At 42.7% G+C, this 144,179-nt stretch overlaps 5 protein-coding genes across 7 annotated transcripts; 2 read left to right on the top strand and 3 right to left on the bottom strand.

Annotated features, from left to right (window-relative positions):
• Positions 1-2,817: 2,817 nt before the first annotated feature.
• On the top strand, positions 2,818-13,698 carry LOC106565158 (ninjurin-1). Its single transcript, XM_014131965.2, has 3 exons — positions 2,818-3,078; positions 10,228-10,471; positions 11,746-13,698. Exons 1-3 carry the CDS (start codon positions 3,034-3,036, stop codon positions 11,886-11,888), a joined length of 432 nt encoding a protein of 143 aa, XP_013987440.1. The 5' UTR covers positions 2,818-3,033; the 3' UTR covers positions 11,889-13,698.
• A 1,275-nt stretch (positions 13,699-14,973) lies between these two features.
• Positions 14,974-26,540, bottom strand: LOC106565157 (caspase recruitment domain-containing protein 19). The gene is made up of 6 exons (XM_014131964.2): positions 26,436-26,540; positions 17,027-17,166; positions 16,459-16,615; positions 16,216-16,281; positions 16,019-16,084; positions 14,974-15,605 (listed from the first exon to the last, which is right to left on the bottom strand). Exons 1-6 carry the CDS (start codon positions 26,491-26,493, stop codon positions 15,496-15,498), a joined length of 597 nt encoding a protein of 198 aa, XP_013987439.1. The 5' UTR covers positions 26,494-26,540; the 3' UTR covers positions 14,974-15,495.
• A 320-nt stretch (positions 26,541-26,860) lies between these two features.
• LOC106565154 (protein bicaudal D homolog 2) lies at positions 26,861-85,098 on the bottom strand. Its single transcript, XM_045691498.1, has 8 exons — positions 83,135-85,098; positions 39,446-39,658; positions 37,189-37,341; positions 36,163-36,621; positions 34,502-35,518; positions 34,130-34,281; positions 30,824-31,067; positions 26,861-29,549 (listed from the first exon to the last, which is right to left on the bottom strand). The coding sequence occupies exons 1-8, from the start codon at positions 83,372-83,374 to the stop codon at positions 29,547-29,549; spliced, it is 2,481 nt and encodes an 826-aa protein (XP_045547454.1). The 5' UTR covers positions 83,375-85,098; the 3' UTR covers positions 26,861-29,546.
• Positions 85,099-92,629: 7,531 nt separating this feature from the next.
• Positions 92,630-114,575, top strand: LOC106565156 (uncharacterized). 3 transcript variants are annotated; one of them, XR_006758019.1, is made up of 14 exons: positions 92,630-92,922; positions 93,125-93,580; positions 93,790-94,009; positions 94,974-95,186; positions 95,449-95,604; positions 95,710-95,793; positions 111,056-111,138; positions 111,287-111,323; positions 111,414-111,485; positions 111,593-111,661; positions 111,913-111,963; positions 112,261-112,323; positions 112,461-112,536; positions 113,181-114,575. XR_006758019.1 is itself a non-coding variant. In XM_014131961.2 (13 exons), exons 4-13 carry the CDS (start codon positions 95,059-95,061, stop codon positions 113,200-113,202), a joined length of 804 nt encoding a protein of 267 aa, XP_013987436.2. In that variant the 5' UTR covers positions 92,630-92,922; positions 93,125-93,580; positions 93,790-94,009; positions 94,974-95,058; the 3' UTR covers positions 113,203-114,575. The 3 variants fall into 3 exon arrangements, 2 of the variants coding, with proteins under 2 accessions (XP_013987436.2, XP_045547455.1); XM_014131961.2 differs by lacking the exon at positions 111,287-111,323; XM_045691499.1 differs by lacking the exons at positions 111,287-111,323; positions 111,593-111,661 and having other exon boundaries at positions 111,922-111,963.
• On the bottom strand, positions 113,753-140,452 carry LOC106565155 (transketolase). Its single transcript, XM_014131959.2, has 14 exons — positions 140,071-140,452; positions 137,873-137,990; positions 137,441-137,554; positions 137,080-137,177; positions 135,558-135,749; positions 135,161-135,279; positions 133,690-133,886; positions 133,275-133,439; positions 119,698-119,854; positions 117,807-117,937; positions 117,554-117,637; positions 117,132-117,225; positions 116,466-116,588; positions 113,753-115,212 (listed from the first exon to the last, which is right to left on the bottom strand). The coding sequence occupies exons 1-14, from the start codon at positions 140,175-140,177 to the stop codon at positions 115,025-115,027; spliced, it is 1,887 nt and encodes a 628-aa protein (XP_013987434.1). The 5' UTR covers positions 140,178-140,452; the 3' UTR covers positions 113,753-115,024.
• Between the last annotated feature and the right edge of the window lie 3,727 nt (positions 140,453-144,179).

The following is a 144,179-nucleotide window of genomic DNA, read 5'->3' on the forward strand; positions in this document are numbered from 1 at the left end:
GGCAGAACAGTTGGAACTGGAGCAGCAGCACGGCCAGGTGAACTGGGGACAGCAAGGAGTCATCAAGCCAGGTAGTCCTGAGGCATGGTCCTAGGGCTCAGGTCCTCCGAGAGAGAGTAAGAAAGAAAGAGAAAGAGAGAATTAGAGAGAGCATATTTAAATTCACACAGGACACCGGAAAAGACAAGAGAAATACTCCAGATGTGACAGACTGACCCTAGCCCCCCGACACAAACTACTGCAGCATAAATACTGGAGGCTGAGACAGGAGGGGTCAGGAGACACTGTGGCCCCATCCAATGAAACCCCAGGACAGGGCCAAACAGGTAGGATATAACCCCACCCACTTTGCCAAAGCACAGCCTCCACACCACTGGAGGGATATCTCCAACCACCAACATACCATCCCGGGACAAGGCCGAGTATAGCCCACAAAGATCTCCGCCACGGCACAGCCCAAGGGGGGGCGCCAACCCAGACAGGAAGACCACGAGAACCTAATATCACACAGTCAAACTCTCAGTCATTTAGTAAGTTCTGTAAGCTCTATGGAACCCAAAAGGGTTCTACCTGGAACCAAAAAGTGTTCTTCAAATGGTTGTCCTGTGGGGACAGCCAAAGAACCCTTTTAGGTTCTAGATACACTCTTAGAAAAAAAGGTGCTATTTGATGTCACTTGTTATATCCACTTCAATCAGTGTAGATAAAGGGGAGAATACAGATTAAATAAGGATTTTTAAACATTAAAACAATTGATTGTGTATATGTACCATTCAGAGGGTGAATGGGAAATACAAAAGATGTAATTCCTTTTGAACAGGGTATGGTAGTAGGTGCCAGGCGCACTGGTTTGAGTGTGTCAAGAACTGCAACGCTGCTGGGTTTTACACGCTCAACGGTTTCCCGTGTGTATCAACAATGGTCCACCACCCAAAGGACATCCAGCCAACTTGGTAAAACTGTGGGAAGCATTGGAGTCAACATGGGCCAGTATCTCTGTGGAATGCTTTCTACAACTTGTAGAGTTCATGCCCTGGCGGATTGAGGCTGTTCTGAGTGCAAAAGGGGGTACAACTCAATATTAGGTAGGTGTTCCTAATGGTTTGGACATTCAGTGTATATACTGAAATCAAATTGTATAGGTCACATACACATATTTAGCAGATGTTATTGCGGGTGTAGCGAAATGTTTGTGTTCCTACCTCCAACAGTGCAGTAGTATCTAACAAATCATAACAATACACACAAATCTAAAAGTAAAATAATGGAATTAAGAAATATATAAATATTAGAATAAGCAATGTCGGAGTGGCATTGACTAAAATACAGTAGAATACAGTATGTAAACATTATTAAAGGGACTAGTGTTCTAGGTTTAAAGTGACCAGTGATTCCATGTCTACGTACATAGAGCAGCAGCCTCTAAGGTGCAGGGTTGAGTAACCGGGTGGTAGCCGGCTAGTGATGGCTATTTAACAGTCTGATGGCCTTGAGATTGAAGCTGTTTTTCAGTCTCTCGGTCCCAGCTTTGATGCACCTGTACTGACCTCGCCTTCTGGATGGTAGCGGGGTGAACAGGCCATGGCTTGCATGGTTGATGTCCTTTTTGGCCTTCCTGTGACATCGGGTGCTGTAGGTGTCCTGGAGGGCAGGCAGTGTGCACCCGGTGATACGTTGGGCTGACCGCACCACCCTCTGGAGAGCCCTGCGGTTGCGGGCGGTGCAGTTGCCGTACCAGGCAGTGATACAACCCATGCTCTCAATTGTGCATCTGTAAAAGTCTGAGGGTTTTAGGTGCCAAGCCAAATTTCTTCAGCCTCCTGAGGTGTGGGTGGACTATTTCAGATTGTCAGGGATGTGTACGCCAAGGAACTTGAAACTTTTCACCTTCTCCACTGCGGTCCTGCCTATGTGGATAGGGGCGTGCTCCCTCTGCTGTCTCCTGAAGTCCACGATAAGCTTCTTCGTTTTGTTGAAGTTGAGGGAGAGGTCATTTTCCTGGCACCACTCTGCCAGGGCCCTCATCTCCTCCCTGTAGGCTATCTCGTCATTGTTGGTAATCAGGCCTACTATTGCTGTGTCATCTGCAAACTTGATGATTGAGTTGGAGGCTTGTTTGGCCATGCAGTCACGGGTGAACAGGGAGTAAGGAGGGGGCTGAGCATGCACCCTTGTGGGGCCCCTGTGTTGACGATCAGCGTAGTGGAGGTGTTGTTTTTGAAGATGTACGCAATGTGGCACCTTCATTCAGCACTGAAAATTTGATCATTATTCTGACTCATTCTAAAACAGTTATGGTGCATTTCTATACAGGATTTACCCCAGTGTTTTACCTAAAAGGCCTTTCTGTTTCCATTCGGGGCGGTACCCGTGTCTCACTTGAGGCCAAAGCCAGGCCACTTATACTTTTCAGCTGTCATTTACATAACAATGGCTCACAGTGAACTTTAACACCTTTTCATAAAGCAACTGTTTAGTATGAGATTATGCAGAGGTTGTTGTTGATTCTGCGCTTCACACGTTCTCACAGTCAGTGCTATGAAAACATAATTTCCCTTGTATCCTATACAATAGTGTAACACTGGTGTTACAGTCGAAAAATAAGCATTAGGCTATTCAATTGATGTAGACATGATGTTTTGTCAAAAGCTATACATATCAGGCTTAACCCAAAGTTAGAAACAGAGGCTTGTAAATGATCAGATCAACGAGAATTTACATAATTTCATAAAAACCCTTTATTGCATATTTTATGTTGTGAAACTCTGTGGAATCTCTTGTTTCTCATTCCAAATGAAAAGGGTATCTCCTTATAGATGAGAACATGACAATTCTGGATCTACTTTCAGTTCCTGAGCCCCGGTGTGGAGACGCCCCTCGTCGACGGGTGCTAGGCACTCTTCCACATCTCAGTCTTTATTTCACACAGCGACAGACCTGGCGGACACTGGCAGCGAAACAACGACACGAACTCCCACAATACTTTTGAAATTTAACCCGCTTTATTTCAAATTCAATAGTTAAGAGGCAAATATGGCGACTGAAAACATGGAAATGAACGGACATGCCGACGCAGAGGTAAGATTTTGTTGGGTGAGATCACCATTGCACATACCCTCAGTGACAGTCTGTTCGATTACAGCCAAAAACTGTTCTGTGGGTTTTTTAGTGAGTCTCTTATAGAACGTCTGATCATTTCGTTGCCTGAGTACTTCAGTCTTAGAGACAGTGTAATCTTGTACAGTAACAGCACCTACCTTGTCCACTAGGTGGATGACAGCGGTGTCATTCTGGAGATTTAAGGGCTTGTTTGTCAGAGTGGGTAAAGATGTTCCTGGCATAGGGGACAGAGGCTTCTAGCTTGGATATATGTCTTTACAAAGCAGCCATTGGTACGCATCCAGCACTGGATCAATAGGCCCAGGAGGAATGAACGTAGATAGATCCCTAAACACACAGTGCGTTGGGACAGAAGGGTTGCAATCTCTAAAGAACAGTTTCAGATGTAATGTACATATAAGTAGTCGAAACACATTGCAGTTGCGCGTCCTGATATTCAGGCTGATTTGTTCCTTTATGTATATTTTCTGTAAATAGTTCACAAAAGTTTATTGCACCTTACTGGCCACCTACTTGTTTACTTTCTCCAATAAAAAATAACATTATTTGCACAATAGACACTAAGAAATATCAAAATGTTTGAAAAATAGCATTCACACATGGGGGCTGCTTCAATTTATTAAAAAAAATGGCTTTTCAAATATATTCCATTCTCCTTTCTCTTGTGTATATTCGGGCTTGGCTATATTCCCACGAATATTCCTTTATTTAATTAAGCTTTTACATGTGTATTTGTCTGTCTTTATAATAATAATAATAATACTATTTACTTTGTAGAGCTCATTTCCCACGCTCAATGTGAAGCTTGTTGGTGCTTGCTTCTGAGCGCAAATCATTTGACTGCTGCAGTTTGAGATTATTTATTCCCTTTTATTTAAGTAAATAAGATGATACTGGCCGTTATTATCTAATATTTATTTCTGATATTTTATCTTAATTAAATTGATTTATATTATAGTCACACAGTTAAAAAGAAGACTGTTAAAGGTCCCGCACAGTCATCCTATTTCCCAAGTAAAAAATTATTTTGAATGACCAAAACATCACCCATAATATTTGTTCACTATTATAAAGCTAAAAATTTAAGATATTGTACCTTTTCTCTCATCTCTAACAATCAGGAAGCCTGAAAGAACAGGCTGAGTGGGCTGGGAGCTATTATTCATGACCCTGCTTTTTAAAATTTATTTTACCTTTATTTAACTAGGCAAGTGAGTTAAGAACAAATTCTTATTTTTAATGACGGTCTAGGAACAGTGGGTTAACTGCCTTGTTCAGGGGCAGAACGACAGATTTGTACCTTGTCAGCTCGGGGATTTGAACTTGCAACCTTTCGTTCCTAGTCCAAAGCTCTAACCACTAGGTTACGCTGCCACCCCTACACTGCCTTGACTGACAGCTCTTTGAAACACACAAGCGAACAAGCCGGGTACAAGAACCTTCAGGGGACCATGACAAAACATCCTGTGAACGCCCTAAAAATGCCCTCTGGTACGTCCCCAGGACAAACCGGGAACTACACAAAAAACCTCCAGGAGACCATGAAACAACGTCCCATGAATGTCCTAAAAACATTATTGTGAACGTCCCTGGGACAAACCGGGAACTAGACAAAACCTTTGTGGGACCATGAAACAAAGTCCTTACCACTTTAGGCAACCATTTTGTGATGCTGTTCGCATGGTTATATCTATAAAAACATTGCATAACATTTGAGATTTTAGTAGTAGTTTGCAACAAAATTTGCACAAGCACGCGCACACTCTTTCGCCCTCATTTAGACAGACAGAGGCACAGACAGAGGACACAGACAGAGGACACAGACACAGGACACAGACAGAGGACACAGACACAGGACACAGACACAGGACACAGACACAGGACACAGAGACACAGGACACAGACAGACAGACAGACAGACAGACAGACAGACAGACAGACAGACAGACAGACAGACAGACAGACAGACAGACAGAGGTTGTGGGTGTGTATTGGGGGTCAAATGTGTATTTTGAAAGTCTTGCTAAAGTCAGGTTTCAAGCTACGGTTCAGGAATGTGGCTTGGTGTGAAGTCAGCTATTACTGAAGCATGGCACTTGATATGCATGGGGGGGAAAAAGGCAGTGAATATTACAATATTGGATATAGTTATTACACTATTCATGGATATCTTTTACCCACAACATAATGTAGTAATCAACGCAAAAATGTTATTACATTATGCATTCAGCATATTTATTACATTATTGGCAATGTATTACATTTCAGCATTTATTACATGATCAGTGGCTGCAGGGTGCTTTAACACTTGGCAACAGAGCATAGCCTGCCCTAAACAAAGCTTGATCACTTTTTAGGCCTATTTCAAAGACCACTGTCACACAAACCTTGGGTCAATAGGTCAGGGTTTCTACTACAAGGCCTACAGCTAATCAAATAAACTCATTCATTCTAGTCCAAAGCGCACCTGTTGAGGATTAGGTGTGAGACCATCATTTAAAAAAAATAATATTTAACCTTTATTTAACCAGGCAAGTCAGTTAAGAACAAATTCTTATTTACAATGACGGCCTACCCCGGCCAAACCTGGACGACGCTGGGCCAATTGTGCGCCACCCGATGTCGCTCCCAATCACGGCCGGATGTGATACAGCCTGGATTTGAACCACGCCTCTTGCAGTGAGATGCAGTGCCTTAGACCGCTGCGCCACTCGGGAGCCACAACATGGGCCCTGCCCTGACTTAGGCTACCGACAGCAGGGGAATTCCTTTTTGCATGCAACTTGGACAACACACGATTTTATGTAGCATAGTGACCAACCTTCAAATATTATGTTGATGTGTTTGAAAACCCAAATGAGGAAAAGTATCACTTTCACTGTTCAACCAAGGAGTTGATCCAACAATGTTGGGTAGCTAGAAGATGGCAATAACGAGATTTATCAATTGTTTATAAAATCAACCAAACTGTGATGCATTATAACTCAGTTATAACCTAAACACGGTTAGAGGAAGTTATCTATGATAGTCTAACAGCTGAAGAGTGTTCACTGTTAAAAAAAAGTGTTGAATCCACATAAAATGAAGGCAACAGATTTACACACTATATTATTGAGTAGATGTAATGTCCTGTTTTGGATTTTTTTAAACTTGAATAAGTTGTTTGAATAAACACATATAAAGACAGTCAAGGGAATCAATAATGGCCATAAAAATGTGTTGGATTTACTGATAATATAATTAAAATGAGTTGATTTAACACAAATACTTAGTAAACCAAAAATATTAGTGTTTCAAACATTTAATGTTTAACATTGTTTAATGTATTTGATGATTTTCAAATTGAACCCACTTTGTTGAGCACAGTGATCAATCCAACAGCAGTACATGATTTCCCACTGGTGTGTCTTAAAGTTAAATCAGAGGTTATTCAGGGAACATGTGTTGGTGAACAGATACTAAGGGGGAAACCACCTAAGATTTCAGTCACTGCGTAAACTTCTGTTACACAACACCAAGAGGTTATAACCATGTCAAATGTGAGGAGGAAAGCAGTAGAATTCCCCAAGTCCCCACTGGTTTAAGAGTGGTGGCTGCTGCCGTCCGGTAAACGATGTCACCATAGTCAAGAACTGGCAGGAAAGTTGACCGCACTACCCGTTTCGTTCTGTTCATGGAAGCAAGATCTAATAAAATAAAATAAAAAAGCCAACTTTAAATCAGTTTTTTTTTGTCACTAGCTCATCATTACGTTTTTGAAATGTTAGATCTTTATCGATCCACAACACAGAGATATTTATAGGCGGGAACCCGCTCGATAAGAGAGGCATCCAATGAGTGAATATGTAGCCCACCTGAGAAATGTTCCCATGAATTAGAGAACATATATTCAGTATGTTTTAAATCAACCAGGGCTTTCCGTAATGCAACAAATTCAGATTGCAGCTCCAACATTGTACCGACTGTTGAACAGGCTATGGCATACGTAACCGTTTTGTCTGCATACGGATGAATATTACACAATTTAATACATAGACTAATATTATTTACATAAATAGTAAAGAGAACAGGTCCCAATACCAACCTCAGCGGTACCCCTTTTATAATATTGAGGAAACTAGACTTGGCACCATCAGAAAACACAGTGTCCTGTCTGTCAGATAGCTTTCAAAACCATTTGCTAGACATTGTCCAGGCCTATTTCAGACAGTCCAGAAATAGGGAAGCACAATATTGTTTATGACCTAGGGCAATTTCACACCTCATCTAAAACATAGTGGCTGAAACAGTGCTATGAGCAACATGAAGGAGGTGTACAGTCTGAGGCCGCTCTGCTCTGTGAGCAAAGTGACATCATGGCCGGGTATTCTGGAAATGATGACTAGGTTACTCCGAAAGGTCCTGACTGAACTCAATTGAAAACTGTGTGATCGTCACGCTTTGTTGTTTTTTTTAACCCGTCAGTGTTGATCTTAAACCTGTGGCTTAAACTCATTGGCGAGTCTAATTGTTCAGTGAAAAGCAACATGAAAAGAGCCCACGTGAAGCTCACAGTCAAACAACAACAGTTGTTCAGTGGATGTACTACCGGCGTATGAACAAGGGCAGAGGCAGAGAAGAAAAAGTCAATAGAAGAGCTGAAAGGAACTCCCATCTCTACATGAGTAACAACACTGACTAGTTAGCAGTGTCTGTTCAGACCTACAATGATCCATCTGTTACTCAACAATCCCGCAGAAGAAGGGTGTCTGCCGTCACAGGGAATTACGTGACATGTACTGTATCTCAGCGCGTTATAACACTCTGAACATCAGTGGTAGAGGCGAGTCCCTCCTCAGCCCGAGAGAGAGAGGGAGTGGGACAGATAACCAGACCAAACGGAGAACAAAGAAGGAAGACAAGGGGAGGTAATGGACTACGAGAAACGGAATTTGAGGAAGTTCACCCTTTTCAGTAGTCCTATTTCTAGAACGCCATGAACACGGCGGTATGTGAAACTAGCCCTCATGATCGGGAAGGGCATGCAGGAAAAATGGGCAACAAGATCAAGTGAGGAAAATGGCACACACAAAACAGGGCCGTAGAAAGGGAATAATAGAGAGAATGGAATGAACAAAAGAAAGAAAGACGAGTGCAGGAATTTGAGGGTTATAAGGCAGTGAGGGAAAGCAGGCTGCTTCTCAGAGATAACCAACTGTCCAGTCATCGCTAGCCTTGGTCACAAGGAGACTTTTTCCCTCTGTGGGCTTTGTGTGTTTTCAGAGGTGGCAAGAGGCATGTGGATGTGGGCTTCTCTGTTTTACACTGTCAAATTGGGCACAAAGCACTCCTTGTTGGCTGTTGGACTGCCAGACTGTACTTCACCCCCCCCCAAAAAAACTCTGTCCTTTAACCCACACAAAAACCTGGGTAATGTTTGGGTTAGGGGCCCACTTTTCCAATGACGTAACAATGTAATTACATCACCGTACAGTCATGCCTATGCCTTTCTGAATTAGTGGAGAAAGTAAAGCAATGTAAAGCTGAGTAACCTGGCTCACAGCTGGAGCGGACATTCTGAACTACTTGAAATACTTGCAAACTTTCTGAAAGCTGAGACAGGACAAGATATATAGACACTGTCATGTGTTTGACCACTGAGGCAGACAGCATGACATCAGTTCTGCTGTAATGGATTCCTGGGGTTTACTCTGTTTGTAAGCATGAGTCATGAGTGGCACTCATTAGACCGACCTTGCTTCTCTCCTCTCCTCACTGCTGTACTACACAATGTTATTACCATAGCATAGTAGCACATAGTTTAGGAGAAGTGTTCCTCAGTCCTCCTCATTTGATAACATTGCTATATTCTGACATTAGTCATTATCATGCTATTGATTATAGGACAATTACAGTTCCTAAATACAATTAACTTTTACAATGAATGGACTGTTACTGAACAGTATTCACTACTGCTCTACAATACACTCAAGTAGTACATGTTCAGTACACACACACAAAACATGCTTCCGCATCACTTAAGACACAATAACACACCTCTCTGCTTTCTACATTCATATTATCCAACTTCCTCTTGGTTGACAGTTACAGTAGCAACACCCTGGTTGGGAGGAAATGACAGAGGAATCATGGCACTAGACCTCTTGTCCTTTCTAGCAGTTATCTGTGCACAGTGAGCCGGAACAATGGCCATTTCCCACAAATGAACAGCAGTCCCTGTAGAAATCCCCAGAAATCCCCTCCCGCTAAAAATTATTTCACTTGGTCATTATGGGGTATTGTGTGTAGATGGGTGAGAAACATGTGCATGGTCACACTTCCTGTTAAAAGTCCCACACTATCATTTCCCACAAACCACAGCAGAGTAACTGCAGAAATCACTAGAATTTCCCCATCAAAACAAATGTCATTTGTCACATGCTTCGTAAACAACAGGTGTAGATTAACAGTGAAATGTTTACTCACTAGTCCTTTTCCAACAATGCAGAGTTAAGGATAAGAATTGTTTGGTAAAAAATAGAAAGTGACACAAGGATTAAATACACAGTGAATAAAGAATACCAATAAGAGTAAAAAGAACATGGCTATATACAGGGAGTACCAGGCAATAACATGGCTATATACAGGGAGTACTAGGTAATAACATGGCTATATACAGGGAGTACTAGGTAATAACATGGCTATATACAGGGAGTACTAGGTAATAACATGGCTATGTACAGGGAGTACCAGGCAATAACATGGCTATGTACAGGTAGTACCAGGTAATAACATGGCTATATACAGGGAGTACCAGGTAATAACATGGCTATATACAGGGAGTACCAGGCAATAACATGGCTATGTACAGTGAGTACCAGGTAATAGCATGGCTATATACAGGGAGTACCAGGTAATAACATGGCTATATACAGGGAGTACCAGGTAATAACATGGCTATGTACAGTGAGTACCAGGTAATAGCATGGCTATATGCATGTTAAATCAGTTAAATGCCATGTTTGCCAGTTAAATAATCTAGCTTTCTACTAAGTCCTAACAGTGATGTGCCCGTGTTAAATCTCTGTATATCTATGTTGTACTGACGTTAAGTCTCTCTATGTCCAGGAGCCGCGTCAAGGCAGCTGGAATCGGAGGCAAGCAGACCAGCCTATAAACATGAACCGGTATGCTAATAAGAAGAGCGCAGCAGAGAGCATGCTGGACGTGGCGTTACTCATGGCCAACGCCTCCCAGCTGAAGGCCGTCCTGGAGCAGGGTCCAGACTTCACCTTCTACACCCCCCTCATCACCTTCATCTCCATATCCCTCATCCTGCAGATCACCGTGGGCATCCTGCTCATCTTCATTGGTGGGCCTCAGTTCTGTTCTATTCAACTTTATTTATCCCCTCAGAGGCAATTAAGAAAGTTGTAGACACTCCCGTCTGGCTCTAACCAGCAAAGTCCTCTTCCTCATACTGACCGCAACCCAATAAGATCTCCTTTCTCCTGAAGAGTGAAGTCATTTAATACTTTCCACAAATCTAAAAGCATTGGATTGGCGGAGGCATGGGCTAAAAGGAGTTTCCACCATATTTCTTGTTCCAGTCATTTCATTTCAAATCAGTTAAGGGAAATGCACACTTTGGGAGGAAGGATAGATAATTGGGACGTAGCCACAGATTGATGAGGCATGGGGCCAAGAGTCTTTCCTGACCATGTGACCTGACAAACACCTGACCCTATTGATGAGACATAAACACTTAGTTTATGGTGCCATTGTTTCTCCTCAGCTCCAAGAACAGATAAACTCCCTACATGTTTCTGACCCTACTTTATATTTGAATGGCTCTCTCAGCAAAATGTTATTATCTGTGTACCTGGTTATAATGTCTGTATCTTCCCCTGCCAGGGGCTCCCATTGTGTGGGTGGGAGAGTTAAAGAATGGGACCATAGGAGACAGTGTTTGTATATCCATTGTATTTCTCCTGTCAGTTGGTTCAAATGAGGAATACTCAGTTTAATGTCCTCGGGCAGAATTTGCTAATGTTACAGGAGGTGTGGCTCTGAGTCAGCATGTGAAAAATGCTTAACTGGGCTTCAACTCTCACAACACCCACAACAACATATTGGCATTCCTTTCTGGTGAGGCATATAACTAATGTCCTAAATAGTCATTCACCTGAGTGTAGGAAATGTAAAATGCTGTATCTTCATATCACATGGTTCAATAATGATTAGTTAAATATGACGGCACTGGGTATTTGATGGTTCAAAAGCCAGGCCTTGGTCTGATTATTTAAAAGTGCATCAAGCCTAGTGGTTAGAGCACAGTAACCGAAAGGTTGTTGGATCGAATCCCGCTCTGACAAGGTAAAAAAAAATTGTTCTGCCCCTGAGCAAGGCAGTTAACCCACTGCTCCCCGAAGACGTGGATGTGGATTAAGGCAGCCCCCTGCACCTCTCAGTGATTACGTCAAGGGGAAGAGGAAGAATGCACTTTTAGGGAATTCAAACAGGGCCCCCAGTCTTAGAAACAACTTTTGACATAGCTCCCTCTGTTGGTTGCTTTCTATGAACTGAGGACATGCTTGGAGCCACTAAGCTAATCCTCAACCTTTGTGTTCTTCTCTTGCTCTGCAGTGAAGTGGAACCTGAACGATGAGAGCACCCACTACAAGCTGAACATTATGGAGAACATCGCCACAGCACTCATCTTCATCATCGTTGTAGTCAACGTCTTTATTACGGCCTTTGGTGTCCAGAAGCCCAATCAAAACTATTAACCGCCCTCACTCCTTACTCCCCGGTCATCAATTATTAGTTATACAGGCATTATACTGGTGTTATATGCACAATACACACATATGCCAACGTGTACCCTTGGTTGAAACCATCAAACAAGTGTTTGGTAATCAGTGTCAAATTGTCAGGTTACATAAGTTTAATAAATATATGTATTGTACATAGAGTTAGAATACACATAGGTGAATCTTAAAGTAAATGTTTTATACCGGAATGCCATAGCTGCACTAAGCACATCACTGCCACTTTACAAGCAAGAGAGGTTCACGGATCCAGTATTCCATCAGATTCTCCGTGACACCAAAGAAAATGGATCGATCCATTATACAGGATTCCCACTGGCCTTTCATACACACGGCCAGTCACAATCTCAGTCAGGTTGACCCGTCTTCATGACGATCCTGTCACACTTCATATTTTGCTATCACTTGTGTGAACAATACATTGTTCAAATGACCAATAGTGTTAATGTATTGCCTTTACAAATATGGACATATCAGGGTTATTTTATATATACACACACAGCTCAGTGGCGATTTTTAGCATGTAAATCTTGGTGGGGCAAACTCCATTTTTAGTTTTTTGATGCAACCACACAACACAAAAAAAATACATTAATTGCATTATAACGGTGACAAACAGTGCCCACAAACTGTTGGGACAGCTTGATGTAGGCCCTAACAGCAGAGCTTTCTTTTCAGCACCATGGAGTGAATCCTTACCATCGCTACACCTGGCTATTAGCGGAGCCTCGTCCGGCGGCGAAAACAGTTCCTTCAGCCTCACTTGCTTTCTTTTTAAAACCATAGCTGACTTGCTTAAACAAGCACCTTCAAAATGGACACCGACAGAAATTCAGACAGACGTTAATTCATATAAATTCAGCAAGATGTTGAGGCCTTACCTTTACTCTTCTTTAAGTCACCACACAGAGAGAGAGAGAGTGAGAGAAGCGGTTAGCCTACCATTGGAAGTATTTTATTAGGCCTGTGGTCTAAAAGGGAAAGGCGATACAATCACGAGGATCCACTTTTATAGACAATATACCAACGCATAGACAGCGCAATGCGCAAACAAAACAACCCTCGCAATATCAAATGGAATCACATGGGTCTTTTACTGAACTTTTTGTTGAAAACAAATATTTGAATGGGACGAGAGAGACGGTCACTGGCAAACAAACAGCCGAATGCACTCATTTGAAGGGGTGTCCACATACAGTAAAGTATATCATATCTTAGAGCTGCCGTCGTGGTAACTTTGTTCTAGAAATACTCAAGCTGTACAGACCCAGCTGCTGTGTTTTTTAGCCCATTGACTTGTTGTAATGTTTGAGTCACTCAGCTATCACATGAACACACACAAGATATGGCAAAATGTGTAGAATGCAGGAAATTAGCTTTTAAACGCCCCCCAAAAATATCACCCTCCATGGCCGCCATTTTAAAGGTCATTTCCTGTATTCCACACATTTCCCATATCTTCTGTGTGTTCATGTGATAGCTGAGTGTATAGAACTGCAGGAAATATGCTTTAAACCTGTAAAATGTTCTCTCCGCCAACAAGAGGGGTGTGAAGAGTTTGTGAACCACTGATCTAGCGTTGCAAAATGTTGGTAATTATGTGGATTTATACCCAAAATTCTCATGTTAAGTTACTGGAATTTTACAACCGGACATTGACTTTGCGTGCTGCCTTATATGTAATCTCAGGTCTATGCAACATACAGTATGTACCATTACAATTTAAACGTAAAAATGTTTTTAATAAAAAATCTAAGTGTGTATTTCATGCCTTGTTTAGACCATAAGCTTTGCCAATATACTTTTTTTATGATTGAAGGACTTCTCTTTTTTTAAATGAAGGACCAAATCATATTTTAGCCCCACTTTTAATGCACTTTGTTGTTTGATGCACTGTATGCAGTAGAAAACTGTACTATCCTGAAATGAAGTTTGTAAATGAAAAGTAACCATTTGTCCAGATATTGTTTTGTATTGTCCACGCATAGAAAGGCTTGAAAAGAATAAATAGTGAAAAGTCATACAATTATATAAATCATAATGATGGCACTTGTTAGACAGAGACTCTGGGGAGAATCCTAACTTCCACTAAAACCACTTAGTCGTGCATTGATGTCCATTTGACTTAAATGGGAGTTAGGATTTTCTCCTCACATTGAATATATATCAGGAAGGTTACATGTGTATCTAATATTATAAATGTTCCCTACTATAAAACAGTATAACCGTTATAATCTACTTCCCCAATGAACAATATTTCCTGTCCCAAACAAAGCACAGATTAAGGCAAATTAGCGAACAAAGGCTTCACACTGTGTTAGAGAAAACTTTGAAAACGCTTAATAACAGAAAAAAGTGAGAGAAAAACAGACTGAGGTGAAACAACACGGCTGAGACCTGAAATGTAGTACTTTGCATTGGCTTTCCAGTGGGCATAATAACAAAAATAACACTTTCAAAAACAGTAACTAAGTACTATTGTCACTCAAAAGTAGTGTAATCAACCGCTATAATGTGATAGTTCTAGTGAACATATTGCAATCTCTCTGATATGGTTAGGTCACGCATTCATTGAACCAGTGCCGGGCTATCTAGCTACGAGCATAGTGGGCCTGGATTGATCTAATTGAAAGGCATTATGTGGTAGACATTTAATCTAAGACAAAACACCGGACGAACAACATGCTCTACCAACTGAGCTACAACGTGTGGCTCAGTTGGTAGAGCATGGCACTTGCAACTCCAGGGTTGTGGGTTTGATTCCCACGGGGGACCAGTATGAATGGTATACACTCACTACTGTAAGTCACTCTGGATAAGAGTGTCTGCATTAAAAGACAAATTATATAACATTCATGTTTTCCATTTATAGATCCTCCCTGATAACAGAGATGATATTACAAATCAAAATGCAATAAAACGTAGTGCTTGGTTGGTTTCCTTCAGTAAACAAATAAACATCCGACTTTTATAAATACCCTCCTTTGCCGTTTGATGTTTCCTAACGTCAATCTCCTGAGTATACCGCAAGTAGTACAACACATTCAGTAGGAAAGGTTTATTTAAAGTAAGTCTGGTTCATTGGTTTCTGTACACGGTGTCCAAACCCCACCAAAAGAACAACAACGGAAGGAGGCTGGCTCTTGACAAGATGCTGTTCAGTAACAGAGCTTTAGTGTGATTAATAGTCCCTTTCACTAGAGAAGACGCATGTCTAATATCTAACCATTATGAAGACAATGAAAGTTCATAAGAAAACCAGTTGCTGTATGACAAATTGTCAACAACAACAAAAAAACTGATTCCTAAAGCCAAAAGACTGCTATATACAGTATGTACAAAATTGTAACCCCCTGGCTTTTCACACCACTGAGACAAACTGAACTGAGCCAAACCAAGCTGTAATCAACTGGCCCAGTTACTCATCGACCATAGTTGTTGTAACCAGCACAGTTTGGTTCAGGTTGGCATTGTAATGTGAAAAGGGTATTTGTGTAGTGTGTTATAGATGTCCGGGAAACACCTTTGGAGTGCTTGTTTTGCTGTGGTAGTGGAGACACACAGACTACTTCCTGATGGGGTCTTCAGCGTGCCATATGAGAACCTCTCTGGCTCGTCGGCCCAGTCCAAGAGCAGCCATGCCAAGAGCCCTGCTTCCCCCTGTTACTTTGGCCTCTGTAGGACAACACATGGACGGTTTACACTTTGTTTTATTCCCTAACTACTAAGCATGATAACACTGACAACTTCAACCTAATGGAAACAGAATAGGTGTACATGATTTGGTCTGTGCGTTACAGAATAGCTTGCCCAGTCAAGTAAGAGGGGCAGACACCATGGAGGTTTTATGTGTCGTTTATTCATCCCGTTCACCGCTTCTTGTTTGTTATACTTCTAAGTGGGTTGCGATTTTAAATACCCTTTAAATCAAGTTTGATGTGGAGTTTGATTTGTGGCACAACATGAAGATGCAATGTTAAGCTTAGCTTGGTTTCAAAATAATCCGTTTAGGAGCCATACGACATAATGACTTCTGTTTTTTTCTGTGGGGAAAGAAAGAAAACATGGAAGGGACGTATTGTACTCACCGCCATAGTAATACAGTAGAGCCATCCCCACCGCAACACCGAAACAACCGAGGAAGAACAGAGGACCTAGAGACAGAGGAGAGAGAAGAGGAGACTGTTTGTGAGAAAGAAAGGTATGTACCGTAAAAGGCATGTGTGTCTACAGTACGTGTGTTTGTATGTGTGACAGAGTTTCAGCTTTCTGTGTGTATGCTTACCTCGGTCGTTCAGCACATATCTCGGCTGGGTGGGTGAAGCTGTAATCGTGAACGGGTCTACAGAATCTGGGAAAGGGATTACAAAATGTCAGTGATTTTGGTGAATACATGTATGCAGGTTTTTAGATGCAAATATGCCATCGGTAGTGTACAAAAAAAAAATACTTGAACATTTTCACGTGAATAATAATGAGAGCAAATCTCAGCTCTCCAGAGACTGAGTGTCGGGGCGGAGGGACTAACCTCTGAGGCGGAGGCGTGTTGGTAGGCTGAAGTACACCTCTTCCACATGCAGGTGAAGCGCCCGGTAGAACTCCCGGCAGGCCTCTTCACCTTTCCCCTGCAGGTGAGCCAGGAGCTCGGCCAGTCGGACGCAGGTGGGCACATCAAGGTCCCTAAACTGGATCATCATGTCATATTCAGAATTCCAGATGTGTGTGTAGAATACCTCTCTCTCTCTCTCTGAATCTAAGTGATTACCTTCGGAAACCAGAAACGAACGTCCTGTACACGCTAGCCTGTTACTCAATTAGATTTTTTTTGTTACAGTCGGCCACGAGGGGCTACTAATTGACTAACTGCACGTTCTGGAACTAAATTCATGTTCAAGTGGTCTGGAAATGGAACGGATGCTTAGATCGAGTTAAAATACTGTAGATGTAACAAAGTGCTGCTTGAAACCACAGCTGCCTGAACAAGCAGTCATTCGCTACATTTCAGTAGGACACATCTCTTAGAGCAAAGAGCTCTGCGTGTGAAAGTTACAAATGACCTTGGTTCAAACTAATTTGTCCAGGAGGAAGTTACTCACTTTGGTGGCCTCCTTGTCTGTGAGGATCTGTGGGTAGATCCTGTTGAGCTGCAGGATGAGCTTATCCACTAGTTCAGTGTCCAGTCGACGGTCTGTCCTGAGGAACCGACTGTCCTCCAATAGCTGGTCATGGAAACTGTCTGACAGGCACGTGGGAATGAATCACAACATGATTCAAACGGTAATTGATTAACACCGAACACAGTTCTTCATATTAGGTCCAGGATAAGGAAGGATTCACTTTCTGATAATGAGGATATATCAACAAACAAACGAGGGAAGCGAAATCTCAAAACAGGGTTTTACATTTACAGCAGAATTTGAAAGTTTTTAAAGAATAGGTAAGCTATGCCAGGAGGTCAACCTCAACATTGCTCGTCAGGGACATCGTTTGTCCTAAAATAGCCAAGTGCATGTACTAACTCTCTAGGGTGAGATACATACGCATGATGCTTCACTGGCACCACCTACCGATTGCTAGAAATGAATTCAACAAATTGTCTGAAGAGGCAAATATAGGCTACCGAAGTGCTCAGGAGCCAGTGTAGCTACAGTTACGCGAGATGTGATAACTATGTTGCAGGTGGTTTCTACAAAAACCACAGAAAACTCAGAAAGATATTCATTAAATCCATGTTTTGTACATCCTGAGGAGGTTCCTTGCCATCTTAACTGCTGCACATCTAGCATTTCCCAGCGTCTTTGCAGGAACTGGTCGGTTCTATGCGACGCAGCCGTGGCCACTTGTAGAAGTACATGACAGCGCGTCACACTTTGCGACGAAAACAAAGATCTACACACATGCAAGAGACATCTCACTCGATACAAAACATGGATTTTATAAACATTATTCTGAATTCTCTCTCATTTTTGTAGAACCACCGGCAACTTGACAGACATGTATATGGCAGCGTTTGCATAAACTAAGCTGTAGGGTAAATCCATTTGAATTCAATCACTTTTCGACAGCACCCTTTCGATTTGAATACTTGCCGACAGGTGTATAAAATCGAGCACACAGCCATGCCATCTCCATAGACAAACATTGGCAGTAGAATGACCCGTTCCGAAGAGCTCAGTGACTTTCAATGTGGCACCGTCATAGGATGCCACCTTTCCAACAAGTCAGTTTGTCAAACTTCTGACCTGCTAGAGCTGCCCCAGTAAACTATAAGTGCTGTTATTGTGATGTGGAAAAGTCTAGGAGCAATAACGGTTCAGCCGCGAAGTGGTAGGCAACACAAGCTCACAGAATGGGACCGCTGAGTACTGAAGCATGTAGCGCGTAAAAATCATCTGTCCTCGGTTGCAACACTCACTACCGAGTTCCAAACTGCCCCTGGAAGCAATGTCAGCACAGTAACTGTTGGTCGTGAGCTTCATGAAATGGGTTTCCATGGCCGAACAGCCGCACACAAGCCTAAGATCACCATGCGCAATGCCAAGCATTGGCTGAAGTGGTATAAAGCTCGCCGCCATTGCACTCTGGAGCAGTGGAAGCAGTTCGATGGACGAATCGGGGTTTGGTGGATGCAAGAAGAACGCTACCTGCATGAATGCATAGTGCCAACTATAAAGTTTGGTGGAGGAGGAATAATGGTCTGGGGCTGTTTTTCATGGTTCGTTCTAGGCCCCTTAGTTCCAGTGAAGGGAAATCTTAATGCTACAGCATACAATGACATTCTAGACAATTCTGTGCTTCCAACTTTGAGGCAACAGTTTCAGGAAGGCCCTTTCCTGTTTCAGCATGACAATGCCCCCTGTGCAGGACTGGCATTGGTGACCAGAAGAGGACTGGCCACCCCTCATAGCCTGGTTCCTCTCTAGGTTTCTTCCTAGGTTTTGGCCTTTCTAGGGAGTTTTTCCTAGCCACCGTGCTTCTACACCTGCATTGCTTGCTGTTTGAGGTTTTAGGCTGGGTTTCTGTACAGCACTTTGAGATATCAGCTGATGTAAGAAGGGCTATATAAATACATTTGATTTGATTTGTGCACAAAGCGAGGTCCCTACAGAAATGGTTTGTTGAGATCGGTGTGGAACAACTTGACTGGCTTGCACAGAGCCCTGACCTCAACCCCGTCGGACACCTTTGGGATGACCACTCCGACCACTACCTTGTATCCTTTTCCCTCTTGCTCTCATCCAACACTTCTCACTCTGCCCCTACTCGAATGGTATTGCGCCGTCCCAACCTTCGCTCTCTCTCTCCCGCTACTCTCTCCTCTTCCATCCTATCATCTCTTCCCTCTACTCAAACCTTCTCCAACCTATCTCCTGATTCTGCCTCCTCTCCTCCCTTTCTGCATCCTTTGATTTTCTCTGTCCCCTATCCTCCAGGCCGGCTCGGTCCTCCCCTCCTGCTCCGTGGCTCGACGACTCACTACGAGCTCACAGAACAGGGCTCCGGGCAGCCGAGCGGAAATGGAGGAAAACTCGCCTCCCTGCGGACCTGGCATCCTTTCACTCCCTCATCTCTACATTCTCCTCTTCTGTCTCTGCTGCTAAAGCCACTTTCTACCACTCTAAATTCCAAGCATCTGCCTCTAACCCTAGGAAGCTCTTTGCTACCTTCTCCTCCCTCCTGAATCCTCCTCCCCCTCCCCCCCTCCCTCTCTGCGGATGACTTCGTCAACCATTTTGAAAAGAAGGTTGACGATATCCGATCCTCGTTTGCTAAGTCAAACGACACCGCTGGTCCTGCTCACAATGCCCTACCCTGTGCTTTGACCTCTTTCTCCCCTCTCTCTCCAGATGAAATCTCGCGTCTTGTGACGGCCGGCCGCCCAACAACCTGCCCACTTGACCCTATCCCCTCCTCTCTTCTCCAGACCATTTCAGGAGACCTTCTCCCCTACCTCACCTCGCTCATCAACTCATCCTTGACCGCTGGCTACGTCCCTTCCGTCTTCAAGAGAGCGAGAGTTGCACCCCTTCTGAAAAAACCTACACTGGATCCCTCCGATGTCAACAACTACAGACCAGTATCCCTTCTTTCTTTTCTCTCCAAAACTCTTGAACGTGCCGTCCTTGGCCAGCTCTCCTGCTATCTCTCTCAGAATGACCTTCTTGATCCTAATCAGTCAGGTTTCAAGACTGGGCATTCAACTGAGACTGCTCTTCTCTGTGTCACGGAGGCTCTCCGCACTGCTAAAGCTAACTCTCTCTCCTCTGCTCTCATCCTTCTAGACCTATCTGCTGCCTTTGATACTGTGAACCATCAGATCCTCCTCTCCACCCTCTCCGAGTTGGGCATCTCCGGCGCGGCCCACGCTTGGATTGCGTCCTACCTGACAGGTCGCTCCTACCAGGTGGCATGGCGAGAATCTGTCTCCGCACCATGCGCTCTCACCACTGGTGTCCCCCAGGGCTCTGTTCTAGGCCCTCTCATATTCTCGCTATACACCAAGTCACTTGGCTCTGTCATATCCTCACATGGTCTCTCCTATCATTGCTATGCAGACGACACACAATTAATCTTCTCCTTTCCCCCTTCTGATAACCAGGCGGCGAATCGCATCTCTGCATGTCTGTCAGACATATCAGTGTGGATGACGGATCACCACCTCAAGCTGAACCTCGGCAAGACGGAGCTGCTCTTCCTCCCGGGGAAGGATTGCCCGTTCCATGATCTCGCCATCACGGTTGACAACTCCCTTGTGTCCTCCTCCCAGAGTGCTAAGAACCTTGGCGTGATCCTGGTCAACACCCTGTCGTTCTCCACTAACATCAAGGCGGTGACCCGATCCTGTAGGTTCATGCTCTACAACATTCGCAGAGTACAACCCTGCCTCACACAGGAAGCGGCGCAGGTCCTAATCCAGGCACTTGTCATCTCCCGTCTGGATTACTGCAACTCGCTGTTGGCTGGGCTCCCTGCCTGTGCCATTAAACCCCTACAACTCATCCAGAACGCCGCAGCCCGTCTGGTATTCAACCTTCCCAAGTTCTCTCACGTCACCCCGCTCCTCCGCTCTCTCCACTGGCTTCCAGTTGAAGCTCGCATCCGCTACAAGACCATGGTGATTGCCTACGGAGCTGTGAAGGGAACGGCACCTCCATACCTTCAGGCTCTGATCAGGCCCTACACCCAAACAAGGGCACTGCGTTCATCCACCTCTGGCCTGCTGGCCCCCCTACCTCTGAGGAAGAACAGTTCCCGCTCAGCCCAGTCAAAACTGTTCACTGCTCTGGCACCCCAATGGTGGAACAAGCTCCCTCACGACGCCAGGACAGCGGAGTCAATCACCACCTTCCGGAGACACCTGAAACCCCACCTCTTTAAGGAATACCTAGGATAGGATAAAGTAATCCTTCTAACCCCCCCCCCCTTAAAAGATTTAGATGCACTATTGTAAAGTGGTTGTTCCACTGGATATCATAAGGTGAATGCACCAATTTGTAAGTCGCTCTGGATAAGAGCATCTGCTAAATGACTTAAATGTAATGTAATGTAAATGTAATGTAATGTAATGGATGAATTGGAATGCCAACTGCGAGCCAGGCCCAACATCTGTGCCCGACCTCACTAATGCTCGTGGCTGAATAGAAGCAAGTCCCGACACCAATGTTCCAACATTTAGTGGAAAGCCTTCCTGGAAGAGCGGAGGCTGTTATAACATCAAAGGGGGGACCAACTCCATATTAATGCCAATGATTTTGGAATGAGATGTTCGACAAGCATGTGTCCACATACTTTTGGCCATGTAGTGTATTTGCCCATTGTAGAAATACTCGAAGTGACTGTTGGACCTGAATGCCAAATCATTCAAGAGATAGTATTCAAAGTTTACACATTTTGGATACCCCACCATACCATGAGACACTGGAAAATATGAACGGTTGAGATTGATATTATTTAAAAGCTTGAAAACAGGGTTGTCAAACTATTTCATCATTTCTGGAGATGTTTTTATGTATATAATAATGACGTTTGTTTTTTGTCCTTTGTCAATTATCAAAAAAATGCATGAAGTCCTATTTTTTTCTTCATATATGCATATGTTGTAGCTTAGTCCCTAGTTTAGTTATCTAAAGTTATTGTGTTGTGCTCGCCATCGGTTGAGACAGAACATGCTCTTGAATATAGCGTGGGTGTCATGTTTTGGCTGATAAATGTACTAAAATAAAAATGTCTACCAAAAAGATAGTTGGAGGTCCACACATCAGAGAATATTGACTTAAATGGGAATATCTGTTGTTTTAAATTATACTGTCAATCCTCCAAAGGAAACCTTTTGAAATCATACAAATAGATATAATAGAATGGACATGATGCGATGGTGGGTGGGCCAGCAGTCATCTTTGTGGTATTATGAATTAGATACCATTTCAATTCAACTTAAAATGTCAGTGGTGTGTGTACCAGCTAAATTGCAGTGGTCTGAAGGGATAGGGTCTGAATCCATTTCTATGATTGAAATGACACCCACGCTGTATTCAAGAGCACGTTGTGTCTCAACCGATGGCGAGCACAACACAGAAACCTCAGATGATGTGAAATAGGGTCTAAGCTACAACATATGCGCATATTAAAATCGGAGTTTACGCGTTTTTGGATAATTGACGTTCAAGATTTAAGACAATTTTTATTAAAAAAACATTTTTTCTCAAAAAACAATAAAATAGTTTGACAGCATTGTTTGTAACCTTTGAAATTATATCTAACTCAAACGTTTATATTTTCCAGTGATGAAGACATGGATATCTCATGTATTTTGGGATAGGCATATGCAAAATGTGACAACTTTGAGCACATTTATCTTTTGGCATTGATGTCCAAAAAGTCACTTTCTGACCACTTCTTCCAAGGGCAAACACATGTATGAAAAGTTTTGTTTAAAACAAAAAGAACGCTGTCAAAAAGTGATTGAATTACAATAGATTTAGATACAGATCCCAATTTACTTGGCTTTGGGGATGGTTGTGGTTTTTTTTGGGGGGGGGGGGGCTCTTTTACATTCACTCTTTTGCAGGTGTTACTGTATAATTTATTCCACCCTAGCCACATTTCCTCGCCCGCTTGCATGCACCTCTCCTATATCAAGGTGTTTTGGTACTTCCCTTGTGCACTACGATTTTCCGTGTGCTAACTTTTACTATACCATAGTGACAGTGGTAGGTGGATCGTTTGTCCAGATCTAGCAAGTATACCACACATAAAAACATCCAAGGCTGCATACATTTTAAATATGAATCGACAAGAACAAATAGGAGAAGCTGATAGGCAGCGGAGCGGCAAGGTGCATAATGGCTCATCTAAAAAGAACAGTGAAGACATGAGACACAGCTCAAAAATCTCCACTATTGATCTTGTTTCGGGACAATGGAATTATGCTACCTATACTAGCCTACAACAGCACAATGCAAGGAATAATTGCGTCAGTGTTTTCAAGTGAGTACAACATTCTAGCCTACAGTGAAAATGTCACTTGAATAATGGTGCAAAAGCACCTATGATTTGAATGTTTCCTTCGATTTGGATCAGTTGCGGTCTACTCTCAACAGTTTATAAGGTCTAGAAAGGCCCAGTAAAAAGCTTAACACACGCTCTGCAGCTTCTCCAATCTAAACGCCAAAATAGTTCTAATTTAGCTTTTTTTTTTTTTTTATTTATGTATTACGTTTTATATGTGGCATAAACACAACCAGTCAAAATGTTGTAATATTACCAGACTACTTCAAAAGTCTCGTGTAGGCGTGCCCACGTCCGTCCAAATAGAATTCCAGCAGCCTCAAAATGGCTTGACATTAAACAGGTTTCCAACCTTTTTATGAGAGTAAATTGTCTAATAAAAAAATGGCACCACATCACGGGAAAGCATGCAGTTTATTAGGAAACGAAATAAATGATGATGCACTTCACAGGGTAGTGAAAGTCCACAGTGATGAGGTTGATTCTCCTTTCAATAAATATCAAAAGGGTCTTATTCTGGTGACATGATGATCAATGCTTGGCTGCCATTTGACAAAAACAAATAATCTCGCACTTTTGTCCATAATAATCTCATCAGCGCACGTGCCAATACCAGTGGCCACATTCTCTATAACCACGCAACATTGTGACAAAACCACCAGTACACCTGGAGTTGAAAATGCGATGGAATCTCATTTAACTTGTATTTTTTACTCGGTACATGGGAATTTAACCCCCCCAAAAAATGTATTTTTTATGTGCACTACATATTTACGTAGACTTTTATCTGCAACAAGTCAATTTGATGGAAACACAAATACTGGTTGTGCGGTTATCCAATACATAGCCTAAGATATAGGCTACCCACACTACGCACAACAGAAAAACATAAGGTGACCCCCGAAAGCCAGGTGGACATAAATTAGACGTGCATTCAGTAGTTATATTACTGTATATGCTGCAGCAAATGTAGGGACCACATGGGAAATAAGTCCCGACTCTGTTGTGAAATCCCGGTCTCATTTATAATTATTTGTGTATATATGTTTTTTTTTTTACTGACAAATAAAAATCAATCAATCCAAACGGTGCAAAGGCAATTCGATTAATGGAATGAGACATCTGTTAGAATACACCAAGAAGTTTAATGACATTCAGAGATTGTCAAGCCAAGCCTTCGATACTGGGTATGCCTACAAGGTAGGGAGGGATGCGTTTTCTGTTTGTCGAGATTGACATAGTCGATATATTGTGGTGTTGAAAACGCAAACCATGTTAGTATGTTTTGCTTATCGGTTGTGTGGTGCATTGTCACAGAAACCCTTTGATGGAAAAAATCGTTGCATATATTTTATATAATTATAAGGCATCAAAATGTTGAAAATCTGATTTCCTCCTAGCTGATCATTGCAAGCGGCTCTGATCGTGAAGTAATGACAGGCAGGGAGAGCAAGCTCCTCTGTGGTTGCGGTAGTAAAAAAAAATCCTTTTGGATTCCAATACAAATATCGTATTAGAATCCAATAGAAAACCGTATTCTATTTTGGAAGCTATCTTATAGAATACAGTGCATTCGGAAAGAATTCAGACCCCTCGACTTTTCCCACATTTTGTTACGTTACAGCCTTATTCAAAAAGGTGTACTTTTTTTTCTTTCTTCAATCTAAACACAATACCATAGCTACACTTGGCAGGTTTCCATTGACCCAGGTTTATTCGACAAAAGCAATGTTGCAAGAAAAATGTGTCATGGAAACGGCAGATATAGGAGACATTTTCTAAAGATCGACGACATTTTTAATCGTTTGACAGGGCCAGATGTTTCTTTTGTCGAACTTCCTTTATTGCGAAAAATTATGATGGAAAGGTGTTTTTCGAATAAATTATTATTGCCGAATCGTTTAAGGTAGTCTGCTACTTGCAACATAGTATTTTTCAACCATAAAATGTATGTTTCTTTGCAGGACAAGGATTGTCCTGACTTCCAAGAATACCGGAATTGCTTCCCCTTGCTTTTCTGCTTGGCTGGCAGGTTTCACCGTGTCCAATTATTTCAGATCTACAGTAGTGCAAGTTTCACCATGGCATGAACCGCGGTGATACGTTGGCACATGATAATTATTAGTATATGGAAAATATTTGTAAATGATTGCATTCTATTAGTGGTGGTTTTCGCTGGCTCCGAGACATGAAAAAAAGATAAATGGAGGGCATATAGGCTGTCGCCAATTTATTAATTTGCAATTTCCCTAAATGGGTAAAGTAAACACTTCAACCACTACATTTTTATTCGACACTGGGTTTTATGGAAATATTATAAACGGTAGGTGTGACGTCATGACGTCCAGATGTTTTATCGACACGAGATGGTTAAATGGCAACGCACTCTAGCTGGCAATTGTCGCATCTATTTTCTATACGAACTTTCTAAATGTCGACAGCAAAACAAATCACTGGACAAGTTAACGGAAACAGACTACCGAAAAAGATACAAATGTGTCAGTAGCTATACAATTGTCTCTTCAGACAATTTGTTGAATTCAGCTCAGTCTGCCTGCGTAATTGCTAGTAAAGTATCTGGCCAAAACTTCTCTCGCTTTCAGTGTCATTGGCTTACAGTATATGGGATGTGTTACAATGTGGCAAAGGGTAGTAGAATACAACAACTGGTGATGTCGTGTTACATTAGGTCAAAGGCGGACACGAGGTGTAGCCTACATCGGAAACTATGTTGCTAGAAATAGACGTAGCTGTCGGGAACACTACACTTTGCAAAAGGTTAGGCAATCAAGCGCTGTTAGCCCGACAGAAAACAGAAGTTGAAAGTGCCATGTGCCACCATAGCCACCCAAAACTATCGAAAAGACAGACGGGGTTCTTAAATTGTTCAAGCGCAGCGACAATATGTGGGTATGTGTAAATGACAAAACCCACATACCCATGGCAAAACAAACAAGAAACACAGTAGTACTATAGTTTAAGAAGTCGCCTACAAACCTCCCATTGTGTGGAGTCCCTTCTTTCCTTTGAGTGGCCCCTCCCTCCTCGAGACCATTAACACGACAGCACTGCAGGGAGTGGCTAGAACTTTCCCGGAAATGCCTGATACACTGTGTCTTATTTTAGACCGACAGCAGTACATTGGATAGTAACTATGAAGTAGCCTACAATATCAAGATGTCATTTATTTTATTGAACGTTGAATTAACATCCATATTATCTATTAAAAAAGTTTTACTAAAGGAATTTGTTATAATTTGATCTCGTTTGATTTACAGTAGGCCTCAATTTCCCAATTTGACTAATTTTAGGCCTATGCTATTATGGCCAAATTTTTGTTGTTGACGAATGCATGTTGGAAAACTTCCTAAATTGATACACAGACTATTTTAGAGGGAGACATAGAATGACCGAAGCAGAAATAGGATCAATATATATGTTTTAATAATAAGCCCAACAACACCACATTAAGTCTGAAGTTAAGTTTATACTATTAAGCATGCACCTTGCCAGTGCAACATCATCATCATCATCATCACCACCACCACCACCACATAGGTAGGTAGGCTACTGGCTTCTATTGAGCCTTCCACTGCTTAGACGTTGCCAGATCTTACAACGCCTGGATAGGTATTTTACCTATCAGCTAACCACATCATTATGTTATAGCAATCTGTCAGTCGATGACATGGCAAGCAACCATTGGTTGATGCATGCAACGAACCTAGCAGTGGGACGCGACCACCATCTCCACCCAAAGTCCCTTGAAGATAACATGGAAAATGACATCAATATGGTATCAATATGCCACCAATCATAATCCACATTATTGACAATAACAACATACATGACATTGTTTAAAATAAATACAAACAAGTTATTTAGTACAAAGATAAACTCAAATTGGATCAAGATTGTGAGTAAGTAGTAAAACATAATAGCATCAGCAAACAGACAGCATTTTTATACCGTATTTCCATATTGATACTGCGTTTAAATTGCACTTGTAAAAAAAAAAATAAAGAAAGTCATAAATGTAACTTTTATTGCATCAACAAAGCTGTGAATTAAATGGCACTGCAGAAGTGTTGATGACTTTACTTCTTCTGTTTGCTGAAGTCACAACAACTCTATTAGAGGACATAAAAAAGGCTAATAAAATTGCATTAAAACAGACAATTAAAGAAATGATCCTCCATACTTGTCAATTCTATATTGACATTGCCTGACCTTTGCCATACACAATAGAGTATAAATAAGTATGTGCATTAGTAATCTCTCAATCAGCCACTGTTGTAAATGCCTCGAACCACTAACTCGGCAGCCAAAGTTAACAGTTATAGTATGAAAACTTTTAAAATACGTTTTTTCTTTAGAATAATAATCATAATAACAGCCCCTAAATGTGCAATTCTGCAAGTTTGCAGGATCACAGAATCACTACACAAAATTCGCCACAGTTCCTGTTATTTTCCTCAATCTGTAATGACTGGGGTCAAAACCTCTCACCCCAATTCCTTCTCAAAGACATAGAAAACATAAAAAAATGAAATCTAGCTTCTATTTTGTGGACAGTAAGGCACTACTAGTCAAAACTAAGACCAGAAGGTAGAAGAATAAGGCACCAAAAAGCCTTCTTGAACATCCTGCTCTCTGGTTAACTTTTTTGAAGCACATTATAAAAATTTGCCCGGCGGTCATTGTAAAGAACCATTTGTTCTTAATTGACTCGCCTGGATAAATAAAGGTTAAATAAAAACATCTAAATACATGTGACAAGATTTAAAACAAAGAGAGAAAGGACTATTTCCAATCAAGATTTCCATCCATGTTCTTGCAGAGAACTTACATTAGCCTGGGAGTCCCACTGAATATTGACCCCAGGGAAAACTGTAGCAAGTCACTTTAGTTCCTATGACTTTCCTGCCTCTGATCTTTCTCTAGAAATAAATATAAATCAACACAGGTTTGCTCTCCATGGAAATTCTATTATGAATGCTTCAATTATCAACAATTATTAAATGCAACAAAAAGCTTATGAACACCTCACACGTTCACTGAGTTACAACAAGCAAAAAAATATAAATAAATACATTAAAAGGGCGCAGTCATCCGGGTAGCCGATTAAACTCAACTCCATGATTTACGATGGATTTGAGCGGCGACTATCACATAAAATGATTTCAGCACCCAAAACATTGCCCGTAATTACACGCGACAGTGGGTTTTTATGTGACGTCGGCGCTCCAGTTCGTCAACACTAGTCGCCACTCAACTCCATCGTAAATCGTGGAGTTGAGTTGGAGTCGGCTATAGTCGGGGGAAAGACACAAGAGTTATAATAGTATAGTGGTGGACAATGTGGAGTGAATGACTGGATCACAAATGAGGGTCATACTGTCGGTCATATACATAGAAATAGACCTCTATTGGTCATCATACCGAGGAGACTCTCTTGTTTCCTGTAGCCGCACAGAGGGACTAAACCCCTGGGGGTTTCACGTGTGTCTGTAGGGGCCTGGAGCATGTGTGTGTGTGTGTGTGTGTGTGTGTGTGTGTGTGTGTGTGTGTGTCAGAGGACGTGAGCAGAGTGGAGCTGAAGTGGATCGTGCTTCACCGAATTTCTAAAACGTTGGAGCGTCGGCCTTCTATCCCGCTTCCAATTTCGCTCCGGTACTGCTCAGCCACGATCTCTGGGCATGCTCTAGCCAGCATTTTTCATTTCCTTCATTATGTTCTTTTAATTATGCCTATTATGTTGTATTTATTTAGCCTACCCCTACCACTAATGCAAAGAGATGTTGATACGAGTACATAGTCACAAAAGTAGATGGGGTGTTTGTTAAATGATCCCTTTTAAACAGAAAATGAATGGAGCGAATTTGGAGTGGCAGAAGACCGCTCCGTGAGCAATGTGTGGGATCTCTGACCGCTCAACTCCGCTCACATACTCTGGTGTGTGTTTGCACTCAGAAATCAAAGTCCTCGCATTACAGCAGTGTGTGTCTCTGACATGGGTCCCAGGCCACGGGGGGTGGGGGGGGGACTGAAGTAATCATCGGCAAGGTGACTGTCAACCTTTTGAAGGGGACACTGGGCTTGATTAAATTACTGTAGAATGGAGAGAAAATTAAATAACATTAAAATCTGAGCGTTTGATTATCATTTGGTCAGTCTTCATTTGATACAATCTAATTTGATAAAATCATTACCTGCGTTAGTGGCATTGGAAAGGTGGGGGAGTCAGTGGGGTTAGGATGGTAAGGGATAGTCGTGCACAGTGGACCATGATGCAACTGGCTGCAGGAAGCAGAAGACTCACAAGTATGGTACTCAACATGCAGGTAAGGGATGATCATGAGTTATGAGGTAAACGTAAGTTACACCAGCATAGAGGTTTCTGGTGACAGGCAGGAGAAGATGAAGAGGATGAGGCAGACATGGATGACTGGATGAGGGTTATAAGAGAGTTGGAGTGTATGGAACAGATTCACTCAGTCTTCACCTTACTCTAAACATTTCAAAACCACCAGGCTAATTCACACAAAACTAGACCCATATATCATTTTTAAAAGCTTATTCCTTAACTAGGGTTTGTAACTAACCCCTATTTAGAAGTGCTTTACTATTTTCCTTTGTAATGACCATTGCCCTACAATCTCTATTACATCAAGTGCCAGGGAACTTAATCTGTAAACCGAATGTGCCACACCACAGTTATCACTTTGTGACATCACAGCAAAAGTGATATGACAAGTGCTTAGCCACAGTGCTCTTTTATTTAGCAGCTACGGTACATTTCATTGCACTGTTTTAATGGTCCCCGAATGGTATGGACTAGACGGAAGCAGCAGAGGTCTTTCTGCAGCCTGCACTGCTGCCGCCTGTCTGAATGAAAGTTAAGCTTACTCAGTTACACTTTACTTGAAGCCTTCGTCATAAGAGCTACACTGTCATAAACATGAAATAACATAGACATAACAGATTATGTTATGTACACACGCCTGCTCTGAACTCTGACTGTTTGAGGAGAGCTGATAGCAGTAAATTCTACAACCGTGCCAACATTCTGCCACTCCGTGAGCATTACTAGCAGAAAAGGTATGCCTGAGCCAAGCTAGCATCATGCCATGCTGGATATGAACACATAGCCATCACACAGTAGTGTGGTAAAGCACCATTAGCCACCACTGTCCTAGTCACAGCAACAGCCTAGACAGAACCATGCCGGTGAAGCTCAGCAGTGCAAAGCGTGATGAGAGGTTAGAGGTTATGATGGAGGTTAGAGTTCAAAGGTCAAAGTAAATCTCGCTGCAGAGGACCACGGGGCCTCCCAGGATGCCGCTGGGCTTGGGGAGGACCCTGCAGGAGCGTCTCTGACTTACATAATGATTGGCCGATGCCACTTTGCCCCGCGCCAATGAGGAGGATTTTCCCCGCCCGCCTGCAGCCACTCCCCCGCCGCGGCGCGCCTGTTCGTGGTCAAACTCCAGGTCCTCCAGTCGTTGGGTCAGGGCCAGCTTCTGCTGGATGGCCATGCGGAGCAGGGAGTTCAGGGTCTTCTTCTCATCCTCCGCTGCAGCCAGCTGCCTCTGCATGTCATCCAGCTGGGTCACATACTCGTCACACCTGAGAGGGTGAGAGAGGGGGGAGGGAGACAGAGAAAAAGAGCGATAAAGAGAAAAAGAGCGATAAAGAGGGATTAAAGAAAGAGGGCGAGAGCAAAAGGGAGACAGGAATAGTGAGAGAAGGGAAAATATTAGTCAAATGAAAACCAAATAAGGAACTTGTAATTTTCTCCACCAGATGGCGCACATCTTTTCCTGCTGCCAGTCGGTGCATGTTTCCTCCGTTCAGACTCACAGAGCCGCATTTTCCAGATACTGTCAGGAGCAGCCTGCCAGCAGCCTCTGAATCTCTTCAGTATTACATCAGACTGCTCCCACAATGCCCCGTCTCTCCCACACACACATGCAGCAGACACGGAAGAGGGAGTGAGACACCCCACTCGCATTTTTATTTTTAATGTTTTTTTTCTAGTTTGATGAAAGTCAATGAAGTAAGTAGACCAGACCCACCTGCTATTGCATTGGTGTCTATGGGAGACACCCCCAGTTAAGTAGACAGGAACTGACCATTTTTGTCATTGGTAAACAGCCTAAGTGAACCATCTTCATTTATCCAACATCTTTGCATGCAGCCTCTGGCAGAAACACAGCTCCTCAACAACCTAGAAGCTCATTCAGGGCCGGCGTTATGGGCGGGTCTTAGGGAGCCTGACCCGCCCTAATGTACCTCCTTGCCCGTCCAAATCAAATAAAGTATTGATCATTTATTTGACCGAGACGCGCGCCCCGACAGAAAGACGCATCAATCTCAGGTAAAGCATCCGAGCGAGCGAAACAGCTCCCCTCAGTCTCAGAATATGTAGACCATCTATCTGATGCTTTTCCGGAAATGTATTAAATGTATTAAAAATAAAAAACTGAAATATCACATTTACATAAGTATTCAGACCCTTTACTCAGTACTTTCTTGAAGCACCTTTGGCAGCTATTACAGCCTCAAGTCTTATTGGGTATGACGCTACAAGCTTGGTACACCTGTATTTGGGGAGTTCCTTCCATTCCTCTCTGCATATCCTCTCAAGCTCTGTCAGGTTGGATGGGGAGCGTTGCTGCACAGCTATTTTCAGGTCTCTCCAGAGATGTTCAATCGGGTTCAAGTCCGGGCTCTGGCTGGGCCACTCAAGGACATCGAGACTTGTCCCAAGGCCACTCCTGTGTTGTCTTGACTGTGTGCTTAGGGTCGTTGTCCTGTTGGAAGGTGAACCTTTGCCCCATTCTGAGGTCCTGAGTGCTCTGGAGAAAGTTTTCGTCAAGGATCTCACTGTACTTTGCTCCGTTCATCTTTCCCTCAAACCTGACTCGTCTCCCAGTCCCTGCCACTGAAAAACATCCCCACAGCATGATGCTGCCACCACCATGCTTCACTGTAGGGATGGTGCCAGGTTTCCTCCAGATGTGACGCTTACATTCAGGCCAAAGAGTTCAATCTTGGTTTTATCAGACCAGAGAATCTTGTTTCTCACGTCTGAGAGTCTTTAGGTGCCTTTTGGCAAACTCCAAGCAGGCTGTCATGTGCCTTTTATTGAGGAGTTGCTTCCGTTTGGCCACCCTACCATAAACGCTGCAGAGATGGTTATCCTTCTGGAAGGTTCTCCCATCTCCACATAGGAAGTCTGGAGCTCTGTCAGAGTGACTATCGGGTACTTGGTCACCTCCCTGACCAAGGCCCTTCCCCTCCGATTGCTCAGTTTGGCCGGGCGGACAGCTGTAGGAAGAGTCTTGGTCGTTCCAAAATGTATTCCATTTAAGAATGATGAAGGCCACTGTGTTCTTGAGGACCTTCAATGCCACAGAAATGTTTTGGTACTCTTTCCAGATCTGTGCCTCGACACAATCCTGTCGTCTCGGAGCTCTACGGACAATTCCTTCAACCTCATGGCTTGGTTTTTGCTCTGACATGCACTGTCAACTGTTGGACCTTATATAGACAAATCATGTCTAAAATCAATTGAATTTACCACAGGTGGACTCCAATTTTAGAAACATCTCAAGGATGATCAATGGAAACAGGATGCACCTGAGATCAATTTTGAGTCTCATAGCAAAGGGTCTGAATACTTATGTAAATAAGGGATTTCTGTCTTAATTTTTTTTATAAATGTGCAAACATTTAAAAAAAAAACTTTAGATTTTGTCATTTTGGTATGGTGTGTAAATTGATGAGGAAAAAAGGCTGAATAAGGCTGTAACGTAACAAAATGTGGAAAAAAGGGAAGGGGTCTGAATAGTGTCTGAATGCACTGTATCTATATATTATGTGTGGTAATACATTGGAACAGATTTCTAAAATTAAAAATCACATGGAGCTGATTTTCTGGTCTTTTTACAGTCATTTATGTAAAAAAAAAAATGGTGTCAATTTTTTTGGGGGGGGGTCTCAGAAAAATTGTGGGGGGGGACAAATAAAATGGGGAACCCTGCATGCAATATGGCATATGAAACGAGAAAACCTAGCGATTTCAGGAAATGAGTCATCTCACTGTGATGTTCTCAGGTGGATTTAGAGCTCTCAGCATGAAAAAATACTAAATAATTTTGTAGAATTGAAACAAGACCACTTCCTCTTGGTCACAGAGGGACGAAATGACTTTGTGCATAAAGCTGAAGTTGTAACGAGTCAGCAGGCATTTGAATGACGTCTCTTAGTCTCTCAGAGGAAGCTGGGCAGAAAATGCTTTGTTGTCAGTTATGAAATCGTGGCAATTTTGTACTGTCAGTAAGTATACTTAGTAATATTATAATAAATATAATCATATTTATTTTACAGTTATGAGAAAAGATGAAATATTATTGTAAGTTGTTTATAATTTGATTGTTACTACATGGAAAGTATTTCAATAATTTCAAGCCCCATTTCCCCCACATTTGTTGAATAGAGGAAAAAAAAAAGAATCACATGATTTTTCATATTTTCATTTTTGTATCACATTTGTACTCGTGATAAATAACTTTTGGGTATGTGTATTTAGGCGGGAAACTAGATTTTTACGTTATATTTAAAGGCAGACTTCTGATAACTTAAGTGTACCAATAAGCTCTTAACGTGTATCTACTAAGCCTTACCTTGTAGCAAACATGGCCCGTAATGAGGTGAAGGTGGCAGCGTCCTCTTTCAGGCCCTTGAGCTCATTGCGGAGCTTCAACATGGTCTCGGTCACCATGGTCTTCTCATTGTCGTATTTACTCTTCAGGTTGGCCAGTGCCACCTCAGCCGTCTGCAGAGTAGAGTAGAATAATTTATTGTCAATTTTATTAGAATGAAGGGCAGAGGTTACAGTCACAGGATTAGTAAGACCTTATGCTAATATTAATTCTGAACTTCTACACAAAAAGTAAATTCTCTCAACTACTGTTAATTTCATACCGTATCACCTCCACTTTTAAACAGTACCAACTGTTCATGTTTTGGCAGAAAAATCACACTATCACACACACCTGTTTGTTGGCCTTGAGCACGGTCCTCAGGGTGGCGATCTGCTCTCTCTTGGTGCTGAGCAGAGACTTGAGTTTGAGGATTTCCCCCATGCAGGCCTCCTTGTCCTTATCGGTCACAGTACCCAGCTCCATGGAGGCCATCCTCTGACGGCTCAGCTCTGTGGTGCGGTCCACCGCCTGCTGCAGGTGACGGATCTGGTCCCTGATGATGGCAACTAGGTTATAGATGTTCATGGGCTCTGAACGGGACTCTGGGATTGGGGCTGGGGTGGCTGGGTCACTGGCTTCAGATTTATTGGGTTCAGTTTCAGGAACCAGCCCATTGGAGAGCAGAACATGGGACAGATGTTGTGTCTTCCCCTCTCGGCTGCCCCTGCCCCCTATACTGGCCTTGCCTTCCTTATAGTAGTCGAGCATGACCCTGCTGGGCGTCTCGTTGTTGCACATGCACACGTGGTTATAGAGGTTGGCCAGCTCCTCGCTGAACGTCACCAGTTCGTCCTGCGCCACGTTCAGGCTTCCCTGCGACTCGCCAACCGCTTCACTCACTCGCCGCAGCTCCTTCTCCAGTCTCGCCACCTCCTCGTGCTCCTCCCGGCTGCTGTTCTCCAGGGAGGCCAGCTTTTCGCTCAGCCCTGCCACGTCGCTCTCCAGGCGGACTCGCTCTTCTTCGTACTGGCTCCGGCACGACTGGTACTCGGCTTTAAGAGTCTTCAGCTCCTGTCTGAGCTCCCCGGCTTCTGATACGGCGATGGTGTACTTACACTGCAGGATCTCAGGCCCGTTGATGTCCAACTCGTAGTAGTCCCCGTCGCCGTCATCGCGGCTGTCTCGTTCTTTCTCGCTGTCCAGGGCCGAGTGGCGCTCCTTGCTGGCCTGGAGTTTCCTCATGGCACTGAGGTTCTCGGTGAGGCGTCCCACCGTCTCCTGCTGCTCTGACAGCGTCCCGTGGGCCACCTCCAGCTGCTTCTGGGACTCCTGCAGAGAGGAGAGGAGCGCCGCCTTCTCTCGCTCCACCTGGAGAACAGACACGGGACACAGTCACATAACAGCACTGAGAAATGTCTGCAACACTATGATACAGTCCTATTTCAGCTTGGTGTTTATTACTTTTGATTGAGAAATTAAGTAACAATTATATATTTACACTTGTCTTTTTTTTTCTTCTTCTAATTTCTATGTAAATACCAGGTAAATATCTGGCTCTAAAATGAAGTGTAATCCAAAACGCCATATGTAGTGTGAGATACTCACTCAATAATTTCACACAGTATGTCTTTACCAGCAAGTCAGCAGTGCATGTATAAGATAAGTAGCCAAGTCAGTCCATGTAGCCCATGAAGTCCCACATAGGGCTCAATTGATTAGTCTTTGACTAGGCCACTAAGGCCAGTATAGGTAATCAATGTCCCTAAATGGATGAACACTGTGTTCCACAATGCTTAATGAACTTTCCAGCCATAAGTCAGAGAACTGTTCACAGCTGCATGTAAGCCTATCTATTTTCCTGGCAACACTTACAAACACAGCTCAATAATGCTAATTATTACTTTATTGCTTTACCAGGGACGCTGACACCTTGAAAGTTGACTGTTAATAAAGCAAACAAGCTAAGCATTTTTACAGTCCTGCCTGCTAAAGCTACTATGTGGTCATCTTACCTGCATGAGCTGCTGCTTGAGTTTCTGGATTTCTGAGATGTTGAGTTCACTCAGCAGGTCATCCACTAGGCTGGGGGCGGGCCGAAGTTTGGCTTTGTTATCTTCGTTGCCGTCGGTGGCCATCTTGGCCAGGCCGTTCTCGTAGCCGCGGAACGAGTCATCGTTGTTCGGCTCGTTGGTGGCAGCAGTGGGATCCTCGCTGAACTTGAGTCCGTCCAGGGAGATGTTGAGGGAACTGTGGTGGTATGGTAACAGGTTGTCCCCAATGGTCATGTAGTGGGACAGTTCTTTACGCAGGGCGGCCTTCTGCTCGCGCTCAGTCTTAATGGTCTCCAGAGCCTCGGTCAGCTGGCGCTCGGCGATCTCCCTCAGGCGCATGGCCTCCTCCTGCTGGCTGTGGAGGCACTGGGAGTCTTCCTCCAGGCGACAGATCTCATGCTTCAGACCCTCAAACTCCACCTGGAGATCACAGAGAAGCCACAGCACATCAGAGGAATCACTAACTAAATAGGGAGAATCCCCCTTACACTCATCACAAAAGCATATTTTTGTCTCATCCCCTCCAGTTGGTCCTTGTATCAATAGCCTCATTCATTGGCAATGGCTTTCGACTATCGAGCCTTGTCACTTTTTCACCCAAACATCTGAAGTGTATTGGCCAGTCTCTATAACTCTACAACCTTTACCGCTACCCATTACCCACAATAAGCCCTCATCCTCCCCTAATCTCCATACACAACAGCGCCCACTTCCTCCCCTGCCCCCAGCGGACTATCCTAGGGCAGGGGAGGCGGCAGACAGTCTAGTGGTTAAGAGCGTTGGGCCAGTAACAAAAAGTTCGCTTGATCGAATCCTCGAGCCGACTAGGTGAAAAATCTGTAGATGTTCCCTTGAGCAAGGCACTTAACCCTAATCACTCATGTATGTCGCTCTGGATAGGACGTCTGCTAAATGACTAAAATGTTAAATGAATCCCCACCCTCCCTCATACTTCCCCTCCCCTTGGTCCCTTCCTCTTCCTCTCACCTGGCTCTGTCGTAGCAGGGACACCTGTTTCTGCAGGGAGATGTTCTCATCCTCCAGCTCACTGTAGTCCTGCAGCAGACGTGTCTCCCGCACTTTATACTCTCTGATGTCATCACGCAGTTGGGTGCGCTGCAACTCTACCTGCTCAGTGCTCTACAGGCACGGGGAAAGAAATGGGTGAGAGAAGAAGCGAAAGAGGAAAAAGTAATGTCAGAGATTTCCACTAGGAAATGTGGATTTGATAAAAATGCATTCCGTGGCTGTACTGTAATGTCAACGCAGTGGGTGTTTCTCAATACGCATACTCCGAAGTATCAAAGTGTGTGAAACGGAGCACGGAGGGCACTTCTTGGATGCGTACTCCGTTTGTACATATTTTGAAGCATGCATCAATGTGAGCTTCAACGGAAAGTATGCACAGAAATATGATGCAACCATGAAAAAAATGACAGAAAATGTATTGAAATCAATGCCGGACAGTATTTTAGCTGAAGGGAGATAAAATGAGCTCTGACTTTGGAGTAAAATGTTGACCAATAACATCTCATATGTTCTGTGACAAAAATATTTTGTATATTAGTTAATAAATACATACTGTGTTAGTGTGAGTAGATCGCAAGCCCATGGTAAGCCAATCGGGCTAACTGGCTAGCTATCCACCAAGAACTGGTAGCTAGTCATCTACCTTGCATAACATTAGTTTTAGGTAGTTTTTGCCTGTTAAACTAGCTGGCTAGCTAGATTATTAAGTGTGCTTGAATTCCAAATAAATCACCAACAGTGTCACCAGCAAAGCTCCCCCACACCTCCCCCTCCATGCTTCACGGTGGGAACCACACATGCGGAGATAATCCATTCACCTACTCTGCGTCTTACAAAGACACGGTGGTTGGAACCAAAAATCTGAAATTTGGACTCATCAGACAGATTCCCACCGGTCTAATATTCATTACTCGTGTTTCTTGGTCTCATTATTGGTGTCCTTTAGTAGTGGTTTCTTTGCAGCAATTCGACCATGAAGTCCTGATTCACACATTCTCCTCTGAACAGTTGATGTTGAGATGTGTCTGTTACTTGAACTCTGTGAAGCATTTATTTAGGCTGCAATTTCTGAGGCTGGTAACTCTAATGAACTTATTATCCTCTGCAGCAGAGGTAACTCTGGGTCTTTCTTTCCTGTGGCAGTCCTCATGAGAGCCAGTTTCATCATAGCGCTTGATGATTTTTGCGACTGCACTTGGAGAAACTTTCAAAGTTCTTGAAATTTTCCACATTGACTGACCTTCATTTCTTAAAGTAATGATGGACTGTCGTTTCTCTTTGCTTATTTGAGCTGTTCTTGCCATAATATGGACTTGGTCTTTTATCAAATAGGGCTATCTTCTATATACCACCCCTACCCTGTCACAACACAACTGATTGGCTCAAACGCATTAAGAAGGAAAGAAATTCCACAAATTAACTTAAGGCACACCTGTTAATTGAAATGCATTCCAGGTGACTACATCATGAAGCTGGTTGAGAGAATACCAAGAGTGTGCAAAGCTGTCATCAAGGCAAAGGGTAGCTACTTTGAACAATCTCAAATATAAAATATATTTTGATTTGTTTAACACTTTTTTGGATACTACATGATTCCATATGTGTTATTTCATAGTTTTGATGTCTTCACTATTATTCTACAATGTAGAAAATAGTAAAATAAAGAAAAACCCTGGAATGGTTAGGTGTGTCCAAACTTTTGACTGGTACTGTATATCTAGCTGATAATTCTGAAGTAAAACGTTTGCTTTGTGTACATCTTGTTTTGTCTCTATTGCCATTGTCCTGGCTGGAAGAAGGTTCAGTGAATGGGGAGGTGCAGCGTGAGATAAAAAAAAGCGGTGCTTCTCAAATGTTTTATGCGTTCTCCACACTCTCATCCACACAAGAATATACTCCAGAGAACGTCATTTGAGAATGTACTCGGAGCATGAGAGTGTGCAGCATGGTAGTATGCATATTGAGGAACACCCAACTTATGTGGCTGTATGCTGGTGGAATAGTGTTAAGATGAGATCTTGGAAGCTTGTTAACTGTAATTAGGGAGGACCAAGATTCAGTTACCAGACTAGGCCATTGAGTGAGAGTGCCTACTAAAAAGACATGGTCCTCTTCGTCAGATTGGTGAGATACAAGAGTATTTCCACATTGTGGTTTGACCTCTCCACATTGACCATGGTTGTGTTTTTGGCAGGTCCTCCACCTTCCAGCTCACCTCTCTCGTCTCCAGGGCGACGGCAGCCAGGCGCTCGTTCTCTGATTGGGTGCTAGCGAGGGCGGTTCTGGCCAACCGCAGCTCATTCTGCAGCTCCAGGACCATCTGCTGATATTGGGCCTCCTTACTGGCTGACTCCAGCATCAGTGACTCCTCCCTGCTCTCCCCATCTGCAGCCACCTTCCTATGGGTGGAGTAGGCCTGACCGAACGCCTGGGGACAGGAGGAGAGAAAAATACATTGATTAATACTAGGACTGAAGTGGAACACCTTCCTAAGGGTGGAGTATGCCTGCCGAACGCCTGAGGACAGGAGGGGAGAAACATACATACGCATAGATTAGTACCAGGACAGAATAGTCATATGAGTACAGAACTGGGAGGAGAAGAGTGGACATTGACCAGAACAAGTGCAGTACTCCAGTGAGCATGACTAGTTGTGAGCATCATGACTAGTTGAGAGTCATCAGCGTTAGTGTTGGGATTCATTACTTGAAAAAGTAAATCTATTACTTGTTACATTTAACAAAAGTAATCACCTTGCAATATTACTTTGCATGGAAAGTAATAGATATTACTTGTCATATTACTTTTTTATGCTGTCCAATCAGCACAGAGCTTCACTAAAGGCTATCAGATGAGTGAAGGTGTAGATGTTCCTTTAATACTTCGCCATTTTTTTGGTCAATTTTGTTTGACTTACATGCATCCTTGATGATAAGTAATCCCTTTGATTATATGCAGTCTATTTCAATGCATTATTATATTTAGAATTTATCTGACAGTTTGAATTCGCGCCGCGGTCAGTTAACTTCTCTAGGGCCAGTGGGACGATTTCGTCCCACCTACGTAACAGCCAGTGAAGTCCCGTGGCGCGTTATTCAAATACCTTAGAAATGCTATTACTTCAATTTCTCAAACATATGACTATTTTACAGCCATTTAAAGACAAGACTCTCGTTAATCTAACCACACTGTCCGATTTCAAAAAGGCTTTACAACGAAAGCAAAACATTAGATTATGTCAGCAGAGTACCCAGCCAGAAATAATCAGACACCGATTTTTCAAGCTAGCATATGTCACAAAAACCCAGAAGACAGCTAAATGCAGCACTAACCTTTGATGATCTTCATCAGATGACAACCCTAGGACATTATGTTATACAATACATGCATGTTTTGTTCAATCAAGTTCATATTTATATCAAAAACCAGCCTTTTACATTAGCATGTGACGTTCAGAACTAGCATACCCCCCGCAAACTTCCGGTGAATTTACAAAACATTTTACTAAATTACTCACGATAAACGTTCACAAAAAGCATAACAATTATTTTAAGAATTATAGATACAGAACTCCTCTATGCACTCGATATGTCCGATTTTAAAATAGCTTTTCGGTGAAAGCACATTTTGCAATATTCTAAGTAGATGGCCCGGCATCACAGGGCTAGCTATTTAGACACCCAGCAAGTTTAGCCTTCACCAAACTCCGATTTACTATTAGAAATGTTTGATTACCTTTGGTGTTCTTCGTCAGAATGCACTCCCAGGACTTCTACTTCAATAACAAATGTTGGTTTGGTCCCAAATAATCCATAGTTATATCCAAACAGCGGCGTTTTGTTCGTGCGTTCAAGACACTATCCGAAAGGGTAAAGAAGGGTGACGAGCACGGCGCATTTCGTGACCAAAAAAATTCTAAATATTCCATTACCGTACTTCGAAGCATGTCAACCGCTGTTTAAAATCAATTTTTATGCCATTTTTCTTGTAAAAAAGCGATAATATTCCGACCGGGAATCTGCGTTTAGGTAAAAAGACGAAAGAAAATAAAGCACGGGGTCGACTCGTGCACGCGCCTAAGCCCATTGTCCTCTGATCGGCCACTTGCCAAAAGCGATAATGTGTTTCAGCCTGGGGCTGCCTCGATATCATTCAGCTTTTTCCCGGGCTCTGAGAGCCTATGGGAGCCGTAGGAAGTGTCACGTTACAGCAAAGATCCTCAGTCTTCAATAAACAGAGACAAGAAGAACAAGATCTTGTCAGAGAGGGCACTTCCTGTAAGGAATCTTCTCAGGTTTTTGCCTGCCATATGAGTTCTGTTATACTCAGACACCATTCAAACAGTTTTAGAAACTTTAGGGTGTTTTCTATCCAAAGCCAATAATTATATGCATATTGTAGTTACTGGGCAGGAGTAGTAACCAGATTAAATCGGGTACGTTTTTTTATCCGGCCGTGTCAATACTGCCCCCTACCCCCAACAGGTTAAAACCTCTACGGGATTGGTGTCACTATACCGGGACGGTTGTCGCTAACGTGCGCTAATGTGACTAGAATGACGTTGTAAGTAACAGCAAACTTTCCAGGACATATGCATGTCTTATATTGGCATGAAAGTTTACATTCTTATTAATCTAAATGCAATGTCCAATTCCCAGTAGCTATTACAGTGAAAAAAAGACCATGCTATTGTTTGAGGAGAGTGCACAACAACAAAAAACTTGTCACGGCAACTGGTTTGATACATTCACCTCTGGAGGTAAATAATGTACTTACATTCAGCAATCTTGCTCTGATTTGTCATCCTGAGGGTTCCAGAGATAACTATGCTACATTCTTTCTTTGATAAAATCAATTTTTATATTCAAATGTAGGAACTGGGTTCTACAGTTTGAACCCCTGCTGTTTCTAGCCCCACACCCACCCCGCCATCTAGATGTGTGAAGGTTAGCGTCTTTACTGTAGGGAAGCTAATTTTCCATCATGTATGACCTTCCTGGGAGTGTGTAAACTTAATTTTTTACCATATAATTTTTGTATGTTCTCTATAGTTATGTACTTGAATGTATAAATTGACCAATTCGGCACATTTGGGAAGACTTGATTTAAAATGTTGTGCAGTAATGAAATGCTTCACTGGATCAGTCTGAAGCTTTGCACACACACTGCTGCCATCTGGTGGCAAAGTCGAAATTGCACCTAAACTCCTATGTTATTTTATGGCTTTTCTCTTCCATTTCAAAGATGGAACACCATTTTTTTTAAACACATGCTTTTTTGTTTGTATCTTTTACCAGATCTCATGTGTTATTTTCTCCTACATTAATTTCAGATTTCCACAAACTTCAAAGTGTTTCCTTTCAAATGGTATCAATGATATGCATACCCTTGCTTCAGGTCCTGAGCTACAGGCAGTTAGATTTGGGTATGTCATTTTTGGCGAAAATTTTATAAAAAAAGGGTCTGATCCTTATATTAATGCACTGGTTATTTGAATTTTGATGTCGGCATTTGAAGTCGGCCTTGTTGTGACTTGATAGCCGGTATTTAATGGCTTTAAAAGGACCCCTCCAGAGGAAGTTTCTGCCACTATTACGACCTAATTCCTGTCTTAATGCGAAAATGCTTGTATAGTTCCACCCTCCGAACAGAGGTATGGCTCCTTATAAATATTGATTAAATCAGGCGTGCATGTCTCCACTGCCCATACTCCACAATATTTGTAAACAAACTAAAAATCCAGGGTCAGAGTAACTTTGCTAATCGCTATGAAGCACAGCACAGCTAACGGTAGCTACGACATGGTGAAGGACCATCCATTCTCCTCTTCTGCAACAGAATTGAATGATCAAGGATGAATACAGTGCAGCGCCAACACTGAAGTTTTACTGGTGATGCTAGAGGCTAGCTAACCTACTCCGTGGACTAATACAAGGCTCTACAGTGCCACCATTTTACTTGAGAAATGCACCTAAATATTTTGTTGTGCAACCTGGAATTTTTATTTAAGAGCACAAACGTACCTAGGAAAAATTATAGTTCTAGCTTTAATATCTTAAATATTTGTCATTATGTCACTATCTATCTAGCTACCATTCAGGTAGGTAGTTATTAGCTAGTGTACTCAAAATGTAGCTAGCTTGTTAGCTAGCTACAGTGTCTTCAGATAGTATTCATATCCCTTGACATATTCCACATTTTGTTGTGTTACAGCCTGAATTCAAAATGGATGCCATTTTGTTCCCTCATCTACACACAATACCCCATAATGACAAAGTGAAAACATATGACATTTTTGAAAATGTATTAAATTAAATAAAGAAATATATCTCATTTACCTAAGTATTCACACCCCTGAGTTAATACATGTTAGGGTCACCTTTGGCAGTTATTACAGCTGTGAGTTGTTCTGGGTAAGTCTCTAAGGGCTTTGAACACCTGGATTTAAAAGTTCTTCAAGCTCCTGAGTGGCGCAACGGTCTAAGGCACTGCATCTCAGTGTAAGAGGTGTCACTACAGTCCCTGGTTCGAATACAGGCTGAATCACATCCGGCCGTGATTGGGATTCCCATAGGGCGGCGCACAATTGGCCCAGCGTCGTACGGGATAGGCCGTCATTGGAAATAAGAATTTGTTCTTATAAGACTTGCCTAATTAAATAAAGTTTAAATAGAAAAATGTTGGTTGTTGGTCATTGCCAGACAGCCATTTTCAAGTCTTGCCATAGATTTTCAAGTTGATTTAAGCCAAAACTGTAACTAGGCCACTCGGAAGCATTCAATGTCATCTTGGTAAGCAACTTGTCCTGCTGAAAGGTGAATTTGTCTCCCAGTGCTTGTTGGAAGACAGATTGAGGCAGGTTTTCTACTAGGATTTTGCCTGTACTTAGCTCTATTTCGTTTCTTTTTATCCTATCCCTAGTCCATGCCGATGACAAGGATACCCATAACACGATGCAGCCACCACCATGCTTGAAAATATTAAAGTGATCTGTTATGTTGGATTTCCGTCAAACATAACGCTTTGTATTCAGGACTTAGAGTACATTTCTTTGGCAGTTTTTTTGTTGCAGTTTCACTTTAGTGCCTTAGTGCAAACTGGATGCATGTTTTGGAATATGTTTTGGAATATTTCCTTCTTTTCACTCTGTAATTTAGGTTAGTATTGTGGAGTAACTACAATGTTGTTGATCCATCCTCAGTTTTCTCCTATCACAGCCATTCAACTCCGTAACGGTTTTAACTGTTCACTATTGGACTCATGGTGAAATCCTAGTAAGGACGCCTGCATTTTTGTAGTGAATGGGTGTATTGACACAACATCCAAAGTGTAAGTAAAAACTTCACCATGCTCCATTTTTACCCATCTACCAATGGTCTTTGTGATTAAATCTGTGTTTGAAATTCACTGCTCGACTGAGGGACCTTACAGATAAGATGTGATTGTTACTGACAAGAAGCACATGGCTGAGCTCTTTAATCACCACTTCATTAGGTCAGGATTCCTATTTGACTCAGCCATGCCTCCTTTCCCATCCAACACTTCCTCATCTCCCACCCCTTCTAATGAGACTATCCCGATGCTTATCCCTCTTTTTCCTCTACCCAGCAACAAAGTTTCTCCCTGCAGGCAGTCACCGAGTCCGAGGTGCTAAAGGAGCTCGTGAGACTTGACCCCAAAAAAACATCTGGGTCAGGTGGTTTAGACCCTTACTTCTTTAAGGTTGCTGCCCCTATCATCACCAAGCCTATCTCCAAATGTTTTAACCTGTCTCTCTTTTCTGGGGAGGTTCCCAATGCTTGGAAGGTAGCCACGTTTCATCCTTTATTTAAAAAAAAAATGGGGAGATCAAGCTGATCCTAACTGTTATAGGCCTATTTCTATTTTGCCCTGTTTATCAAAAGTGTTGGAAACACTTGTCAATGATCAACTGACTGGCTTTCTTGATGTCTATAGTATTCTCTCTGGTATGCAATCTGGTTTCCGATCAGGTTATGGATGTGTCACTGCAACTTTAAAGGTCCTCAATGATGACACCATTGCCCTCGATTCTAAGCAATGTTGTGCTGCTATTTTTATTGACGTGGCCAAAGCTTTTGATTCGGTAGACCATTCCATTCTTGTGGGCCGGCTAAGGAGTATTGATTGGTGTCTGTGAGGGGTCTTTGGCCTGGTTTGCTAACTACCTCTCTCAAAGAGGGCAGTGTATAAAGTCAGAAAATCTGCTGTCTCAGCCACTGCATGTCACCAAGCCAAGGGAGTACCCCAAGGCTCAATCCTAGGCCCCATGCTCTTCTCAATTCAACAACATAGCTCAGGCAGTAGGAAGCTCTCTCATCCATTTATATGCAGATGATAGTCTTATACTCAGCTGGCCCCTCCCCGGATTTTGTGTTAAATGCTCTACAACAAAGCTTTCCTAGTGTCCAACAAGCATTCTCTACCCTTAACTTTTGTTCTGAACACCTCCAAAACAAAGGTCATGTGGTTTGTTAAGAAGAATGCCCCTCTCCCCACAGGTGTGATTACTACCTCTGAGGGTTTAGAGCCTGAGGTAGTCACCTCATACAAGTATTTGGGAGTATGGCTAGAGTTAAATCTAGACTTGGTTTCCTCTATCATAATCACTCCTCTTCCACCCCAGCGGCAAACTAACCCTGATTCAGATGACCATCCTACCCATACTAGATTAGGGAGACCACATTTATAGATCGGCAGGTAAGGGTGCTCTCGAGCGGCTACATGTTCCTTACCATTCGGCCATCAGATTTGCCACCAATGCTCCTTATAGGACACATCACTGCATTCTATACTACTCTGTAAACTGGTCATCTTTGTATACCTGCCACAAGACCCACTGGCTGATGCTTATTTATAAAACCCTCTTAGGCCTCACTCCCCCTTATCTGAGATATTGACTGCAGCCCTCATCCTCCACATACAACACCCGTTCTGCCAGTCACATTCTGTTAAAGGTCCCCAAAGCACATACATCCCTGGGTCGCTCCTCTTTTCAGTTCGCTACAGCTAGCGACTGGAACGAGCTGGCACAAACACTCAAACTGGACAGTTCTCAATCTCTTCTTTCAAAGACTCAACCATGGACACTCTTACTGACAGTTGTGGCTGCTTTGTGTGATGTATTGTCTTCTCTACCTTGACCTTTGTGCTGTTGACTGTGCCCAATAATGTTTGTACCATGTTTTGTGCTGCTACCATGTTGTGTTGCTACCATGTTGTAGTCATGTTGTGTTGCTACCATGCTGTGTTGTCATGTGTTGCTGCCTTAGGTCTCGCTTTATGTAGTGTTGTATTGTCTCTTGTCGTGATGTGTGTTTTGTAATATATATATATATATATTTTAAATTACATCCCAGCCCCCGTCCCCGCAGGAAGCCTTTTGGTAGGCCGTCATTGTAAATAATAATTTGTTCTTAACTGACTTGCCTAGTTAAATAAAGGTTAAATAAAAAAATACTAATAAAAATAACTGTATCTGTGGGGTACATAGATGAGGTAGTCATTCAAAAACAGAGTGAGTCCATGCAACTTATTATGTGACGTGTTTAGCACATCTTTACTCCTGAACGCATTTAGGCTTGCCATAACAAAAGGGGTGGAATACTTGTTCACTCAAGACATTTCAGCTTTTCATTAATTTGTAAAAAATGTCTAAAAACATAATTCCATTTTGACATTATGGGGTACTGTTTATAGGCCAGCGAGACAAATCTAAATTTAATCCAAGGCACTGTAGCTACCTGGCTAGCTAACTAAACGACCTTGCTGAAGTGTCCAACACGGTATCAGTGGTGGACACTAGCTAGAATATGGACCAATACTTTAATAGCAATATAGTTAGCTACTAATACAATCGCCCAACTTCTTGAATATTGTTTTGATGAGGCAAATAGAATAAGGATGTCACTTGGTCAAATCGGGGCGGCAGGTAGCATAGTGGTTAGAGCGTTGGGCCAGTAACCAAAAGGTTGCTGGATCGAATTCCCAAGCTGACAAGGTAAAAATCTGTCATCCTGCCCCTGAACAAGGCAGTTAACTCACTGTTCCCCGGTAGGCCGCCAATGTAAATACGAATTTGTTCTTAACTGACTTGCCTAGTTAATTAAAAGGTTAAATAAATAAAAATCATACTCTGTACCAAATGCATTGCCTATCAAAAAACATTTCAATGTATACATATCATGTAATTCTACTTACTGCATGTTCCTAATTATTTACTTAGTATTATCAAACTTCATCCGGATATTACACGGTTGGTGTGTAGGAGTACAATATTACTAGTTAGCTTGTATTCTACAAACAATAACACCAGTGTTCCTGTAAAATAATGTGTATAATGTAATATAGATCGGTTATAGCCAAGAGAGGAGGAATTGGTGGCTTGTTAGAGCACATTTTCACTTTTCAGTGGTGCTCATCAGGACCCCCATAACAATTGACATGTCAATGTGGCCCCCCTCAAACATATTGTAACATTGGGAACCCTCAGCAGTCAATTTATGATAGTACCCTGAGTGCAGGAGTAGGCTATAATGAACATGTGGTCTTTCTGTACAGTGTAATCATTTATTTCCCATTCCATTGTTTGCTCAGCTTGTAATTGTAGTTGGTTATGTAAACATTATCAGAACAGGCATTGAATGATAAACAGAACAAAACATGGACCCATTATATGATATATATTTTTAACAATTTCAACGACATCTTCACTTTCTGTCAATATTGCTGCTTGCTCAGCCTCTGTCCTTGGTCTGTGTCACACCGACCGAGAGTCCTCAGTCCTGTAAGACACATGAAACACATGTCTTTCATGGATCATAAACTGTTTTCAGTTCAGCCCAGAGAACTGAGAATCAGGCAGGGATTCTCTCTGTACACAGTCAAGACAGTGCTGCCAGGTTCCTACCCACTGTGTAGATCAACACCCTGGTCAAGCCTCCCATGACTGTCCAGCCTTGTTGTAGTCCCGACTCTACTTCACCTAGGTGGTGCTGGATTTTAGCAGGGTTCGACAATCATGGACGGTGACCTGATTTGCAATAAGCTACTTAAATGAATGTGTACACTGCATTTTTCTGGACAAAATTCAGTATGGGTGAATTGTTGTTGTCTGTTGACTCCTGAAACACAGACACAAAGGTGGAGTTAGTGAATAGTCACATTGTCTGCCTGTCATGGATCAACGTAGCCTAAATTCTATGAACTTGACAATAACATATTCAAACATTCTCTGTGGAGGGGAAGGTGTCTCTCTGGCCATTGTTTCACTTATGTGGCCATGCAGAGCAGAGGGGGGCTGGGATGGGTAGCCTAAGAGAAAATGGCATGTAGGCAACTACAATATTAGTTCTCACATTTGCTGTCTGTTGGATAGGATTGAATGTTACTCTGCTAAACACAGAAGTGCAAAATTGAGAGATGAACTAATTTCACTAGCTGCATACAGCCAATCTGTCAACTTTGAAATCAAACTAGCTAATTAAAACATACAATGCCTTTGGAAAGTATTCAGACCCCTTGACTTTTTCCACATTTTGTTACGTTACAGCCTTATTCTAATATGTTTTTTTTTTTAAATCCTCAGCAACCTACACACAATACCCTAAAGACCAAGCGAAAACAGGGTTTTAGAAATGTTTGCACATTTACATTAAAAAAGAAAAATACTAAAAAAAATATATTTACACAAGTATCCAGACTCTTTGCTATGAGACTCAAAATTTACATTTACATTTAAGTCATTTAGCAGACGCTCTTATCCAGAGCGACTTACAAATTGGCCAAAATTGAGTTCAGCTGGTACCATTGATCATCCCTGACATGTTTCTACAACTTGGAGTATACCTCTGGTAAAATCAATTGATTGGACATGATTTGGAAAGGCACACACCTGTCTATATAAGGTCCTACAGAGCAAAAACCATGCCATGAGGTCGAAGGAATTGTCCGTAGAGCTACGAGATAAAATTATGTCGAGGCACAGATCTGGGGAAGGGTACCAAACATTTCTGCAGCATTGAAGGTCATCAAGAACACAGTGGCCTCCATCATTCTTAAATGGAAGACGATTGGTGACCATGAACCCGATGGTCACTGACAGAGCTCTAGAGTTCATCTGTGGATATGGGAGAACCTTCCAAAAGGACAACCATCTCTTCAGGACTATTCAATCAATTTTAGAATAAGGCTTGAACAGTAACAAAATGTGGAAAAAGTCAAGGTGTCTGAATACTTTCCGAAGGCACTGTATTATGTTTTGTCCTTAACACTTTACCTGAACTGTAGTTTCAATGTTTTGATATGACTTTGCAAGCACATTCTTTGACAGCTAGGTACGTTACTGTAGAGACACCTTGCAGTTTTGGAGACCGCTTCGAGTTCGTTAACAAAAGTAAGGTGATGTGGTAGCATTTGTACTGGTAAAGCAATGATTTACTCACTGAGCTATATATTAACTTACTTCATTTGAATTTAGTTCACTGCACAGTTAGCTATGCTAGCTATAGGTAGCCAACCAAACTTGTATAATAAGTGAGCAACTGCTACTTGCCAGCTAGCTGCAGTCTTGCTGTAGCGACATCCCACACGTCTCCAGACACTACAAGGTGTCCCAGCTGTTTTGACATTTCACCTATCCACTTCATCAGAATAATATAGCTATTTTCTTACTCACCCTTTCATCGGCGTCAGCCCATCCAACCGTCGAAGCGCATTGCAGACCGCAGTAAGCCACAGTAGCAAAAGGTTGTAAGCACGAAGTAAGGACCCCACGTGTTAGCTCTAACATGTTTGTAGGCAGGTGGTTCCAAATTAACTAAAGCCAGCCCTACAACTGAGATGTAAATCAGAATTAACTTACACGTCATTGACACAGATTTCCACGAAGTTCCCACTTCAAGACCAAATATATCATAATTTGACTTAAACAATGACTTACTGACTTAATATTTCGTCTTCCAGCTGAAAAAAAATGTAGATTTTAACTGGCATTTAATATGTATATTTTGTTTCTTAAAGTTGCCTGAATGTTTATGGACAATATTCATTTGATGCGTTAGATATATCAAGATCCATTTTGATGTGATATACACTTTTCTTGACGTTTTGAATTGCATTTATTGGACATTTTGGTTTATATGGAAATTGGAAATATTATTTATCATAATGAGTATAAATGTCTCCTCTTTTACACATTTTTGTGGAATAATTCCATATAGACTAAGGATATACCAGCATTTCTCCATTCAGCATTTCAGAACATGAATGGAGAATGGTGCTCGTTTAAAGGACAAGTGCAGTCAAAAATGAGATTTGCCTGTGTTTTATATTTCCACACTAAGAGGTTGGAATAATAATAAATACTGGGAAATTGTGAAAATTATGATAATGCCCTTTTTGTGTAACTGCTGTTTGAAAAGACCGCCTGAAATGCCTTCCTGTTTGGGTGGGATGGCATTTTGGCCTGCCTGGTGACATCTTACTGCGGTAAATGGGTTAATAAATCAATAAGAAAGAGAGTTCCAAACCTCTCTGCCAATAACAGCTAGTTTTTACGTTTTCCCCTCCCCACTCAGACTACTCCCAGACAAGTCCTAGCTAAATTCTTGCTTGAGTAATTGGTCCTCGCCAAAAAATATATTTTTGTTTCTTTTTGACCATTTTAATTGAAAACAATCACAGTAAGGTACTTAATTGTTACCCAAATTTTTTGTTGTTGATAGAGATACAAATTGCTGCATTGGACCTTTAATAAAGTTAGATCAAAGCTAAATCTATGTCTGCGAGATCACAATGATCATTTTATACTAGAGATTGACCGATTCATCGGAATCGCCGATTAATTAGGGCCGATTTCAAGTTTTCATAACAATCGGTAATCTGCATTTTTGGACACCGATTATGCCCGATTACATTGCACTCCACGAGGAGACTGCTGGCAGGCTGACTACCTGTTATGCGAGTGCAGCAAGGAGCCAAGGTAAGGTGCTAGCTAGCATTAAACTTATCTTATAAAAAAAACTATCAATCTTAACATAATCACTAGTTAACTACACATGGTTGATGATATTACTAGTTTATCTAGCTTGTCCTGCGTTGCATATAATCAATGCGGTGTCTGTTAATTTATCATTGAATCACAGCCTACTTCGCCAAAAGGGTGATTTAACAAGCGCATTTGCGAAAAAAGCACTGTCATTCCACCAATGTGTACCTAACCATAAACATCAACGCCTTTCTTAAAATCTATACACAAGTATATATTTTTAAACCAGCATATTTAGTTAATATTGCCTGCTAACATGAATTTCTTGTAACTAGGGAAATTGTGTCACTTCTCTTGCGTTCTGTGCAACAGAGTGAGGATATATGCAGTAGTTTGGGCCGCCTGGCTCGTTGCGAACTGTGTGAAGACCATTTCTTCCTAACAAAGACAGCCAACTTCGCCAAACGGGGGATTATTTAACTAAAGCGCATTTGCGAAAAAAGCACAATCGTTGCACGAATGTACCTAACCATAAACATCAATGCCTTTCTTAAAATCAATACACAGAAGTATATCTTTTTTAAACCTGCATATTTAGTTAAAAGAAATTCATGTTAGCAGTGAATATTAACTAGGCAAATTGTGTCACGTTCATTGCACGCAGAGTCAGGGTATATGCAACAGTTTGGACCGCCTGGCTCGTTGCGAACTAATTTGCCAGAATTTTACATAATTATGACGTAACATTGAAGGTTGTGCAATGTAACAGCAATATTTAGACTTAAGGATGCCACCCGTTAGATAAAATACGGAACGGTTCCGTATTTCACTGAAAGAATAATTGTTTTGTTTGACCATATTAATGACCTAAGGCTTGTATTTCTGTGTTATTATATTATAATTAAGTCTATGATTTGATAGCGCAGTCTGACTGAGCGGTGGTAGGCAGCAGCAGGCTCATAAGCATTAATTCAAGTTTGCCAGCAGCTCTTAGCAATGCTTCAAGCATTGCGCTTTTTATGACTTCAAGCCTATCAACTCCCGAGATTAGGCTGGCAATACAAAAGCACCTATTAGAACATCCAATAGTCAAAGGTATATGAAATACAAATGGTATAGAGAGAAATAGTCCTACAACCTAAAACTTCTTACCTGGCAATATTGAAGACTCATGTTAAAAGGAACCACCAGCTTTCATATGTTCTCATGTTCTGAGCAAGGAACTTAAAACGTTAGCTTTTTTTTACATGGCACATATTGAACTTTTACTTTCTTCTCCAACACTTTGTTTTTGCATTATTTAAACCAAATTGAACATGTTTCATTATTTATTTGAGACTAAATTGATTTTACTGATGTATTATATTAAGTTAAAATAAAAAAAGTGTTCCTTGTTCATTCAGTATTGTTGTAATTGTCATTATTACAAATATATTTTAAAAAATTGGCCGATTATCGGTATTGGCTTTTTTTGGTCCTCCAATAATCGGTATCGGCGTTGAAAAATCATAATAGGTCGACCTCTATTTTATACACTATAGAACTGAATATAATAGCATACTATAAAGTTACTGTAAGACAAAATCTGAATGGTCGGATTTTTCGCTCATGCGGCCAAAACTCAACAGTGCGCGCCACAATGCAAAATAGATTGAAACAAGACAGGTACAGTAGACTAGAATTTGTTTAACACCATCTGCTCTAAAATTCTCTTGACAGTGATGAATGTGAAGGAAGGGTGAGCAAAACAATTTTGCGCTAAGTAAAAAAAAACACAGAGGAAAAGAATGGGCCGGTTAACTTCTGAAAGTAACACGCGTTACTTTAAAAAGTAACTAATAGTATTACAATATTTGAACACAGTAAATCGTTATATTACTCTGTTACTCAAAAGTAATTGATTACTTTTTTAACGTGTTGGGTAACACTGAAAGGGAGTTACCTAGTCAGCTGCACAACAATGCGTTCAAACGAAATGTGTCTTCACGCATCTAACACAACCAGAAGAGCATAAGGATACATGTAGGGTTAAGACAGACATGATAACAGGCATGATAACCCAGATGTCCAAGGCCAGTGAGGGTAAAAAACAACAGTTTAAATGGCCTGAAAATATCAATGTGAGATTCTAACAGACAGTTGACCCCTGGGCTTATAGAACATTCAGTCCGCATCACAGGGCCTGCGACCCAAACGGCATCCTATTCCCTATATAGTGCACTTCTTTTGACCAGTGCCCATAGGGCTCTGATCAAAAGTAGTGAACTTTATAGGGAAAAAGGTGCCATCTGGAACACAGCCAGGGACACTGTGCCAACTGATGATGTAACAGGACGCTGGAGCAGAACGGTCCAAAAAAAAAAAACAGCTACAACAGAGCCAGGGTTCTTCTCCCGCCTCACTTGTGTCCATCTAACCTCTCTTTCTCCGCACTGTGTATACAAATACACCGGCATGTCAGTCAGTGTGGCTGAAGCAATGCCAAGGGGTTGCTAGTTTGAGCACTGAGGCATTACGGAGGCCACTGACCATTGACATGTTCTCACAAGACAAATGTTCCATTACTAATAGAGGCCTGGGTGGGCAGGCAGGCACTGCTTGGTCTGGCTGAGTCAGTAGCAAGAGCACACCAAAATATGTCCCTGTAAGGGGGGGGGGGTAGAGAGAGAGAGGGATGAAGAGAACTACACAATGCCACGTCACATTTCCTATTACATTCCCAACACAGTGTTTCCCCTAAATCGTTGCTGGGATTGTAAACCGTTTTCAGTGTAAACTTCAACTGTATCTGGTGTTGAGTTGTTTAAGTCGGAAGTTTACATACACCTTAGCAAAATACATTTAAACTCAGTTTTTCACAATTCCTGACATTAAAATTCCCTGTCTTAGGTCAGTTAGGATCACCACTTTATTTTAAGAATGTGAAATGTCAGAATAATAGTAGAGAGAATTATTTATTTATTTCAGCTTTTATTTCTTTCATCACATTCCAAGTGGGTCAGAAGTTTACATACACTCAATTCGTATTTGGTAGCATTCCCTTTAAATAGTTTAACTTGGGTCAAACGCTTCTGGTAGCCTTCCTCAAGCTTCCAACAATACGTTGGGTGAATTTTGGCCCATTCCTCCTGACAGATCTGGTGTAACTGAGTCAGGTTTTGTAGGCCTCCTTGCTCGCACACACATTTTCAGTTTGGAAACAACTTTTCAATAGGATTGAGCCTAGGGCTTGGCCACTCCAATACCTTGACTTTGTTGCCCTTAAGCCATTTTGCCACAACTTTGGAAGTATGCTTGGGGTCACTGTCCATTTGGAAGACCCATTTGCAACCAAGCTTTAACTTCCTGACTGATGTCTTGAGATGTTGCTTCAATATATCCACATCATTTTCCTTCCTAATGATTTTCTGTGAAGTGCACCAGTCCCACCTGCAGCAAAGCACCCCCACAGCATGATGCTGCCACCCCCGTGCTTCACGGTTGGGATGGTGTTTTTCGGCTTGCAAGCATCCCCCTTTTTCCTCCAAACATTACGGTGGTCATTATGGACAAACAGTTCTATTTTTGTTTCATCAGACCAGAGGACATTTCTCCAAAAAGTACGATCTTTGTCCCCATGTGCAGTTGCAAACCGTAGTCTGGCTTTTTTAAATGGTGGTTTTTGAGCAGTGGCTTCTTCCTTGCTGAGCGGCCTTTTAGGTTATGTCAATATAGGACTCATTTTACTGTGGATATAGATACTTTTGTACCTGATTCCTCCAGCATCTTCACAAGGTTCTTTGCTGTTGTTCTGGGATTGATTTGCACTTGATCTCTAGGAGACAGAACGCGTCTCCTTCCTGAGCGGTATGACAGCTGTGTGGTCCCATGGTGTTTATACTTGCGTACTATTGTTTGTACAGATGAACGTGGTACCTTCAGGCATTTGGAAATTGCTCCCAAGGATGAACCAGACTTGTGGAGGTCTACAATTTTTTTCTGAGGTCTTGGCTGATTTCTTTTGATTTTCCCCATGATGTCAAGCAAAGAGGCACTGAGTTTGAAGGTAGGTCTTGAAATACATCCACAGGTACACCTCCAATTGAGTCAAATGATGTCAATTAGCCAATCAGAAGTGTCTAAAGCCATGACACCATTTTCTGGAATTGTCCAAGCTGTTTAAAGGCACAGTCAACTTAGTGTATGTAAACTTCTGACCCACTGGAATTACAGTGAATTATAAGTGAAATAATCTGTCTATAAACAATTGTTGGAAAAATTACTTGTTTCATGCACAAAGTAGATGTCCTAACTGACTTGCCAAAACTATAGTTTGTTAACAAGAAATGTGTGGAGTGGTTGAAAAACTAGTTTTAATGACTCCAACCTAAGTGTATGTAAACTTCCGACTTCAACTGTATAAAGTATGTAGAAAACATAATGGAGCTATATATATATTTTTAAAGATAATTGAGAACTAACAATCACCAAAATAAAAATTACACAGTCTGGGAGGATCTAAAATTTAAACAATGGCATGGCGCCCCCGTTCATTTTGTGGTAATATAGCATATAAACACAGCATAAGCCATGCACATATTTGTAGAATTGCAGGAAATTAGCTTTAAAAATGATAAATATCGTCTTTGTAGCCAAGAGGGCCTCTAAAATGTTTCAGAGACCACTCAATTGGTCACGCACACTAACAGTTCAGCGATCTGGACCGAGTCACACAGATAAAGGAAGAGCTCAGTCAAATCAGAGACAGCTGTAAGAATAACTAGCCTACAGAATAATTCACTTATAGCTTCATACAGACAAAGAAGGACAGAACTAAACAAAGCTATTGAGTTACAGTGGGAATCACCATAAGGATCTTGTGCAGACACAGAATGAAAAGCTGAACTCATTCACTCAACAGCTAGCTGCTACAACAAAACTGACCCTGGGTCATTCAATAGACATGCAGTTCCAGTCAAAGGTTTGGACACACCTACTCATTCAAGGGTTTTTATTTATTTTTACTATTTTCTACAGAATAATAGTAAAGACATCAAAACTATGAAATAAGACATATGGAATCATGTAGTAACCAAAAAAAGTGATAAACAAATCAAAATATATTTTAAATTTGAGATTCTTCAAAGTAGCCACCCTTTGCATTGATGCCAGCTTTGCACATTCTTGGCATTCTCTCAACCAGATTCATGGGGTAGTCACCTGGAATGCATTTAATTTAACAGGTGTGCCTTGTTAAAAGTTCATTTGTGGAATTTCTTCCCTTCTTAATGCGTTTGAGCCAAACAGTTGTGTTGTGACAAGGCAGGGGTGGTATAGAGAAGATAGCCCTATTTGGTAAAAGACCAAGTCCATATTATGGCAAGAACAGCTCAAATAAGGAAAGATAAATGACAGACCATCATTACTTTAAGACAGGGCTGCCCAACCCTATTCCTGGAGATCTATTGTCCTGTAGGTTCAGTCCAACCCTAATTTATCTGATTCAGCTAGTTAACCTCTTGTCGTTCGCCTAGGATAGGGGGCGCTACAGCGATTTTTGAAAATAATTCGTGCCCATTTTAAACGGCCTCCTACTCAAACTCAGAAGCTAGGATATGCATATAATTAATACTTGTGGATAGAAAACACCCTAAAGTTTCTAAAACTGTTTGAATAGTGTCTGGGAATATAACAGAACTCATATGGCAGTCAAAACCCCGAGACCGATCGTAACAGGAAGTGGAATTCTGAATTGCGGACTCAACTTCATCAGTTTGCCTGTAAATCACACAGTGAGCAATGGTTCATTGAGGACTTCCTATTGCTTCCACTAGATGTGCCCAGTCTTTACAAAGTGATTTGAGACTTCTACTGTGAAAACTGAATGAATGAGACGCAGTGGAACGTGGTCACACGGAGAGGGCCATCACCATTATGATGCCGGCGCCCCTGGCTACCCTCCCCTTTCGAAACGTTTTGAAAAAATGCAATCGTCCCCCTTGAATCTTATTGGAGCTCTGGTTGAAAAAGGCCCTAAAGATTTATGTTATACAACGTTTGACATGTTTGAACGAACCTAAATAAAAATAAAAAATATTTTTTCGAAAGTGGAGTCCCGTGCACGACGGAACTTTTGGTGCAGCCTTCAGAACGCGCTAACAAGAACAAGCTATTGGAACATAAAGGAATAACTTTTTCGAACGAAAATACATTTGTTGTGGACCTGGGACTCCTAGAAGTGCTTTCTGATGAAGATAATCAAAGGTAAGGGATTATTGACAATAGTATACAAGACTAGATTTGATATGCGATTGTTCCAAGATGGCGCTGACCTGTAACTGTAGCCTATTTTCTGAGTATCGCATCCCCTTTTATCGCAAAGTGTGATTACCCAGTAAAGTTATTTTTAAATCTGGCATTACAGGTGCTTTCAAGAGATATTCATCTATAAATCTTAGAATGACAATATTACATTTTAAAAATGTTTTCGAATAGTAATTTAGTAAATTGTAGCACTGTTTCACCGGATGCATTTTATATATAAATATGAACTTTATCGAACAAAAGAATGCATGTATTGTGTAACATGATGTCCTAGGGGTGTCATCTGATGAAGATTGTCAAAGGTTAGTGCTGCATTTAGCTGTTTTTTGGTTATTTGTGATGCATGTGGTTGGTCGGAAAATGGCTATGTGGCTACTTTTACGATATACTCCTCTAACATAATCTAACGTTTTGCTTTTGCTGTAAAGCCTTTTTGAAATCGGACAACGTGGTTCGATTCACGAGAGGTGTATCTATAAAACTATATAACATAGTCCTATATTTGAAAAAATATATATATTAAATTTCGTTATGCTAATGGGAAATAGGATTTTTCGCTGGATGTCCGTCCCGCATACGGGATGGAGCCCGACCTGGGGTTAACCTGTTAGGGCTAGGGGGCAGTATTGACACAGCCGGATAAAAAAACGTACCCGATTTAATCTGGTTACTACTCCTGCCCAGTGACTAGAATATGCATATAATTATTGGCTTTGGATAGAAAACACCCTAAAGTTTCTAAAACTGTTTGAATGGTGTCTGTGAGTATAACAGAACTCATATGGCAGGCCAAAACCTGAGAAGATTCCATGCAGGAAGTGGCCTGTCTGACAAGATGTGTTTCATCTAGGCTGTTTTTATTGAAGATTTAGGATCTTTGCTCTAACGTGACACTTCTTACAGCTCCCATAGGCTCTCAGAGCCCGGGAAAAAGCTGAACGATATCGAGGCAGGCTCTGGCTGAAACACTTTATCGCGTTTTGCAAGTGGCCGCTCAGAGTACTGTGGGCTTAGGCGCGTGCCCGAGTCGACCGAATGCTTTATTTTTTTTCGTCTGTTTACCTAAATGCAGATTCCCGGTCGGAATATTATCGCTTTTTTTACGAGAAAAATGGCATAAAACTGGATTTTAAACAGCGGTTGACATGCTTCGAAGTACGGTAATAGAATATTTACAATTTTTTTGTCACGAATTGCGCCATGCTCGTAACCCTTATTTACCCTTTCGGATAGTGTCTTGAACGCACGAACAAAACGCCGCTGTTTGGATATAACGATGGATTATTTTGGACCAAACCAACATTTGTTATTGAAGTAGAAGTCCTGGGAGTGCATTCTGACGAAGACAGCAAAGGTAATAACATTTTTCTTATAGTAAATCTGACTTTGATGAGTGCTAAACTTGCTGGGTGTCTAAATAGCTAGCCCTGTGATGCCGGGCTATCTACTGAGAATATTGCAAAATGTGCTTTCACCGAAAAGCTATTTTAAAAATCGGACATAGCGAGTGCATAGAGGAGTTCTGTATCTATAATTCTTTAAATAATTGTTATGCTTTTTGTGAACGTTTATCGTGAGTAATTTAGTAAATTCACCGGCAGTATTCGGTGGGAATGCTAGTCGCATGCTAATGTAAAAAGCTGGTTTTTGATATAAATATGAACTTGATTGAACAAAACATGCATGTATTGTATAACATAATGTCCTAGGGTTGTCATCTGATGAAGATCATCAAAGGTTAGTGCTACATTTAGCTGTGGTTTGGGTTTATGTGACATTATATGCTAGCTTGAAAAATGGGTGTCTGATTATTTCTGGCTGGGTACTCTTGTTGTAAAGCCTTTTTGAAATCGGACAGTGTGGTTAGATTAATGAGTCTTATCTTTAAAATGGTGTAAAATAGTCATATGTTTGAAAAATGGAAGGTTTTGCATTTCTAAGGTTTTTGAATAACGCGCCACGGGATTGCACTGGCTGTTACGTAGGTGGGACGATTTGGTGCCACCTAGCCTAGAGAGGTTAACCAGCATGGCTATCACAGCATTCTGCAGCGATATGCCATCCCATCTGGTTTGCGCTTAGTGGGACTATCATTTGTTTTTCAACAGGACAATGACCCAACACACCTCCAGGCTGTGTGAGGGCTATTTGACCAAGAAGGAGAGTGATGGAGTGCTGCATCAGATGACCTGGCCTCCACAATCACTGAACCTCAATCCAATTGAGATGGTTTGGGATGAGTTGGACCGCAGAGTGAAGGAAAAGCAGCCAATAAGTGCTCAGCATATGTGGGAACTCCTTCAAGACTGTTGGAAAAGCATTCCAGATGAAGCTGGTTGATAGAATGCCAAGAGTGTGCAAAGCTGTTATCAAGGCAAAGGGTGGCTACTTTGGTTACTACATGATTCCATATGTGTTATTTCATAGTTTTGATGTCTTCACTACTTTTCTACAATGTAGAAAATATAAAAAAATAAAGAAAAATCCTGGAATGAGTAAGTCTGTCCAAAGTTTACAACTGTGAACCAATTGTGTTATTAGGTATTTGAGAATGTCGCTATAACACTCATTGTATAACCCCGTGTATACTATATGCGTATGTAATTGGGCCACAGTGGTTTAAGACTCACCAGCCAGTAGACACACATGCCAATACCACCTGTTGGTCAGGAAGGATAAGCTGACCTTTGCTCTCTCGTCTCTGCCCTGCCCTAGCCTGACCCTAGACGTCAACCAATCCCTGCTTTCTAAAACAAACCAAGACAGTGGCCGTGCTGCTTTTCATCTAGTAGAATTCGCTGCACACTATTGAGGAAGAAAATAATCGTCTTTCTGAACCCACGTGTGTCTGACAGCTGCTAATCAGCTGAAGGGACGCCTGTACCAAAATGAACGAATGGGGGTATTCAACGCAACTGTGCATTGGATGACGCATTCTCAGTAGGATTGGCCTAGTATGATGATATTTGTTGCTTACTAAACAGTTTATTACAAATAGTGTCTAGTATGATTAGTACACAGTATGCAGTTTAAGTAGGTAGTAGGCAAGCCAGATTTCAGACACGGACACCGGTTTGGCCCAGGATCAGACAGGCTTAGCTGTGTATCAGACAGAGAACAGCTAAGACCTCTACCTATCACCTCTACAAAGGGATGAGGATATGAGTACGTCGTGAGTAGCCATGTGCAGGTATACGTGATTCATTCATAGAGAGCCAGTCAACATGTCAGCCAACAATGCTAAATGTACTACTGTAACGACCCAGAAAAACATACAGTTATGACTACAACTACTGTTCCCTGATGAAGGAAAAGGAGGAACAACACAGCTATAGGTAGTTTGTGTGCACTAACCCAAAGAACAGAGTCACTTCTGACAAGGCCAATGAACACCGTGCCTCAACGAAAGCCCCGCCTTCCACAGGTAATTAAACTGAGGCACGGATGAATTCCTTCAATTCAGTACCACTCTTCACATAGCCCAGAACTGGGCAGCGTGGGGCTGAACTTGTGCTGTACCTTCGTTTCCCTCCTTCAGGGAACAGTAGTTATCATAATTGCATGTTCCCTTTCAGTCGGTCAACTCACTACAACACAACTATTGGGACATGAAATCACGCCCGAAGCAGGGCCCACTGCAGACAACCCAGAGGGCCAACCTGACAGGAAAACCTGCGGTACCTGGGTATTGCACAATTTGCACGCTGCCTAATGACCCACTCCTGTCCCAGCTGTAAGCACACCCAACTCGCTGCAGCACAAATATCTCCTACAGGCAACCCTTTAACCTTTTCATACATGAGTTTCAAATACCTCTAACGGTCGCCCCAGCGTGAGTTGTTTTATGCACGTGATGTCAAAATGCACTCACTGTTACAAAATGTGATTATTTCGCAACCGGACAGTTAACACGCTGCCTGCTAATTATCTATAGGCTGGGTTTCAACTTGTCAATTTCTAATTATTTTCGAACAAGTTGTATTTTCTAAGAACAGTTTGAATTGAGGTGTGTTCCGCCTCCTCATTAATTCACATAGAAGTTGCCCATTTCAGCGTTGCGGACAATTTATGTATGAGGCTTTACTGAGCCGGACAAACTTCTCTCTTCGAGGATAGCCCATGTACTTCACCAATGTTTGCGAAGATCAAGTACGCAGACATTTGAGCAGTCTTGCACGAATTGGAACATTTTCTGGCTGGCGCTCGCATTGCCTTCGTTGTTGTTTTCATTACCAATAATAACTTTGGACATGTGCGTTCCTAACAAAGTAAGTTCCTTATTTTCTGTATATCGTGTTGTTGTTTCTACTGTAGGTGCATTCAGTATGCGTGTATGTATCTATGTACACTACCGTTTAAAAGTTTGGGGTCACTTAGATATGTCCTTGTTTTTGAAAGAAAAGCAATTTTTTGTCCATTAAAATAACATCAAATTGATCAGAAATACAGTGTAGACATTGCTAATGTTGTAAATGAATATTGTAGCTGGAAACGGCTGATTTTTTATGGAATATCTACATAGGCGTACAGAGGCCCATTATCAGCAACCATCACTCCTGTGTTCCAATGGCACGTTGTGTTAGCTAATCCAAGTTTATCATTTTAAAAGGCTAATTGATCATTAGAAAACCTTTTTGCAATTGTTAGCACAGCTAAAAACTGTTGTGCTGATTAAAAGAACAAATACAACTGGCCTTCTTTAGACTAGTTGAGTATCTGGAGCATTAGTATTTGTGGGTTTGATTACAGGCTCAAAATGGCCAGAAACAAAGACTTTCTTCTGAAACTCGTCAGTCTATTCTTGTTCTGGGAAATGAAGGCTATTCCATTTGAGAAATTGCCAAGAAACTGAAGATCTTGTACAACGCTGTGAACTACTCCCATCACAGAACAGCGCAAACTGGCGCTAACCAGAATAGAAATCGAGGGAGGCCCTGGTGCATAACTGAGCAAGAGGACAAGTACATTAGAGTGTCTAGTTTGAGAAACAGACGCTTCACAAGTCCTCAACTGGCAGATTCATTAAATAGTCCCACAAAACACCAGTCTCAACGTCTGTCCAGTGTCTGTGTTCTTTTGCCCATGTTAATATTTTATTTTTATTGGCCAGTCTGAGATATGGCTTTTTCTTTGCAACTCTGCCTCCCAATCCTCTTTCTATTCTGGTTAGAGCCAGTTTGCGCTGTTCTGTTAAGGGAGTAGTACTTCAACTGGTGAAAGTGTGAGGCGAGAGGGAAGCCCTAAAGGGAGCACCGGAAACTCATACGCTGCAGCCTCAAAATGGAAACTCAGGAACTTCCTGTGAGGGGGATATATGGCCACATGAAAGTACGCGTCCTTCAGGTCGATGGTTCACCTCCAATCACCCAGGCACACTGACTGTAACAACCTGCTGTTGGTAAGCATTCTGAATTTGTAGACCCTGAAGTGCTTGTATAAAGAGGGATGCAAAGTCACACCCCTTCTGGGAACCAGGAAATGTTTTGTATGTCAGCAATCAAGTTCAAGATATTCAAGTTTAAAAATAGAGAAATAGTTTTTGGATGGCGTTTTCCTTTAAACCTGCAATATGTAACTTTTTGGGTGACCAGACCAAATTCACATAGAAATGTGTGTTATAGATCTGTCAATGTGTGTTATAGATCTGTTATTGAAAGCAAGTCTAAGAAGCAGTAGATCTGTGCCATTTCTATGCTTCCCGTTCTTAAGTTTAGTTTTTGCATCTTTTACTTTCGGTTTTGTACACCAGGTTAAAACAGCTGAAAATACAATATTTTTGGTTGTTGAAAAGCCATTTCACAGCGGTTTAGATGGTACATTGATTCTCTAAACTATACTTGCTTGTTTTGTCAAACTCAAATTAGGACAACTATTACAACTTTCGCAAACAGGAAATGGTTGGATTAAGCCTGACAGATTTTGCATTCCCATGTTTATTTTAAAGAATGCGTGAAATTGTTCTGCTCAGGTCGAAGTGAAGAGTGAAAGAATTTAATGAATGAATCTGTGCCTTGGGATTATCAACTGTGGAAGGCGGGGCTTCCATTGAGGCATGGTGTTCATTGGCTTTGTCAGGCATGATTCTAATGTTCTTCAGTATCTGGGGCTATGCATCTCACCACTGTGATACTTTATACTTGGTCGGACACACTCTCTGACATGTCATGTGTTGGACTCCAGATCAGATGATATGACAATTGATTAAAAGAATCAGGCCTAGAAATACAAACATTAAAGGCCTGTCATTTATTAGAGGCCTGTCCCAAAGTTTCTGGTAGGGTTGCAAAAGTAACTTTCCCAAAACTCCCAGGTTTTCCAGAAATCCCAGTTGGGAATCCTGCAACCAGGATTTATGCACAACTGGGGATTTTGGGGAAGTTCCTGGAATATTGCAAACCTAGGCCTGTTGTTGCACTGTCCAATAGTTTATTTATTTTTATTTTTTATTTAACTAGGCAAGTCAGTTAAGAACAAATTCTTATTTACAAAGACGGCCTACCCCCAACGACGCTGGGCCAATTGCGCCGCCCTATGGGACTCCCAATCACGGCAGGTTGTGATACAGCCTTGAATAGAACCAGGTTCTGTAGCGACGCCTCTAGCACTGAGAAGCAGTGCCTTAGACTGCTGCACCACTCGGGAGCCCTATAGTTCCTGAAGTGTCTTTAAAAAAAGGTCATAAAAAAGGAGGCCCAAGGCACTCTGCATTTTAACTAATTATATGAAGAGTGCCTTGATCCTCCTTTCTTTTTGATGACCAATTTACCCGTTTTACCAAAGAGCACCTTCTGTCTACCAAAACCTACTATTGTGTACCTTAGCAGCGCTTCCCTTCCTCCTTTTCTTTCCTACAAGTTCCTGAAGTGTTTGGAGCAGTAGAGTCGAAGGGAGGTGGGAGACACGTCTGTCTGAGACATGAGGAGCTTAGTCTTAACTACCTCCACCTGTGTCTAAACACATGTCCACGTACCTAACGTACATTCAGTGTGTGAGTGTATGTGCATCCATGTTTCACAGGAACAGACAATCCTACACGGAAACACTTAAGCAGTTCACGTAAAGGTCAGCCTATAAACATGTGTTAACTAAGCTATGGTTTTGCTGACCTGGGAATTCAAGGAAGGAGAGGGTGCTAGTGTGGGAATGTGTGTAATGGCGTCAGCATGCTTCAGTTTGGCTGGCGCCTAGCCTCGCATACTCCCTTAGAAGACAAGAAAAAAGCGACAATAGTACTTTTGTCCATTTTGAGACGCCGTAGCCGATATAAACTTCCTCAAATTAGTCAGAATTTATCTACTGTATGATAACTCTAGAAAGTTTTTTATTGCCGAGGAGATCTTAGTGGCGCAATTTTGCATCTGACTAGGATGTTTGATGCAGTATTTATTTCTCAAGTGAAAAACTGTGCATGAGGACGAGTCGTTGAAGAATCCCTACGGTTGACCAATCGCCGACGAGGGGGTGTAGACTTCGGCTACCAACTTCAGCTTGCCTCGAGAATAACGTGTGCCCAAAAAGCCCCAAAAAACTAAATGAACCAAAACGTCACAAAATGTCGTCATAATATGTCAACATGAACTGCTCTGAACTGTTTCGGTTGTAAAGAAGTGCCTTTACATGCATTCAACTGAACTGTGTCCTCCTATGTTTTTGTTTTCACACCAAAATCGCAGTACATAGTGAACGTAGTGCAATGTATCTGAATAAAGAAGTCTGTTTTTCATTCTGATGTAGGCTAGTTCAATCAGCAGAGGCCTGAGCTTAATGGTGGCCCCATACCCTCTGACGCTGGTCCTGGTGTGTGAGCTACTGAGAAGAAAAATAGATCCTTTTTCAACTACAAGTCCCACAAGTCTTAGTTCCCCCCCTGCTCTTGGCATATTCCCAGGGCCAGGCCATAGAGAAAGGATAGATCCTCTTAGAACCCAGTGGGAGATTTAGATTTAGACCTTTATTTAGGGCTGTTTAGAAAAGATTAGAGCATACAGTTGAATGGCTTACCCAAACAATTAAGCAAGGCATGACAACATTTTTTACACACTTGTCCTTTGGACAAGTAGGACAGATTTTTTTGTCCCCCAAAAAAGTTCTCTCTAACACAATTTGTACATCATTGTATGACGCAAGGATCCACTTTACAAAATAAAATGCATTACTATATTTTTTAGCATAGAGAATCAGACATAAATGTTGGCCACACACTGCCTATTGGCAACTTTGCATATTCAAACCTGTCTCCAAATTTAACACTGGCCTTTAAGGCTCTCCTGGAAAATGGTTGGCCACCCTTGGTAGCCTAAAACACATTTCACTTAACAGGGTAACATTACAATTACAACTAAATGTCTTTAAAAATTGATTCCTTCCAGGGCTCGAAGTTAAGGGCGTCCCTTCATCCCTGGGACGATAAAGAAATGTATACAGACTCTGGGAAGACATCCAAAATTCATACAAACATTCATACTGCACCTAATAAAATGTAAAAAATTAAAAACAAAAGCAATGACGCTTATGCAACAGATCAGATCATTTAGCTTAAAATTGTTGACAAAGTTTTATTTCCTCATATTATAAGCTCAACAATGCACATGTCTGTAGGCTACAGGCAAATGTTCCAAAAAACAATTAGCGGCAAAATTCTTCTCAAACGTGCACTGCATGTGAGCGGTTTCATGTGGCAGAGATAAAAATATCCATTAGAAAATAAGATAGAGGGAAGATATAAAGATGCATCAACTAGTATGGGTTACTAATATGACTAGGATTGTGCCTTTGGCTGCTGGACAATAAAATAAAGTTGATTTGAAAACGAATAGAACATGAGAAAAAAGCTGGTTTCAATGGCATACTGAAACTAGACGTGTCATAAAATGACATAAAACATCCTGTTGATGGTTAAATTGTTTCATAATGCTAATCTCCTCCGCTCAGATTCAAGGTGGGTGATTTGGGGTGCGCAACAGGCACTGTCCTTCACTCTCCGGTCTTATGACCATTTGAGCTGAACGAACCGTGCCTCGACTATGTCGACAGAATCAAGCCTTTAAACGTTAAAAAGTGAATTACCCTTCATTATATTTGTCAAACATCACTGGCTTTTAGCCCTACATTTATCCAATTAAAAGTCTCATTAATGTTTGTTTACATTTTCTTGCGCCTCCCTCATGTCAGCATCGGTTTGGACATGATGCATATTGGCTACAGCCTATCACCTACACTTTTGACATGTAGGCTTTTTTATTTATGTATAGGCCTATGAAAAATAGATCTGAATATTTTTCCAATGTTAGCAAATCTGATAGGTGTAATTGTTTGATATTCGGATTTGTTTGAGATTTTTTTACTTGTCCATTTGGACAACTTAAATCTAAATTCTTCTTGTTCGACAAGAGGACAAGTGGTAATGTCAAGCCCTGTCAAGTGTCTGTGAGTAAGAACATAGGCTGTGTGTGTCAGCGAGCGAGCGAGAGAGAATATTTAGGTACACATACAATACAAGGGACAGACATGCTTGATGCTTGGCCTGGGAACTCATGCTCTTTTATTTCCCTCTGTCTCTCACACAAAGTTCAATATTGAGGCTGTCTACAATGTATTCGGATATTAGCTACATTGGAGTGGATTTAGCATCATCATGCTTGAGATAAATGACAACAGAAATGTGACTCACACCTGGATTTGGTCTTTGAAATGATGTTTTTTTACATTGGATAAAAGTAGAGACTCAGAGCTACAAAATTATATATCATACACTACATTTGAGGAACAATGGGCAAGTAATTCTGCTTTGAAAGTTGATCAACTTGTAAACCCACTTTTGAGAAAATGGCCTTTGAATATTTTGGTATCTAGTGAACAGCTCCTCTTTGTCTACACCCATTCAGCATCGTTCACACCTTCTTAAGATTTAGCCCCACCCATCTCGGAACGCTCTCGGAACGCACACCTGGCGCTCTGGCCAATGATTTGCTTAACTCTGGATAACATGAAAACAGCCTAACCAGCTCTGCTGGCAACAATTTCATGACGCTTTTTTGCAGACATTTACTGACTCTGGACATATTCCACGGGCGTTGTACACACGTCATGTAACGTTAGCTAACGAGTCAGCCAGCTAACGTTAGCTAGTTAAACAACAATGAACAATGCCACAGTGCTCGGAGCTAACCAACCAGGTTAAATGTCAGCTAGCTAACAGGATGGGTGCATCACTTGAGTGGGTTGAGTCACTGAAGTGATCTTCCTGTCTGGGTTGGCGCCCCCCCTTGGGTTCGTGACGTGGAGGAGGTCTTCGTGGGCTATACTTGGCCTTGTCTCTGGGTAGTAGGATGGTGGTTGAAGATTTCCTTGTAGTGGAGTGGGGGCTGTGCCTTGGCAAAGTGGGTGGGGTTATATCCTGCCTGTTTGGCCCTGTCCGGGGGTATCGTCGGACAGGGCCACAGTGTCTCCCGACCCCTCCTGTCTCAGCCTCCAGTATTTATGCTGCAATAGTGTACGTGTCGGGGTCAGCTAGGGTCAGTCTGTTATATCTGGAGTATTTCTCATGTCTTATCCGGTGTCCTGTGTGCATTTAAGTATGCTCTCAGTCTTTCCCTCCCTCAATCTTTCCCTCCCTCAATCTTTCCCTCTTTCCCTCTCAACTTTCCCTCCCTCAATCTTTCCCTCCCTCTTCTCTTGGAGGACCTGAGCCCTGGGACCATGCCTCAGGACTACCTGGCCTGATGACTCCTTGCTGTCCGTAGTCCACCTGGTCATGCTGCTGCTCCAGTTTCAACTGTTCTGCCTGCAGCTAAGGAACCCTGACCTGCTCACTAGATGTGCTACCTTGTCCTGGACCTGCTGTTTTGGACTCCCTCTACCACAGCTACTGTCTCTAACTCTGAATGATCAGCTATGAAAAGCCAACTGACATTTACTACTGAGGTGCTGACCTGTTGCACCCTCTACAACCACTGTGATTATTATTAGAGGTCAAGGGACGATTTCAAGTTTTCATAACAATCGGTATTTTTGGATGCCGATTACATTGCATTCCACGAGGAAACTGCATGACAGGCTGTTACGCAAGTGCAGCAAAGAGCCAAGGTAAGTTGCTAGCTAGCATTACATTTCTTATAAAAAAAACAATCAATCTTCACATGATTACTAGTTAACTACACATGGTTGATGATATTACTAGGTTAACTAGCTTGTCTTACATTGCATATAATCAATGCAGTGCCTGTACATTTTTTATCAAATCACAGCCTACTTTGCCAAACGGGGGATGATTTAACAAAAGCGCATTTGCAAAGAAAGCACAATCGTTGCACGAATGTACCTAACCATAAACATCGATGCCTTTCTTAAAATCAATACACAGAAGTATATATTTTTAAACCTGCATATTTAGTTTAAAAAAATTCATGTTAGCAAGCAATATTAATTAGGGAAATTGTGACACTTCTGCGTTCATTGCACGCAGTCAGGGTATATGCAACAGTTTGGGCCGCCTGGCTCGTTGCGAACTAATTTGCCCGAATTTTACATAATTATGACATAACATTGAAGGTTGTGCAATGTAACAGTAATATTTAGAGTTAGGGTTGCCGCCCGTTCGATAAAATACGGAACGGTTCCGTATTACACTGAAAGAATATACATTTTGTTTTCGAAATGATAGTTTCCATTTTTGACCATATTAATGGCTCGAATTTCTGTGTTTATTATATTATAATTAAGTCTACGATTTGATAGAGCAGTCTGAGCGGTGGTAGGCGGCAGCAGGCTCGTAAGCTTTCATTCAAACTTTACTGCGTTTTCGAGCAGCTCTTAGCAATGCTTGCTTCACAGCGCTGTTTATGACTTCAAGCCCATCAACTCCTGAGATTAGGCTGGCAATACTAAAGTGCCTATTAGAACATCCAATAGTCAAAGGTATATGAAATACAAATGGTATAGAGAAATTGTCGACGCGTCATAATTCCTATAATAACTACAACCTAAAACTTCTTAACTGGGAATATTGAAGAACTGAGAATATTGAACCACCAGCTTTCATATGTTCTCATGTTCTGAGCAAGGAACTTAAACGTTAGCTTTTTTACATGGCACATATTGCACTTTTACTTTCTTCTCCAACACCATGTTTTTGCATTATTTAAACCAAATTGAGCATGTTTCATTATTTATTGGAGACTAAATAGATTTTATTTACCGTAAATTCCGGACTATAAGCCGCAACTTTTTTCCCACGCTTTGAACCTCGCGGCTTAAACAATGACGCGGCAAATATATGGATTTTTCCCGCTTTCAATTTTTTTTCTCCAAAAAACACATTCTGTGACGTGCTCAGTTTTTTGGCGGCATAAAGCTTTCATTAGACCAATGAAATTGCCGAACGGGTTAAGGTCAAACAACTTTTTTGTTTATTGTTTAGATTAAATCGAGCGCTCTCAAACTTCCCATCATTCTGATTACGGTAGTCATTTTGTCACCCTCATCATGGCAAAGACACGGAGAAATGCATATGATGCAGCTTTCAAGTTCAAGGCGATTGATCTGGCTGTTGGAAAAGGAAATAGAGCTGCTGCACGGGAGCTTGGTCTTAATGAGTCGATGATAAGACGTTGGAAACAGCAGCGTGAGGAATTGACTCAGTGCAAAAAGACAACTAAAGCTTACTGCTAATTTTTTATTTTTTGTTACAAGCCGTGTTTCGTTAAAGCCTATTTATTTTAGTTACAAGCCGTGTTTAGTTAAAGCCTGTGTAAAGTTCATTTGTTTCAATGAACCGGTAGGCACCTGCGGCTTATAGACGTGCGGCTTATTTATGTTAAAAAATAAAAATAAAAAAATCAGTGGGTGCGGCTTATATTCAGGTGCGCTTAATAGTCTGGAAATTACGGTATGTATTATATTAAGTTAAAATAAGTGTTCATTCAGTATTGTTGTAATTGTCATTATTACAAATATAATATATATATATATATATGGGATTTTTTGGTCCTCCAATAATCGGTATCGGCATTAAAATCATATCGGCCGACCTCTAATTATTATTATCTGACCCTGCTGGTCATCTATGAACGTTTAACTGAATATCTTGGCCATGTTCCGTTACAAACATTCAATCTCCACCCGGCACAGCCAGAAGAGGACTGGCCACCCCTCAGAGCCTGGTTCCTCTCTAGGTTTCTTCCTAGGGAGTTTTTCCTAGCCACCGTGCTTCTACATCTGCATTGCTTGCTGTTTGGGGTTTTAGGCTGGGTTTCTGTACAGCACTTTGTGACGTCGGCTCATGTAAAAAGGGCTTTCTAAATACATTTGATTGATTGATTAGGCTCTAACTAGAAAAGCAAATGGCCGTGGGAAACTAATAATAACATCAGCTAGGGAGCCAGCCAGCTAACGTTAGATAGCTAGCTAACAGTACACTTTAGCTTGAAATGAAACTACTTTGTCAAAATTAGAAACGTGTAATATCTGAAAATGTGGCTAGCTGTCGCTTGACTATCTTGCCTGTATACATCACCACGCGTCTCCCTGTCAGGAACGCCATACCACGGTTGCCCTTAGTTTGAAGATGTAATACGGAGACTGGTGTTTTCTCCAACTCTTCAGCTATCATACTCTAATTCCACTGATTTCAAAACTTGATCCTCCAGAAAGTGGAGAACCACACTTATGCAGCTCCACTACACAATACATTTTTTTAAAAGCCACGTTCAACAGGATTACCAACACAGACTGACGAGCTCAAATAGACAGAAGCCTTCTATATGGCAGACCAATCCGAACTCATCTCTCCCCATGTCCAGCCCACTCATTATCTCAGCCATGGCTTGTGGGAAGGTTACTCCCTTTTTCTGTAGCTTAACCAATAAGGCTCGTAATTTAACAATTTCATTCGTATTATCAGATGGCATACAAGTTTGTTAGTAAGGCACATGAAAGTTCACATGTTCTAGAAGGCATTTCTGCCAAAAAAACGCATTTTGATAAAAAAATTAATTATTACGTTCAAACGGCTCTCCTGAGAAGTTGTGACTTGCGACATACGCCTAATTTCCTGAATCAGGTCACAAATGAGCTATTCTTGATAAACATAAACAATGCTAGTGAAGTTGTGCTGTGTGGCTATAAATTCTGTCATTCTGCTAGAGCACCATAGTCAGAATTCTGTGAGAATGTTGTTGCTTAGCTCTAAGACATAGCCTAACAGTTGATTTCAGTATACTGCAAGCCATTTTGTTGGGAGAGGGACACACATGCTTCAGGGTGACTAAAATCCCCTTAAATGTCATAAAGACATGGGCTGGACCTAGCTTGGCCTCTGGACTCCAGCCCTGTTCAACAGTGGGTACTAGCCCCTATGACACAGGGATAAACTGCAACAGGATTCACAAGATAGAGGCCCTAGTCTTTCAGAGAGAAGCCTAAAGCATTAGGTCAAACCTGATCAAAACCAGCCAAACAACTCGACTGCTGTTCTCCAATTGGAGAAGCCTGAGGCAGGGAAACCTTTCTCTGGCAGAGGCAAAGCCAGCATGGGGCTGACTGGCTTTAAAAATAGTACTGGCCTCCACCACAACAATTTCCACTGTCAAACAAAGAGCAAGTTGGGACTGGTGTAGGTTATTGCTGATAGATGTCATGCAGAGATAATAACTTTAACAAGGATATTCAAATATCACCCACATTTTCCCAAATAATACTAACACACACACACACACGTGTTTGTAAACATCTGAAAACATCTACACTCTTGCCTGAAGTTAGTGTTCTGTCTTTTTGAATGTTTTCCTCGTCTTTTATCACAGTAGGCCAACTTTGATGTTATTAAAGTAGGCTAACAAACTTCTAGCACCGAGACCCCTAGAGAGTTCTTCCTGATGTCGTATAACCTCTAGGTGTCGACACAGTCAGCCCAGCTGGTAATACACTCATGCCACCCATGGACCGGCTGGTAAATAAAACATCCTCTATTCAGGCTGCAACGGTGTCAGTTTCCTCCTCAACTCGATTTAATTCGCTTTTTTTTGTTGCTTTCGGGAGGGTTGTGTGTTTTTTTTATTGGGCACACTGGAGGGTAGTGTGTTTTTTCCCTGTTTTACATTCGCTCTTTTGCAGGTTTTACTAGATAATTTCTTACATCCTAGCCACATTTCCTGATGTTTGCATGCACCACCCCTATATAAAGGTGTTTTGGTACTTCCCTTACGCACTAAACTTTTCTGTGTGCTAACTTTTACTATACCACAGGTTTGTATAGTCTACCAGTCTAACAGCCTATCCTGCCCTAAATGCACTATTCATAGTGACAATCGTGGGAGGTGTATCATTTGTCAAGATCTGCATCATTTGTCAAGATCTGCAATAGGCTAACTACAAATCATACCACACATTAAAGCATTCAACGCAGCATACATTTTTTATATGAATCCACAAGAACAAATAGGAATAGCTGATAGGTAGCGGAGCCCAGGTGCATCATTGCGCATGAAAGGACAGTGAAGACATGAGACACAGCTCAAAACGCTCCCCAATTGAAAAGCCAACTGACATTTACTACTGAGGTGCTGACCTGTTGCACCCTCTAAACCACAGTTTGTGGTTTTAGAGTGGTAGGCACTCTGTCCAGTGTGTGTTCTTTTGCCCAGCTTAACCTTTTCTTTTTATTGGTCAGTCTGAGATTTGGCTTTATCTTTGCAACTCTGCCTAGAAGGCCAGCATCCCGAAGTCGCCTCTTCCCTGTTGACGTTGAGACTGGTGTTTTGCGGGTACTATTTAACAAAGCTGCCAGGTGAGGACTATTGAGGCGTCTGAATTCCTAATCAATTTGATGTTATTTTAAATGGAGCAAAAATGAGCTTCTCTTTAAAAAAAAAAAACAAGGTACTTTTAAGTGACCCCAAATTTTGAACGGTAGTATATACATATAAGGGCCTACATGTATCAACTTTCACAGTGAATGCTTTTGTTTAAGTTTTGTGCCAATTAATTGATCGCCAAATCTGTCAATAAAAAAATTATATTGTGCCTATTTAATGCAACCCTTGCTGTTAATTTATCGCAAAGCAGCATTCCAACTGGGCTAAACTTTTGGAAATGACAAGTTTGGTATGGTTTAGAAACTTGGGAGCTCAAGTTATCAGTGTAGCCTTTAATCGCCTGGACATGTTGAAATATCACTTCTAGAATATAAACCTCCAGGCTTCCGTCATAATGTTTCATTTACAGAAAATAAGAATTACAGGGGGCAGTTTGGAAAAAACTAATCCCGTCCGAATAGTCCTCTGGAATAGTGGACATTCTGTCGTAATAATTACATAACCAACATTCTCTAGTAATACTAGTCCCGTGCAAATACGGCTATAGTCTATTTATTGTGGTGTTGAAAACGCAAACCATGATATTAGTGTGCCCAAAGTCGGGATGCTTTGTTTATTGGTTGTGTTTGCACAGAAACCTGTTGGTGGAAAATTTGTTGCTAACAAGTACATGTAATATCTCAGAGAATTATAATTAAATGCTAACAAGTGCATTGAACATTTTATACAGTTTCTGACTTAACTATACAAGTAACTCAAAAATACTACTCACAGTTTGCTCCACGCACATAACAAATATTAGACAGCAAGGCTGTTGATCCAGGAAGGGATGCTATGCTGTTACCAAGCGAAGCTTGATTTTGGAAGAAGCTAACCACCATCAAACAAGCAAAGAGTCAATACAGGACTAAGATTGAATCCTACTCCACCGGCTCTGATGCTCGTTGGATGTGGCAGGGCTTGCAAACTATCACGGATTACAAAGGGAAACCCAGCCATGAGGTGCCCAGTGACGCGAGCCTACCAGACGAGCTAAATACCTTCTATACTCGCTTCGAGGCAAGTAACACTGAACCATGCATGAGAGCACCGGCTGTTCAAACGACTGCGTGATCACGCTCTCCGTAGCTAATGTAAGATCTTTAAACAGGTCAACATTCACAAGGCCTCAGGACGGATTACCAGGATGTGTACTCAGAGCATGCGCTGAACAGCTGGCAAGGGTCTTCACTGACATGTTCAACCTCTCCCTGACCCAGTCTAACACCTACATGTTTCAAGCAGACCAACATAGTCCCTGTGCCAAAGAACGCCAAGGTAACCCACCTAAATGCCTACCACACCGTAGCACTCATATCTGTAGCCATGAAATGCATTGAAAGGCTGGTCTGCAAATGAATTCTGGACTTCCTGACGGGCCGCCCCCAGGTGCTAAAGGTAGGCAACAACACATCCGCCACGCTGACCCTCAACAGTGTGTGCTTAGTCCCCTCCTGTACTCCTTGATCACCCACTACTGTGTGGCCAAGCACGACTACAACACCATCATTAAGTTTGCTGACGACAACGGTGGTAGGCCTGACCACCGACGATGATGAGACAACCTATAGGGAGGAGGTCAGAGACCTGGCAGTGTGGTGCCCGGACAACAACCTCTCCCTAAATGTGAGCATGACAAAGGAGCTGATCGTGGACTACATGAAAGGGAGGGCTGAGCATGCCCCCATTCACATCGACGGGGCTGTAGTGGAGCGGGTCGAGAGCTTCAAGTGCATTGGTGTCCACAATACTAAGGACCTATCATGGTCCAAACAAACCAAGGCAGCAGTGAAGAGGGCACGACAACGCCTATTCCCCCTCAAAAGGTTGAAAAGGCATGGGACCTCAGATCCTCAAAAAGTTCCACCGCTACACCATCAAGAGCATTTTGACTGGGTGCATCACCGCTTGGCATGGCAACTGCTCGGCATCCGACAGAGGGTAGTGGGTACGGCCCAGTACATCTCTGGGGCCGAGCTTCCTTCCATCCAGGACCTCTAAACCAGGCAGTGTCAGAGGAAGGCCCTACAAATTGTCAAAGACTGCAGCTACCCAAGTCATAGACTGTTCTCTCTGCTACCGCACGGCAAGCGGTACCGGAGCTCTAAGTCTGAGACCAAAAGACTTCTTAACGGCTTCTACCCCCAAGCCATAAGACTGAACAGTTAATCAAATGGCTACCTGGACTATTTGCATTGACCCCTTTATTTTATAATTATTTTGACTCTTGCACAGGCTCAAATACACTCACTGGACTCTAACCCCACACACACACGTATATTGACACACACACACACACACACACACACACACACACACAACTCTCTGTTTACCATCTATGCATAGTTACTTCACCACTATGTACATATTACCTCGACTAAACCATACCCCATGTATATACAGTGAGGGAAAAAAGAATTTGATCCCCTGCTGATGTTGTACGTTTGCCCACTGACAAAGAAATTATCAGTCTACAATTTCAATGGAAGGTTTATTTGAACAGTGAGAGACAGAATAACAAAAAAATCTAAAATCAAAACCATGTCAAAAATGTTATAAATTGATTTGCATTTTAATGAGGGAAATAAGTATTTGACCCCCTCTCAATCAGAAAGATTTCTGGCTCCCAGGTGTCTTTTATACAGGTAACGAGCTGAGATTAGGAGCACACTCTTAAAGGGAGTGATCCTAACCGCAGCTTGTTACCTGTAAAAAAGACACATGTCCACAGAAGCAATCAATCAATCAGATTCCAAACTCTCCACCATGGCCAAGACCAAAGTGCTCTCCAAGGATGTCAGGGACAAGATTGTAGACCTACACAAGGCTGGAATGGGCTACAAGACCATCGCCAAGCAGCTTGGTGAGAAGGTGACAACATTTGGTGCGATTATTCGCAAATGGAAGAAACACAAAAGAACTGTCAATATCCCTTGGCCTGGGGCTCCATGCAAGATCTCACCTCGTGGGGTTGCAATGATCATGAGAATGGTGCGGAATCAGCCCAGAACTACACGGGAGGATCTTGTCAATGATCTCAAGGCAGCTGGGACCATAGTCACCAAGAAAACAATTGGTAACACACTACGCCGTGAAGGACTGAAATCCTGCAGCGCCCACAAGGTCCCCCTGCTCAAGAAAGCACATATACATGCCCGTCTACATGCCCGTCTGAAGTTTGCCAATGAACATCTGAATGATTCAGAGGACAACTGGGTGAAAGTGTTGTGGTCAGATGAGACCGAAATGGAGCTCTTTGGCATCAACTCAACTCGCCGTGTTTGGAGGAGGAGGAATACTGCCTATGACCCCAAGAACACCATCCCCACCGTCAAACATGGAGGTGGAAACATTATGGTTTGGGGGTGTTTTTCTGCTAAGGGGACAGGACAACTTCACCGCATCAAAGGGACGATGGTCGGGCCATGTACCGTCAAATCTTGGGTGAAAACCTCCTTCCCTCAGCCAGGGCATTGAAAATGGGTCGTGGATGGGTATTCCAGCATAACAATGACCCAAAACACATGGCCAAGGCAACAAAGGAGTGGCTCAAGAAGAAGCACATTAAGGTCCTGGAGTGGCCTAGCCAGTCTCCAGACCTTAATCCCATAGAAAATCTGTGGAGGGAGCTGAAGGTTCAAGTTGCCAAACATCAGCCTCGAAACCTTAATGACTTGGAGAAGATCTGCAAAGAGGAGTGGGACAAAATCCCTCCTGAGATGAGTGCAAACCTGGTGGCCAACTACAAGAAACGTCTGATCTCTGTTATTGCCAACAAGGGTTTTGCCACCAAGTACTAAGTCATGTTTTGCAGAGGGGTCAAATACTTATTTCCCTCATTAAAATGCAAATCATTTTATAACATTTTTCACATGCGTTTTTCTGGATTTTTTTGTTGTTATTCTGTCTCTCACTGTTCAAATAAACCTACCATTAAAATTATAGACTGATCATTTCTTTGTTAGTGGGCAAATGTACAAAATCAGCAGGGGATCAAATACTTTTTTTCATGACACCTCAGGTTAGACCAGCCCACCCCCTCCCCAGTAAGAATGTGTGTTTTCTGTTGCATTCTTGATGATAATCATAATGGGATTCGGGTAGGGGAGAGAAGAAAACATGGGATAATTATATATGGGGCCCATTCTACATGGAGAGCTCTCAGCTCTGTTTTGTAAGTGGTATGCTCTTATCTGTTCAGTTGTGGGATTTTGGACACACCCTCTGCTGTGCAATAGACAGTTTAGTTTGATTTAAATCGGGTCTCTCTCTCTCTCCCTCTCTCTTTTCTCCCAATTGTAGTGGATATCAAGTGATCTGAAGCAGTGCTCACAATTAGTTCTACACTTCTGTTTTCTATTAGTTTACAATTCTAAACTTGGCGAAAAGGGAACAATATCAAATAAGGAACATGGCATTCTCTTGCCCCCTCGGCTCGCAGGCCTGCTCCTTCCCATGGCAAGCAACACAGTGCTGGGGATTGCCCAGTGAGTGGTGCTATCCACCTGCTGGATCGAGGTGAGCGCTTTTCTCCACATAGCTGTCCATTTATGCTCAGTTTTAATACGCACAATCTTAGTTACAACACCCCTCTCCTTATCGCTCTCACACGTTGTAATTACGCAGTACAAAGAAATGTGCACTCTTAACAATAGTCTGTTCTTAGGCGCGTGAGTTAAGTATGAGTTTCACGTTTGGGGAAGCTTACAATGTATCCTACCATTTCTACCGATCTGCATGACATTTCATATGCACATTTTCGTGAAACAGTTTCATTTTAATAATAACGTTTTCATTACACAAAATCATTGTCACGTGGTTAATAACACAAAAATGATACCAATCTGAAAGTTAAAATTCCACTAATAGGAGTGCACCAGCCTCTGCCATTTAGACACATTGATTCACCGTGAGCCATTGGCGGCTAAATAAAATAGAGATAGTCTAGGCAAATGTAGCAGTAGGCATACAACTTCCATTGTCAACTAAGTAAAAAATACATAAAGAAGACATATGTCCTCATGAAAATGCAGGTTCTTTCATCTCTCTATAGATACTCCGCCGGGCTGCCTCCCTTTCTTTCGGTCTTACTGGGTCCAGCAACAGTGACTATATATGAAGGTCCGGCCCTATGCTGTTGCTTGCGAACTTGCAACATTGCATCAACTAGCCTATTCTGGGCCCTCAGAGTTTCCTGCTCCAGTGAACTCCGGACAGAAACAGCTGTTTTTGCGCAAAGGGACATGTGTTCAGGTAGGGTATTTTATGACGTTTCCACTGGATGAATGGGATCCTCGGAGCATGACATTTTGCTCTTTCACACCGAGGCCTGGTGATTATCGAGGGGGAGAGTGTTTGAAAGATTTTTCAAATAGTGTGAGGAAATGTTATCATTCACAATGGATTTTTTTTTTAAATGACTGACTATGTTGACTTACTGTGTGAGGTGAAGATAATTTTGACACGCTCAGCTTATTAGTTGTGGTGAGTTAAGACAATCAGAAATCAATTTAGCCTCCATCAACATTAACCTGTTATGGATAGGGGGCAGTATTTTCACGGCCGGATAAAAAAACGTTATTTCTTGGCCTTCTTTAGCCTCTTTATTGAAAACAGAGGATCTCTGCTGTAACATGACACTTTCTAACCTGTTAGGGCTAGGGGGCAGTATTGACACGGCTGGATAAAAAAAACATACCCGATTTAATCTGGTTACTACTCCTGCCCAGTAACTAGAATATGCATATAATTATTGGCTTTGGATAGAAAACACCCTAAAGTTTCTAAAACTGTTTGAATGGTGTCTGTGAGTATAACAGAACTCATATGGCAGGCAAAAACCTGAGAAGATTTCATGCAGGAAGTGGCCTGTCTGACAAGGTGTCGTTCTTCTTGTCTCTGTTTATTGAAGAGTAAGGATCTTAGCTGTCCCGTGACACTTCCTACGGCTGCCATAGGTTCTCAGAAGGCGGCAAAATGCTGAATCGTGGCTTTGCAGGCTCTGGCTGAAACAAAGTAGCGCGTTTGGGTAGTGGCTGGTTACAGTACTGTGAGACTCAGGCTCGTGCCCGCGTCGACCGAAAGCTTTGTTTTCTTTCCTCTGTTTAGCTAAATGGACATTCCTGGTCGGAATATTATCGCTTTTTTACGAGAAAAATTGCATAAAAATGGATTTTAAACAGCGGTTGACATGCTTCGAAGTACGGTAATGGAATATTTAGATTTTTTTGTCACGAATTGCGCCATGCGCGCGACCCTGATTTACCATTTCGGATAGTGTCTGGGACGCACGAACAAAACGCCGCTATTCGGATATAACGATGGATTATTTTGGACCAAACCAACATTTGTTATTGAAGTAGCAGTCCTGGGAGTGCATTCTGACGAAGACAACAAAAGGTAATCAAACTTTTGTAATAGTAAATCTGATATTGGTGAGTGCTAAACTTGCCGGGTGTCTAAATAGCTAGCCCGTGATGGCTGGGCTATGTACTTAGAATATTGCAAAATGTGCTTTCACCAAAAAGCTATTTTAAAATCGGACATATCGAGTGCATAGAGGAGTTCTGTATCTATAATTCTTAAAATAATTGTTATGCTTTTTGTGAACGTTTATCGTGAGTAATTTAGTAAATTGTTAATGAATTCGCCGGAAGTTTGCGGGGGGTATGCTAGTTCTGAACGTCACATGCTAATGTAAAAAGCTGGTTTTTGATATAAATATGAACTTGATTGAACAAAACATGCATGTATTGTATAACAATGTCCTAGGGTTGTCATCTGATGAAGATCAAAGGTTAGTGCTGCATTTAGCTGTCTTCTGGGTTTTTGTGACATTATATGCTAGCTTGAAAAATGGGTGTCTGATTATTTCTGGCTTGGTACTCTGCTGACATAATCTAATGTTTTGCTTTCGTTGTAAAGCCTTTTTGAAATCGGAGAGTGTGGTTAGATTAACGAGAGTCTTGTCTTTAAATAGCTGTAAAATAGTCATATGTTTGAGAAATTGAAGTAATAGCATTTCAAAGGTTTTGAAAATCGCGCCACAGGATTCAACTGGCTGTTACGTAGGTGGGACGAATTCGTCCCGCCTGCCCCAGAGAGGCTAAGGCTCCCATAGGCTCTCAGAAGGCGCCAGAACGTTGAATGATGACTTTGCAGTCCATGGCTGAAAAACAGTACCACATTTGGATAGTGGTCGATCTGAGAACAATGAGACGGGTGCGCGCGTGCACGTGAAGAGTCCATTTTACATTTTCAGTCTTTGAACGAAAACAACAACTCCCGGTCAGAATATTATCGCTATTTTACGAGAAAAATCGCATAAAAATTTATTTTAAACAGCGTTTGACATGCTTCGAAGTACGGTAATGGAATATTTAGAATTTTTTTGTCACGATACGCGCGGGCGCGTCACCCTTATTTACCCTTCGGATAGTGTCTTGAACGCACGAACAAAACGCCGCTATTTGGATATAACTATGGATTATTTGGAACCAAACCAACATTTGTTGTTGAAGTAGAAGTCCTGGGAGTGCATTCTGACGAAGAACAGCAAAGGTAATCCAATTTTTCTTATAGTAAATCTGAGTTTGGTGAGTACCAAACTTGGTGGGTGTCAAAATAGCTAGCCTGTGATGGCCGGGCTATCTACTCAGAATATTGCAAAATGTGCTTTCACCGAAAAGCTATTTTAAAATCGGACACCGCGATTGCATAAAGCAGTTCTGTATCTATAATTCTTAAAATAATTGTTATGTTTTTTGTGAACGTTTATCATGAGTAATTTAGTAAATTCACCGGAAGTGTTCGGTGGGAATGCTAGTTCTGAACGTCACATGCTAATGTAAAAAGCTGGTTTTTGATATAAATATGAACTTGATTGAACAAAACATGCATGTATTGTATAACATAATGTCCTAGGAGTGTCATCTGATGAAGATCATCAAAGGTTAGTGCTGCATTTAGCTGTGGTTTTGGTTTTTGTGACATTATATGCTAGCTTGAAAAATGGGTGTCTGATTATTTCTGGCTGGGTACTCTGCTGACATAATCTAATGTTTTGCTTTCGTTGTAAAGCCTTTTTGAAATCGGACAGTATGGTTAGATAAAGGAGAGTCTTGTCTTTAAACAGCTGTAAAATAGTCATATGTTTGAAAAATTGATGTTTTCGGGTTTTCGAGGAGTTTGTATTTCGCGCCACGCCCCATCATTGGATATTGGAGTGGTGTTCCGCTAGCGGAACGTCTAGGTGTAATAAGTTAAGAGGACAGAGATGCCAGACACGTGGAAAACTAAAGGCATAGAAACCATTAATGACTTGGTAATAGGAAATACACTACCGTTTAAAAGTTTGGGGTCACTTAGAAATGTCCTTGTTTTTGAAAGAAAAGCAATTTATTTGTCCATTAAAATAACATCAAATTGATCAGAAATGCACTGTAGACATTGTTAATGTTGCAAAATGACTATTGTAGCTGGAAACGGCAGATTTTTTTTTAATGTTATATCTACATAGGCATACAGAGGTCCATTATAAGCAACCATCACTCCTGTGTGGCTAATCCAAGTTTATCATTTTAAAAGGCTATTTAAATCATTAGAAACCCTTTTGCAATTATGTTAGCACAGCTGAAAAGTGTTGTTGTGATTAAAGAAGCAATAAATGTGGCCTTCTTTGGACTAGTTGAGTATCTGGAGCATCAGCATTTGGGGGTTCGATTACAGGCTCAAAATGGCCAGAAACAAAGAACATTCTTCTGAAACTCGTCAGTCTATTCTTGTTCTGGGAAATGAAGGCTATTCCATTTGAGAAATTGCCAAGAAACTGAAGATCTCGTACAACGCTATGTAGTACTCCCTTCACAGAACAGCGCAAACTGGCCATAACCAGAATAGAAAGAGGATTGGGAGGCCCCGGTGCACAACTGAGCAAGAGGACAAGTACATTAGGAGTCTCTAGTTTGAGAAACAGATGCCTCACAAGTCCTCAACTGGCAGCTTCATTAAATAGTACCCGCAAAACACCAGTCTCAATGTCATCAGTGAAGAGGCGACTCCAGGATGCTGGCCTCTCTGTCACACACACCCCTCCCTTCTTCTCAACATTTCAAATTATACTGAAGACATTATCTTCACACATATTTTAGATGCATTGCTTTTCACTGACAGCCACATCTCAAAAAAAGCAAATTGCGGGCTTCCCAACTAGGCGCATAGGCCTACACGTTTGTGATTTCAATCACTGCTTTAAAAGGAGCTAATGATGCTCTGTGGCTAAATCATGCTCTCTGCTGAAGTATTTTCCATAGACAGGCTTAATTCTATAATTTTGGCAAATGTATTTCAATTCAATTTAGGCTGCAGTGACTACTCTTATTGAATATTGTCCTATGCTTAGGCTACTCATTACATTTGGAATTGTATTTTATTCTTAGCCTGCAAATACTTATGTTTTTTTTCTACCTCACACACAGCACCCCCAACTCAAAACATCTTCCTCCAGCTATGCACCCCCCGGTAAATGTCGAACTGTCCCTTATAACATCACAGCTGAATTGAATTTAAAACGTTCGACAAAGTAATGCAACATAGCATAGCTAGCCTGAATCGAATGAGAAACGTACACTAATGACTGTACTCTTTGTAAGAAACAATGTAGCCATTAACGGTTACAAAGTTAAATGGGCGCTCTTTGACAGTAAAATTGACAAATGTGTAGTGGAATGTTGTGACCTGACTCTACCTCCTTCAGCTGGTCGAGTTCCTTCCGAACGGTCTCGAACTCAGTCTCCAACTCATCATACCGCTGTTTGAGCAGTTGCTTCTCTTCGAGCACCGCAAGCCCGTATTCCGCCGCCTGGATCTTCTCATGAGTCGTCTCGCTCAACTCCCGGGATAGGCGTTCTAATTCCGCCCGAAACCACTGCGGCCCGGCCTCTGCAACCAGAGTCGCCTCTGGATATTCCTGTTCCTCCACAGACATCTTGGCCAGCACTTGAAGGACAACAGAAAAGCATATAAAAAATAAATCAGTGCCTTCTGTATTTGAACGGCATGGCTGTGTTTTTGTCTCTCTCGTCGGGTCCTCAACTTTTTGATGTGAACAAAAAGTTCAGCGGTCTATAAGCGGATACCGTTATCAGATAGTATTTTCAGCTCGCTCCATAGCCGCGGTCCCTAGCTAGCCTACTTCATGCCACTAGAGAGGAAACTAAGTTGAGATCATCGATTATGAGGAATACAGTTTCAGGTCTACAGTTGTGCGCCGTGGGAGATGTAGTTTTAGGGCCATTATGTTTGGAAGAAGGACTACGCCCATGGAGAGAAATAGTAATGGCGTCTTTTTGTAGGCACTAACTCAAGTATGGGTAGCTGCAACCCAATATGGCGACCGGAGTTTGAGCGAGTGGGTGTTTCGAAAGGAGTGGGTGTATGGAAAGCGACTCAGCTCATTGGACAGATTTGCTGCCACTCAAAACTGTTTTGCGTGGCTGATTGGGCTGCACTATGAGTTGATAGTAACAGTGATAGTAAGGGGGTAGATACAGGGCCGGTCCTTGCCATTCTGCCGCTGTAGGCAAGACCAAAAAATTCCGTTCCCCTGCAAAACTAGAATAGTTCCAGACGTTGATGTTAGGTTCAATTTAGGTTCTGATTGAAAGATGAAAAGGTATTTTCTGTATGTTTAAAATACATATTTCCAGGACATTGAAAAGGCATCTTTTCCAGATGCTGAAAGATATGTATTTTCCGGACATTGAAATCAGGTTCATTTTCGCTTCTGAATGAAAGTTGAAAATAAGTCATTTATAGACGTCTATGTTTGGGCCAAATCAAGGCTGGTCAAGACAGGACAAAATCTGAACCAAATCTGAACCAAACAGATCCGGAGACAAAATCTGAACCAATCGGGACGTTGAAATCAGACCGCACACCAAATCTGAACCAAACACTCAGTACCTAAAATATCGGTGGACGTTGAAATCAAGTTAAGATTTGGTCCAGACCGGACAAAAAACCATGTCAGTGGATGTGAAAATCATTGGGGCGTAGCCTATTGGTTAGAGCGTTGGAATTGTAACCGAAAGGTTGTAAGATCGAATCCCGAGCTGACAAGGTAAAAATCTGTAATTCTGCCCCCGAACAAGGAAGTTGTTCCACTGTTCCTAGGCCGTCATTGAAAATAAGAATGTGTTCTTAACTGACTTGCCTAGTTAAATAAAGGTAAAATAAAAATGGTTGGTCCGGAACTGCACCAAAAAAAAATACGTCCAAAAGGCGTCGGTCCGTGCTTACTGAGGTGTTGCCTGAAGTTTAATGTTATGAATCCCCGTCAAAGTCGTAAGCCTACCTACCGTTCGTTAAAAAAAATACAAATAAATAACGTCTGGACGGGAGGAAAAAAAACGTATAAAAGACGTCGGCTTGTGCTTCCTGGTCAGCCTGCAATGGAATTTTATGAAAGCCCACCCATGTTGTATAGGCCCACCGTTTGTAAAACAGGCAATTGCATTGACTTTATTAGTCCCGATACCTGTGACTAATCAATGTGGCTATTTCAGCTCTGAATATCAGCTATCCAACTTTGCCAGGAGTTATCGCGATCCTATGTGCAATGTGTTTACCAGCATACCACCCTGCACCCCACTGCTGGTAGGAAGCACTCTTTCCTCTTATCTAAAAAATATCCCAATGCCCCAGGGCAGTGATTGGGGACTTGTGTAGGGTGCTGTCTTTCGGATGGGATGTTAAACGGGTGTCCTGACTCTCTGTGGTCACTAAAGATCCCATTGCACTTATTGTAAGAGTAGGGGTGTTAACCCTCGTGTCCTTGCTAAATTCCCAATCTGGCCCTCGAACCATCATGGTCACCTAATCAACATTTGTTTAATTGATTGAGCGCCATTTAGGTTAGGCAATTTGATCGGAGAAACCGGCATGATGTAAAAAGTGTCCTCATTATTGTCATACACTATCTCCAGCCTGTAGGCTACAGAAAAAGCCACAGTTTTTCTACCATATCCTATATCTGCAACATGATTTATGTTAGATATTTTTTTGACGGAACATTGGCGGAGCACTGCAGAGATGCATCACTCCAACAGCACGGTGGAGAGGCGCGCTGCGAATTGACAAGCAAAATATTTTGCGCCCCTGCCTTTGACAAAGTGGGCACTGCTTATCAAAGGGCAGATTTAGCGCTCACCTAAAAAGCCCATATGCCACTGGTTGAGAGAAATTGTCATCGTTTTTGGGCAGAATTATGTGAGTTTGGTCAGTTTAGCTCAGAGAATGCCGCCATAGGCACCTAATCTTGCCTAATAAGTGTGCCGGCCGTGGGCAGATAGATGCATCCCAAAGGCAACCCGGAGTGTGTGCAAAGATTTGTATAACTAAACCAAGATAGACCACAGCCTGACATTTGAAACGGGAACAAATGGGTCATAGAGGGCAGAACAAGCAAGGAGGCGGGCAGAGCCAAGCACAAGCTAGCGAGATCCTATTGGCGTGTTCGAGCTTACATTTGCATATATAAATTTAGGGAACACCTACTCTGAGGTGCGCGTGTGCAATAAGTAAATTATCTTTCGCACTCCTTCTAAACAACGCACATTTTTTAAACTTTGGCAAAGGGTAAAGTCTACAAAACTTAGTCCACTCTGTTCGTAACAGATTATAGTTTTGGGAAGCGAAAATGTATCAAGGTGACATCTAGATGGTTATCATTATTAGTTATTTATTGTGTATGCTGCTATCCTACTTGAAATAAAATAATGCAAGAGAAAAAATTGGTCACGTATCTAACGCAGGCGACTCGACCATGATACCCAGTAGCGGTCGGCAGACCAGAGCGAAGGTCCACGGCTTAAAGGCTATGCATGTTCATTCCACGGTCTGCAACAGCCGTGCAGAATTTAGGGTGATACGGCCTCAGCAGAAATCAGGGCATTCTTGTGCTTCGCTGAGCAGCAAGGAGCTGTTGTCAAAGAAGGGGGTTGCGTTTATACAGGACGTCCCGCCCTCACCTACCGTCACCCAATCATATCAATAAAGGAGCTAACTTACATTTGGCTTCCGCGTGCCTCCGGAGGGCCCGCAATTGCGTTTCACCATCCATACGGCGCCTCGAACCACATTTTCGGATCAAGCATATATTGGCTCATAATTTGCTCTAAAAATGCCATGGTTCGTTGGACAAAGCCTTCAAGAAAGTGAATGGCGTTTTTCTAAGGTTTTTGAATAAATGCTGAAAACAAGGTCTACAGTAAACACAGGTTTAGGAGATTTTATACGTTTTGTTCTATGAGACAATCTTCATCAGCCAATGTCACGTTTGGGGATTTAAAAAATATATATTTATGTAATAATAAAAAACATAAAGGCTTCATAATTCATAAAAGTCATGTTAACTGACTGCTATTATCTCATATAACAAAACGTATAAAATATCCTAAACCTGTGTTAACCTCAGGACTTATTTTCTGCATTCATTTCTAAGCCCTATTCTTTCCCAATTGATTTTTCCCATTGGTATGGTCGAACAACCCAGACGTAACTTATTTCCGGGTTTTAGGACTACAAGCTGGCGACCTCTATTGTTTGACAAATGGTAATTCGGGAGTTGATGCGCTGGCAGCGCTTGATCTCTGTCTATGGAAAAAACTGTGGGAAACCCTACAGTCAATGAGCGCGTTAGCCCACCAAGGCCTAGATATTTAGCTAGATAGTTAAACATTTAATTAACTAGCTAGCTAACTAAATATACATGATTTTTTTAGATATCTGCAAGTATGTTTGCATGCGGTGCTCATGAATTAGGGTTGGTTGTTGAAGGACCACTTGTCACATTGTCCAAGGTGTGAAGGTGTGCTGTTTTCAAAATAACTGGAAACTCGGAAATGGGAAATCTCTAACTTCAATGAGTTCAAGACAACTGGGAACTCAGGAAAAAAACGAGCTCTGACTGGGAAAATACATTTTGAACTGTCATCAAACTCGGAAACTCTGGCCTCTTTCTAGAGCTCCAACCTGAAGATCAGTGACGTCAGGATTTGACCTTGTTTTTTCCCCCAGAGTTCCCAGTTGTCTTGAAAGCACCAAAAATCCAGTGAATGCCAGACTTTGATGACAAAGTTTGATTAAAAAAAAATCCCACAAGGGCTGCCGAGCCACCTTCCTGTACAAGTGAGCGCAGCACAACAACGGTGAGTCCAAATATGTCTTGTATGCTGCTGCATAAATTGTAATATGCCAGGGAGATATGTATACTGTAGCTAAGAAAGTACACTGCAAAAATTGAAATCTAAGTAAGATTAAATATCTTAAATCAAGGCAATATATGCTTGTTTTTTGTCTAACGAGATATTTCTTCTTACTAGCCAGTTTTTGTTGGAGCATTTCACTTGTTTCAAGCTTTTTTGTCCTTAATTATCTTAATAAGATAATATAACTTGTTACTGAGATTGTATTACTGGTTCTGAGTAACTTAATGCTCCAAACTAGAATTACCAGAATTATAAAGCTGTTTGATGAACACTGATAAGTACAAAACTGCTTTGTAAAAGTCAGAATTTCTTATTTCAAGCATCTTATCATTTTCATCTCTTCACATATTAAGAACAGATAATGGCAAATGGAATTCACAGTTTTATTGTCAATCTTACACACAGCACAGCAATCATGTAGACAAAATACAGTACATAAGATACTTTTCATATCTGGGGAACACACTATGAGTCATTTGAACTGTTGTACAATTCTATTACCTCCCCAAGATGGTATTTGACTTGTACATACGTTTGACTCTTGTTGCTAATTGTGTAATAAGAGGTAAAATCAACCAGCTTTTCAGCATCCACTAACTCAGTGGTCTGTGCAAGGTGAGGGATCTCAACTTGATAAGCCATGACATTTCTATCAAAGCGTAGTTTGAAATGGTTGATATTCCAAACAATAAAGCCTAGAATCAACAAGAAATATGTTTTTTACCAGTCCAAATTCTGGCATATTACCATTCAGTACTTTGGCAAAGATCATGGACTTCTGAGTTATGTATTTATTAGAATTTATTACAAGCCCTTTGACTGATACAGCATGGTTTACTTCATTGAAACGTAGGAAGTCCCTCAATTTTCCACATAAATATTGTAGATATTTAACCTCTGATACAGGTCCCATCTCCCTTTCATTTGAAAAAATGGGGTGCATTGAACTGTCAACATTTTGGCAGCTTTCATATATTTGTGTTCTGATTAATCAAAGACTTGCAAATATTTTTAAAATTGAGCTTGAAAGCCCATTGTTTAAAGAAACCATGTTTAGACTCAAACCGCATACACATATGTCTAACCATTGGACACAATTACTTTATCTGTAATGGAAAATGTATCATATAATGCTGTTTAGGTGTAACATTGCAGTCTGGAAAAAGCTCCTTCCAATGCTTCAAATGATTTTCAAATGAGTAACTTCAACCTAGACACAGTCGCAATGGAAAGAACAGGTGCAAATACTATCTGTACAACCTCTATTAGCTCAATTATCAGTCATATATGCATTGACTTCCAAACTTTCCAAACAAATGGCAATATCCTTAGCAGGACAAGCATTTGCCCTGATGACTGTTTTAATTTACCATCACTTGACGTTAATGTAGTAACAGAATTTGGGGATGGCCGATCTATCATCTAGAGGGGAATAAGGGAAACCAAGAATAGCAGAATTCACTGAGTCCAGATCAATCTGTCCTGACACATGCCCTCCAGAATTGCATGCATAATGTCTTATGGAGTTTGTTGTATGATATCAAAGGCTGGGAATTCAACTAACTTGCTCCTTCTATTGATCCCATGTGTTGTTCTCAGGCTGTTGCGAAGCAAGTCAGTCTGTGCCTTTTCTATTTCATCGCACTGTCTGACATGCTTCTCCAATGTCCTTTTTGTATATGCATCCTCATTGAAGAGTGACTGCATGTCCTCAAAAGAACACTCCCAGTGTCTGCACTTACTGTAGGCAAAGCCCACACCCTCTTTGAACCCTGCTAGTTCATGGTGTGCCAGGGTGTCTCCACAGAGAGAGACCATGGCACCATATATCGTTTTCTCTCCGTTAATAGTTTGCATTTTAAACCCACTGTTCAATGCATCCATGTCTTCCTTGATTCTATTCAATATTACATCTACACCAGATTGACGGAGGTCTGCTGATCTAGCCATGGCAAGTAGCCTGATAGCAGCCAGTTTAGACCTGTATTTTGGATTTATATTTCCTAGGGTGTAGTACACCATTAACAACTTGTTTTTTTGATTCAAAGGATCCTAGTGGATTACAGATCTCTATTTCATCCATGTACAAAACAATCTGCAATGCCTTTGGTTTCTTCTAAAATCACATCCCTTATTTTCTGAGAAACCAAAGGCATTGCAGATTGTTCTGTACAGATGTCCATGGCACCATCAACAATGTCACGAAAAAAAACTCTGCACATCTGGGGTCCCTTTTCAACCATAGACAAAATCCTTGGGTGTGATAAGAACTGTTCTAGACTTTTGACTAATGTTACATTATGAAAAAATTGGTCTTTGATGAAAATGTCTTTTGATCTTCCACATTTCATCCTGCATATGGTTTCAGCAATTCGAATTTCCTCTGCGTCCAAACAGCTAAACTGCTTCTTAATAACACTGTCCTTTCTAAATGTTGTTGCAACGCCAGCAAAAGGGTAAATGAAATTGTCAAATATATCCATTGAATCTTTTTCAAGTTGACCTGATGTGCTTCCTGAATGCTTCTTTAGCACTGCCTCCATCTGCTTCCTCAGGTTGTCCAATAGGGATGATTGATACTGCTGTACCCCAGCAACAATGTCATTCACGCCTTTCTGAAAATGAGAGAGAGAGATAGAAAGAGAGCGAGAGGTGGGGATGTCATCAATCATGGAGGTTGGAACACACCATCATGTATACCTACGATATTCAGATTTGCTTATGACATATTCATTAACATAAGGACATAAGGGATCAACAATAGTAAGGTGGACAACCTAGCACTTAGAATGAACTCAGCCATCACTGAGCCACTACAAAAATGCTCTGCATAATGCAACTAACCAAATTCTGTGCTATTCAGAAAAAGTATCTTGCCTGTGAGAGACGATGCTTGGCTCTCATTATAGCTAAAATGTTTGTGACGTTGTCAGATCCTAAAAAAAAGTTGATATTGAATGTAGTATTCTGAGGCTGGACATTACTAGTTCATGACAAGTATAATGTTTGTGACAGGAGAAGTGGTTGCGAAGACTGACTATGAATGCTATTAGTAAATTTAAGTACTTAAAAAAATATGGTAAATTTCAGTAGATTGCCACCAACCGAGTAACTTACTTGTTGCACTGTGACAGCTCCATGTTGGTCAATGCCCCTTTGCCCTTCATCTGAGTCAGATGTATGGAGTTGCTGATCAGTGATGCTGGAGTTAGCTAGAAGCTGATCAGGTTGAATGTTGTCCTGTGTCCCACACATCAAAGAAACAGATTATTATTTAAAATTGTATTTAGTTTCACCTATAGAGCCATTTAAGTGTTTTGTTCCTATTCATCATTGATTATTTTCACATTAACCCAGCTTCAGCCAGAAGAGTCATTATAGCTAAAATGATCGAATAGCCTATGGACAGTATGACTTTGGTCCGTGTATCGTCCATTAAATTATGTTTTTAAAGCCAGAAAACAAAAACAATGCTAGCTAGCTACTTACTTAGTCCGGTGGTATTTGGCTTTCCTCCGATGGCTGTTCATCTGGTCGGGTGACTTCAAGTAGGTGTTGAAGGTGGTTTCTCTTTACATGATGATAGAAGGAATTGTACACTCTATATATTCCTCAGTGCATCCGTCAATACCACAGAGCAACCAGAAATCAGGGCTGCGACTGTGAAATCTATCAATGAAAAAGTAATACAAACGCAGCAGATAACGCACCGCCAAAGCGTCTTGAACGTTACTTTAAGCAAACGCAAGTAAAACATTCCCCTTCGATGAAAAGGTCGGAAAAAAACAAAAATCATGTTCACAAGTATTTATAATACGACCAAGTAATTTGATTGGAGTAGAGTATAACAGCACTGGGACTTTTAACTATACATGTATCACTCCGCTTTACAGGTGTTCTAATAACCGTTAATTACATCAACGATCGTTATCTATCTTAAATTGTAAAAAACTTCGCACCGCAAAGATGAACATATTTCCACAAATAACATTTGAGTTAAATTATGAATGGCCGCCAGGAGAGGACGGTAACGTGTAGACTACACAAAGTAGCAAGCTGGTGTGTAGGAAAATGTTTATGTGGTGCTTGGCAACAGTCCAGTCCCAGTCCAGTTGTGGAACTATGTGTCCCAGTCCAGTTGTAGAACTATGTGTGTTGGCGGAGCCAAATAAATGATTAAATAAATAAACAAATCATAATCTGTTGTCGTGTATTATTGTTAACTAATAAATGGCGCTTGTAGAACTGTTGTATAAAAGCGATATCACACTCGAGGTCGTGCTGTTATACTGAATATTATTGCCTGCGGCCTCGTACCTACGACCGAATCACAGCCGTGCTGATATTCAGCACTCCCTCTCATGTGATCTGAAGTACGTTCATCACATTATCTAGCTAAATAAGGGAGGCCTACAAATAAAAAGTCAAAGACGGTCCAAATCTTTGAGTCATCCAACTTACTACATGAATGTAGACGGAATGGATGTTCTTGTTAATTTGTTTATTTATACCAGTCTACCTTTCTCCTTAGTAAGCTAACGTTCATCTGAATTGGAAAGTTGGCAAACCAAGTTAGCATGCTAATTTTAAACTAGGTAACGTTGACTGTTAGCAGTTAATAACTGCACGAACGGCCATTCGTTGAAAAAAATTGAACTTTCGTTAGATTGAGAGTGCTTTATTTCCAGAAATAGTGTTAATGAGGTGTAAATGTGCCCTAATGACTGACACTGTCGATTATTTAGCTTCGCCGTCTTTGGCGCCCTTTCTATTGACAATAGAAAATAAATAGAAAGGGCGCCAAAGACGGCGACGCTAAATTATCGACGGTGTCAGTCATTGTCTACAATCTTAGCTAGGCAAGCAAAGATTAACTAACTAAGATTTTCAATATGGGATACAATTTAGCGTTAACGTTAGTTTCATTAGCTTGGTATATCTGTTGGTTTAAAGTCATTGACATCAACGTTTTTGTTAGCTAACATTAGCTAGCTTGGTAAATCATTCCTGCATTAACTGGAAAAGGAAGACAGTATGCTAATGTCTCATAACCTATATCAACCTGACACTTTGCGTCTATAAACTGTGTTTTAGTTGCTAATTACTTAACTATTTACCATGTGGTTAAATGTGTTTTTCAGCTGCTAATATAAGCACAGACATGCTGCCCAGCCTCTCTAAGGAGGATTTACGTGATCCCTTTCCCGGACCAGAGCACTTCTTCGGAAGGAGAACCATTTGTAGATTTACTCATGGTGAAAATGAGGTAATGATTTTGACATTTTGGAGAGATTTAATCTAACCATGCACACAGTGTTTCCTGTTATCAAAGTAGCATTTCCTGGCCATTGTTACAATACATGTATCTAAAGATGTAGTTGTTTTGTTGTCTGCTGTTAGGTTGATGTTACAGTGTGGTTTTCTTTTTTCTTTATAATTATCATTGAATACATGTATGTCTTATACAGAGTGAAGAATCAGACCTGTGTAGACCAGGCACCTCCTCTGGGACCTGTGATTTCAGCTCCACTCCCACCCCCTTCCACTCTTCACCCCTTCCTCCACCCTCCTGTCCCCTCCATCCCCCAACCCCTCTCCAAACCCAAGAGACCAACATGGTGCCACCAGAACCGTACAGCTTGTCTGCCCACAGTATATCTTATACACAGACACAGAGTTGGAGCAATCAAGAAGCACCTTTTTTGAAAAACAGCTTGCTGGACAAGAAGGAGACTATATCCTTTCCAAAGATCTTCGCTGTCTGATTTAATCAGGAATACAAGCATGATTTCCATTAAGAGAGCACCAGGGGGTGACTTCCAGTATCCATGCAGCCGTGAACTCACTGTAATGGCGAAGCGTCTCATAGAGTACTGTACTACCCAATGCTGCGGGACAGATCTGCAACCAGTGGAGCTGAGTGGGTAAGTCACTACTCAGGTATTCAACACATGTTTCCAAACACAGCACTGTTGGATACCTGGCAGCCAAAGTGCAAACATCTGACACTCAAAATAGGAGGGATGTGCTTCATCCAGATCAATCAGGGCAACATGTGTCTGCTTGTGTAGTTTAATTTCTGGATTCGATTTTGTTTAATGTGTTTTATAACAAACAATTTGTTGTTTGTTAGGAATCTGTGAAGAAGCAGCTTTTGAAAAGGATTCAGAATGTGACAACCCCCAAAAAGAAGCAGGGAGCGACCCCTTCAAGAAAGAGGCCTCAAAGCCTTAGATTTCAGAGCAGCCAGGAGATGTCCACTGATGAGACTGACAAACCCATCTCCTCAACCCTGATCTTGGAGAGATCCCCACAATCTAGATGCAGCACCCCAGAGGTTGAGCAGTTGGGTGGTAAGTACCGTAAATTCCGGACTATAAGCCGCAACTTTTTTCCCAGGCTTTGAACCTCGCAGCTTAAACAATGACGCGGCTAATATATGGATTTTTCCCGCTTTCAATATATATATAAAAAAAAAAAAACATTCTGTGACGTGCTCAGTTTTTTGGCGGCATGAAGCTTTCATTAGACTGAAATGAATGAAATTGCCGAACGGGTTAAGGTCAAACAACTTTTTTGTTTACTGTTTAGATTAAATCGAGCGCTCTCAAACTTCCCATCATTCTAATTACGGTAGTCATTTTGTCACCCTCATCATGGCAAAGACACAGAGAAATGCATATGATGCAGCTTTCAAGTTGAAGGCGATTGATCTGGCTGTTGGAAAAGGAAATAGAGCTGCTGCACGGGAGCTTGGTCTTAATGAGTCGATGATAAGACGTTGGAAACAGCAGCGTGAGGAATTGACTCAGTGCAAAAAGACAACTAAAGCTTACTGCTAATTTTTTATTTTTGTTACAAGCCGTGTTTCGTTAAAGCCTATTTATTTTTGTTACAAGCCGTGTTTCGTTAAAGCCTATTTATTTTTGTTACAAGCCGTGTTTCGTTAAAGCCTGTGTAAAGTTCATTTGTTTCAATGTACTGGTAGGCACCTGCGGCTTATAGACATGTGCGGCTTATTTATGTTCAAAATAAAATAAAAAATTAAATTCAGTGGGTGCGGCTTATATTCAGGTGCGCTTAATAGTCCGGAAATTACGGTACACAAATTGAAATAGTGGATAGTGTTTCCGTATAAATGCAACTTCTACTACTACTCTAAACGAGGGACTAGAAACAAAGTGACTGTTTAGTCTTCAGTGTTTCATGTGGAATGAGAGGTTTGGGGAGGGTAGTACCAGCGGAACCACTGGTCTTAATTTCAGTCTACATTTTTAAATGTTAATTGGTCGGGTTTGTTATGTTTTCTGGCATCAGAAAGTACTGAGAGCCTACAGAACCAGGCGAGACATTATAAAACTACAAGAGATGTACAAAACCAAGGCCAGACCCAACCAGAAGAATGTTTCCCAGCTCCTGGACCTTGAATTCCAAGCAAGACGGGCCTTCATCGACTCTGATGCTACTAAGGAGCAGGACAGGCCTACCAAGATACTTCAAGTGTATCCCTGCTTCAGAGAACTGGATCATGTAAGCAAATGTATTCATTTTAAGTAGGTCTATGCTTCCTTAGACTGGTTAACGCCAGACCGAATCTCAAATGAGATACGGTGTGGTAACTGAGCAGCGTGAGAAGCCATAGCAGGGACGGGGGGTAAACTACTTTGGGCAAATGTAAAACAGTGTGCTCGTGAGAATTCGGTCTGGTAGTAACCAGGCTAATGCTTCCTACGCCTCCAGCTAGATAGACAGACAGAGTCTTACTCTGTCTGTCTGTCTGTGTGTGTGTCAGGTTATGGATGAACTCCGGCGGATCCTCAATCGAGGGAATTCCTGCTTCATACCTGATATACCCGGATACTTCATACCCGCTGAGGGACCTTTTACAACAAGGCACAGTTTTATGGAATGTTCAAAAAGGTCATGAAGCCACCGCTGCTGGACAAAGGTAATTACTGGCTCTGTTGACAATGGAGAATCCCATGAACGTATTAATGTTTGTTTAAATAACAGGCTGCAGTAAATCAAATGTGGCTATTTTCGTTTTTAACAGTGAAGCACTCAATCGCCATGATGAAGGCTTTACCAGATATGTTCCCATCACTTGTGGCTCCACCGAAGAAGTTAGGACATGCAGGTAAGAAATGTGTGAATGTATTAGAATTTTCATTACTTCGCCATAACATACAAAAAAGTGAGAATTGTCTTTGTGTTCATATTTGTTTTTCTCTTTGTGTTTGTGTCAGTCTGTAGAAGTGTCACACCCTGACCTGAGAGAGACGGTTTATTTCTCTATTTTGTTAGGTCAGGGTGTGGGGTGGGCATTCTATGTTTTGTATTTCTTTGTTTTGGGCCGAGTGTGGTTCCTAATCAGAGGCAGCTGTTTATCGTTGTATCTGATTAGGAATCATACTTAGGCAGCCTTTTCCCACCTGTGTTTTGTGGGTAGTTGTTTTGTGTTTTACCTGACAGAACTGTGCGCTTTTGTTTCCATTGTTTATTATTTTGTTTGTGTTCTGATTTAAATAAATAATCATGAACACGTGCCACGCTGCATATTGGTCCCCTCATTGCGACGGTCGTTACAGAACTACCCACCACAACTGGATCAAGCAGCATGCCCGGGAGGAGATGGATTCCTGGTCTCTGGAAGAGTGGGAGGAGAGAATTGACTGGACTTGGGGTCAAGTATTGGACAGATAAAGAAGCCTGCCGGGGAGGCAAGGAAGGAAGCACGAGAGGCAGCCCCAAAACATTTTTTTGGGGGCACACGGGGAGATTGGCTGAGTCAGGGTTGAGACCTGAGCCAACTCCCCGTGCTTATGGTGGTGAGCATGTGCCTGCTCCTCGCACTCTCCCTCCAGTGAGTCTATTCAGCCTGGTACGCCCTGTGCCTGCTCCACGTACCAGGCTGTCAGTACGTCTCCTCAGTCCGATGAGACCCGTTCCAGCTCCACGGGAGAAGCCTCCAGTGATGATCCATGGCCCGGAGCCTCCAGTGACGATCCATGGCCCGGAGCCTCCAGTGACGATCCATGGCCCGGAGCCTCCAGTGACGATCCATGGCCCGGAGCCTCCAGTGACGATCCATGGCCCGGAGCCTCCAGCGACGATCCATGGCCCGGAGCCTCCAGTGACGATCCATGGCCCGGAGCCTCCAGCGACGATCCATGGCCCGGAGCCTCCAGTGACGATCCATGGCCCGGAGCCTCCAGCGACGATCCATGGCCCGGAGCCTCCAGCGACGATCCATGGCCCGGAGCCTCCAGCGACGATCCATGGCCCGGAGCCTCCAGCGACGATCCATGGCCCGGAGCCTCCAGCGACGATCCATGGCCCGGAGCCTCCAGCGACGATCCATGGCCCGGAGCCTCCAGCGACGATCCATGGCCCGGAGCCTCCAGCGACGATCCATGGCCCGGAGCCTCCAGCGACGATCCATGGCCCGGAGCCTCCAGCGACGATCCACGGTCCGGAGCCTCCAGCGACGATCCACGGTCCGGAGCCTCCAGCGACGCTCCCCGGTCCGGAGCCTCCAGCGACGGCCTGCAGCCCGGAGTCTTCAGGGGCGGCCTGCAGCCCGGAGTCTTCAGCGGCGGCCGGCAGTGCAGATCCTCCGGCGATGATCCGCGGTCTGGTTCCTCCAGCGACACAGAAGCGGGGGAACCAGAGCCGCCGCCAAGAATAGATGCCCACCCGGACCCTCCCCTATAGGTTCAGGTTTGCGGCCGGGAGTCCGCACCTTTGGGGGGTGTACTGTCACGCCCTGACCTGAGAGAGACGGTTTATTTCTCTATTTTGTTAGGTCAGGGTGTGGGGTGGGCATTCGATGTTTTGTATTTCTTTGTTTTGGGCCGAGTGTGGTTCCTAATCAGAGGCAGCTGTCTATCGTTGTCTCTGATTAGGAATCATACTTAGGCAGCCTTTTCCCACCTGTGTTTTGTGGGTTGATTTGTGTTTTACCTGACAGAACTGTGCGCTTTCGTTTCCATTGTTTATTATTTTGTTTAAGTGTTCTGATTTAAATAAATAATCATGAACACGTGCCACGCTGCATCTTGGTCCCCTCATTGCGACGGTCGTTACAAGAAGACCCCAACACCTTTCTTTAGGCGAGACCACTCTTCAGCCCTGTCGTGATTGTCTGCGAAACCAACTGCGTACTGGCCATTGGAACCATGCCTGTGGTGACTTTTCCAAAAGAGGACATCTATGCCAGCGTGACATATCTCATGGCGTGTTATTATGCATTTCACCTCACATATCCCAAGTGCATTGAGACACTCCTCTCTGTGCTGCAGAAAGAAGTCCTCTCGGACGCCATCCACGACCGGGACATGACTTCTTCATATAAAAAGGCTATGGCCGAGTGGAAAAAGTTCTTTACTGACTAGAGTTGCACAATACAATTTTTTTCATTTCCGGTCCCGATAACAAAACTGTGTGTATTGGCCCATCCGAGAACCGATCCAATAACCTTTAATAAATAGGCAGGGCGTTTGTTTATTATAAGAAGGTTTAAAGCACTGTTACGTTAGTTATGTTGCCATAGGTCTTACATTTTCACCTTGACCACTAACGGCCTTTGTTGTTGTTTTTGCATCCTTTGTTCTGCCCATATCAGCCTCTGGATATACTGAGTCCTCAATAAAGAAATGAGATTCATTCTTTCTTTAAGCAAGCCAATCACATTTCTAGTAGTAATAAAAGTACTTTTATCTTAGTCAGGATGACTTATTTTAAGCACAATATGCAATGTTTTTGCAAATTCCTGGGAATATTGCCTTTATTTCAAGACGATTGCAATGGCATTGGATGCTAAATTTTAGCACATTTTTCTACATATTGAGAAAATAATTCTTAAATCTTTTGTTTGTATCCAGACAAATGTACTTGTTTTTAGTGTAGCTGTACTGGTTTTAAGATATATTTACTAAACATATAGCCTTATTTTTAGAAGATGGCACTAGCATTTGCTAAATTGAAGCACATTTTCTTACATATTGAGAAAATTATTCTTTGTATCCAGACAAATTACTTGCTTTTAGTCTGACCGCACTAGGTCTAAGATATCTGTGCGTTCTTTGAGACAAGATATTTTTACTTGTTTAAAAAATCTTGGCAATTAAAATTTTCCTGTTCTGTTGGCAGATCATTTTGCTTATTTTAAGTAATATTTCCCTAATTTTATTGCTTTTCTTGTTTTTGAGAGCTGGCTTTTTGCAGAGTAATACTAAGTGTATGTTGTGTAGTAAGCTGTTAGTAGCCCATGTGCCTCACCATAATAATTTGGTCCCTTTCCCACTCAGCACATGTAACCTATAGCCTGTTTTAGAGAAATGTCATTATCGAATATTGTAATAGCTTTCTGTGTCTACTTATATGCCCCTTTATTTATCCTACGGTTAGCTCGCTCATTAATGTCTTAATCGAAAATACGGATTGCCTCTTATCCGTTCATCATTCCCTTATGCCATAGATTGTACATCTCAATAGTTTTTTAAATAGATTTTTATTTAACCTTTATTATTTAACCTTTATTTAATTGTGTACATCTCAATTGTTATAGGCCTATTGCTTATAGAAATGACCCTGTCTTTCAAAGATAATTAGTAAAAATCCAAATAACTTTACAGATCTTCATTGTAAAGAGTTTAAACACTGTTTCCCATTTTTGCTCAATGAACCATAAACAATTAATAAACATGCACCTGTGGAACGTTCGTTAAGACACTAACAGCTTACAGACGATAGGCAATTAAGGTCACAGTTGTGAAAAGTTAGTACACTAAAGAGGCCTTTCTACTGACTCTGAAAAACACCAAAAGAAAGATGCCCAGGGTCCCTGCTCATCTGCGTGAATGTGCCTTAGGCATGCTGCAAGGAGGCATGAGGACTGCAGATGTGCCCAGGGCAATAAATTGCAATGTCCGTACTGTGAGACTCCTAAGACAGCGCTACAGGAAGACAGGATGGACAGCTGATCATCCTCGCAGTGGCAGACCACGTGTAACAACACCTGCACAGGATTGGTACATCCGAACATCACACCTGCGGGACAGGTACAGGATGGCAACAACAACTGCCCAAGTTACACCAGGAACACACAATCCCTCCATCAGTGCTCAGACTGTCCGCCATAGGCTGAGAGAGGCTGGACTGAGGGCTTGTAGGCCTGTAGTAAGGCAGGTCCTCATCAGACATCACCGGCAACAACGTCGCCTATGGGCACAAACCCACTGTCGTTGGACTAGACAGGCCTGGCAAAAAGTGCTCTTCACTGACGAGATGCGGTTTTGTCTCACCAGGGCTGATGGTCGGATTCGCGTTTATCGTCGAAGGAATGAGCGTTACACTTAGGCCTGTACTCTGGAGAGGGATCGATTTGGAAGTGGAGGGTCCGTCATGGTCTGGGGCGGTGTGTTGTCACAGCATCATCGGACTGAGCTTGTTGTCATTGCAGGCAATCTCAACGCTGTGCGTTACAGGGAAGACCTCCTCCCTCATGTGGTACCCTTCCTGCAAGCTCATCCTGACATGACCCTCCAGTATGACAATGCCACCAGCCATACTGCTCGTTCTGTGCGTGATTTCTTGCAAGACAGAAATGTCAGTATTCTGCCATGGCCAGCGAAAAACCCTAGATCTCAATCCCATTGAGCACGCCTGGGACCTGTTGGATCGGAGGGTGAGGGCTAGGGCCATTCCCCCCAGAAATGTTCGGGATCTTGCAGGTGCCTTGGTGGAAGAGTGGGGTAACGTCTCACAGCAAGAACTGTTAAATCTGGTGCAGTCCATGAGGAGGAGATGCACTGCGGTACTTAATGCAGCTGGTGGCCACACCAGATATTGACAGTTTCTTTTGATTTTCCCCCCCCCTTGTTTAGGGACACATTATTCAATTTCTGTTAGTCACATGTCTGTGGAAATTGTTCAGTTTATGTCTCAGTTGTTGAATCTTATGTTCATACAAATATTTACACATGTTAAGTTTGCTGAAAATAAACGCTGTTGACAGTGAGGACATTTCTTTTTTTGCTGAGTTTAGGTATATCTAATTAGTATCTTACTCATAATTTTAGGCAATGTTGAAATGATTTCATTGCTTTGCTTACTGTGTGTGGGCAAAGCAATTAATTAGCTCATGTGCTTTTCTTGACAAGGAGGAGATACTATATAATGTTGTTGGGTCTGTAACCATGTTTGCCAGTGACGGTCTCTTCCCATTCAAATATTTTTCAGCTCCGCTGTTGACATAGCTTTATGTAGGCCCTAACAGTTTGTGGGCACAGTTTGTCAATTGATGTGTTGTTATGTAGTGGCTTTGCTGGCATGCGTTTAAAAAAAAAGTTATGTTGTTGGCCCCACCAAGATTTACATGCTAAAATCGCCACTGACCATGGCACAGTTACAGAATGTTCTCACTGAGGTGCATCTTATTGGCTCAATGTTTTTCCCATACAAACCACAGCAACTGTTTTGTTCGACGAATGCATCTGTTGTGCATGACTAATCAAATGACCTGTGAAGTCAGACATGTCAGTCACTTTCAGATGATCCCTCAACGCAGTTTTAGGATATCTTATGTTTTGTTCAATAAATAATCATCTTCATCAGCTAACGTCACTTTTTGTCAGTGGTTTAAAATAATTAAGTAAAAATACTTTAAAGTACTAATTAAGTAGTTTTTGGGGGTATCTGTACTTTACTATTTATATTTTTGATTACTTTTACTTTACTACATTCCTTAAGAAAATATTAAACTTTTTACTCCATACATTTTTCTTGACACCCAAAAGTACTCGTTACATTTTGAATGCTTAGCAAGATAGGAAAATGGCCAATTCACACACTTATCAACAGAACATCCCTGTTCATCCCTACTGCCTCTCATCTGGCGAACTCGCTAAACACACATGCTTCATTGGTAAGTTGTCTGAATGTTGGAGTGTGCCTCTGGCTATCAGCAAATAAATAAAATTTAAAAAAAGAAAATGGTGCATCTGGTTTGCTTATAAGCAGTTTGAAATGAATTTTACTTTGAGTTTTGATACTTAAGTATATTTTAGTAATTACATTCACTTTTGAAACTTAAGTATATTTTAAACCAAATACTTTTAGACTTTTCCTCAAGTAGAATTTTACTGGGTGACTTTTACTTGAGTCATTTTCTATTAAGGTATCTTTACTTTTACTCAAGTATGATAATTGTGTATTTTTTACACCACTGCCTTTTGTGAATTTTGAAGCATTTATGTAATCAAAACAATTACATAAAGCACTTACACGCTTCATAATTCATAAAGGTCATGTTAACTGACATATTATCTTATAGAACAAAATGTATATGATCTCAGGAATGGCTGAACGAACCAGAGGTAACTAATTTGCGGTTTCTAAGACTACAAGGCGAGTTCTATCCTATGGAAAACATTGATTCTTTAACAAGACTGCCATCTAGGGATTTGAAAACAATACTGCAATAAAGTTTAAGTGTCATAATTACAAGTGCAAAGTGAACCCAGCCTGGTGTAAGCAAAATGATCTGTGTCAAGAAACATGATGTTTATGTGGATACATTGCATTTGCATCACAGACATTAAGCCTGAGTTAATTCATGTCTGTCGGTTTCTCTCTCTCTCTTATATAATCCCCCATCCTTCTCTCTTCTCTTGCTTTCCCTCCGTCCTTATTTAAAAAAAAAAAAATGTTGACCTTTATTTAAGGGGCCAAGACAAATGCCCTGCTGGGCGTTGGTACCCAGGCGCTAATGTGTCTCTCTCCTCATTGAATAAATGCTGTCAATGGATGAATGGGTGATGGAAACTGATAATTGTGCACGTTGTGGGAATAGTTACATGTCCCCCTCCGTAAGGGGGTGCAAGATGACCGAGTTGATAAATACTGTGTTGAAGCCAGATAAAGTCATTCATGTTTCCCACTACCTCTGGTGTCCGTGTCCCCTCACTTCATAACTTAACATGGTATCAGAAGTGGTCAACCACCACCATGCTTGCAACTCAGAGACCCGAAAGAAGTTGTCAGGTTTTATTATGTAATGTTTCAAATGAAAAAGTAGATGTGAGAACAAGTTTTACCGCCATTTTCGTTAACGTTCTCAGCTAACTAGCAAGCAAGCTAACTAGCTAGCTACATTAAGAACAGTGGTAGCTAACAAGTGGCAGAAGCTAGTTAAAGACCACATGTCGGAGCCCTAGCAAGATAATATACAGAACGCAGAACCAGCATTATCTGCAGAAATTGTCAAAAGAAGGACCACTATGCAACAGTCGGCAGATCATAAACAGCCATGTCAGAACTCCTAGAGGAAGAGGAGTCTGAAAATGTGTTAAATTATTTCTTGGCTCTATCAGGAAGGATACAGACCAGCCATGGGTAACTACAGTACACTCAGTCTGTTTAATCAACAGGTCAAACTCGAAATTAACACAAGCGCTGATGTCACAGTCATTCCAGAGACTGTATACCAACAGCTGACCAAAGACCCACTGCAGCACACACCTAAAGTCCTTCAGGGCATGCTAGCAGATACCCATAGACTTCCCGTCATTTCGCTAACTCTAGTTAGCATTTGAAAAATCACCGGTCTATCGGGAGCTACACGTGCTGCCTTGCGTTGAACACACTCTAGGCAAGATGAAAGATGTCAACATCTTTTCCAAACTCGACACATTCTGTAAAACATACCACTTTCATCACCCACCTCGGCCGATACGGCTTTTGAAGGCTCCCATTTGGAATCTCATCTCCCCATTTTGCAGACTGACTGCAAAATGCGAGTTCTCCAAACAACATGCTAAATTCAGAAAATTGATGGGAGTGGTGTTCGAGCTGACCCAACCAAGATCAAAGGTCACAGCAGCTGCACAAATACCAGTACCAACAAACGAGAGCGAGGTCCGGAGATTTATGGCCATAGTCAACCACCTGGGGAATACGTCCCTCACCTCACAGACGTCCAGACCACTCAGAGAGCTACTGAACAAGAAAAGTGTGTGGACTTGTGGCCCCCCAGCAAGCGCAGGCGTTTAATGACATTAAAAGTAACCTCACAACTCCTCCTGGATTAGTCGTCTACGACCCTACAGCAGACACCAAGGCGTCAGCTGAGGCCTCCTCCTACGGCCTATGAGCCATTCTGCTACAGAAGAAAAGTGACACGGACTGGCGTCCCATCATGTACGCTTCCCGGATCCTGTTTAGCATAGAACGTCGCTACACACAGATCGAAAAAGAAGCTGTTGCTACTACATGTGCTTGTGAGCAGTTCAGGAACGTTCTTATAGGCCTCACATTTAAAGTCGACACTGACCATACATCCCTGCTTAGCGATGCTTGGCTTATAGTCGCTCGACAAACTCCCTCCAAGGAAGCAACGCTTCAGAATGAGACTCCATTGCTCATGTGCCTGGTAAGAGGTTGGCTACGGCTGACACTCTGCCCAAGAATCCTTCTACAGGGAACCAGAGCAGCCAATCTCAGGAACAGCTAATTGAAGGGCGTGTGCACGCTGTCCTCTCAAACTGGAGGCAGGACCCAGAGACCCTCATCCCAAGTCCGACACCAGAGGGCCCTTGGCAAAAGCTAGGGGCTGACCTTTTTACCTCGACAACTACACCTAACCTGTTGTCTTTGACTATTTCTCTAGATTCACGGAGGTGGCAAAAATGACCTTACGCCATCTAGTGCTGAGGGTGGAGAGGATGAAGTCATGATTTGCTCGTAGCGGGGTCCCTCTTCATCTAATCTCAGACATTGGCCCCTACAGACACCTTGGGATTCACACACCCAACCTCAAACATTTTGTTCCCCCAAAGCAACGGTGCAGCCGAACAAGCTTTACAGACTGTCAAACAGCTCCTCAGACCCCGACCATGTGCTCTTAGCATACAGATTAACCCCCCTCTCCAATGGACTGAGCCCAGCGGAGTTCTTGCAAGGCAGGAAGCTGAGTACCATTAATAGTCTGCCCTCGCTGTTGACAGGGTGGCCAGACCTCTCTGAGTTTACAGACTGAGACAATCTAAGCTCAGCCAAAAGAAACACTTCGACAGCTGACGTCGAGCAAAGGCCTTCAGCTCTCTTCGGCCAGGAGCTATAGTATGGATGCAGGACTCCTGGGACAAAAGCGGACAACCAGAAACCCTGAGACAAGACTCTAACCTCATCCTAAACCTAACCCTAATCCCAGCTTCATGTTCACATCCCGGCTAAAATCTTACTCAGTAAGAATACACATCATTGTTTCTTCTCCTTTCCCTCTTCTCGCTTCGCTTGTTAGATATTGGACATTGATCATTTTCTGGCAAATATCCTCTCGTGCAGGGAACAGGCTATCAGAGTCACCCACCACTTTACAATGTGAGCTGGAGGCAATGTGCGTTTTGAAAACATCATTCATTGTTTGAAACCGGAATGTTTTATTTCATATTATGAGGCATGTCTTACCCTGCTTATAGGTAGCCTATAGGCAGGATCCTGGAAACATGGAGGAAATAATTTTATAATACTTCATAGACGGAGTTTCAAGTTTGGGGAAGCTTACAATGTATCCTAGCATTTCTACAGTTCTGCTTTGTCAATTATTTTCATATCCACTTTGTTGCGGGACAGTTTCATTTCAGTAAAAAACGTTTTTTTGTTTCTCAAAGTCATTGTCACATGGTTAATCATGAAAAAAATCTGAATTAAAATGATACCTTAACCTGTCTGGGCTAGGGGGCAGTATTTTCACGGCCGGATAAAAAACGTACCCGATTTAAACTGGTTACTACTCTTTCCCAGAAATGAGAATATGCATATTATTAGTTGACTTGGATAGAAAACACTCTGAAGTTTCTAAAACTGTTTGAATGGTGTCTGTGAGTATAACAGAACTCATATGGCAGACAAAAACCTGAGAAAATTCCAAGCAGGAAGTGGCCTGTCTGAGAAATTGTAGTTCTTCTTTCTAATCCCTTTCGAAACTACAGTATCTCTGGGGTTACGTTGCACTTTCTAAGGCTTCCATTGGCTCTCTAAAGCCTTCAGAAAGCGGATTGAGGTGTCTCCTGTCTCTGGGCAGAGTATACTAGCACAGTTTGTCAGTGGTCTGCCTAGTGACAAAGAGATTGGAGATGCGCGGTCCCGCGACCATGCTGTTTTTTCTTTCCCTCTTTGAATGAATACACTATTGTCCGGTTGGAATATTATCGCTATTTTACGAGAAAAATACCATAAAAATTGATTTTAAACAGCGTTTGACATGCTTCTAAGTACGGTAAAGGAACATTTAGAATGTTTTTGTCTCGAAATGCGCTCGCGCGTTACCCTTTGGATAGTGACCTGCACGCACGAACAAAACGGAGGTATTTGGACATAACTATGGATTATTTGGAACAAAAACAAAATTTCTTGTGGAAGTAGCAGTCCTGGGAGTGCATTCTGACGAAGATCAGCAAAGGTAATACAATTTTTCTAATAGTAATTCTGAGTTTAGTGAGCCCCGAAGTTGGTGGGTGTCAAAATAGCTAGCCGTGATGGCTGAGCTATGTACTCAGAATATTGCAAAATGTGCTTTCGCCGAAAAGCTATTTTAAAATCTGACATAGCGATTGCATAAAGGAGTTCTGTATCTATAATTCTTAAAATAATTGTTATGTATTTTGTCAACGTTTATGGTGAGTAATTTAGTAAATTCACCGGAAGTTTTGGGTGGCAATGCATCTTCTGTACATCACATGCCAATGTAAAAAGCTGTTTTTCGATATAAATATGAACTTGATTGAACAAAACATGCATGTATTGTATAACATAATGTCCTAGGAGTGTCATCTGATGAAGATCATCAAAGGTTAGTGCTTCATTTAGCTGTGTTTTGGGTTTATGTGACATGCTTGCTTGAAAAATGGCTGTGTGATTATTTGTGGCTATTTACTCTCCTAACATAATCTAATGTTTTGCTTTCGCTGTAAAGCCTTTTTGAAATCGGATGATGTGGTTAGATTAACAGGAGTCTTGTCTTTAAAATGGTGTAAAATAGTCGTATGTTTGAAAAATTGAAATTATTGAATTTTTGAGGTACTTTTGAGGTACTTGTATTTCACGCCACGCTCTTCCACTGGCTGTTGAATAGAGTGGGACGGTGACGTGCCACCTAGCCCATAGTGGTTAATTATTACCTCATCAGTCTCATTCTGAACGTCGCATAATCCTTGGATCCGTAAGAACCCTAACCTAATTAATGAATCAGCAATACACAAATTGGCTTAATAAATAAATAAATTAACTAAATAATTACACAGAATACATAAACACACACACTGTCACGTCCTGACCAATATTTAGGTATTATTTCTATTATATTTGGTCAGGACGTGGCAGAGGTATATTTGTTTTGTATTATGGGGTTTTGTGTGTGGTGTAGTGGGGTGTATTAGTTTGGTATAGGTTCTAGGTTTGTTTTTCTATGTGTAGTTTTGGGTGCTGGACTCTCAATTGGAGGCAGGTGTTTCTAGTTGCCTCTGATTGGGAGTCCCATAAGTAGGTGTGTGTTTGTTTGGTTTTCGTGGGTAGTTGTTTTTGCACTGCGTGTTGTGTGCCTGCAAAACTGTTCCTGTCGTATATATTGTTTGAATTGTTAAGTGGATGCTCTACTCCTTTATTTTAATTAAAGATGAGTATTCACATACCTGCTGCGCCTTGGTCCATTTCTACAGAAGACAGCCGTTACAGAACTACCCACCACCAAAGGACCAAGCAGCGGAGAAGAGGACAGAGGCAAGTGAGGGAGGAATGTTGGAGGCAGCCCCAAGAATTTTTTTAGGGGGGGCACAAGGGCTATTTGGCGGGGCGAGATTACAGCCCCAGGCCAGCTCCCCGTACCCTTGTAGGGCAGACTGGACAGGTCCCGTGCTTTGGGGTTGGGGCTGTGGTGAGGCCTGGGATTTTCAGGCCGGTAGGCAAGGTACCAGCGCCCCGCATGTGCCAGGGCGAAGTAAGCATCAAGCCGGAAGGGGTGATGCCAACCCTGCGCTCAAGACCGCCAGTGCGCCCTTTCGGTCCGGTGTTTCCCGCCAGACGCACTAGCATGGAGGTGCGTGTCTCCAGGCTGGCACGTCCTATACCAGCCCCACGCATCAGGAGTCTAGTGTGTCAACCCAGCCTCGCCAGTCAACAGTCACCAGAGCTGCCCGCCAGTCAACAGTCGTCAGTGCTGCCCGCCAGTCAACCATCACCAGAGCTGCCCGCCAGTCAACAGTCGTCAGAGCTGCCCGCCAGTCAACAGTCGTCAGAGCTGCCCGCCAGTCAACAGTCGTCAGAGCTGCCCGCCAGTCAACAGTCGTCAGAGCTGCCCGCCAGTCAACAGTCGCCAGAGAGGTCAGACTGCCCTGAACTGCCGGAGTGGCCAGACTGCCCTGAACTGCCGGAGTGGCCAGACTGCCCTGAACTGCCGGAGTGGCCAGACTGCCCTGAACTGCCGGAGTGGCCAGACTGCCCTGAACTGCCGGGGGGGCGGACTGCCCTGAACTGCCGGGGGCGGACTGCCCTGAACTGCCAGGGTGGCCAGACTGCCATGAACTGCCAGGGTGGCCAGACTGCCCTGAACTGCCAGGGTGGCCAGACTGCCCTGAACTGCCAGGGTGGCCAGACTGCCCTGAACTGCCAGGGTGGCCAGACTGCCCTGAACTGCCAGGGTGGCCAGACTGCCCTGAACTGCCAGGGTGGCCAGACTGCCCGGTTCTGCCAGAGGTGCCCGCCTGCCCTGATCTGCCAGGGTGCCCGGCCTGTCAGGATCAGCCCGAGTGGTCCTCCTGCCCTCCGGTCCAGCCCGAGTGGTCCTCCTGCCCTCCGGTCCAGCCCGAGTGGTCCTCCTGCCCTCCGGTCCAGCCCGAGTGGTCCTCCTGCCCTCCGGTCCAGCCCGAGTGGTCCTCCTGCCTTCCGGCCCAGCCCGAGTGGCCCGCATGCCTTCCGGCCCAGCCCGAGTGGCCCGCATGCCTTCCGGCCCAGCCCGAGTGGCCCGCATGCCTTCCGGCCCAGCCCGAGGGGCCCTCCTGTCCCCCGGCCCAGCCCGAGGGGCCCTCCTGTCCCCCGGCCCAGCCCGAGGGGCCCTCCTGTCCCCCGGGCCAGCCCGAGGGGCCCTCCTGTCCCCCGGGCCACCCCGAGGGGCCCTCCTGTCCCCCGGCCCAGCCCGAGGGGCCCTCCTGTCCTCCGGCCCGGCCCGTGGGGTCCGTCTGCCTGGCGCAGCTATCGGCTCCACCGAAGTGGGTGGAGCAGGGTCCACGTCCTGCACCGGAGCCACCTCCAGGATAGGTGGGTTGGGGAGGGAGGGTGTAGCACAGTGCCGTCGTTGACGGCAGCCACCCTCCCTTCCCTCCCTTATTGTTTAGGGGGTATTGCTTTTTGGTTTTGTTGGGGTAATGGGGATTTTTTGTGTTTTCTTTTAAGGTGCATTCCGGGGTCTGCACCTTTAGGGGGGGGAATGTCACGTCCTGACCAATATTTAGGTATTATTTCTATTATATTTGGTCAGGACGTGGCAGAGGTATATTTGTTTTGTATTATGGGGTTTTGTGTGTGGTGTAGTGGGGTGTATTAGTTTGGTATAGGTTCTAGGTTTGTTTTTCTATGTGTAGTTTTGGGTGCTGGACTCTCAATTGGAGGCAGGTGTTTCTAGTTGCCTCTGATTGGGAGTCCCATAAGTAGGTGTGTGTTTGTTTGGTTTTCGTGGGTAGTTGTTTTTGCACTGCGTGTTGTGTGCCTGCAAAACTGTTCCTGTCGTATATATTGTTTGAATTGTTAAGTGGATGCTCTACTCCTTTATTTTAATTAAAGATGAGTATTCACATACCTGCTGCGCCTTGGTCCATTTCTACAGAAGACAGCCGTTACACACACACGGTATAGGTTATCGATTACTAACGTAATACAATGAAAACAGGTCCCTAGTGAACTAACAAAAGCATGACCGTTTGGTTGCACAATGGAAAGGGAGGGGTAGGTAAAGAGAGGGAGAGACAAAGAGAGTCAACTTATCGTATATACATTTGGAAGCTACGCTTACGGGAATACAAATACTTAGCACCCTAACCACCGCTCATTCGGATTAGAAATGCGATATATATTCACAAGTAGATGTCTTTCTCTGTCGTCTCCCTGTTGAAACCAGTCATTCCGTCTATGGTGAGTGGCTCGATGTAAGGCTCTGGTTGTCCACCAGAAGTCACATTGTCCTTAGTTGTAGAGCTTCTCTGGTCTTGGAGTGTTCGTTAGATAGATACTTCAGATGTACCAATGGTTGTTTCAGATGGGATGTCTTCCTTCCCTCGTGTCTTTAGTCAAAGTTCTAGGACCACTTTTACATGCACAGCTGCAGACTGGATGTTTCTGGTCATCTTCTCTTCTAGTGTTGAGGTTGAGAGCTTCCGAGTTTCTCACCATTTCAAGGTGTAGACCAACATCTCACATCTTTCCGTATCAATGGTTGATTACTCAGGGTTCAGTTCCCGACCACTTTACATGCCAGCAACAACCCAGCATGTTTTGGTCTTGTAGTTTTAACCATTTGTAACATGTAGCCACCGCTCCAAGCTGTCTGGTCTCAAGGTGCAATAGCCAGACCCCCCCCTCCTGTGGGAGAGAGGGGGAGGGGTGTCTGGCTATCTATCAGCCATGTTCCAAGCTGATCTGGCACCTTTGATCCTCACCAATAAGAGAGAGTCATGACACACTTGGCAGGAGAGAAGAGCCTCTCATCTCTTCATTGTCACAATTCAACTCAAACATTTGCTCAGACTATTGCCTGTTTCCTTAGTCTACAGCAGAGCCCTCTATTTAGGAAAAGGCTTTGTCATTAGCCTACACATACAGAAGGAAAACAATGCAATTGTTATTCAAGTAAAATTGAGTCAGTAAAATGGAGTCTAAAGGAATTACTTCCTTCTCCACTCCCCCTCTATCATCTCAGGGACCTCAGCCACCTGAGCCATGGCCTGTTCGCCCCTCTTCCATTACTCAGATGCAGGCAGTACAGGAGCATCATGGCTAAAACTAACAGACTGGGCAATAGCTTCTACCCCCAGACCATCAGGCTGCGAATAGTCCCCACTAGTCAGCTACCTGCTCCCCCTGTCCCCCTCCTGCCACCCCTGGACTTCACAGTTCAGAGCACAGATTGCTTCCACTGAAAGTTGTTGGATGACTTTGATGTGTGCCTGTGTGTATGTCATTGTGTGCTTGTCTGTGTGTATACAGTGCAAATATGGTAGGTGAATATGAAAGTGAAATCTCTTTTTTTGGTTTGGGACTTTGTCTGGGACTCTCCTCATGTCGTAACAATATGCTGTATACCAGTCTGACAAGCTCTGCCAGTTTAACATGCCTGCCTGTCTGTCCACAAGATGTCTGCTTCACCTGCTACCTACCACCTCATTAGACACTGACGGGCCAGGAGCTAGGGGCCTACACCTGCTGCTCCTCCATGGTAGGTACCGTTTCACCATGCGCAGCCCCCCGGTTGGGAATTTGATTTTGGTTCCTAGCCATGGGTTTGCATCTGCTCTCTGTCTCTGTCTCAATCAATCTCTCAACATTTACCTTTTTTGTATTTCATGAATTGTATACATTTTCAGGATCCAGGACAATTAATTTATGGCTTCTACTGCCACTGTAAGTTTGCATATTTGCTTCAATTGAAAGTAACAGTAGAAAATTATGGATTTAAAAAAATCTTTTCACCAACATGCTTCTCTTTTGAAGATAAGTTTTACCATTTCTTCTCAATTTGCTTTGGACTGGGTTGTGGAATGGCAGTCTACCGACCATATTACCGTGAGTAAATGTCATTTACTATTCAAGTAAAAAAATAACAATTACTCAGCTTTTCATCACTCAATATTGGCTGTTTTTGTCTACAATCAGTGTCATTATCTTTCCAGCCATTATGACCCCGGCACTTCTGTCTGTGATTTCCACTCTTGTATTTGAATTTGTGGGCATGCTCTCTGGTAAGGTAAACTGTACTGTACATTCTTGTGTTGGTTTATGTTGTTATTTGAAGTGTTTAGTGTTTGTATGTAATAACTTAAGTATGAGGAATAATCCAATACTTTCCATTTTAGACCTGACAGTTTCCTCTAAAAGATGCGAAGTCATTTGTATATGGTCGTATATATGAAAAGTTGTATATAGTCGCATGTGTTTAGTCATATGTGTGTAATAGCTTACCAGTGAGAAATAACAATATATTCCGTCTCAGATCTGCCAGCTCACACTAAAAGATGCAAAGGCCCTCCCTATCATAGAAGAGGTATGTCATATAAAGTACTAACTCCCACACCCACCCCAAGTCCATCCGAAATACAGAACTAGAGGAAGCCCAAACCTCTCATTTCATTCCCATAGTGCACTTCAACAAAACTATTGATAAAAGCAGTGATAAAGTAACTCGTTCCATTTCCTATGTCACATCCTAAATGGCACCCTATTCCCTACTTTTGGTAAGAGCCCTAGTGCACTATTTGTGACCAGGACCCATCGGGCTAGGGTGCCATTTGGGACACAGCCTGGTATCTTTAATAACCTCACAGTATTTGTCTCTTCTCAGATGCCTTCTGGGGATTGTGTGCTGCTCTGCTTGTGGCTATCTTAAACCTCGACTCATATCATGGTACTATTGATTATTCATTGAACTAATGGGTGTTGAATACAGTGTAATATGGTTGGTATACTGGAGCAATTTCATACAAATGAAATAATGTTGAAATCACTTGAATCTTATTGAATGTTCATTATTCTTTCCTTGAGTCTACACACTGTCTTATGGATGTGGAATCATGGTGTTTGCAGTTCGAGGAGCCAAGCGGAAATACAGCTCTCTATGGTAGGTAAATGACAACAGACCTACTGTATATAACACAGCTGTGTAGTACACAATGAAAGCTCACCTAACTCATGTGAATTGACAGAGATGCTTGTGATACAGGATGTTATCCTGTACAAGAAAGCGTTACATTGTATGTTGCATATGCTGTGAAACTGGGATGCAGCTCTGGTAAAATTGACATTATAAACTGGGTGGTTCGAGCCCTGAATGCTGATTGGCTGAAAGCCGTGGTATATCAGACCGTATACTATGGGTATGACCAATTTTTGTTTTTACTGTTCAAATTACGTTGGTAACCAGTTGATAATAGCAATAAGGCACCTCGGGGGTTTGTGGTATATGACCAATATACCACGGCTAATGGCTGTATCCACGTTGCGTCGTCCCTAAGAACAGCCCTTAGCTGTGGTATATTGGCAATATACCACACCCCCTCAGGCTTTATTGCTTAAAATAGAGAACACTAAATGAAACATATAGCCAAAATAACTTTTAAAGCTACAATTACATTTTAATCATTTATCCAGAGTGACTTACAGTCAACTAAGTTTAGTAGGGAAAACAACCACATATCACAGTTATCCTGTCTAAATCCTATCTAATTAACACTGTAAACGTGACGCACTGTTTGTTTTGTCCAGGGACATAAGAGAAAGGTGGTGACCCAGGTGGCAAAGCCATGCCGTTGTCAACTGTAGAAGACTCAGTAGAATGGGCAATGGCTTTTACTGTGCTACCTAGAAGGGCACATTGCAGAGCTGCCATTTGACAAACAGATGTCTTATATATTCAGACCAATACTGTCTGCTGATAGGATCTCAGCGTAAACATGGTGACCAATGGACCAACTCTGCTCGGTCATCTGTCGGAATCTTTCACAATCAAATCTGGATACTCACTGTGGGTGTTGGTTCTGATCAAATCCAAATTGTACAGAATCAAAAATGAAGAGAAACCTGCTGCAATTCGAATCATATTCAAACTAACAGTCTACGAATATATTAAAGTTTAACTTATTGTTTTATCTATTTAGAATTGATTTATCTCTGTGGTCAATTATAATGATGTTATTCATTTTAGTCTTCCTTAATTTGATCATTATTCTAATAAAATGTTTTGCATAAGCAAATACTTACGCCAACCTGCCTTTTTCAATAGACACGCTATGATACATTTGCATGCACACAATCGAAGAAACACACGGAAATACTAGTGAACTCTCAAACTCAAATGCAGAGGGCTTTAATAGATGAAGGTATAAGGTACATACAAAAGTTCAAGTAACAAATGAGGTGTTTGTTTTAGCTTCACAGTTCAGATGTAACTGCATGCTCCCAACATCACCATGACCACAAGCACAGAGACAGTCCCTAAGCCAGGGCTGGGGTACATTCCATTTCGATTTACATCCTGATATGACTGAATTGAATTGAAATGGAATTAACCCCAACCCTGCTCTAAGCCCTAGCTGGCCCCGTGTCCCTCTTCCTCACCTCCAGGTCCAACTGTTTGCTATAGTGGACACATCGCTCATAGAAACATTACTGGTATGTTCAGACAGCTCGTTTTAGCACACTGTTGGTTTGCTCATGCAGGTAAAAGGTGTTAATATGGAGTTAAATATGTGCCAAAAGCTTTTACGCACAACATTTTGGCAGTTATCTGACCCCATATGTTTAGCTAGTCTACACCTGAGTTGTAGAGATAAAAGGAAGTTTAAAACCAACATGTGTGCTAACACAAGCTGTCCAGTAACGTGTGTGGGTTGTGGTATAGAGAGACATATGGATCAAACTGTATGGACTTTTCACTTTACTGATATTTGTAGCCCACATACATTTTAATTTGATCATCTTTTGTTTCTTTTTTTTCTTGGACTACGTTTTACAAACATGACATTTTCCAAGACGGTTGTCATGGATACGACACTTACATTTCACTACCACCTGCCCCACCCTGTCTTTAGAGTTACATCATCAGAACAATATAAAAGTATTCAAACAAACTGCTGCTGGTTGTTTTTTGGTTGAACATATCAAATAGGAAGAGTTTAAAAACACATGAGCATCAAATAAAGGTGCCTACATTGAGTCACAACATGTATAGTCTTTATTGCATTGTATGGTTTGCAGAATGTCCATCTACACCTGCCAGCCGAGTTTGACGACCTCTCACTTTAATTTCTGAAGTTGACCCCTTGACCCTGGGATTACCCATAATTACCAGGAAGTGGGAGTAGGGTTGTGTGTGTACTGTATGCATGTGTGTGAGAAAAAAAGTGAAATGTGTGACTGTTACTTCAAAATGTACATACAGCACGAACTCACGTTACTTTAGTAAACACATAGGGGACAGGGCTTTCACAGTGAGGGGGTGGGTTTACCAGGCGTGGGTGGTGACATGGAACAATGTCTCTATTTTTCTCAGGGGTGGTAGAATGGGGACTGGGCTGGGTGGGGCGTAGCTTATGCAGGAAGGGGTGGAGCTACTTGGCGTTGGCGGAGCCACTGAGCATCTTCCTGACGGCCTGGCAAATGGCTTCGCGGTCGATGCCGTAGATCTTGAGCAGCTCGCTGGTCTTGCCACTGCGCGGGACGTGGGCCACCGCCAGACGCTGCAGGGTGAAGCCCTGCTCATTCACCACCGCTGAGCACACTGCCTCCCCCAGGCCACCTGAGGAACAGCAACATTAAATGAAATACATGAGAGTGAGAAGGCCAAGGAAGCATCTCTGCAAAAGGATTGGGGTCAATCCAATTTCATTAAGTCAATTTGAAATGACAGTAATCCTTCCCCCAGCTCTGATACACTCCCAAGTAATTTAGAATGACATTGAGCTCAAACCGCTTTTTCCCCCCTCTATTAGTAAAGCTTTTTGATTCCAGATGATAAACTGATCCTAGATCTGTGCCTGGAGATGTCTAGCGGAAGTCACTCATTGGTCTTGAGATCTTGAAGATGAAGCCATTGGTCTATAACTGTCGCCATGCGCGCGCACACTCTCCATCTTTCCCCACCACATTCTCACCCTCTCATTCTCTCTCTTTTCTCTCCTGCTATCCCAACACTCTTAGAAAAAGGTGCTATCTTCAACCTAAATGGGTTCTTTGGTGGCCCCCATAGGAGAACACTTAACTATTTTTGGTTTCAGGTAGAACCCTTTTTGGTCCCAGGTCAAATCATTTTGGGTTCCATGTAGAACCCTTTCCCACAGAACTGAAAAGGGTTCTACCTGGGACCAAAATGGTTCTACATGGAACAAAAAAAGGTTTCTCGTAGGGGGACAGCTGAATAACCCTTTTGGAACAATTTTTTCTAAGAGTGCAGTCTCTCCCCCCTTAGGGGGTAGAGAGGGGGTTGCTACTGCTACACATCTTTGATCTAGGTCACAGAAGCCCCATCGGCACACACTCCACTAAGGAAATCTGACAGCACTCTGCCTCCCTGGCCTTCACACACTCACGCACGCATGCACACACAGACACACAAACACACACACAGACAGTCTTCCTCCTCAGCAAACAAAATGCACCAGAACAGAATATATCTGCCCACGCCCACTATGACAGCGCAAAACCCGCTATGCCTCTCAAGCCAATGAGAACATGCCACCGTATCACATCTCAGCTACTCTGAGCCAATGAGAGGATACCGTCTGTAAAAATAAATAATGCAGAAAAATTACAGGTTGCCAGGTTGCAATATATACGGCTAAACGACATACAATTATTCTTGAGTGCCGGATTCTGGTGTAGCAGAAAGACTCCTGACTCCGGACCAAGCATACCGCTGGCAATGCGTTTGAGCCCCATCTTTGTCATTTTCCTGTCTAACCCCTCTGTGTCTATCTACTTCTCTAACTGCCAGGTGTTCTAGCCAAAAATACCAAATACGTGAGGTCGGAACTCTGGTCGGGAAAAGCATACCTTCATAGTAGTGGTCCTCCACGGTGAGGATCCGGCCCCTGGTCTGGCGGGTGTGCTCAATGATGGTCTTGGAGTCCAGGGGTTTGATGGTGAACGGGTCAATCACCCTGATGAAGATCCTCTCTGGGAAAACAACAAAGTGGGAAACATAGTGTTTATCAACAGTAGTGTATAGGATTGGAAACTCCCCAGGTTTTCCAGAAATCCTGGTTAGAATATTCCTGGAATCAGAAGGGAATAAGGAGAAAATCTAGAATACTCCACCCAGGATTTATACAGAACCTTGGAATTTTGGGAAAGTTGACGTAATTTTGAAACCCCAAGTAGTGTGTTTCAGTGGAGAAACGAGAAGATTCAAGCAACTATACAGAGAATGGCATTAAAACCTTCAAACAATGAGGTTCAGATATAGAGAGGGATATAGCCTTATAAACAGGATAAGCTTGAACATATAATTGAAAAAGGCCAACACTTACATGATATAGAAGTTGTGCGCCAACACTAATGAACGGATTGGATTCAATAGCATATTCATTAACGCATGTAGCCAATATTAGCAACATGCAGAAAAGAGAGAATGGCCACAGCCTGGAATCATCAAATCCCGATACAGTTCGGTTCTGGGTTCCAAGTCTTTCTTCAAGTCTGGCTGTAGTTGTACTGTACCTTTCTTGAGCATCTCAGCTGCAGCCATGGCCTCATGCAGGGTGATCCCAGCTCCGATCACGGTCACCTTGTCCTCCGCGCTCTGGTACACCACCTGAGATGGACAGGGATGAGTTAACAACAGGGTTTCAGCACATCTCATAAAGCTAGACTATTGGATGAGATTCATTGTTTACTCCACTCAAAGACAACCCTCTCTGTGTTCATTTGCAGCCATTCAAACATTTGTACGGCATCCATAATAGGAACTCAGTTGTCAGACAATACTTCCTCAGTGAGGGAGTTCCTAATATGGACGCTGTAGATCTGATTAAACTAATCATCTAACTAATCAGCTCATGTCCGGAAGTAGGAGGAAACTTAAGTGGTTTAGCCAAGGCTATGATAGCCTGTGTGGTTAATGTAATGTAGAAAGAGTTCACCTTAGCCTGTCCAACATGGAAGTCCTCGTTGCTGCTGTAGATGATCGGGTTCTCGGGGTGGCTGGTTCTGATGTAGCAAACGCCCTTAGAAAAGAAAATGGGACACTATGGTCATTTTAGGGTGTGAACACAAAGCATATCCCCTGGTGTTGGGGCAGGGGCGTAGGGAGATGCATCAATGTCGGAGGGCCAATAACATTTGGTGTGAGGGGATAAGAACCAATAGCATTTTGGTGGGAGGGATTATGAGTACCTTTGTGCTGGCAGCCAGCTCCACGGCCTTCTCAATAGACACACCATCACTGGGGTAGAAGATGGTTGCCATGGGGATGGCCCTAAACATGGCCATGTCCTCTAGACCCATCTGAGACGGCCCGTCCTCTCCTGGAACACTCAAATAGATTAATTTCCTTCCAAAATGTTGTAACTTAGAAAGAAAAGACTATTTGTTCCTCTTTATTGAGATTTCCTGGTGCAAACCACATCCAGCCAAGACTCCAGGCAGGTTCAAGCAAACTTTCAAGATATTTGAAAGATTTCAAATATTATTTCAACCCAATATAAAGCTAAAGGCTAGGTGGACTGACATGCAGGTGTATAAGACAGGCAGACAGACAAGAATGCGGACAATAGGACAGACAGACAGTAGGACAGACGGACGTAGAGAGCGTGGCATGCAGTGTACCTGAGGGACTAACAGAGGAGAGGGACATCAGGTCCCTTGGTGAAGGTGACAGCATCCAGGACAGACAGGGTCAGGGGTCAGGGGGGGAGAGAGAGGTTAGGGGACCTCAGGGGGTGAAGGAGGTGAGGAGGAAAACACAGAAGTGGGGAAAAAGAAAGAGAGGAACTTGGATCAACTGCACAAGATGGACAGTCACGTTGGGAATTCAGTACCATTTGAGGGTGCTTTGACTTGAGGAGCCAATAGAAAGAGTGAAGAGAGTGAGAGAGGGGGTAGAGTCACTGGAGAACGAGTGGGGTTGTGTGACCAATGTTCCCTCAATTTTGGGGGGGCACTGAGCAAATGTACAGTTTTAGACAGTAGCCATTACGCTATTGTGGCTATTTCAGCATAATGTAAGCCTACCAACAAAACCAATGGATCAAATCCTAACATTTTCACATGGAAATAGCTTTTGATTTCCATGATATAGCCTACAGTAGCCTATGTGTGGTGTTCAATGCAGGCCTACATTGCATGAGACATTTAAAACCATTTTTACATTATGAAGGGCTTGACATTAATGATTTTTTACTTGGTCTGTAACACCATGGGCCAAATAGGTGACTGTAAATTGCATTTTATTGTGTTGTATGATACAAGAAACCACTTTACAAAATAAAATGTATTATTATTACTATACAGAGAATTAGACAATGTAGGCTATCCCTCTGCATATTGGCTTATTTGCATATTCAAGCCTGTCTCAAAATACAACATTGCTCCTTTTTATTAAGACATAAGCTTTTTACCTGACTGGCTTTTCAAATACAACTTGAAATGTAACCTACACGTTTTGTGCTACCCCTGCCAATATAATTCTACTCCGTTGCGCTCTTGCTCTCCCTACAACAAAATCACAGACCAAATCTTGCAAAGTTAGATTTGTTTTGGTTTGTTGCATTGAGAAGGGGCTGATATAATGTTGATTCAATCACAGAAAAAAAGTTGGTCTATAAAGTGAAAACTAATGGGGTGAACTCAGTGAAGTTCAATCTCTTGCGTCTCTGCGCAACCTGGCATTTCTGGCAGTCCTGGAGGAGGTGCACGACCACACACACAGGCAGTTAAGAGGGAACATTTGTTGAGGTGACAGAGATGGAAGAGGAAGCGAGACATCCCACTTGCTGTTTTTTTTCAGGTTCAATGAAAGTCAATTAACTAAGTAAACCAGACCCAGCTGCTATTGCGTTGTTGTTTATGTGGGACACACCCCGATAAGTAGACAGGAACCTAATAGATTTTTTTCAATGGTAAACGGCTTGAGTGAACTATCATAATTTATCCACCATCTTTGGTGACAGGTTGCAGGTTGCCGTGTATGAGGGTGATGGTGGGTGGTTGTGGGAGTGGCGTGGAGTGGAGTGAGGATTTGGGGGTGTGCCCGGGGTTTGTTTGGGGGAGGGTCAGACAGACTCACCAATGGACAGGCCACAGTGGGAGCCACACAAGTTGATGTTGCTCTCTGAGATGGCAGCCATGCGGAGCTGGTCGTAGGCCCGGGTGAAGAAGGAGGCCAGGGTGCTGGCGTACACAACATTCCTCTCACGGGCAGCGCAGCCAGTGGCAACACTCACCTAGAGGGAAAAGGGGAAGAAAGGGGTTACATCATACTATAACAGTGGCGGCTAGTGACTTTAGGGAGATGAGTTACTGAGAATAATGGATGGGACATAATTTTAATGAAGCTGATGGCAGAACAATATTTCATCTTCCAAGTAACTCTCTATACATTTACAAGGGGTGCGTCCCAAATGGCACCCTATTCCTTATATAGTGCAGTTATTGTTTTGCGCACTATATAGGGAAAAAGGGTGGCAGTTAAGATGCAGACATAGATTCAGGAAGACCATCCTCCTCTTCTTCCCTGAATGAGCCTCATCCGGAGCTCGAAATCTAGTCCCTATCTAACCCCACAGGAACATGTAGTTCATCTCTATGATGGTCCTGCAACTGCAGAGACATAGCTATGTAGGCTACTGTAGATAAATTAGCTGCAGCTAAAGGTGAGCAGAACCCAGAATCACATAGAACACTATTTATTCTCTCTCTTTGACTTATTTTTTGTCTGCGCTACAGACTGCTATATTGGTCTGCGAATACAGGACTATTAAAGGGTCAGTGCACTAGGTTTGTGAGAAAAACAATATATACACCTACTCATTTTACATTTTCTCTGGTCTTTTTTTTTTTTAACTGACTCATTCAAGGTTTTTTTTTTTTTACTATTTTCTACATTGTAGAACAATACTGAAGACATCAAAACTATTAAATAACACATATGGAATCATGTAGTAACCAAAAAAGTGTTAAACAAATCAAAATCGATTTTATATTTGAGATTCTTCAAAGTAGCCACCCTTTGCCTTGATGACAGCTTTGCACTGTAACGTCTGCTTCCAACTCACACTCTCAAACACGTAGATCCCCTGAACGCAGCTCTCTCCAGATCCCAATCACCTGAATTCTGATCACCTGTTCACACCTGTGTCATTATCACACACTATTTAGTTCAGTTCTTTGCACCCCATCTTTGTGAGGTATAATTTGTTTTGTGACACGTCTATTCGGAGCGCTGTGTTTCCCGTACTTTATCCTCCCATGTATAAGAGTTTTGGCCTGCCTCACTAACGACGCCTTTTGCCTATTCCCTGCCTGTACTTTATCCTATCAGATTTCCTGTTATCAACCTATTGCCTGATGTCCTGGACAACGTTACTAGCCTTTTCCCTGCCTGTACTGTTGTCTTTTTGGACCCCCTGTGTATTAGTTTCTGCCTTCCCATGGACCCAGCTACCTGCCTCCTCCTGTGGTCCTTTACCAATAAACACCTGCTGCGCCCTGCGCTTGAAACCAGCTCTCAGTCTCCCATCGTATTCATTACAGAATACATCACCAAAAACGACAGATGGATTCAGCGGAGCTGCAGCTACGTCTAGCCCGACAGGAGGAACAAATCGATGAACTCTGTGACCTCCTTTGCCAGTCCATTCCCGATTCACCGATATCAGGTGCCACAACCTCCTCTCGTTCATCCCCCCTCCATATCAGTGCCTAATAATTACAACGGCTCCCCAGGGAAATGACAAGGATTTCTCATGCAATGTAACCTGTACATAGACCATCACCCTGCTGATTTCACCTCTGACAAAGACAGGGTGGACTTCATCATCTCCCTACTCACGGGCAAAGCTCTAGATTGAGTCACAGCCCTGTGGGCCGCTCAAAGTTCTGATCTGTCCTCTGAATGACGTTTCCACGCCCTCATCAAGGAGGTGTTAGACCATTCAGTTTCAAGTCATCACACCGGGGACCTGTTACGTGAGATGCGACAGGGCCGTCGCTCCACCACTGAGTATGCCCTTGAGTTCCGCACCATGGCTGCCAGCAGAGGATGGAGCGAACCAGCGCTCCTTACAGTCTACCGGAGGGGTCTAAATCGGGAGTTACAGACCGAACTGGCCAGCAGAGGAGATTTAACTGACCTAAACCAATACATCCGGATGTCCATATCCATTGGCAACCTACTGGTGGACTGCAGACCTATACAGTCGCCCATGGCCTGTGAGTTTTCCATGCCCTTCTCTCATCCACCACGGTCTAATAGCCCCGAACCCATGCAACTCAGCCGAAACCCTCTCACACCTGCCGAGAGACATTGGAGGTTACGTGAAAACCTGTGTCTCTATTGTGGAGAGAGTAACCCCCTACTCAATAGCTACCGCCCCCCCACGAAGGGGTGACCACAACACCTCCACTTCCGCCCGGGTAAGCACCTCTACGTTTTTGAATATTACCAAAAAGCAGTTTTGTGTCCCGGCTCTTCAATCTGCTAATGGGGTCACTCAGTTTGTGGAGGGAGTAGTGGACTCTGGGTGCCGCAGGTCATTTTATTGACAGACAATTGGCACAACAGTTAAAACTCAAACTAATCCCTGTTAATCTTCCCTTTAGGATTACTGGACGGACATCCTCTCGGAACTGGTCTTGTGACTCAAATGACCGACAGTATCACCCTTCAGATTGGCCTCCTTCACTCTGAGGTCATTCAGATAATGGTATTGTCTTCGCCTAAAGAATCCCTCATCCTCAGTCACCGCTGGCTAAGCCTTCATGACCCTGCCATCTCTTGGCAGGGTGAAATGCTGTCATGGTCTCCCGCCTGTTTGGGGAACTGCTTCAATCTACCTTGTTGAGCCACCTCTATAGAAGGATCGGAGTTTGCCATTCCAACCCACATCCCACCTGTATATGCCCAGTTCCAGAGTGTCTTCAGCAAGAAAAAGGCGTCAATTCTGCCCCCTCATTGCCCGGGGGACTGCGCGATCGACCTCCTTCCTGGAGCATTGCCCCCTAAGGGTCGGATCTACCCCTTGTCCATCCCAGAGAATGAGGCTATGGACACCTATATAGAAGAGGCCCTCGACATGGGATTCATCCGTCCATCCACGTCTCCGGCTGCATCCAGTTTCTTTTTTGTGAAAAAGGATGGTAGTCTCTGTCCCTGCATAGATTACCGACCCCCCAATAACCTTACCATCAAGAATCGCCTCCCTCTAATTCCAGCTGCACTAGAACAAGTTGGACAGGCTACCATCTACTCTAAACTGGACCTAGGTAGTGCTTACAACCTGGTCCGTATCCGATGTGGGGATGAGTGGAAGACGGCGTTCATCACCGCTAGAGGTCACAACGACAACCTAGTTATGCCCTATGGTCTCACCAACGCTCCCGCAGTCTTCCAGTCCTTCATGAATTAAGTTTTCCAAGACATGATCAACCAGTTCCTCATTGTGTACATTGACGATATCTTGATCTACTCTCACTCCATTGCAGAACACGTACAGCATGTGTGACAGATCCTCCAACGACTACAGGACCACCATCTTTATGTCAAGGCTGAGAAGAGCGCCTTTCACGTTACTACGGTAACCTTCCAAGGTTTCGTGTTGACACCAGGAGGAGTCAACATGGACGAAGGAAAAGTCACGGCCATGCTTAACTGACCCAAAACTACCACCGTGAAGGAACTACAACATTTCCTAGGATTTTCCAACTACAACCGCCAGTTCATCTGAAACTGCAGCAGCACAACCTCTCCATTCTCAGCTCTCACCAGTCAAAAAACCCATACCCTCCAATGGACCGACACTGCCCTTACTGCATTTGAGACCTTGAAATAGCTCTTCACCTCTGCACCCATCCTTAGGCAGCCAAATCCTACCCTTTTGTTCTGGAGGTTGATGCCTCCGAGGTCAGCATGGGAGCGGTTCTCTCTCAGCGGGTAGGGACACCTCCCAAATTACACCCATGTGGCTTCTTTTCCAAGAAACTGTCACCCGCTGAGAGGAACTATAATGTCGGGAACCGAGATCGCCTTGCCATTAAGCTGGCTACCGAAGAGCTGCGCCACTGGTTAGAGGGAGCTCATCACCCATTCCTTGTCCTTACCAACCACCGCAATTTGGAGTACTTGAAAAGTGCTAAGAGGCTCAACCCCAGACAGGCTTGCTGGGCACTCTTCTTCACACACTTCAGCCTTCATCGTCATAAATGTGAAGGCTGATTCCTTATCCCGTCTATTTGACTCCCCTTCCTCTAACCCAACGCCCGAGCCCATCCTGTCTCGGTCTTGTGACGTGGGACCCATACACTGGGAAATCCAATCAGCCATTCAAGATGCCCTACGCCACGACCCAGCACCTCCCGACACCCCTGCAGGCAATACCTACATTCCGGCATCCGTCAGACCCCAACTAATGCAGTGGTGGCATACCTCACTGAGTTCTGGCCATCCCGGGATCACCCGGACAACAGAGCTACTGACACGCAAGTTCTGGTTGTCATCCCTAACAGCAGATGTCCGAGATTACATTCTTTCCTGTCCCATCTGTGCATGGGCTAAGAGCCCTCGCCAACTACCTACCGGTGAGCTCAAGTCTTTACCTACACCACACAGACCATGGTCCCACATAGCTATGGATTTCCTCACTGATCTGCCAGACTCTTCAGGCTTCACAACTATTTTTGTTTTTGTGGACTGGTTCTCCAACATGTGGTTACTCATCCCCCTTCTGCATCTACCTAATGCCATAGAAATGGCTGAGTGCATGTTCCAACAGGTGTTTCGTCTGTATGGGATCCCGGGAAGACATCGTTTCAGATCAGGGATGCCAGTTTGTCTCCAGGGTGTGGCGAGCCTTCTGTGACCGACTGGAGGTCTCCATCAGCCTATCCTCCGGATACCATCCCCAAACCAATGGGCAGACGGAACGCCTGAATCAGGAAATAGGGAAGTACTTTCGCCAACACTGCACCCACCAACCACACAAGTGGAGTCGCTATCTAGCCGGGGCCGAATACGCACAGACCTCCCTGGTGCATTCCTCACTCCAACGCACTCTTTTTCAGTGTGTCCTCGGATACCAACCCCCTGTGTTACCATAAGAGACAGAGCCCAGAACTGTGCATGCAGTCGATGAGTGGTTTCGACGGAGCGAGCAGGTTTGGGAGACCGCACATCGGCACCTACATCAAGCTTCCCTCTCCCAGAAACAGTTTGCTGACCGGCGTCGCCGACCTACTACAATCTTCTACCCTGGGCAACGTGTGTGGCTCTCTCCCCGGGACATCAGGCTTCGTGACCCCTGCAAAAAGTTCTGTCCTCGGTTCATTGGTCCCATCAAAATCACACACCGCATCAATCCTGTCACCTACAGTCTCCAGTTGCCCCACCATTACCGGATCTCCTCATCCTTCCATGTGTCCCTCCTCAAGCCTGTGAGATACAGCCCTCCATCCTCCAGTGGCGCACCTCGGTGCCATTTTGACGTCGGTGGTGCACCAGCTTATTCCGTCCAAGCCCTCCTTGACTCCAAGCGCCTGGGTGGTCGCATCCACTACCTGGTGGATTGGGAAGGGTACGGACCCGAAGAACGGTCCTGGGTTCCCGCAAAGAACATCCTCAACCCAGCCATGATCCTGGCTTTCCACCGTAACCGTCCTGACCGCCCAGCTCCACATCCCACCCCCCCCCGCACAGCTTCCTAGGCCACCAAGAGCTGCCGGTGGATGGGGGGTACCGTAACGTCTGCTACCAACTCACACCCTCAAACACATAGATCCCCTGAATGCAGCTCACTCTCCAGATCCCAATCACCTGAATTCTGATCACCTGTTCACACACCTGTATGTCATAATCACACTATTTAGTTCAGTTCTTTGCACCCCATCATTGTGAGGTTTAATTTGTTTTGTGACACACGTCTATTCGGAGCAATGTTTTTCCTGTAATTTCATCCTCCCGTGTATGATAGTTTTGGCCTGCCTCACTAACGACGCCTTTTGCCTATTCCCTGACTGTAACGGATTTCCTGTTATCAACCTATTGCCTGATATCCCAGACGACATTACTAGCCTTTTCCCTGCCTGTACTGTTGCCTTTTTGGACCCCCTGTGTATGACATTCTGCCTGCCCCTGGACACAGCTACCTGCCTCCTAATGTGGTCCTTAATCATTAAACAACTGCTGCGCCCTGCGCTTGAAACCAGCTCTCTGTCTACCATTGTGTTCATTACATGCACACTCTTGGCATTCTCTCAATCAGCTTCACTTGGAATGCTTTTTCAATAGTCTTGAAGGAGTTCCCACATGCTGGGCACTTGTTGGCTGCTTTTCATACACTCTGCGGTCCAACTCATGACAAACCATCTCAATTGGGTTGAGGTTGGGTGATTGTGGAAGCCAGGTCATCTGATGCAGCACTCCATCACTCTCCTTCTTGGTCAAATAGCACTTACACAGCCTGGAGGTGTGTTTTGGGTCATTGTCCTGTTGAAAAACAAATGATAGTCCCACTAAGCGCAAACCAGATGGGATGGCGTATTGCTGCACAATGCTGTGGTAGCCATGTTTAAGTGTGCCTTGAATTCTAACTATATCACAGATAGCGAAGCACCATCACACCTCCTCCATGCTTCACGGTGGGATCCACACATGCAGAGATCATCTGTACACCTACTCTACATCTCACAAAGACACGGCGGTTGGAACCAAAAATCTCAAATTTGGACTCATCAGACAGGGCAGATTTCCAACTGTCTAATGTCCATTTCTCATGTTTCTTTGCCCAAGCAAGCCTCTTCTTCTTATTGGTGTCCTTTAGTAGTGGTTTCTTTGCAGCAATTCTACCATGAAGGAATGATTCACACAGTCTCCTCTGAACAGTTTATGTTGAGATGTTGCTGTTACGGGCGACAGGTAGCCTAGTGGTTAGTGCGTTGGGCCAGTAACCGAAAGGTTGCTAGATCTAATCCCTGAGCTGACAAGGTGAAAATCTGTTGTTTGCCCCTGAACAAGGCAGTTAACCCACTGTTCCTAGGCCGTCATTGTAAATAAGAATTTGCTTTTAACTGACTTGCCTGGTTAAATAAACTTGAACTCTGAAGCATTTCTTTGGGCTGCAATTTCTGAGGCTGGTAACTCTAATAAACTTTTCCTCTGCAGCAGATATAACTCTAGGTTTTCCTTTCCTGTGGCGGTCCTCATGAGAGCCAGTTTCATCATAGCGCTTGATGGGTTTTGCGAATGCACTTGAAGAAACTTTCTAAGTTCTTTAAATTTTATGCAATGACTGACCTTCATGTCTTAAAGTAATGATGGACTGTCATTTCTCTTGGCTTATTTGATCTGTTCTTGCCATAATATGGACTTAGTATTTTACCAAATATCTTCTGTATACCAGGGGCACAGTCATTGGTGGGCTTGGGATGGTATAGGCCCACCCACTGGGGAGCCAGGCCCTGCCAATCAGAGTAAGTTTTTCGCCACAAAAGGGCTTTATTACAGACAGAAATACTCCTCAGTTTCAGCAGTTGTCTGGGTGGCTGGTCTCAGACGATCCCGCAGGTGAAGAAGCGGGATGTGGAGGTCCTGGGCTGGCGTGGTTACATGGTAGAGTTTGAAAACCTTGTCACAACACAACTGATTGGGTCAAACGCATTAAGAAGGAAATAAATTCCACAAATTAACTTTTAACAAGGCACATTTGTTAATTGAAATGTATTCCATGTGAATACCTCATGAAGCTGTTTGAGAGAATGCCAAAAGTGTGCAAAGCTGTCATTAAGGCAAAGGGTGGCTACTTTGAAGAATCTCAAAAATAAAAAATATTTTGATTTGTTTAACACACTTTTAGTTACTACGTGATTCCATATGTGTTATTTCATAGTTTTGATGTCTTCACTATTATTCTATAATGTAGAACATAGTAAAAATAAAGAAAAACCCTTGAATGAGTAGGTGTGTCCAAACTTTTGACTGGTGCTGATATACACTGAACAAAAATATCAAGGCAAAATGCAACAATTTCAAGACTTTCCTGAGTTATTTAAGTTCATATATGGAAATCAGTGAATTTAAATAAGCTCATTAGGCCCTAATCCATGGATTTCACATGACTGGGCAGGGGCACAGTCATTGGTGGGCTTGGGAGGGTATAGGCCCACCCTCTGGGGAGCCAGGCCCAGCCAATCAGAGTACGTTTTTCACCACAAAAGGGCTTTATTACAGACAGAAATACTCCTCAGTTTCAGCAGTTGTCTGGGTGGCTGGTCTCAGACGATCCCGCAGGTGAAGAAGCCGGATGTGGAAGTCCTGGGCTGGCGTGGTTACATGGTAGAGATAATTAATAGCTTCACCATGCTCAAAGTGATATTCAACGTCTGTTTTTTTGGTTTTTTTACCTATCTACCAATAGGTTCTCTTCTTCGTGAGGCATTTGATAACCCCCTTGGTATGTGTGGTTGAATCTGTGTTTGAAATTCACTGTTTGACTGAGGGACCTTACAGATAATTTTATGTGTGGGGTACAGGGATGAGGTAGGTATTCAAAAATCATGTTAACACTTATTGCACACAGTGAGTCCATGCAACTTATTATGTGACTTGGTAAGCACATTTTTAATCCTGAACTATTTCAGACTTGCCATAACAAAGGGTTTGAATACTTATTAACTCAAGACATTTCAGCTTTTCATGTTTCATTAATTAGTAAACATTTTGAAAAAACGTAATTCAACATTATGGGGTATGTGTGTAGACAAGTGACAAAAAAATCTATATTTAATCCATTTTAAATTCTGGCTTTAACACAAAATTTGGAAAATAGGAGTGAATACATTCTAAAGACACTGTATATCTTGTGAAAAGCGTAATGTGACTGCAAAAGAGACAGGTTAAAATGTCAATTGTCATCAAACAAATGGGAAGTTTGATTGAAATACAGGACAATCTGTTTTGTAAATTAGTAGTGTTTTAATTTGTTAATAAAGTGCGGCACATGATTGTTTGGTTGCGAGACGTGGGATAAAGGGCCAAAATGCAGACATGTGGTCACCCTACACTGGAAAATACAAAGGGGTTAAGTGAGGTCTTCATGGGGACAATGACTGCTGAGCGAATCACAATCAAAACGAGGGGTCACGCCTCCCAGAAACCCAGACCTATGTTATGTAAGTCAGTGAGAAGTCAGTCAGTTCAAAAGCACACGAGTTTATGGTACCATATGAGAGGAATCAGCGGCGTGCTTCTTTCACAAGTTGTCATTTCCTGTTTCATATCTCAAAAGCTCTCCCCCGATCCCCCTGCTCTTCTCTTCACTGTGGCTGTCTAAACCTCTGAGTTGCCATTGGACTCATTCCTATTCCATATCAGTACCAGATAGAAGTACTATTATCCAATTTCCTTCTGCCCCGCTTCTAACCTGGACAAAGAAGATAGCACTCTTGCCATTGACATGATCATTATTCTCTTTCTCTGTGTGTCTGTCTCTCTCTTTATGTGTCCGTCTCTCTCTTTATGTGTCTGTCTCTTTCTCTCTATGTGATTGTTTGAACAGCAGATTGCCACTTTAATACAGTATTCACAAGGACATGACTGCAATAAGTAACGGATAATCAACGGGGGACAATGCGTTCTATGGAAAATAATGAACGACGTGGAAGGTGTGTTCCACAACGTGCTAGCTGAGTGGAACTGACCTTCACAGAGTTGCATTATCTTCCATAAAACGCATAGAGCCCGAGTTGATTATCCCTTTTATACTATACCATGGCTATAATTTAACACATTTGCTGCTGGAAAAGTAGCTAGCAAGTTTACTAGATAGCTACAGCAGTTGCCTTGGTAACCAAACAAACAGACTTGCTAGTTTAACCAACCAAACCATCAGTCCTAGCTTGCTATTATGAGAATCTAATTGAACAATGCCAATAATGTTTTCAATTCGACCTTTTCTTTCAAAAGCAGCTCAAACGTAGAACATGTAAGAAATAACTATAGCCATTGAATTCTACCTTGCTGATATACCGTGCATTATTTAAGCAATAAGGCCTAAGGGGGATGTGGTATGTGGCCAACATACCACGGCTAAGGCCTGTTCTTAAGGCGCAACGCAGAGTGCCTGCATACAGCCCTGAGCCGTGGTATATTGGCCATATGCCACAAACCCCCGAGGTGCCTTATTGCTATTATAAACTGGTTACCAACGTAATTAAAGCAGTACAAATACATGTTTTGTCATACCCGTGGTATATGGTCTGATATATCCCACGGCTGTCAGCCAATCAACACTCAGAGCTCGAACCATCCAGTTTATAAAGGGAAATAATGCACGCTCTAGAATGCCCTTCAAGCCAATCCGAAACTAGTATTCAACAATGCCATACATAATGCAGTCGTAAATAAGTCATAACATGAACAGCAGTGCATCTGATTTTCTCATTATTCTCTTATCAATATTAACGATTCCCCATTAGACAATCTGTCTGTCTCATTTGAACCTGCCATTCTAGCTTTATTCTGCACAATCATCTTTATAACAATGGTATATCAGCCAGCATGCCAGCTAGTCAGCCAGGCAGTGAGGCAGTCAGTAAGTCAGCCAGGCAGTCTGTCAGCCATCCATTCAGTCAGTCAGTCAGTCAGTCAGGGGCGGCAGGTAGCCTAGTGGTTAGAGCGTTGGGCCAGTAACCGAAAGGTTGCTAGATTAAATCCCTGAGCTGACAAGGTAAAAATCTGTCGTTCTGCCCCTGAACAAGGCAGTTAACCCACTGTTCCTAGGCCGTCATTGTAAATAAGAATTTGTTCTTAACTGACTTGCCTAGTTAAATAAAATAAAAATAAATAAAAAGTCAGTCATTCAGTTAGCCAGTCAACCAGGCAGCCAATCAGTCAGTCACAGCCAGCCATCCATTCATCCGGTCAGTCAGTCAGTCACCCAACCAGTCAGTAAGACAGTCAGATCAGCCAGACGGCCACACCCACACTCCTCACACTGATTCATATTTCACTTCTCAGCTCAGCATAACTGTCATAACGGCTGTTCATCAAACACAGCCCTGACCTGAACAGGCTAGCAGGCTGCTGCTGCAGGAGGAACCAGCCAAAGAGCAGCAGTGCAGTAATACAGCCAGGCCTGAATGACAACTCTCCCAAAATGTTCATCTAATGTCCGATTGCAATGAGAGGATAGGAATAGAGGGTAGGTAGCCTAGCAGTTAGAGTGCTGGGTCTGTAACTGAAAGGTCACTGGTTCAAATCCTCAAGACGACAAAGCAGCCAGCTGTGCGGAGGGAGGGAGCATGGTGGATGGAGGAAGCGTGGCAAGGCATTGGAGGAGGAAGCACAGAGGAGGGAGAATGTGGGAGAGAGGATGCTTGGCATGGTGTATTGTAAGTGGGTCATGTCTCTGCCTCTCTCTCCAGCGTTACATTATGGATGGACCTACATCCATTATTCATCAGGCCAACCTCTTAACACTGAGAGAGAGAAAGGTTTTTATTCAGCTAATCAGACCTGAGAGAGGGGGAATTCGCTCAGCGAGTCAGTGGTCTGAACAGAAGTAAAGAGGCATTTTGTTATAGCGAATCAGCATAATTAGTGACAGGCAGAGCAAGGGTTCAAATAGTATTTGAGATCATTTCAAATATTTTCTCCGTGCTTGATTGAGCTTGTCTGGCTTAATGGAGCAATAGATTCGTCCAAAAACTGTAAAGCCCCGCCATTTGGCACTTGAAACAGGCTAGAGAAAAAATGCTCAAAGTATCTCAAAGATTTCAAATAGTATTTGAACCCAGGTCTAGGGACAGGGCATTCGGTTGAGCATCAGCGAGAGAGACGTCGGCAGAGGAGAGAGGACAGCTAAGCTGAGCCACGAAATGCTGCAGCAATTGAGTAAATATTTTAACAACGCTGAATAGATTTTTTTTTTAAACAAAAAGTATAATTTAGAAGTCATTTTAAAACAGGTTGGCTTTTAAAAGCTTGGTTTAGTTAGAACGAGTGTTGTCTGGGTTTATAGAACGGTCATAATTGGCTTATAGAGTGGTCCTTCCCAATCCTGACTACATATACAGTACCAGTCAAAGGTTTGGACATACGTACTCATTCCGGGGTTTCTTAATTTTTTACTATTTTCTACATTGTAGAATAATAGTGAAGACATCCAAACTATGAAATAACACATATGGAATCATGTAGTAACCAAAAAAGTGCTAAACAAATCAAAATATATCTTAAATTTGAGATTCTTTAAAGTAGCCACCCTTCGCCTTGATGACAGCTTTGTACACTCTAGGCATTCTCTCAACCAGCTTCATGAGGTAGTCACCTGGAATGCATTTCAATTAACAGGTGTGCCTTGTTAAAAGTTAATTTGTGGAATTTCTTTCCTTCTAAAGACCAAGACCATATTATGGCAAGAACAGCTCAAATAAGCAAATAGAAATGGCAGTCTATCATTACTTTAAGACATGAAGGTCAGTCAATCTGGAAACTGTAAAGAGCTTTGAAAGTTACTTCAAGTTCAGTCAAAAAAAACCATCAAAAGCTATGATGAAACTGGCTCTCATGAGGACCACAAAAGGAAAGAAAGACCCAGAGTTACCTCTGCTGCAGAGGATAAGTTCATTAGAGTTACCAGCCTCAGAAATTGCAGCCGAAATAAATGCTTCACAGAGTTCAAGTAACAGACACATCTCAACATCAGCGTGAATCAGGCCATTATGGTCGAATTGCTGCAACAACAAAAACCTACTAAAGGACACAAATAAGAAGAAGAGACTTGGGCCAAGAAACATGAGCAATGGACATTAGACTGGTAGAAATATGAGTCTGATGAGTCCAAATTTGAGATTTTTGGTTCCAACCACCGTGTCTTTGTGAGACGCAGAGTAGGTGAATGGATGATCTCCGCAAGTGTGGTTCCCACCATAAAGCATGGAGGAGGAGGTGTGATGGTGTAGTGGTGCTTTGCTGGTGACACTGTCAGTGATTTGTTTTCGATTTCAAGGCACACTTAACCAGCATGGCTACCACAGCATTCTGCAGCGATAAGCCATCCCATCTGATTTGCGCTTAGTGGGACTATCATTTGTTTTTCAACATGACAATGACCCAACACACATCCAGGCTGTGTGAGGGCTATTTGACCAAGAAGGAGAGTGATGGAGGGCTGCATCAGATGACCTGGCCTCCACAATCACCCGACCTCAACCCAAATGAGATGGTTTGGGATTAGTTGGACCGCAGAGTGAAGGAAAAGCAGCCAACAAGTGCTCAGCATATGTGGGAACTCCTTCAAGATTATTGGAAAAGCATTCCAGGTGAAGTTGGTTTAGAGAATGCCAAGAGTGTGCAAAGCTGTCATCAAGGCAAAGGGTGGCTACTTTGAAGAATCTCAAATCTCAAATATATTTTGATTTGTTTAACACTTTTTTGATTACTACATGATTCCATATGTGTTATTTAATAGTTTTGATGTCTTCAGTATTATTATACAATGTAGAAAATAGTAAAAATAAAGAAAAACCCTTGAATGATGAGGTGTGTCCAAACTTTTGACTGGTACTGTATGTGATAAAGAGAAAATCAAGAAAAACTCAATAGGGTTAGGGTCTGAGTAAGGGTTAAGGTTAGGGTTAGGGTTAATTTCATACCATGTTCTGCTGCGCGATGTAGCACTCCACAAAGCGGTTGGGGTGTTCGTTCTTGAAGATCTCTGAGTAAGTCAAGTTGTTGGTGTCTCCATCCAGGACCACCACGCGCTCATTATAACGACCCAACTTAGCCAGGGCCATGCCATAGGCCTTCCTGGTGGAAATCTGTAGAGAAATACAACCAGTCAATCAATAAATCAACCAGTCAGTCATTAATAAGTACATTTTTCTGCCTGTGTATTCATGTATCATTATACTACCTTCTCTCTGACAGTCAATCTAAGGTGTGAGTGACTGCTTCTATTATGATATTGTTTGCGACTATGGGGTGAGCCCCAGTGGAGTCAATATTCCTGGGATAACTGTACAACCACATATGTACAGTATATGGTGAGATGCATGTAATGTATGTTACCTTCTCTCCCTGCTTGTAGGCGGGTGCGCTGGGCATGCGGACGTTGCGCAGGCTGACTGGCGGGGCATCCTCTATGGGCGTGGTGGGGTACAGGCGCTTGCTGCTGTTCATGATGCGCGCCTGCAGATCCTTCACTACTCCCTCAGCCATGTCCTTGGACAGGGGCTTGGCATGCCAGCCCATCTTATCTTCCACAGCTGGTAAATGCAGACAAACATAGTTAAAATACAACATGCTGTATACACAGCAGTGGTGTAAAGTACTTAAGTAAAAATACTTTAAAGTAGTACTTAAGTTGTTTTTTTGTGGGAGGGGATCTGTAGTTTACTTTATCATTTATATTTTTGACTACTTTTACTTCACTACATTCCTTAAGCAAATATTGTACTTTTTACTCCATACATTTCCCTTGACAGCCAAAGTACTCGTTACCTTTTGAATACTTAGCAGGACAGAAACATAGTCAAATTCTGTCACGGTTGTCATAGGAATGAGCGGACCAAAGTGCAGCGTGTGTGTCATTCCACATTTTATTTATACTGTGAAACTATGCAATACATAAATAAAATAGAATAATAATAAATAAATAGAATGACAAAAAAACAACAAATCGTGATGCAGAGGTGAAACATACACAACTCAAAATGAATCTCCCACAAACCCAGGTGGGACAAACACCAACTTAAATATGACCTCCAATTAGAGACAACGATGACCAGCTGCCTCTAATTGGAGATCAATTCAAACAAAGCCCAACATAGAAATACAAAAACTAGAACACCCCAACATAGAAATACAAAACTAGAACATAACAACATAGAAAAACTAAACTAGAAAAAACCCCTGTCACGCCCTGACCTACTCTACCATAGAAAATAACAACGTACTATGGTCAGGACGTGACAAATTCACGCACTTATCAACAGAACATCCATACTGCCTCTGATCTGGCAGACTCACTAAACACACATGCTTCGTTTGTAAATTATGTCTGAATGTTGGAGTGTGCCCGTGGCTTTCCGTAAATTAACAATACAAGAAAATGATGCCATCTGGATGTTAAATATAAGGAATTTGAAATGTTTTATACTTTAATCTTTGATATTTAAGTATATTTTAAACCAAATGCTTTTAGACTTTTACTCAAGTAGTATTTTAGTGGGTGACTTTTACTTTTACTTGAGTCATTTTCTATTAAGGTATTTTTTACTTTTACTCAAGTATGACAGTTGTGTACTTTTCCCACCACTGATACACAGTAAGATTTGAATGGATATATAGGCCCAGGGGTTTTAGCCTGACGATGTGATCTCCTGACGGGGAAAACCCCCAGACCCGGAGTCAGGTCACATGGTCAGGAAAAATCAATGGCCCAACACCTTATATACTTTACACACCATACTGAGAGGTGAGCCCATCAACAGGTATGAGTGATAGGATGTAGCCAATAGCCATATGAGTGTGAGAGTACCTGGGATTCCCTTGCCCTTGGTGGTCTTGGCAATAATGGCAGTGGGCTGGTGACGAGCCTGGCTCAGAGCCTTACACAGCTCCTCCACACTGTGCCCATCCACGATGATGGAATGCCAACTGTAGACAGCAAATCACACACGTTAGAGAACCCATTTCAACTATGGAAAGGCATTCACACACTTTCTCTTTCTCATACACGCATGAACAAACAATTCCACATATGCCCACTAATGTTGACATGTGCCTTCACACATTCATAGACTCTCTCTCGCTGTCATTACATTGACAAAGAGGATCTCTACCTCTCTTACGCACTCTGTCCTTCTCACTCGTAAACCCACTTTCACACACACGCACACTTTCACACACACACACACACTTTCACACATACTCACCCAAAGGCCTCGCAGCGTTTCTGGTACTTCTCCACGTGGTGCTGCAGGGGCGCTGGGTCGGTCTGGCCCAGGCGGTTGATATCCAAGATGGCCACCAGGTTGTCCAGCTGGTAGTAAGAGGCAAAGGACATGGCTTCCCACACTGCCCCTTCAGACAGCTCCCCATCCCCCAGAAGGCAGAACACATGGTAGCTAGGCAAGAGAGAGGGATGAGGGGGTGAGACAGGTGTGTGTGTGTGTGTGTGTGTGTGTGTGTGTGTGTGTGTGTGTGTGTGTGTGTGTGTGTGTGTGTGTGTGTGTGTGTGTGTGTGTGTGTGTGTGTGTGTGTGTGTGTGTGTGTGTGTGTATACACTCTTAGAATGTTTTTTTCCAAAAGGGTTCTTCAGCTGTCCCCATAGGATAACTCTTTTATGGGTTTCATGTAGAACCCTTTTGGGTTCCATTGAGAACCCTTTGTGGAAAAGGTTATACATGGAAACCGAAAATTGTTCTACCTGGAAGCAAAAAGGGTTCTTCAAAGGGGACAGCCGAATGGGGACAGCCGAAGGACCCTTTAAGGTCCTAGAAAGCACCTTTTTCAAACAGTGTAGATTCAAGAAGTGGTAAGATCAAATGATCATTCTACCCAACACCAAATAGTGCTCTATGAAACCTTTCAAGTCAAATTCATCCATTTCCCCTAAAGTGACAGAACGGATTGAACACCCCCTGGGAATTGTGAAAGCCCTCTCCCACAACAGGAAATTGGTAACCTTTACCCCTCCCTCTATCCCACTTACTGCATTCCCTCACATCTACGCTGACTGAGGCTTCTAGCCACACATACTCATTTGAACAAAGCAAATGCCCCTCTTTTAATCAAATGGTCTGATAATCTGCTTATGTCATCATTTTCAACCACCCCCCACACAAAATCCTCCTCTAGTACAAATCTATCGAGGGCAGGGCACATTTTCAGGACTGGCAATATCCGCATTCCAGAGATCCGCATTCCTCATTCTGAGACAAAACCTGAATTAGACTGGGGAAAGTGAGTCTGATTTTGAACAATAGAATGAGTGATGAATACTAATGTAAAGTCTGAATTGGATTCTGAGACAGAATCTGTCTGGATGGTAAAAAATAACTGAGTTGTGGCCGCCGGGGCTGTGGTTATTAGAGCAGAAGAATCGGAAGAGCAGAGCATGCGGATACTGCACACCCAGAGGACCATAGAAAACCTCACAGTGCCCTAAAGAACTCTAAAATAGCTCACTATGCTCTAAAGAGCTCTAAAATACATCACTATTCTCTAAAGAGCTCTAAAATACATCACTATTCTCTAAAGAGCTCTAAAATACATCACTATTCTCTAAAGAGCTCTAAAATGCCTCACTATGCTCTAAAGAGCTCTAAAATAACACACGGTGCAATAAAGAGCTCTAAAATGCATCACGATGTATTTGAGTCCATACTTAACACTTTAGAATTCAGAGGCCTGCAAAGACCACAAATCTGTGTGCGAATGTGTGTGAACTCCTACCTGGACTTGTCAAAGTACTTCCCGGTGTAGGCCATCCCACAGGCTACACCTAGGCCCTGGCCCAGAGAGCCAGTGACCACATCCACAAACTGTTGCTTCTGAAACTCCAACACATACACAGGAACAGGACTGTTACTATCACCATAGAGAGCAAGGATGTGTTGAGTAGGTTCTAAAACTTGCAGCTATTATTATAGGTTACAAGTTATCAAAGTTCAGTGAGGTACTACCTGAACTTGTCCAAGAAGAACACACATTTCCATTGTCAGTTTTGCTATGGTGCTAACCGCTAGGCTATTAAAGGTGAGGCGTAGGTTAACCTTTAGGCTAGCAAAAGTGATGTGGAGTAGTTATCACTCACAGGTGTGGGGTGTCCCTCCAGGATGGACTCCACCTGGCACAGAGAGAGCAGCTCACTCTCCTTCAGGAAACCAGTCTCTGTCCACATGGAGTACAGGGCCGGGGCAGAATGACCCTAAGGAGAGGAAAACCCATGTTACTCAAATACAACCCAAGACATAACCACGTAACTATTTCACAACCAGGGAGTGTAAAATACATTGCTTCTTATGACTGTAGCCATATCATATGACAATCGCACACCAGCTGTAACACAAGTGTAGTACGTGAGTCAATATGCACGATACAACTTCACAGAAGCAGATCCTGACCGTTATATGACCTTTATCCAACCAGAACAGTGGAAGTGAGCTGGAGGATCTCACATCATGGATCTGACAACAACAGCAATAGAATGCAACAATAGTGTTCTGTTTCATTCGAATAGTCTCACCTTCGAAAGGATGAAGCGGTCATTGTTGATGTTCTTGGGGTCCTCTGCGCGGTACTTCATTGTGTTGAAGAACAGAACAGACATGATCTCTGCAATGCTGCAGCATGATGTGGGATATCTGGAGACAAGGAGTACACTCTCAGGAAAAAGGGTTCCAAAAGGGTTCTTTGGTTGTCCCCATAGGAAAAACCTGTTTGGTTCCAGGTAGAACCCTTTGGGTTCCATGTAGAACCATCTGTGGAAAAAGTTCTACATGGAACCAAAAGGGTTCTACCTGGAACCAAAAAGGGTTATACAAAGGGTTTTCAGCAGAATAACCGTTTTAAGTTATAGATAGCATGTTTTTTCTAAGAGTGTAGGAGCAGGGAAGGATGTTACTGACAGGTGTTCACATCGCAGACAGACTCATAGACACACACGCACGCACACACGCACACGCACAGACACAGAGAACAGAAATATCACTTTACAAACTCAAAAACACTCAGAATTCAATCAGAGTCTAACTGGATTTTAAGTGGCACAGTCTAAAATCTGAGCTTGCCAATGAATTCTAATGGCACAATGGGGAAATATGGGGAATAATAATTAGAGTGGAATAGTCTATCCAAAATACTGATGAGGGGGCCATGCTCAAACCGAGATGCCCCATTGGCTCCCCCCCCCCAATTACAGTGATGTCAACATCCAAGGGGTACGTTGATGGGCGGCTGGGGAGAAATGTGGACCATTTTGGAATGAGCGCAGAGTCAGACAGCCAGTTAGTCAATCAGTCAGAGGGCGCCATTTGGAATCACATTCATCACCGGGCTTATAACCTTGTGGTCGTCACTAGTTACCAAAGCCACAAGGTCATTTCTACAATTTATCTTCTTAAAATGTGATTTTAACCCTTTTTTTCCCCCAATCACCAACCGCATGGCGGTTGCTCATTGTCTAGGCTTGCGCACTTGGTCTATTTGTGGATGATTTGTGGATAGGCTACGGTCGAATGATGGCTCCATGACGGAATGAATGGATGCTGGAGTTTGTGTTAGAGCAATAGATGATGACTGATAGCCTATCTCAAATAAACGTGTGATTTCTCCACAAAAATCACAGTTAAATATGTTCTTTACAGAATTACCCAACGTGCGCACTTGTTTGCGCACGGGCTCTCTATTTAATTCAATAATAACACTCTAGCCTAATAATAAACTTCAATTGGGTGTTCACTCTAAGAGTAATTGCGGAGTAATTATTCATAATATTTAATGACCAATATCCCCCCCCCCATCTAAATCAACGAAGATGGCGGAGCGCACATCCCAGCCAGGGTTATCTCCATGCGCTTTGTCTCGTGCCAACAACTGACGCGCAAGCTCCGAGGGCTCCTCCATCGCTTACCTGCCTGCGGTCAGACAAATGAAGACGCGCTATACTTTCCCCCAGATACAGGAGTTAATTTCAGACACTACAGCAAAATGTAACCTTTCATGAACTGATGTTGTTCACAATGGAACATTTTCTAATATCGAAAAAAACGAAAGAATCTCATGTTGAGCCACAATGGCCACACATCAATCTTGCTCAATAGAAATAAACAAAATAATCCGTAAATTGTTCAAGAATACAGCGTTCTACAATTAAACGATATAAACAGATTACCTAACTATAAGCTATGTCTATATAAAAATCAATACATACAGATGTTGACGAAAATATAAACTTTTTATGTTATTATTATGGAAAGTCTTTATCGTTTTGATCTGCATCACATATGTGTAGTGACTCACAGCATCATAGGGTAACATGGGGTAACTAGCCCCCCTTAAGGACCATGTCCCATTGCTGACACAAAAAAAAGCAACATTTTGTAAAAAATGTGGTATGTGGATGATGGTCGTGCTTAGACAAACAAACTATGAAGGGAAATAAGCGGCTACAGTCTACCCCAGGGGGCTAGTTACACCAGTTACCCTGCATTTCATCTTCAACTCAGTTACATTTTTCCATAGCTCACATGAGAACAAAAAGAAAACATGCCGTTTCATTTTGTATTTTACATGGGTGTGCATGTGCACCTGTGTGTATGAATGAGTCTTTATACACTCTTCCCTAGATTTACGACTGTGTGTATGCGTGTGTGTGTGTGTGTGTGTGTGTGTGTGTGTGTGTGTGTGTGTGTGTCTGTGTCAGTTTGAGTTAAAGGGTCTTACCCGCTGCCGGCTGCAGTGGTAGCCTTGATGCAGTTTATTCGGAGGCGGTTGGCGATGTTCCTGAGTGCCTGCACTGTCTGCTGGTCGGGTTTGTGGTAGTCCTCCATGAAGGCAAAATGTCTAAGCACCAAAAGCACCAGCAAAGTGAACTAGACTGCACAGGGGCTGTGTGTGAGTGAGGGTTGGCAGAGGGAGCCCTGCTTGTGTAGATGCGTGGCAGAGAGAAGAGGTGGAGAAAGGAGGAGAGGCAGGATTTATCCCTGGCACGTGTACACAGGAGGAGGAGGATGGGACTAGCGGGGTGGGACGGGTCTGAGTACAGAGGTCAAATCGCACTCTATGCTGGCTAGGTCTGCATGTGAGTGTGCAAGGAGGGATGTGTGTTAGGGGTGTGTGTGTCTGAGAAAGAGAGAGAGAGAGAGAGAGAGAGAGAGGAGCGGGGGGGAAGTCTGCCCACAGAAAGGGGGACCCGGGAAGCATCTGCCCACAGTTAAAGCGTCTGCCCACAATTGTGTTTGGCTTTAGTGTCTAAACTCATTACCAGATTTGGGATTTGTGAGTCTTGTCCTTTATTCCTGTCTACCTCGTGCGTGACTTCGTGATCATGGCTTTGTTTTGTGTGTGTGAGAGAGAGAGAGGGGTATTGTATAGAGAGGAAGTGAGATCATTTAAGTGGCTTGCCAAGGTTTAATTTGTTTAATCCTAAACCTACTGAGGCTTTTAGCGAGAAAGAGAGAGAGAAAGAGCATGCACACAAGAAAGAGAGGGAGGATGAATGAGAGAGAGAGAGAGAGAGAGAGAGAGAGAGAGAGAGACTTTTTAACCCTTCATTGGCAGAGAGAGAGGGATGAGAGCATGAGTGAGAGTAAGTGAGTGAGTTAGGGAGAGTGAGAGAGAAAGTGAGTTAGAGACAGTGTGAGAGAGACTAAGTGAGTTAGAGAGAGAGAGAGTAAGTGAGTTAGAGACAGTGTGAGAGACAGAAAGTGAGTTAGAGACAAGAGTGTGAGAGAGTGAGTTAGAGACAGAGTGTGAGAGAGAGAGTAAGTGAGTTAGATACATTATGAGAGAGACTAAGTGAGTTAGAGACAGAGTGAGAGAGAGTAAGTGAGTTAGAGACAAGAGAGTGAGAGAGAAAGTGAGTTAGAGACAGAGTGAGAGAGACTAAGTGAGTTAGAGAGAGAGAGTAAGTGAGTTAGAGAGAGAGAGTAAGTGAGTTAGAGACAGAGTGAGAGAGAGAAAGTGAGTTAGAGACAGAGTGAGAGAGACTAAGTGAGTTAGAGAGAGAGACTAAGTGAGTTAGAGAGAGAGAGAGAGAAAGTGAGTTAGAGACAAGAGTGTGAGAGAGTAAGTGAGTTAGAGACAGTGAGAGAGACTAAGTGAGTTAGGGGTGTTGGAGATAAGGTGAGGGGATTATTGAAGATGTTAAACCAAGAGCTACTCCTCAACACATCCATGTAGCAACATCTCATGGAACTAATGACCAAATCATCTGGACAGTGCTACCCCAGCCAGTAACCCTCTCTATCAGATTATCCAGTGTGTTTGTAGTCAATGCAGTAGTGATGCAGTAGTCCCAGGTTTCCCCTGTGGAGAATGTCAATACAACTCTTCATTGTTGAGGAAGAGCTTGTAAGTAAGCATCTCACTGTAGCGATGGTTTACACCTGTTGTTGTTTTTCTACAGGACTTCACAAACAACACAACACAAAAACAAAATGCCCACTTGTAACGCTCGTCTGGAAGAGGGGACCAAGATGCAGCGTGGTAAGTGGTCATAATGATTTTTAATGATACACTTAAAAAAAAAAAAACAGGGAAAACGAAAGCCAACAGTTCTGTCAGTGCAAACCACACAACAGAAACAACTACCCACAAAACCCCAAAGGAAAACAGGCTGCCTAAGTATGATTCCTAATCAGAGACAACAATAGACAGCTGCCTCTGATTAGGAACCCTACTCGGCCCAAAACAAAGAAATACAAAAACATAGAAAAAGGAACATAGAACGCCCACCCAATGTAACACCCTGGCCTAACCAAAATAAAGAACAAAAAACCCCTCTCTATGGCCAGGGCGTTACAGCACTATACAAAGCATTATTGAAGGTGATCAACATACTCTATATTTTCCAAAGTCTATCAAATATATACAGTTTTTGTTTAACTTTATAATATAGAAAATCTAAAGGGACGTAACTAGTTCAGTCCTCCAGTTTGTTATTGAGGGTGAATATGAGGCTTTCCAATTGATGGCTATACATTCTTTGCAGCAGCAGCAATTAGACTTAGATAACAAAACTTTCTCTGATATTGATCACCAATATTACCATTTCCCAACAGACATACGTGTGGAGATGGATGGATATACATTCCTAGACACAATGAAATGATAGCCCATACAGTATCCCAACATCGTGTCAGTTTATCACAGGACAGCAGCATATGTAATAGGGTTCCTTTGTGCTTTACCATCTCCAACAGAGATGTGACATGTCTGGGTGCACTACATGCATTCTGGCAGTCCTATGAGTTATCTTAAATTGCAGTCGTTTATGTCATATGTTGTAGGAGCAGGTATGAGCATTTCACATATCTGTGACCAATGGTTCTCCTCAATTTCTTCCGTTCGATCTGTTTCCTTTTTTTTTTTCCTTTTAGGTTCAAGACCATCGGGTAGAGTTTCAATCAACCCTTGACATATCTTGGCAATCAACTTCTTTGGCGTAGCTGCTTCATCCAGTATTTTTCTATGCTAGATGCTTAAGGTAGTCCAGATCCTGTGGAAGTGGTTGAATACGATTTCTAAATTGTAAGAATTTAAAGAAATCGGCTTTGGATAATCCAAAGCTTTCTTGTAATTGATTGAATGACAGTAGTGATCCATCATAGTAGACATGTTCAAAATGAATGATGCCACTTTGGAACCAGGACTTAAAGGTGTTGTCATTAAACACTGGAGGTCAGGTAGGTTTATTCCAAATAGGGGTCCTGATGATATTGGTTATTTCCACCTCATGAATTGATGTACATTTTCCCAAACACGAATGGAATTGAGAATCATCGGATTGTCAATTTTTTTCCTTCAACGCCTTGGACCCAAAGTAGTGAATCTATTTTAGATCAGAAGGTATTATATTTATGGCTTCGATGCTCCTCCATACACAAGGATAGCTTGCTGTCCGGTGTTTAAGTGAACGCAGTTGTGCATCCCAGTCTTCATATGAGGTAGTCCAAGACCTCCAGCTTTATAGGGTAAGTGTAAACAGTACATTTGGCTCTTGAGGTCTTTCCATTCCAAATAAAATTTGAAAGCAGGCCATTTATCTTATTTAAAAAGTTAGATGGAATTGAAATTGACGATGCCTGGAATAAGTACATCAACATTGGTGATATATTAATTTTGATTACGTTGAACCTACCTAACATAGGTATAGGGAGAGATCTCCATCTCTGTACATCGGATTCCAGCCTATCTATTAAAGGAGAGTAATTGATTTCGTATGCGTCCTCCAGATTGCATGGTATCAGTACACCCAGGTAGTTCATGTCTTTGTCCATTTCCACTTGAGAAGTCATGATTAGAAATGGGCATCATTTCAGTTTTCTCCCAAGTGACTTTGAGACCTGACACGGCACCATACTGTATGTGTCCAACATATCACATGTTGATCTCCACCAGTCTCTATGCCCCGGATTGAGCCATGAGGTCTATTGATTGATGCTAGGGGTTCTGTGGCTAAATAAAATAAATAACTAGACAAAAGACATCCCTGTCATGTCCCTCTTGATAACTTAAAAGGTTCAGAGATCTGTCTATTTGTTTGTATATATTATAGATGCTTTGGGAGATTTGGGAGACCAAAACCAAACTTTTTTTAAAACAGCCACCAAATATGCCAATCCCACCCTATCACGTGCTTTTTCAGCATCTATTGATACTGCCACTTTTGGAGCGTTGAAGTTTTGGTATGATGGATTACGTTGAAAAAAACCCCAGCAGAGATTGTCTGTAGACCCTGTTTGATTTGAGTGAATTAACTTCTGTATTAATCCTCTTGAGCATCTGATCCCGTTAGCGGGATCAAAATCCAGCGAAAAATCATATCGCCA

This window comes from Salmo salar, chromosome ssa12 (genome assembly GCF_905237065.1).
Source record: "Salmo salar chromosome ssa12, Ssal_v3.1, whole genome shotgun sequence".
Taxonomy (NCBI): domain Eukaryota; kingdom Metazoa; phylum Chordata; class Actinopteri; order Salmoniformes; family Salmonidae; genus Salmo; species Salmo salar.

Bases quoted from the DNA above. Each gene is read 5' to 3' on its own strand.
- LOC106565158 (XM_014131965.2), top strand. From the start codon at position 3,034: ATGGCGACTGAAAACATGGAAATGAACGGACATGCCGACGCAGAG. The intron at 3,079-10,227 runs GTAAGATTTTGT...CTCTATGTCCAG, and splicing joins ACGGACATGCCGACGCAGAG to GAGCCGCGTCAAGGCAGCTG. The intron at 10,472-11,745 runs GTGGGCCTCAGT...CTTGCTCTGCAG, and splicing joins CATCCTGCTCATCTTCATTG to TGAAGTGGAACCTGAACGAT.
- LOC106565157 (XM_014131964.2), bottom strand. From the start codon at position 26,493: ATGGTCTCGAGGAGGGAGGGGCCACTCAAAGGAAAGAAGGGACTCCAC. The intron at 16,085-16,215 runs GTAAGCATACAC...CTCTGTCTCTAG, and splicing joins ATATGTGCTGAACGACCGAG to GTCCTCTGTTCTTCCTCGGT. The intron at 15,606-16,018 runs GTGAGTACAATA...GTTGTCCTACAG, and splicing joins TCTACTGTATTACTATGGCG to AGGCCAAAGTAACAGGGGGA.
- LOC106565154 (XM_045691498.1), bottom strand. From the start codon at position 83,374: ATGTCTGTGGAGGAACAGGAATATCCAGAGGCGACTCTGGTTGCAGAG. The intron at 36,622-37,188 runs GTGAGAGGAAGA...TGTGATCTCCAG, and splicing joins CCCTGCTACGACAGAGCCAG to GTGGAGTTTGAGGGTCTGAA. The intron at 35,519-36,162 runs GTAAGATGACCA...TCTGTTCTCCAG, and splicing joins TCAAGCAGCAGCTCATGCAG to GTGGAGCGAGAGAAGGCGGC.
- LOC106565156 (XM_014131961.2), top strand. From the start codon at position 95,059: ATGTTTCCCAGCTCCTGGACCTTGAATTCCAAGCAAGACGGGCCTTCA. The intron at 111,139-111,413 runs GTAGGTACCGTT...TCTCTTTTGAAG, and splicing joins ACACCTGCTGCTCCTCCATG to ATAAGTTTTACCATTTCTTC. The intron at 112,324-112,460 runs GTACTATTGATT...TCTTTCCTTGAG, and splicing joins AAACCTCGACTCATATCATG to TCTACACACTGTCTTATGGA.
- LOC106565155 (XM_014131959.2), bottom strand. From the start codon at position 140,177: ATGGAGGACTACCACAAACCCGACCAGCAGACAGTGCAGGCACTCAGG. The intron at 119,855-133,274 runs GTATGAAATTAA...TTTTCCCTCTAG, and splicing joins ACATCGCGCAGCAGAACATG to GTGAGTGTTGCCACTGGCTG. The intron at 117,638-117,806 runs GTACTCATAATC...TTCTTTTCTAAG, and splicing joins AGCTGGCTGCCAGCACAAAG to GGCGTTTGCTACATCAGAAC.